This window comes from Littorina saxatilis, linkage group LG6 (genome assembly GCF_037325665.1).
Source record: "Littorina saxatilis isolate snail1 linkage group LG6, US_GU_Lsax_2.0, whole genome shotgun sequence".
NCBI lineage: Eukaryota > Metazoa > Mollusca > Gastropoda > Littorinimorpha > Littorinidae > Littorina > Littorina saxatilis.
This window is the reverse complement of record NC_090250.1, coordinates 8,671,341-8,793,840: the sequence shown is the minus strand read 5'-3', so window position 1 is coordinate 8,793,840 and position 122,500 is coordinate 8,671,341. Positions and strand designations below refer to the sequence as shown.

Below are 122,500 nucleotides of genomic sequence, written 5' to 3'. Positions count from 1 at the left end.
GTGGACAACACAATTATTAACCAGAAGAACAAAATGTAGGAGGGGGGTATGGGGAACTTAATCAAAACAGGAGGATTTACAGAGGAAAAAAAAAATTAATAAAAGAAAAAAAGAAAGAAAAAAATAAGGTGATACTATGAATGAAGCGCGTGGGACGAGAACATCGATGCTGAGACATGCAATAAGTAAGTTCAGATAAATGTACATTTTCATGGAGAGGGCAGCATAGTTCGTTACCAATGTATGGAAGAAAACAACCACACACACACACACACAAAAGAGAACACTTATATCACTTAAAATTGGAGGGTCGTAAAAGGGGGATTCCACTGTAGGCATCCTTTATAGGGAGGTGACCCGTCATTGAAGGGGCTTCACATCACAGGTAACACTGTAAAAAGTTTGAAAGTTTTTCTTTCATAAGTTAAACAAGAAGAGCAAACGCTCGATCGAGTCACTTTCGCAGTTCTGAATATTATATGAGGCATCAGATGGACAGGAAGAAATTGCTATTCACAACACAATGAGTCACGTTCACATAAAATTTGAGCCCGGTCACTTTTATAGTTTCCGAGAAAAGCCCAACGTTAAGTTGTGTGTTGCCGAACAGAAAAGGCTAGTTATCTCCCTTGTTTTTCTGATAACGTTCGTAAAAGGCTACAGATGTAAATACTTTGATGTAAAGAATAATCCTACAAAGTTTCAATCACATCCGATGAACTTTGTCAAAGATATAAAATGTCTAATTTTTCCTTTGACGCTGACCTGTGACCTTGAAAAAGGTCAAAGGTCAACGAAACCATCGTTAAAGTGTAGAGGTCATTGGAGGTCACGACTAAACAAAATATGAGCCCGATCGCTTTGATAGTTTCCGAGAAAAGATATAAAATGTCTAATTTTTCCTTTGACGCTGACCTGTGACCTTGAAAAAGGTCAAAGGTCAACGAAACCATCGTTAAAGTGTAGAGGTCATTGGAGGTCACGACTAAACAAAATATGAGCCCGATCGCTTTGATAGTTTCCGAGAAAAGTCCAACGTTAAGGTGGTGTCTACGGACGGCCGGCCGGACGGCCGGCCGGACAGACTAACACTGACCGATTACATAGAGTCACTTTTTCTCAAGTGACTCAAAAACCCCACAAAACTAATCAAATAAGAAATCTCCAGTCTACCTACCTCTTCCAGTCTCTCGCAGAGTTTTTTCAGTGTATCCGGAGTATACTTTTCCCCCTTCCACGGATGAGGGGCAAACCTTTTCCAGAATTGCATGGTAAGGGTTTCGCATACGGTGGTCCACCTCTCGCAAATTGCAACTCCCATTCTCAGAGCCTCTCGCACAGTGTTGAAGTTTCCGTTCCACAGGTTTTCATCAGCCAGCTTGCGCTGTACGTACCTCCCAAAGGATCCCGCTGTTAGGAAAGCAAGGTTTTGATTTAGACAGCTGAGGAATTCACAGATGTATGTGCTAGATGCACATGTTATGTGTGCATAAACAGAGCTTACTTTAGACAGATGAGGAATTAACAGATGTAAGCTCTAGATGCATTTGTCATGTGCATATAGAATGCTTACTTTAGACAGATGAGGAATTCACAGACAACAAATAACAAACACACACTCCAAATCAACTGACCAATGACATCGAGCAGATGCTTCATCCTGGCTTCGGGGTAAGAGGGGTCACTCTGTTTCCATAGATCGTCGAGCGTGTCCTGCGTCAACTCTACAAGTTCCATGGCATCGCTCAAGGCCAGTGAATCAAGTCCTCCATAATCCTGTGGCACAAACAGAGAAACATTTCTATTACCTTGTATACTACGCTTCATAAAAAAACTAGGCAGATGCATTTAAGTGCAGATCCTTTTAATGAGGCCGTTTTTTTTAGCTTTTCTGGTTTTTTGTCAATTTTAACAAGGGAACCTTGTTTTTGCGAAAGTGATTTTGGGGGTCATCTGTGTTGTAGGTTTCTTTGTATAGAAACTACCTTATGTAAAGTCAATCTGTTTGTTGAGTATAGTAGGGGAATGAATGGCCTTTCCAGTCATATAATTGGATTCACAAAAACGGCCTCATCAAAAAGATCTGTCTCCATGTGAGAAAAAAAATGACAGCTGCATAGCTGCCAATTCGATTGGCTGTTCATGGCTGCTTACACATGAGTGCAGATGACCGTTTCCTTATCAACCAATCGTGTTTATTCTTGCCTAGCTAGCCTTCAAATCGTTTCGCATACACCCACACCATCTTGCATAACGAGAGGCTAACCACAAGCAATCGACGATTTTCAGAAATAACTCCGACGGGTTTGTATGGGTTGTGTAAGAGTGAATACCCTTGCTTTTCCTCTGACAAATAGATTCACACGTGCTCCTGTTCTTGTGTTTCCAACACATCCCTCACTAGTGATTGGCCCCGCCAATGTTTGTCCGAGTAAAAAGCAAGGGCATTCACTCTTTCACAACCCATACAAACTCCACAGAGTTATTTTTTGAATTTGTCTATTCTTGCCTCCATGAAAGGGGTGTAGTCAGAAGCCTTACCTTGGAGATGGGTTTGAAGAGGTCTGTGTAGCACTCTGCAGCCTCTTTGAGGTCGGGTTTGGCTGCTGAGCGAGACAAGTCCATCCAGTACTCAAACTCATCCATGGGGGTCAGGATACCTAGAAACACAGTGGTTGAGTGTATGGAATTACAGTGGAATTACATTTTTCAAAATCTGAGAAAATCAGGTCTTTAAAAACTACTGCCTGCAATTGAGGGAGTGACAGTGCTGCCTCAACTTTCACAAAAAGACAGATATGACGTCATCAAAGACATTTATTGAAAAAATGAAAAACACGTCATGGGATATCCTTCTCAGGAACTCTCATGTAAAGTTTCATGAAGATTGCTCCAGTAGTTTTCTCTGAATCACTCTACAAACACACACACCACCACCCATGTCTCAATTTTTCTGCCTATGTTAAAACATTTAGTCAAAAATTGACTAAATGTAAAAAGGAACAAGTCGCGTGAAGCGATATAAAAACATTGAGTCAATCTGTAGGCATCAAACTAACAGATCAACACCAAAAACCAGTCATCATTGAGACTACATTCAAATAGTCTCGGCTAAACTTCCACGAAGACTGAGACGGGTCACGCTCGTTTCGACCTATTTTCTTTACCCCATAGCGCTTTTTTCAAGTAAACATAACATATAGATATATTTTTTAATTCAGGAGAAGATGAGGAATACAATGCAATGATTTTTTAATCTGTAAATGAAAAATCGTTTTTAATGAGACAACTTTAATGAGCAAACTAATAAACTTATTTTTAAGCTTCTGAGCTAAAATGCAATCCCAAAGTCCGGACTGAGTCAAAGATTAGATGACACAAATTTCAATCAATTTGGTTGAAAAATGAGGGCGGGACAGTGCCGCCTTAACAATCACAAAAAGCCGCATATGACGTCATCAAAGACATTTATCCAAAAAAAAAAGAGAAAACAAAACACCTGGGGATATCATACCCAGGAACTCTCATGTCAAGTTTCATGAAGATCGGTCTAGTAGCTTTGTCTGAATCGCTCTACACATACACACACACACAGACACACTACGACCCTCATCTCGATTCCCCGTCTATGTTAAAACATTTAGTCAAAACTTGACTAAATGTAAAAACCACCAAAGAGGACTCACCTCCGATGTTTTCATCTCCATCCCCTGAGCGAGTGCGGAATGAGGGGTCCTGTTTGCGAATAGCGGTGCCAAGACCTGCCTCCAGCTCACCCAACAAGCTCTGCAGCTTGGGATCGATTCCCTTGCTCCACTTGCCGTCTTCCAGCAGCAGAGGGGCGTACACCTACAGGACAAAGTCACATGATGTGCATACATCATCATTTCAGTACTCAGAAGACAATTAAATGAATGAACTATTGTTAATAGCGCAGACTTTGATGTCCATGTAGTATGAGAAATAAAGAAGCCATTTCCATCCAACACTATGGAAAGGGTTTAAAACAGTAGTTAAGCAAATTTTCCCGATAGAACACATACTTTTAATTTTATTTTAACCTATTGTCTATAAACGAATACTGAATGTTCGAAGAGGGGGACAGGGCATCTGAGGAAAGGTCTGATTTCAAAGGTCACTTAATGATTTCCTATCTACTGGACAGCTGTTTTGCATCATATATTCTTCATCTTCTGCTTTCCTGTGCTAAAAATCCCACGACTTATTCACTAGGCTATTGCACCAGTCCGCATCATATATGAGCTGGTATTTCCTTTAACAACAAGAAATTCCTCCGAGGTAGGAAAAACACCCCCGTCCTTACCATTCTCACTGCAACCAACTGAGAAGGTTATTTCCCTTTGACCATTAATATGTCCCTCTATAAGTCCTTGTAGAATCTTAATCCACCAATAACTCCCTAACCGTGTGTTTGACTGGTCCCAATTTTTGTAAGGACCGTCTCAGGAATGTATAGAACCTGTTCACCAAGTTTGGTGACGATCGGTCCGTTCATTCTTGAGATCTATATGCGAACACAAACAAACAAACAAACACATCGACCGACCTATACACACCAATAACTCCCTAACCGTGTGTTTGACTGGTCCCAATTTTTGTAAGGACCGTCTCAGGAATGTATAGAACCTGTTCACCAAGTTTGGTGACGATCGGTCCGTTCATTCTTGAGATCTATATGCGAACACAAACACACAAACAAACAAACACATCGACCGAATCCTATACACACCCCTATACCGGGGGGTGTAATAACATACCAATCAAATTTCTTTAAAAGAGCAGACGAAGCAGCATTGTGTGTTTTTACCTTCTGCACAGCATGGTAGAGAGTGCTGAGGGGTGAGTCGATCATGGACGACACGATGACACTGGACTGGAGATTGTCGGGCGTGATGACATCGGGCTTGACCTTGAAGAAGACGATGACCCTCTCCTTGTTGTCGCCTGGTTCAATCTGAACAGAGATAAATTCATTACATTGAATCAACCAATAACTCAGCTTACCTAAATTAGAACATTTGAGACCAAACTGTGCTTTTTCAAGACAGTAACGAGTACATTATAAGACTCCAAGTTTTAAGACTCCCTCTCTTTTATTAAGACCTTTTTTTTTTAAATGATTTTTTGTTCATAACATCTGTAAATGTATCACTATTTTATTATTGTTAAGACCCTCTTTATTTTAAGCCTTGATTTTATCAGATTTCTTTAAATCTTAAAAGAGAGGGGGGGGGGGGGGGTCCACTGTTAATCAAATATACATATTAATTACTAAATGAATACCCGCTTCGCCCGGTAGCCGGCTTCGCCGGGAAGAAGTAGAGCCGAATACCCGGCTTTGCCGGGTGAGTGGCGCACCATACGCGATTGACGCCACACGAAGGAAGGGAGATAAACGCGCAAAACACTAGAGAAGATAAGAGGCGTTGTGGACAGTGACCTTCTAAAAATAGTAACGGGAATATGGATTGACGCCACACGAAGGAAGGGAGATAAACGCAAAACACTGGAGAAGATAAGGAAGAGTTACTGGGAATGGATCTGGGAAAATGAACAGAAAAACCAAAATCGGTTCAACGCTGCGCGCTGAGAGCACGTGTTGAAAATTCTCAATGACCAGGTTGTGTCCGGGGTCTACCTGAATATGCCCACCAAATTTGAAGCAGATCAATTGAGAACTTTGGCCGTGCATCGCGAACACACACACACACACACAGACAGACACAAGTCGTATATATATATATATAGATACATGTACATAAACATTAGAAGAGATATTTAAAATATCAGAAATTGTGAAAGAAACAATTGAAAGTCAATATATATACACAGATTAACACCAATTGCAAAACTGGAACTTTACTTAACTTACTCAAGTTACTGAGTCTAAGAAAACCACTTTCTTGACATTACACTTCAACTATCAATAACTAATCTTGCAAGGGCCTACAAGTAAGAAAGAAGTTGAACTTGATTGCTCTCAACTTTCTGATGAAATGCTTGTCATGCCACTCATCTGACGGGCGCAGTGGCGTAGTGGTAAGACGTCGGTCTCCTAATCGGGAGGTCGTGAGTTCGAATCCCGGTCGCTGCCGCCTGGTGGGTTAAGAGTGGAGATTTTTTCCGATCTCCCAGGTCAACTTATGTGCAGACCTGCTGGTGACTTAACCCCCTTCGTGTGTACACGCAAGCACAAGACCAAGTGCGCACGGAAAAGATCCTGTAATCCATGTCAGAGTTCGGTGGGTTATAGAAACACGAAAATACCCAGCATGCCTCCCCCAAAATCGGCGTATGCTGCCTGAATGGCGGGTTAAAAACGGTCATACACGTAACAATCCACTCGTGCTAAAGACAGGGGTGAACGTGGGAGTCTAAGCCTGTGAACAAAGAAAGAAAGAAAAGAAATGCCACTCATCTTCACTATTTCTCTTACATATATATATATATATATAATATCTGCTAGTCATATTCTTTTCTCCTTGCCCCAGCTTCCAACAACAAACTACTATATTTGACCTCATGTGAGGGGTGAGGATTGGGGATTGGGCTGGCAATCTATACAAAAATTTACTTCTTCTTCTTTCTTCTTCTGCGTTCGTGGGCTGAAACTCCCACGTGCACTCGTGGTTTGCACGAGTGGAATTTTACGTGTATGACCGTTTTTTACCCCGCCATTTAGGCAGCCATACGCCGCTTTCGGAGGAAGCATGCTGGGTATTTTCGTGTTCGTGTTTCTATAACCCACCGAACTCTGACATGGATTATAGGATCTTTTTCGTGCGCACTTGGTCTTGTGCTTGCGTGTACACACGGGGGTGTTCGGACACCGAGGAGAGTCTGCACACAAAGTTGACTCTGAGAAATAAATCTCTCGCCGAACGTGGGGACGAACTCACGCTGACAGCGGCCAACTGGATACAAATCCAGCGCGCTACCGACTGAGCTACATCCCCGCCCCGCAAAAATGTACAAATCTATTGATAAACTTTGTTTGTACACACATGCATGTCTATAAAAAATCAAAGCATACCACTAAAAAAAACAAAAAAAACAATAGACCACCATAACAAGAAAACAAACAGGTTTTTTTACAATGCCTTTATCACCTTGTTCTGAAAATCAACTTTTTTGCCATGTTTCTGGTCAACTTTCCCAGAAAGAATGGAGATATTTCCATCGTCCAGAAAGGCGTTCAGGGCCTGGGCGTTGAACAAGTTCGTGATGGCTTGGTCATCGATTGGTATGCCAAAGTGATTGGCAACCGTGACCAGGATAAAGTCTTTCCTGGAGTCACCAGGCATGGTGACTTGTTTTCTGAGTCTTTCCCTCTCTTGAATTTACTGACTTTTCAATGCCTTGTAAATACCACAATCTGCAAAAGAAATGATTTTATATTTTGAGATCTGAAAAGTGAGTGTTCCTCTCCAAGAGCTACGCAAATCCCAGGTTGAATTTTCTTTACAGTGCCTTTCCTCTAGCACTATTGTTCTCAAGCCTCCGTTTATGATCAATGGTGCATACTTTTTTTGACACACTGATCTGAACCCTGACCGGTCGAACGTCCAATAGTGTTTAAGCTTACGTGCCGGACTAGGACAGAATAGGACTAGGAGGTCTTCTGATTGATAGAACAATGTTGTTGTAGCCAAAGGACATTTGAACCCAGACTTTTTTTCAATCCAGGTCCTCTGAGTTTGGTAACAACACTTCTATATAGTTCTCAGTTTACAAACTAGCCAAGTTTATGTACAAATGTGGGATGCTGTGTTCATTCGTTAGCCTAGTCCTACAGAAGATTTTCCCCATATAATTTCAATCTTTCTCATCAGTAGCTGTTTGTGAAATCAGTGTTCGGGGAAAAGTTATTGACGGTAGAATACAATGTGGTTTAAGACATACTGTGAAAAATAACTACCGGTGTGAACACAGTGTCAAAACAATAAATGAAATTATGCATTTTCACTGCACCGTTGCCAACTTCTACTCAATACTGAATGAGATAGCGTCTGTGACAACAGACATAAACCGAAGAAATCAGTAGCCGAAAGCAGCTACTTTACACTTTCAACGCCAATTTCTACACTGCAAATGAAAGTACAATCTCAAGGAAGCCTAATACACAATTAATGACAAGGACAGTAACACCCTACCATTCACTAGCCGATTTTCTTCTCTACCACATTTTAGTCTCCCACACGCAAAACAACGCGCTTTGGAATGTCGGCAACGACGAGAAGACAGAACTTATTTCATTGGATAATATTGACTTGGCCAATGAACATTTCTGTTTCATTACATTTTCAGTTCCGTTCGCGGAAGGCAGTTCCGGTTACCTCACGTTTCCTGCCCGAGTGACCAAACTTGTCTGATCGTAAATATTCAGTGGAAGAAAGTGCGAAGGAACTCATTAAAACGCAAGAAAGTATAGATATCAAGGTTAGTTTGATCCATGGGTGTAATGTTTCGTAGATGCACTTATTGTGAGTCGCTTTGCACGTAGTAGGATCGTTTTACGAAGGATTTATGAAAGCTTAAAATTACCGACTAACCGCAATCTTCGTCAGCCAGATTTTTTTCAACAGAAATTAGCAATAACGCGATTTAAACGTTATCTTACAAGCTACATCCGAAAGAATTACCACTGTAAGCATCGGTAAGAGATTCAGACGTGCTAAGTTTATTCTTTTTCTTTTTTCGACAAAAACCGAAGTGCAGATTTGGAAACAAGCAAGTTATGTAAATTGTAATTTGTAAAGTGAAAACGTGAGATTTTGAAGAGGACGTCAGCAGTATCAGACTATCAGTATCACTTAATGACTTATCAGTGTCAGGATCAGGGAAAAGAAAACAAATTCAACAAAGAATGCTCTACTGAGACAGGTTGACTGATTGGTAACTCTTAACAGTTGATAGAAAAAAAATGCAACTCCAATGACAATGTGACGGACAACAGAATTACTTCTTTGAATAGAAAGTGTTGCAGAGAGCTGACTCAGTGATTTGCATTTCCCCTGAACCAGCCTTTCTGAAATGAGTATCAAGTAAAAGATTAAGAAGACTAGTATAAGACTATAACGTATAATTATAACTGTATTCAGGTAAACGAATAGAACTAGAAGAAAAGATGTCCTGTCACGAGAAAAAAGATGGCTGTACGACTTCAGTACATGTATGTATTTTCTGTCATCAGGCTGCATGAATCTGCAGGCCTCAGGAGGTCTAACTCAGTCTGGATCAGGGAGAGCGTTTCGTACGACACCTGAATTCGGTGTTTGACACACTGGTAATTAAGTTTGCTGTATTTTTGTATTGTTTGTTTGCATACCATAGTTATAATCAGAGTCTGTAGATTATGACTATGAGTGTGAAATGTCAACAGTGTTTGACCCAATATGACACTGACACAGTGACTGGCATGAAAGTCTTGGTTTTTTTTTTATTATTTCCATGATAATGATTGCTAGAGGGTGTTTCATGTACGATAAAGCATTGACTAGGATGTGTGTGTGTTTCAATTTTTTCATTTTTTTTTGTGCTGATAAATTATGCAAAAGTGTGTGAAGACAACTCTACAGTTGTTAGTGTTTAAGGCATACTCCACCTGAAAACTTGGCTCCCCATCTCATTCTCAGATCTGGCAAGGCTTTTACATCCCAGGGGGTAGGACCATCTATCCCACCCCTCACCCTAACCCCACTAAAATACACACCAAAATGTTACACCCTGACTGCATGCTGTGTTGAGTTCAAATTTATGGATGATTTCAATTTCTTTAAAAAAAACTTATTTTTTTTAAGTACTAAATTCACTAATGGCTTTTAGTTTTACTTTTAGTAAGTTTTACAAAATTAAGCACACTCAAAATTACCACTTGTGCTAAGAGAGCACCCATGCTGTTTATATTTGGTATGTGACCACATGGAGGGATGGTCTTATCCTATGTAAAAGTATGCCCAGATTTGAGATGATGAGAATGTGCCTTAATGATTGAAAATGAAAGCACATTTTTGTTTGTCTATTCTAACTCAAAATCAAAAGCAAATTGTGTTTTTTTGTTTAAAAAAAATCTAAACCAAAATTGTCTCTTGTTTGTTTTTCCCACAGAATTTAGGAAGTGCAAGGGGTGTGCCAAGAGCAGCTTTGGGCAGTTTGCCGTACACAGGTGAATCTTCCCGCCAACAGGGGACAAGAATGCCAGGACGCCGACGGAGACGATCGCCAGGCGAGACAGATTGGCCAGAAAGGGAAAAGAGCAAGAAGGCAAAAACAAGCTCGTAAGTCTGTTCAAAACATAAAGGGTGATATTAATAGGGCTAGGTAACAGGGCTTGCTGCACGAAGCTTTGGCACAACATTTTCTGAAACAAAAAACCCCACAACTTCAGGCTCTATAAACAATTTCTAAAAATAACTGTCGGGTTAGTATGGGTTGTGAAGTTATTTCCGAAATTTGTCTATTATTAAGGACAGTCTTTGCAAAAATGATTTTGCAAGAAAAAAGAATGTCTTTTACCGTTTAGATTGATTGCGTGTGTGTGTGTGTGTTTAGGGGATTTGGGCTTCAACTTGGAAGTTAATTAGTTTTTTTACCTTTCGTGATGGATCCGTTGTTTGTTGCGGCAGTATACATAGATATTGTAAAATACCAACTACAACAGCATGCTTCATTGCTAGTTTTCACCTTTATTCTCTGAATAGGTTACATGTTATACTAATAGTAATATATATGTTTTACAGGTAAATTTAAACCTGAGCAATAGCTGAAGGCTATTTCTCTTTCATCCCTGACAACAATACGATCAAGAGTTCTACTTTGACTTCGGAAGGAAACAAACTTTCTTTGTTGCGGGGGAGAATTGCTTTTCTTTGTATTTTTGTTATAACTCTTGACACATTTAAGTTTTAGTTTTCTTCATTTAGCAGTTTCAGGACTTTCATTTATTAACTGTTATTTACAGGTCAAAAAGAGGGATGAGTATCAATTCCGCTTTCAATAACAAGGTGTGCACGTCCTGGTTCAGAGAATACACAAGTAAGTTTTGTATTAGGCCAAAAAGAAAAATATGTCTGTTTCCGGTAACATTGCCGAAAAAAAATAGGTCAGTCGGTCGGTTTTTAATATTTTTTATTTTTTATTTTTAATTTTTTTTTTTTAACCTTTTTCTTACATTTTGTTAACGTCTTTTTACGTGTTTTTATTTTTTATTTTAAATGCTTCCTTAGTTTACTTACAATTATTTAGCACATATTTTTGACTTAGGTATATTGAAACTAAATAAAGTATACTTGACTTAATTTTTTTGTTTTTTGTTTGTTTGTTGTTGCGAAAAGCGAAAAAAAACTTCAGGGTCGGCGCTTAAAAATAGGGTCGGTTGGGTTACCGGAAACAGACATATTTTTCTTTTTGGCCTTAGTTTGATGATCTGGTTTTGGATAACTTTTTTTCAGGTTGGCTTTGGTTTTATTTGCTGTGTGTGTCTTCATTTGTGGATGCCATTATTATCATCTTGAAAAGAAAACAAGTCGCGTAAGGCGAAATTACTACATTTAGTCAAGCTGTGGAACTCACAGAATGAAACTGAACGCACTGCATTTTTTCACAATGATCGTAGTCCGACGCTTTTGCAAAACAGAGTGAAACTGACGAGCCTGTTCAGCGCGGTAGTGTTTTCGCTGTGCTGCATAGCACGCTTTTCTGTACCTCTCTTCGTTTTAACTTTCTGAGCATGTTTTTAATCCAAACATATCATATCTATATGTTTTTTGGAATCAGGGACCGACAAGGAATAAGATGAAATTGTTTTTAAATCGATTTCGGAAATTTCATTTTGATCATAATTTTTATATTTTTAATTTTCAGAGCTTGTTTTTAATCCAAATATAACATATTTATATGTTTTTGGAATCAGGAAATGATGTAGAATAAGATGAACGTAAATTTGGATAGTTTTATATAAAAAAATTTAAAAAATTACAATTTTCAGATTTTTAATGACCAAAGTCATAAATTAATTTTTAAGTCACCAAGCTGAAATGCAATACCGAAGTCCGGCCTTCGTCGAAGATTGCTTGGCCAAAATTTTAATCAATTTGATTGAAAAATGAGGGTGTGACAGTGCCGCCTCAACTTTTACAAAAAGCCGGATATGACGTCATCAAAAGTATTTATCGAAAAAAAGAAAAAAACGTCCGGGGATATCATTCCGAGGAACTCTCATGTCAAATTTCATAAAGATCGGTCCAGTAGTTTGGTCTGAATCGCTCTACACACACACACGCACAGACAGACACACACACACACATACACCACGACCCTCGTCTCGATTCCCCCTCTATGTTAAAACATTTAGTCAAAACTTGACTAAATGTAAAAAACAATATCTTTCGATGTTAGATTTTTAAATTCTTCCGTGTTGTGAAATCTGCAGTGATGTTTGATGGATCATGATAAGACAACTTGAAATATAATGTCTTGCACACTCGTTAGGCATTTTGCTCTTCATTGAATGAATTGTGATTTATTCTGTTTCTTTCCTCCAGCCAAAGATGAAAAGTGTCTGGGACCAGAGGGGATGGAAAAGTTCTGTGAAGACATTGGGGTGGAGCCTGAAAATGTGAGTGCACTTGTTGTGGTGTGTGTGTGTGTGTGTGTTAGGCACACACACAAAAATCTGTTTACAGTAACATAGGCACCAAAAAAAGGGTCGGTAGGTCGGGATTTTTTAAAAACAAATTTTTCTCCCCCCAAAAAACATATTTTTATGTTATTTTGCCAAAAAACAGACTTTTTTTTTCTCCCCCAAATGCCAAAAAAAAGTCTAGGGTCGCGCGAAAAAATAGGGTCGGTCGGGATACCGTAAACAGACTATTTTTTTTTTGGCCTTACTATCGGTTTGTATTTATGTAAATGATTTATGTACATTTTTAGTTTGTGTTCTGTCTTTGGTTTTTGCCTGTAGTGTTTGTTTGTATTTTTGCGTAAGATGAATGTATATATTTGAGTTTGTACCCTTGCTGTTTTTGTGCAAGTGATTTTTGTTTTTTTGCCTGTTTGTTTGGAAAATGTATGTTTATGATTCGTCTACATTTATGTTTGTGAGTTCTTTGTGGGTTTTTTTGACAAGCAAATGTAGCTTATCATAAGTCACTATTTGATAGAGATCATATTGTACCTTTAACTGTTCTTAATTACAACCACAAAAACAACATGATAAATGTTCAGAAACCCTGCAGTAAATGAGTAATGGAGTCGAACCCCGCTTTTTAGACCCACTCTCTTTTAAGACCCTGGTATCTCATATTTTTTGTTCATTTCCTCGGTAAATTTACCGCCATTTTAATATAAGACTCCCTTTTAAAGACCTGATTTTGTCAGACTTGTTTTGGTTTTAAATGGAGGATTCCACTGTACTTTTAAGACCTGATTTGTCAGACTTGTTTCGGTCTTAAATGGAGGGTTCCACTGTATTTTTAAGACCTGATTTTGTCCGACTTTTTTAAGTCTTAATCATGCGATGGGGGAAACGGTTGTAGACGAGATCGACGAGATGTTGAAGCTCGGGGTCATTGAACCGGCAAACTCACCGTACAATGCTCCAATCGTTTTTGTGAAGAAGAAAGGAGGTAAGAAATACCGGGTTGTGACAACCTTAGAGCAAATTATTTAAGTCGCGCTTCATATAGTGACTAAATTTGGGAAATTCATTCTCAAGAAAGGGGCTGTCATGAATTATTATTATGAGGCGCGAACCTAACCTTATTCATCAGTTTAAGTTAATGGGGGGTTCCACTGTATTGCTAAAATTGTTTTCAGGTTGTTATGCTGGCGTTAGCGTGGAAACTACAGGCGCAGAACATGGGCTTCTTCACACACGAAGAGTGGATGAAAGGCATGATCGATTTACAGTGAGTGGGAGTTTTCTTATTTGAGCATTAAATTACATATCTTACCCAACTCACATATAGCAATTAACCCTAGTTCAGTGCTGGTAACGCTGTACGCGTCCCCTTGGTAACAAGGAAGGCGCCTCTAAAAAAAGAGTGACATGAGACCCGTAAGGGTGTCTAAGCCAGCCCGGAAACGAGACTGCCTTCCGTATGCGCGCGCATACACCGCCATATGCAATTCATTTCCAAAGCTCAGCGCCAGTGAGACTGGTCGCATTTGATGTACGCTCCGGCTGTTTCAGCCGTTTTGACTTAGTCTTTTGACTTTGTTGTTCCTCTTGGTATCTTCTTGCATCTGGACTTCTCTACTGCTGTTGGGGTGAGGTCGTTCTTGTTTATTCTTGATTTTGGCAGCGTTGTTGGCCGCTTTTTGGACTTGCAAAATTTTTTTCAAAAATTTTTCGTGAGTCTTTGTTGTGTCATGGCCGACAATGCCAAGAAGAGGTGTACGCCTAAAAGGTAGCTGCTGCGCCCACTTCTTCTAAAGAATCTTCTAGGAAGACTAAACAATCCGTTTCTGGTGAAGATACTCTTGCAAAAAATCTTTTGATGTGTTTGTTGATTTGCCCGCTAAGCCGGTAGACAAGACAGCGGCCATTTTGTCGGCTAAGCCGGTTGACAAGACCGCTCACGTGAATAAACCTGCTAAGGGGGATTCTCCCCCTGTGGTGCCGGGGTTGGCATCCGCTGATGTTGCTGCTTTGTTGTTATCTCTTAGTTCGCAGGTGTCTACTTTAGCGGCCGAGATTACTTCGACGAGAGCGGAGCTTCGTTCTCTTCCCTCGGGTGTGGCTGGCGTCTCTTCGCTTGCCAGCGTTCGCTCGTCTCCTGCCACTACAGTCACGAGAGCGGAGGTGCATGCCTCTCAGGATGAGGAGATTGTGCCGTGTCCGCTTTTGGGTTCGCATTCCGGCGTTCCGTCTCGTACACAAGGTATGTCTGCTGAGTTAGTAACCGGGTTCTCCGGCCAAAACTCGGCACGTGGTCAGGAGCGAGTAGCCTCAGGCGCATGGCGGCCGGGCGAAAGTTCTTATCTCTCGGCTGACTCAACCCGCTTTGGCGGCCTTTCAGTGGGGAGTAAGAGCCCTGGTACACGTAAGGAAGTTCCACTGCACTCTGCTCAGTCTGGGGACGGGGGCGAGTGTGTGTGGCTTCCGACCCCGCCCTCTGGGCGGGGGGTAGACAGTAAAGCTGGTTCTCTGCTAGACAATGGTGTCAGTACGGGAGTCAGCTTTCGGATTGCATGGTAGTGCAAGACGACTGGTTTACTGTGTGCAAAGCTAGGTGGTGCTTGGATCGACCAGGAGTGTCTTTCTGGGTGTCACCTTCCTGATTGCGATTGCGAGCATGAAGGAGAGGTTAACGAGGGTGCGTCCACGGTGGTGGACGACTCCCAGCTTACTTGCCGTTCAAGTTGTCCAGCGCAGTGACGTGGGCAGCGGAAAACGGCATTTAGGCACTGTGTGCGAAACTAGGTGGTGCTTGGATCGACCAGGAGTGTCTTTCTGGGTGTCACCTTCCTGATTGCGATTGCGAGCATGAAGGAGAGGTTAACGAGGGGGCGTCCACGGTGGTGGACGACTCCCAGCTTACTTGCCGTTCAAGTTGTCCAGCGCAGTGACGTGGGCAGCGGAAAACGGCATTTAGGTATTGTGGAAGTTGGTGATTCTGGGATCGACCGCGAACGGCTTGGCCGGGAGCGTCTTTCCGGGGGTCACCTTCCTGATTGCCATTGCGAGCATGAAGGAAAGGATAACGAGTGCGTCCACGGGGATGGACGACACCCAGCTTAACTTGCCGTTCAAGTTGTCCAGCGCAGTGACGTGGGCGGCGGAAAACGGCATTTAAGTTTTGACCGGAAGGGGTGGTTGAGAACAAAGGGGTAACTTACTCTACCTCTATCTGGTTCCGACTTCTGGAAGTTCGGAGGAACAGGATGTTCTCTTCAGCTTCCTGGATTTGTTGTCCATTGCCCTGGAGTTGGCAATTGGCCGCGTGTAGCCGGGTTCTCCGGTGAAAGTGGTGTACGTTCGCAGGAGGAATGTGGCACGCATTTTCGTGGCTGGGCAACGTAAGCTTCCGCCCTGGGGGCAGGAGGTTGTTGGTCTGAGTGATTCTTGGATTGACCATGCAAGTCTCTCTGGGGGTCACCTTCCTAACTTTGTAACCAAGTAGGAAGGAGAGGATTGTGAGGGTGTGTCCACGGTGGTGGGTGACACCCAGCTTAACTTGCCGTTTAAGTTGTCCAGCGCAGTGGCCTGGTCAGTGGAAAACGGCATTTAGGTTTTGACAGGAACGGGGGGCAGGTAGCGAACGGAGGGCTGGTTCTTTGTTGGACAGTTAAGTCAAACAGGGAGTCAGCTTCCGGATTGCACGGTTGTGCTTGACGGCTGTTCAGATGAAGGTGCTTACGCATTACTGAAGAGCCCTGATTTTAGGTTCCGTTTCATGTTAGCAAGTGCAGTGGTGCTCGCAGCTGAAATGGTTTGAGGACTACGGGATCGTCCGGTGTGTTTTTATGCTACCTGTGGGTTCTGATGTTTACTAATCCACGGCCGGTTCGCTTCCGCTTTTGTGGCTGTGGCTTCCGGTACAGGATGGGATAGCCTTCTACCGTTAACACTGGGGTGTTGGTAGTCGGCACCTTTCAGCCTTTGGCTGTCGGTTCCGTCGCTGCGGTTCCTTTGCTGTTATTCAGGCTGTGTCCACTTCCTTTTCCAGTTTTCCCGCTGGAAGGAGACAGGTGGATGGAGTTTTGGTCATGGAGTTCCGGTGTTGAATTTTTTCAAAACTTTTCCGATTTTTGGCAAGTATTGCCTTATCGGGATTGGTGACTGGTTCTCATCATTTCGATGATTGTTATGATGCTTTTGAACGAGGGGAGGCTTATACTTCAGCTGTGTCGCTGTTCGCGGCATTTTGAGGTTGATTTGAGCCTTCTGAGGAGAATCTTTGAGTGTTAAGTTCTTAGATCCTCTGGCGGGGTTTTTTGTACTTGTGGAGTTTTCACAAGCGAGTCTTCTTTGTCACCACTACCTGTGTAGACAACGTTCGACTTTATACCTGCGGCGGCGTTGCTTTAGCTTGTGTCTTACGCTTAAGAGCGTGTCACTCGCGGAGCGCTTTCTGTAGGCTTCGGTTAACTCCAAACTTAAGAACTTAGGTTCTCTGTTTTTGTTCTACGGAACCGCCCTCGGGTTTGGCTAAAATCCATCTGGATTTGGATAGCTAGGAGAAAGTGTCTGTAAGATCAAGATCTCCTAGCTCGGGGAGTTTGTGGCTTCGGGTTTTTATGATGGGCTCGTTTGAACAAAACGCGCTTTTACTCTCGCCTGGGTGGTTACGTTCTAACTGGATATCTTTGTGGTCTGACAGGACGCAGATACAAAGGAGTTAACTTTGCCGGTTTTTTACCTGAGGGTAAGCCTCTGCCTTTAAAGTTTTGTTCTTTTGGCTAGGCTTTAATCTCTTTCTTGTTTGAAAGGTCTCTTTTTGAGACCCCTTCTATGCACGCGGGCTTTTATCTATCTAAGAGACGCTCACGGTAAAAGGGAAGCGCAAGGCACGCCTTGGCTGTCGTTTGTTTCCAAACGAAAAGCTTCAGGCTGGCTGTTATCTACTTTAGCTTTTGGCTCTATACCCTCGCTTTCACAGGATCTTTCTCATAGATCGTTTTGGCGACCTGTTGGTCGCACAGTACGGGTCTTTGCTATCTTGGTTCCAGACCTCTTAAGGCTGGCAAGAAGGCGTCTTTGCTTTCTCACATTCCAGTTACACGGATGTCTTCTGTAAGGATATTCTTGGGATACTTAGGGGCTTCCGCCTCAACTCTGGATTTGATTCAGAGTCTTTATAGGGGTTTTGGGCGTGTTTGTTCGCTTGTCACTTAGACTGGCTTGGTTCGAAGCGCTTATTTCTTACGGAATGAACTCCTCTTCTCTACGTGTAATGAGGTGGCGATCCACCTATTCTGGGTTTCCGTTTTTCTTTCATGTCTTATTTTTAAGACTTTATGTAATTTCTGTCACTTTGGTACGGCTTGGTGCAGCGTTGCTTTAACCCGTTTCAAGGCTAGCCTGGCGGATCTACACGGAAAACGGCCAAGCTTACTCTAGTAGCTTCTGTGAGAAGTGGGAGTAAGCATACTTTCTGGCTATTTTGAATATGGACATCTTTTCAAGAAAGACTGATCTATGGCTTTTGGGTTCCTTCGAAATTTTCTGGCATTTAAGCAAAAATGGAAAACAAGCTTCGAGTTGCATTTTCAATTCATGAAGCAAGGGTGTGGCTCCTTTAGAGTCACGTTTAGTCAATTAAAACTTTTCGGGTTTCGAAGTTTTTTCCGACTTGCACGGATCTTGTTAGGTCATTGAATCAAAGGTTACTTGCCTTATCTTTCATCTCCATCGTGATTCTACCTTGGCTTTTATGCGGAAAACGGGGAAAACCAGCTTCCAATTGTATTTTCAATTCAGGAAGCAAGATTTTGGCTCCTTTAGAGTCAGGTTTGGCTCTTTTAATATTTCGATTTTCGAAAAATTTTCTGACTTTCACGGACCTTGTTAGATCGTTGATTTAAAGGCCATTTGCCTTATCTTTCGTCTCCGTCTTGATTTAACCTTGAACGGTTGGAAATGACGTTAAACACTGTTTTAGGGTGGGTACAGGTCTATCTACTCTGGTAGGGGTATGACTTTTTGAAGTCAACCTTACCTAGATGGACTGCTACACTGGACTCTTGCTCCTGGGGAGCTTGATGTGGTTATTTGTCCCGTGAGGACTCTCAGAAGGTACCTGTCACGGACTCGGCATTGGGTCAGAAAATCTGAAGCTTTTATGATATCACTTAGCACAGCAAGGTGTAAGGATATTGCGAAAGTTTATTTAACCAAGTGAGTCTCCACTTTGATCAGACAGGTGCTTACCTGGTGATTAACACAGTCTGGAGATGTTAGGGCAGTTTTGCCTCTCACCGTATGAGGCAAGGCCTTGGGCCTCCTCTTTGACAGTCCTCTGGTCGGGCCGTTTGGCTGAAGTACTGGAGTCGGCTTACGGGCGGTCTGAGGAGGTTTTTATTAACCTCTCCCTCAGAGACGTCTTGGGACAGGACGGCAGTTCCGCGTTACCGGTTATGGTAGCCTTGGAACAGGTTCTAATTTCATGATTTCTCTATATACCCGCCACCTATAGTAGCAATCTGCTATATGTGAGTTGGGTAAGATATGTAATTTAATCAAAAATTTTAGTAATAAATTTTCATTTGATTAATATACTTACCCAACTCACATCGTTTATTCCCTCCCGCCTCCCCGCTGTGGTGGGTGTTTGGGTCTAAAAAAGGAGTGAGTTGGGCTTCGCTTTAGAATGAATTGCATATGGCGGTGTATGCGCGCGCATACGGAAGGCAGTCTCGTTTCCGGGCTGGCTTAGACACCCTTACGGGTCTCATGTCACTCTTTTTTTAGAGGCGCCTTCCTTGTTACCAAGGGGACGCGTACAGCGTTACCAGCACTGAACTAGGGTTAATTGCTATATGTGAGTTGGGTAAGTATATTAATCAAATGAAAATTTATTACTAAAATTTTTGATTTTGTTGGTTCAAGAATTATTCCATTTTGTTTTGCCTCGATGAAAAGGATTGCATGATTTTCTTTTTTGACATATTATAGTCGATGGAATGGGTTGATATCTTTTTTTGTCTTCTTTCTTTTTGGAGTGTACAGATTGTTATAACGTGCTTTTTTTGCTCTTTTTTTTTCCTCCCTGAAATTGGTGTGAGTTTCACCCATGTAAGTGTATAAGTATTGCTTCTCCCAAATTTCAGAACAAGCCAGGCCAGTCAAAATTCTTACAAAGGATTTTATTTTGTGACCGAAGGTTCTCAAATATTTTAACATTTAGCAATCAATCAATCAATATGAGGCTTATATCGCGCGTATTCCGTGGGTACAGTTCTAAGCGCAGGGATTTTTATTTTTTAATTTTTTATTTCATGCAATTTATATCGCGCACATATTCAAGGCGCAGGGATTTATTTATGCCGTGTGAGATGGAATTTTTGTACACAATACATCACGCATTCACATCGGCCAGCAGATCGCAGCCATTTCGGCGCAGATCCTACTTTTCACGGCCTATTATTCCAAGTCACACGGGTATTTTGGTGGACATTTTTATCTATGCCTATACAATTTTGCCAGGAAAGACCCTTTTGTCAATCGTGGGATCTTTAACGTGCACACCCCAATGTAGTGTACACGAAGGGACCTCGGTTTTTCGTCTCATCCGAAAGACTAGCACTTGAACCCACCACCTAGGTTAGGAAAGGTGGGAGAAAATTGCTAACGCCCTGACCCAGGGTCGAACTCGCAACCTCTCGCTTCCGAGCGCAAGTGCGTTACCATTGGCCACCCAGTCCTAGTATTGCAGACTTACATAGTCATGGTAGAATGATTTAAACATCTCATTCACATTTTAAGTGGCATAGAATCATTATTTTCATTTGTTGTGTCTCTTGTTTGACCACGTTAAAGTTCTTGTAAATGTTTGGTGTTGTCCTGAATTAATCATTTGAATAATTCAATCCTTGTTTTTGTTGTTGATTAATGGTATGATTGTTTTACCTTTCAGGTGTGACTGTATTCCGAAGCTTCAGAATAAGCTAGAGTACCTGAAATCCTTACTTAACGACTCTGTTACTTTCAAGTCCATCTTTAGGTTTGCCTTTGATTTTGCAAAGGTGAGTTTCTTTCACAGTTCTTGATTTTAAGGTTTGAATAATGTATATCATATCTCTGACGCCTTTCTCACTTGTAACTACTTTTGTTTTTGTTGAGTCACTTGAGAAAAAGTGACTCTATGTAATCGGTCAGTGTTAGTCTGTCCGGCCGGCCGTCCGGCCGGCCGGCCGGCCGTCCGTAGACACCACCTTAACGTTGGAGTTTTCTCGGAAACTATCAAAGCGATCGGGCTCATATTTTGTTTAGTCGTGACCTCCAATGACCTCTACACTTTAACGATGGTTTCGTTGACCTTTGACCTTTTTCAAGGTCACAGGTCAGCGTCAAAGGAAAAATTAGACATTTTATATCTTTGACAAAGTTCATCGGATGTGATTGAAACTTTGTAGGATTATTCTTTACATCAAAGTATTTACATCTGTAGCCTTTTACGAACGTTATCAGAAAAACAAGGGAGATAACTAGCCTTTTCTGTTCGGCAACACACAACTTAACGTTGGGCTTTTCTCGGAAACTATAAAAGTGACCGGGCTCAAATTTTATGTGAACGTGACTCATTGTGTTGTGAATAGCAATTTCTTCCTGTCCATCTGATGCCTCATATAATATTCAGAACTGCGAAAGTGACTCGATCGAGCGTTTGCTCTTCTTGTTGAAGTAAATGTTTGACAAAATAGTGGAAGAGGAAAACAAACACAGAAGTGAAATTACATTTCTAGAGAAATAGTATGTTACGCCCATTAGACCAAGAATTTTGTTCAATGTTTCCAATTCCCTGACTTCCCCTATTTTTTCCTTGGGACCTTAGGAGGTTTTTTTGCCTTGCCTTTCAACAGAAAAACAAACTTGAATCATAAAAAAAGTGCCGGTCCGGATTTTTTTGGCCTTGTCATCAGAAACATACATTATTTTTTGGGGGGCCTTATCTTACAATATTGGGTGTTGTCGCAAATGTCTTTCCACTCCGAGTACAGCTCAGCAAAAATCTTCTTCTTTGTTCATGGACCAAAACTCCCACGTTTTTTTTACGGTGTATGACCGTTTTTATCCAACCATTTGCTAAGCTAAGTCACTTACTCACTTACCATATATCCACAAGTGTTTCTTGCATCTCAGAAAAAGAGTGCTGGTCGAAGTTAAATGTCTGTAGGTTTACAAAGCTAGTCTCAGTTCCTTTACTTACCCCCCCCCCCCCCCCAAAAAAAAAAATATTGCGAAGTTGTAAATGTGTACTCAGCAGGTTTATGCATGGTTTTGAAAATAATGGTAGGGCCACTGTGCCTGCTTGAAGCACAAGTATTTATATTTATGGGGTATCGTTTACACTTGTGAGGTAAGCATCAAGATTTTGGATTATATTAATAGTTACTGTGTTGATAGATCTTTTGAGTTATCTATTACTAATGAGCAGTTGTTGAGTCGATTTCATTAGAAGGTGTCGGACTGTTCTGGGGGGTAATTTGACTTTGAGGTGTATCATAGATGTTAGTCTGAGATACCAGGTACATGTAGGAGTTTTATGCATAAGTTGGTCTGTCACATTTTGTGTGTGTGTGTGTGTGTGTGTGTGTGTGTGTGTGTGTGTGTGTGTGTGTGTGTGTGTGTGTGTGTGTGTGTGTGTGTGTGTGTGTGTGTGTGTGTGTCAGCTGTTACTGTGGAACCCCCCCCCCCCCCCCTTTAAACCTAGCAGTTTAAAACCCTGATTTTTTCAGACTTTCTCTTCTTAAAGGTCCTTGTCTACATTTTTATACCGAAATCGCCATTTGACCATTAAAATGCAGAGTCTATTATCTACAATTATCAACAATACACCTCCTTTCGATCAGGAAAGACGAAGCCAGTGTAGCCGTTTGAAAATTCATTGTAGTATTCCAGCGTAGTACTCATAGTAGGATATCCTTATTTGGAAAATGCCAAGCGCAAAACTCCTCTCAAATCCCGTGCATTTCATACGTTTAAAAAAAAAGCGTGGACAGCGCTCAAGTGTCAAACTGTTGCTGCACTTGTTTGGGCGTGGCTATAAGCATAGTGACATGAATTTGATTGGTCAGTATTTTTAGGCAAAGCACATGTTCTCAGCAAACAGAAAACAAAATATTGGAAGCGTGAGTCACGCTACCCAAAAATAAAATCTTTTTTTACATATATTTTTTTTCTATAACTTTTTTCCCCATGGTTCATTCATCATCTGACATAACTTTTTAGCGAAATCTAACCATAAGATTATTGAAAAAAAGCAAAAATGTAGACGACCACCTTTAACCTTGTTGAAAAACAAAAGCATTGTGTACTCACTGATACAAGAACAGCACAATATTACACACATTTTCAAGCCCAGAATCGTCGTTGTCCATCATGGGAGTGAAATGCGTTGCACTGTCGTTACGCGCACTTTGGCCCAGCGCATCCGTCTTCAGCAGTGGTTTCTTCTCCGACTTTTCCTTGTCGTAGGGGACTTGCCGTCCATGGCTGCAGAACGTCCCCCGTCCTTGGTTTTTGAGTCACTTGAGAAAAAGTGACTCTATGTAATCGGTCAGTGTTAGTCTGTCCGGCCGGCCGGCCGGCCGTCCGGCCGTCCGTAGACACCACCTTAACGTTGGACTTTTCTCGGAAACTATCAAAGCGATCCGGCTCATATTTTGTTTAGTCGTGACCTCCAATGACCTCTACACTTTAACGATGGTTTCGTTGACCTTTGACCTTTTTCAAGGTCACAGGTCAGCGTCAAAGGAAAAATTAGACATTTTATATCTTTGACAAAGTTCATCGGATGTGATTGAAACTTTGTAGGATTATTCTTTACATCAAAGTATTTACATCTGTAGCCTTTTACGAACGTTATCAGAAAAACAAGGGAGATAACTAGCCTTTTCTGTTCGGCAACACACAACTTAACGTTGGGCTTTTCTCGGAAACTATAAAAGTGACCGGGCTCAAATTTTATGTGAACGTGACTCCCAGTGACCTCTACACTTTGACGTCTGCTTTGGTGACCTTTGACCTTTTTCAAGGTCACAGGTATGTCTTGAAGGAAAAAAATTGAAATATCATATCTCTGAAACTATTCATCGGATTTGATTCAAACTTTATAGGATTATTCTTTACATCAAATTATTTACATCTGTATTGTGTTGTGAATAGCAATTTCTTCCTGTCCATCTGATGCCTCATATAATATTCAGAACTGCGAAAGTGACTCGATCGAGCGTTTGCTCTTCTTGTTTGTCTGAGTGATCCTTCTCATACCACATTAGCCTCGGGGAGAGGTGGCTGAATTAGTCTGACCTCTACCCTTTGACCTGTCCAGCTTGGGTGGCCCTACCAGGAGTTTACACTCCCGCTGGCATAGCTCTCCGGGTCATCGAGGCACTCAAACCACCACACCGCGCTAAGGAATCAGCCTTGTGGTGGTAGCCCAGAATTAAACCTCCATTTCAAGACTCCCTCCTTTTTAAGACCTAATCGTTGAAAGGTAGGTTACTCATGAAGAAGACAATTTTCCATTTTAATGTACTCATTTTAATGGACAATAGAGTTGTTATTTTTATTGTTAATTTTCTCATATTTTTGTGAAATTTTTTTCAAGAGGGGTACCACTGTACGATCATGCTTACGTGCTTTTGTGTGCTATCACAGGAGGAGAACCAGAGAAGTCTAGACACGGAAACGGCCAAAGCCATGTTGACGCTACTCTTGGGTGGACAGTGGCCATTGCATTCCAGCTTCAGTCAATTCCTTGACCAGCATGTACGTTTTGCTTGATGGGTCAACAGAAGGAGGGAGGGAGAGAATGAGCGAAAGGGAGTGACGGAGTGAAATACAGACGGAGAGGGAGGGAGAAAGAAACAGAGAGAGAGAGAGGAAAAGACACAAAGGGTTTATTTCATTGGGCTATTGCCCCTTATGTGTGTGTGTTTCATAAAGGAGGTTCTTTAAATACAAGTGTTATATATGTCGGCAGACTCGCTACAAAGTGATGAACAAGGACCAGTGGTGTAGTGTGCTGGAGTTCAGTCGCTCCATCCTTCCAGACCTCTCAAACTACGATGAAGACGGTGCATGTGAGTACACCAGAGTTTTCCCCCTTGATTTATTTTCATTTTTCTAAAAAATGTTCTATTTTTGAGTTTTATTTTGTAATGTTTTTTTGTAAAACATAAGACGAATTAAATTACATATTCTTACCCCAATTCTCATAAATGCATTGACTTCAATCTCACATACTAGATGTCGAAAAACTACTCAAATTACCTGCCCTTGCAAGGGTGGTAACCAAGCTAAAAACAGACGCCATAGCCGTTGCTATGCCCTGTCCCACCTGGTTACCCATAACCCACCGCGCACCACATGAACGCCGGCATCCGGAATAATCATTCGAGACTTTCGACGACACACGTCAGACGTGCGGAATTCGTCTGCTTACTTGGCTTTCCCTAGCCCTTGTCTTTGTGACGTTATGGGCTTGCCTTGGGGGGGGCCTTTAACTGTTCGCCTTTCTTTTGGTGAGACCTGCCCTTTTTGAGTCACTTGAGAAAAAGTGACTCTATGTAATCCGGCCGGCCGGCCGTCCGGCCGGCCGGCCGTAGACACCACCTTAACGTTGGACTTTTCTCGGAAACTATCAAAGCGATCGGGCTCATATTTTGTTTAGTCGTGACCTCCAATGACCTCTACACTTTAACGATGGTTTCGTTGACCTTTGACCTTTTTCAAGGTCACAGGTCAGCGTCAAAGGAAAAATTAGACATTTTATATCTTTGACAAAGTTCATCGGATGTGATTGAAACTTTGTAGGATTATTCTTTACATCAAAGTATTTACATCTGTAGCCTTTTACGAACGTTATCAGAAAAACAAGGGAGATAACTAGCCTTTTCTGTTCGGCAACACACAACTTAACGTTGGGCTTTTCTCGGAAACTATAAAAGTGACCGGGCTCAAATTTTATGTGAACGTGACTCATTGTGTTGTGAATAGCAATTTCTTCCTGTCCATCTGATGCCTCATATAATATTCAGAACTGCGAAAGTGACTCGATCGAGCGTTTGCTCTTCTTGTTATTGAATTGAATTGTTGTTATTAGCTGCTTGTTTACAGCCGATTCAGAAATTTACTTTTCTAGTGGACTACGATTTCGGCCATTTACAAGATGGCCGATAGCAAGCAATAACTTAGGGCTAGGCAGGAAGTGAATAAGGCTGTTAGCCCTTTTTAGAAACCTCTGTGCGGGTCGTCAACCCTTCAAGTAGTACTGCTTTTGTAGTAGCTGTTCGTGCGGATAAGGTTTCGTTTTTCTTCCCAGCCCTCCTCTCCTCTTAAAGGTACTGAGCTTGTCAAATCCAGGTGCACGGAGCCCCTGGGGCTTTTAGTCATACCTCAGGCAGCTATCCGTTGTTTCATTGACTTGCACCCAAAGAGTCAAGAACTGCGATTTTTTTCGAATTAATTTCGTACTCGGACCCGGCTGGTCTTGGCCTGTTTTTGGATCTAAATTTAGATCAGGTAGATCACCACATCATGCACAAAAAGACACGTCACTAGCAAACTATGTCAGACGTCATCATGAGTTTGTGTAAAACAAAATGGAGGCCGGAATCACTCAGTTGAATCGAACTCCGACCAAACACTACGTAATAACTAGGTTAATTTATGCACTCGCGTGAACAAGAAACTGTTGAGCTTCACAGATGTCGTCGTTGGGTAGTTTTGGGTTTGTTTTACTACCATAGGAGGATTTTTGAACTGTAAATGCACTCAGCTGCAACAAAAACGCAAAACGAAGGCTGTGAGCTGCACTGTGCCTTTAAGGAGAACCAGTCAGTGTCTTCCACTTTCGGGGGACTTAACGATGAAATATGTGTTTATTTCTCAGCTGTTTCAGGCACGATTGGCCCGCCCACTGTGGCGGCGTACTCCTTGGCAGCTTCGCATCGTGGTCTGGTGCAAATGGCCAGTTCGGTTCAGCCCTTTTTTGCCTCTGGTGGCTCTGGGTTGTTCGCGAGCACCCTCTCCTTTCGGCCAGATTTCCTTGATTCAGAAACCTGGTCAATCTCGTCTGGTGTTTAATTCCCTCCTCTCGGGAGGATTCTCGCTCTGGGCGATTTGGATTTTCTAACTGTCTGGTTAGAGTTTTAAAATCCTTTTTTAATTTGCGCTCAGTCAATTGGAACTAAGAGCCAAAAGCTCATGTTCTTATCTCTTTACGCTATAGGTGAAAAAGTCTTCTCTTAATTGACGCTCACAAGAGGTGTTGCTACTTTCTTAGGACAGTCCAATGAGTGGGTGGTAGCTTATTGAATCTATGGGGGGGGGGGGGGGGGGGTGGCGTTCAGTCCTCCCTCTGTTCCTTTACAGGTGTTCAGGAGTCCAGAGCCTTGGGGTTCTTCTCTTGCTGGTGGTGTTCCTCTCACCTATGCGAAGTTTTGCCAACAGCTCTTTGGAGGTCTGATGACGTGTTCATTGATTTTTTACCTCCTGGACATCTCCTGCTCTTAACTTGATGGGGCCATTTCCTTGCCCTCGTTAGTTTCTGCAGGACAGGTTCTCTCAGGGACATAAGTAAGTTCCCTCCGCTTTTAGGAGCAATCTGCATTTATGAGAATTGGGGTAAGAATATGTAATTTAATGGAAAATTTCAATAGTAAATGTTCATTTGATTAATATACTTACCCAATTCTCATAGTTAATACCCTCCCATCCATCCCCGCTACTTAATTTCCTATGGGTTTTTGAGAAGTCTCGAATGATTATTCCGGATGCCGGCGCTCACGTGGTGCGCGGTGAGTTATGGGTAACCAGGTGGGACAGGGCATAGCAACGACTATGGCGTCTGGGCGTCTGTTTTTAGCTTGGTTACCACCCTTGCAAGGGCAGGTAATTTGAGTAGTTTTTAGACATCTAGCATGTGAGATTGAAGTCAATGCATTTATGAGAATTGGGTAAGTATATTAATCAATCAATATGATTTTGAAAGGCGACATCATGTTTGCAGATGAAATTATATTATTTGTGCAACCATATTTGGTAAGAACAAAAATTGGCTTCGGTAATCATGAAATATGCTCTGGTAACCATGAAATATGCTCTGGTAACCTTTAAATATGCTCTGGTAACCATGAAATAGGCAGTGTATTCATCTCCTCAGATAACAGAGACAAAGAAGCAGGTCATGGCATATATGCATTATGAATTTGATGATGATGATGATGATGATGATGATGATGATGATGATGAATATACATTTTATCATTGTTATGATTATCATGTTGACATTGCAGGGCCAGTAATGCTGGATGAGTTTGTGGAATGGCTGAAGGAGGAGCAAGGGCAGAGCCATAACAAGACCAGTTGAAATGAAACCCAAGGTCCAGGGCTACCAGAAAGCTGTCAGGGTTGTGTTCAACAGTTTTAACTCTCAGAGCCGTGCGAGCGAACGCGCACTGGGTGCTTGAGGTGTTTGCCTGTTACTGAAAGCGTGCGCAAGTCCATCTGACTTTGAAACTGTTTGGAGTGTACGAGAGAGAATTGAAACTGTTCGGAGTGTATAAAAGAGGACATTTAAGCTGTTCGGAGTGTATAAAAGAGAAAATTAAAACTGTTTCGGAGTGTATAAAAGAGAAAATTAAAACTGTTTCATGAGAGAGAAAGAGAGTGAAGGAGGGATGTAAAGAGAGAATGCTGTCTGCAGAATGTTTAGAGGGTATGAGACAGAGAGAGAGAGAGAGTAACAGGGTGAGGATAAAGAGAGGGTGGTGTGAATGTTGTTGTTGTTGATAAAAGTTTGGTTAAAGTTGGCTGTTTGTGCGAGTGTGTAAAGCCTTTGCCATTGTCTTCAATAAATCTTTACACAGGGACATTTTGGGCTCTCAGGCTTTTTGTTGTAGTGTATGTGTGTAGAAAAGTGGAAATGAGACGAGATGCAAGATAAGAGATAGAAATTAAGTAAAAAAAGAAGGTTCAGAATATTAGGAAGCAGGGTTTGTCAACAACAGAAGGAAAAGGAAACGGCAACAAAAAGGACTTTTTGTGTACATGACCACACATGCACACAGACACACACACACACACACACACACACACACACACACACACACACACACACACATACAAACACAGACACACACACACACACAGACACAGACACACACACACACACACACACACACACACACACACACACACACACACATTCACACATATGCAGATGCACACATGTAACAATTTGCAAGTCGGTATTGGGTGAATTATGTTAAATTTAACAAATCAAAGGCATTTTGATCACTACCATACAATTTGTGCGTAATTTTTCATTGTGTGAGAAATTGAATGAAAAATATAATGCAGATTCTGAAAAGTTTCTGTCCATTGATTTTTAATCCACTGATTTCTGTTGTGTGTTTAGAGTATGTTTCTGTTCTGTGGAAATGTTCCGTGTGTTTTGTTGTAATGGCATTTTTCATGAACTATCTGCAGTAATAATCAGAATGAAAACAATCACCTCGAAAGAGCAGAGATTTGATTCCGATACTGTTGCATTTCCATTGGTTTATTTTGCTCGTTTTAACATCATTGAAAGCAAATGCCTGGAAGCTTTTATTTATTTTGTGTGATGGTTTAATGACATGTTTTACCCTGATTTTCTTTTTAGTTTGTATGTTGAGTAATTTAAGCCAGTGAGGTAACAATCAATATATATTTATGTCCACACGTTCCAGACAGGCTTGATCTTTGCACATCTTTGTATTATTCATTCTTCTTTGTTCATGGGCTGAAACTCCCACGTTCACTCAAGTTTTTTGCATGAGTGGGTGTTTACGTGCATGGCCGTTTTTACCCCGCCATTCAGGCAGACATACGCCGCTTTCGGGGGGAAGCATGCTGGGTATTTTCGTGTTCCTATAACCCACAGAACTCTGACATGGATAACAGGATCTTTTCTGTGCGCACTTGGTCTTGTGCTTGCATGTACACACGAAGGAAGATAAGGCACTAGCAGGTCTGCACTTTATTTGACCTGGGAGATTGGAAAAATCTCCACCCTTAACCCACCAGGCGGCCGCGGTACGGGTTTAAACTCGCTACCATCTAATGATGAGGCTGATGTCTTATCCGCTAGGCCACTGCGCCTGTCGTATGATTCATTCATTTCAATGCTCCAGATGTTAACAGTAGCTGTGTCAACATATAAAATCATTATTTGATAATTGTTGACTGAAGTTTATGTAGAAACAATCAGTTTGTATTTGTTTACGTCGAGCCAATAGACAATGTTGGGAAATAACTCTGTCAGGTTTGTATGGGTTGTGAAAGAGTGAATACTCTTGCTTTAATCACATATTCTTACTCCAATTCTTATGAATGCATTGACTTTAGTCCCACATGCTAGATGTCGAAAAACCTCTCAAATTACCTGCCCTTAGTAGGGTGGTAACCAAGCTAAAAGCGACGCCATAGCCGTTGCTATGGCCTGACCTTGCTCGGTTACCCATAACACCCTGCGCTCCACGTGAGCGCCAGCATCCGTAATGTTCATTCTCGACTTTCGACAACACACGGTGGACGTGTCCGAATTTCGCTCTCACTTTTGGCCTTCACATGCCTGCTCGTCCGTGAGACTAGCCGGTTCTTGGGGGTCTACCTGTCCGTCTACCTTTTGGGTGAGATCTTTCCTTTTTACGTTTGGAATGTAAATGTTGATAGCTTTGTTCTGAACACGCACGCAGATAATTTTTGTTCTGGGTGACTGTTTTCGCCGGTCTTAAAATGGCCGACAACAAAGCTAAACTGAGTGCGAGACTGGAAGGCGACAAGGCTCTTAGCCCAGTTAAGAAAGCTAAAGCTAAGGGTAAAGCCAAGAGCGTTGATTTGCCTATTATGCGGGTAGAAGATCCGGCAAATAGCACTTCGTTTGATGTTCCTATCCCTCCGAGGACGGGTTCCGTTCGCTCACAGCTCGCGTCCCCTGATGGGGGTGAGGAGCCGGGGCCTTCAGCCCTGGGCTCGTTGAAGTCCGAATTGTTTGATTTTATTTCTCAACAGTTTGCGTCTCGCACTGGGGTCCCTCCTCTGCCTCCGGCGGTAGGGGATCCTTCCTCCCTGGCTCGGCTGGGGTCGTCGTCATCGTCGACTATGGCGACTCCTGCGGATGGGGGGGGTGGCCGGGCGGCCATTTCTTCTGCGCACTTGCTTGGTGCACCTGACCAGTTCGGGCCTTCCCTCTCTGCCTCTGGTAGTGCTGCGGTTGCGCTCGAACACTCTCTCCGTAAGGAGAGGGGGTCTGCTTCCTCTCTTTCTCTTCCCGCTCAGCTTGCTTTTAGCAACACTGCAGTGGGAAGTCAGCTCTCTCCCCTTGCGGGAGAGGGAGAGAGGGGGCATGGTAAGTCACAGCCTGGGTTTGGTCCCACCTTGTCCCACTGGGGGCAGGGGGCTGTGTCAGCTTCTCACTCTTTCCCACCCACTGGGCGGGACTGGGTGGGGGCTGGTGTAGCGGCTCACCCTTTCTCGCCCGCCGGGCATGATCGGGTGTCCGCTGTTGGACTGACGTCTCAGTCAGTGCCGCTATTGTCCACTGCTAGCAGCCGCCCCTCTCCCCAGCAGGGGTGGTGGGGTGGTGGGGCAACGGGACTACAGCAGGTTGACGGGTGGGGGCGGCCTTTCACAGTCTCGCCTCTCACTCAGTCTTACCCCTCGCAGGGTTCGCTTGCTGCAGCTACGAGCCAACTCCCACCGCATGCAGCGGGCGGGGTAGCTCAGACTGGCCAGACCGGTTTTGACTGTTGGGGCCAAGCGCCCGGTCATCGGTCTACCGACAATGGGCCTGGCGCGGCTTTGTCGGGTGGCCCCCTCCCCCCGCCTTCTTGGCGGGCCTCTGTGCCTACTGTCTACCCTTCTACCCCAGTGGGGCAGGGGGGGGATGGTGGGTGGCAAGCGGGATCGGGTCACGCTTTTGTTGCTCCTGTGTCCCCTCCTGTGTACAGTGATACTGTAGAGGCTGGGGATTCGGATTCTTCTGTGGAAGATGAGGAGTTTGTAGCCTTGCCTTTTGGCTTTAGGCAAACCATGAGAAGAGCGGCTTGTGTGGCAGCTCGTTACTTTCCGGAGGGGGTGGTGGATTCAGGACAGGATGTCTCTTTTCCACCATCCGCGGCGAATGATTTTCGGCCTTCGCAGGAGAGTTCACAATCGTTTCGTTTTGTGGAATCGCCTGCCGTGGCTTATCACATGTCGCAACTTTTGGCTCGACCGGCCCCTCAGGGCAGCGGTCTGTCGCCAACTCCTTTCCCTTTGTTGCATGCTCATGATACAGCGCCTGCTTCAGCCGATCCATGGCTAGCGTCTAACGCGCAGGCCACTGCTTTTTCGCCGTTAGTGCAGAAAAAGCTGGACTGGAACGTGAAGTCAAGGAACTTTGTTCAGACTTTTGCTTTGCCGAGGGCAACTTTGCCAATTCCGCCGGAGTTGCTTGCCTTGTTGCCAAAGCAACCTTCTGCTAAGGAAGGGGTCTCGTTCTCGGACGCTTCTCTCTCCTCTCTGGAGGAGATTGGGCGTCTTGATCTTGAATTGGCTTCTATGGCAGAGTCTTTGCTCCGAGCTCTTACTCGAGCTGTTGCTGGCTCTTTGGAGCCATTTAGACTCAGGGAAGACGCCTCAGCCAGTGACATCTCCATACTTCTTGCTGCTTTGGGGATGGTGAATTCTGAGAGGATGAGCATTTCAGCGAGGCTGTATGCTCATGCTGTCTTTTCACGGCGTGATTTGCTGCTTTCTCAAGCAGGTTTTTCCCAGCAGTCCACTGTGGACTCGCTTCGTTCCTCGCCTTTTGTTGAGGGCTCTCTCCTGGGTAGAGTAGCCCTGGATGCAAGGCAGCGGGAAGTTCAGGAGGCTAAAGACAGACATCTCGTTGGGATTTCGTTTAAAATCCCAAAGAAATCTCAGTCTTCTTCTAGGCCTTTCTGGAGCAAGAAGCCGCCCAACGCCTCTCGTCCTAAGGAACAGGGAGATAAGGGCGCACCAGCTAAGGGTGCTCCTTATCCTAAGAAACCCTCGTTCGGGAAGGGGAGGGGTGGGGCTCGAAAGCCCTCCCCCCAATGAGGCTCTCCCGATCACATCACCCCTGTTCCCCCCACTTTTGTGGTGGCGGGGGGCCCCACCAGGGCCATTTCCTTGTGGCAGGCGTTAGTGCACAGCCAATGGATTTTGCGGGTGGTGCGATCGGGATTCCGGCTGCTGTGGGAGGGGGAAAAGGCTCCCTTGACCAGGGTTCCTCCTCCCTTTCGTTTTCCGGCCAGCCAAGAGGCCAGAGTGGCCATAGAGACGGAGATCAGGTCTCTTTTGGCCAAAGAGGCTATAGAAGAGATTGTGGATCACTCCTCGCCGGGGTTTTACGGACGCCTGTTTGTTGTGCCCAAGGCGTCGGGCCGCTGGAGACCTGTTCTCGATCTTTCGGTCTTGAACAAGTTTCTTCGGAAGATCAAGTTTCGTATGGAAACACCAGCTTCGGTCAGGGAGGCCCTACGCCGGGGAGATTGGGTGACTTCGGTGGATTTGACGGACGCCTACTTTCATATCCTTATGTATCAAGTGGACAGAAAGTGGCTCCGGTTCCGCTGGGGTCATCGGATCTTTCAATTCAGGGCTCTGCCCTTCGGGCTGTCCCTGGCCCCGTGGGTTTTCACTTTGGTGATCAGGCAGTTGGCCGCGCTGATCAGGCAAAGAGGTATTCGTCTACGGACGTACCTCGACGACTGGTTGATTCTGAGTCAGAGTCAATCAGTGTGCCACTTGAACACTCAGGTGGTGTTGAACCGGGCTCTGAGCCTGGGGTTCTCTGTGAACCAAGCGAAGTCGGAATTGACTCCCTCGCAGAGGTTTGTTTACCTCGGTATGGCGTTCGACACTGTCGCTTGGACGGTCCGGCCTACGCAGGAGAGGATTCAGAAGCTTCATGCTCTCATTTTGGCCGTGGCTGGCAGCCAGCAAGCTTCGGTGAGGGTCCTTACCTCGATTCTGGGCCAAATGGAATCTATGGCAACTCTGGTTCCCTTAGGAAGGGTGTACAAGAGGCCTTTCCAGGCTGCGCTCAGCTCTCTCTGGGAGCCGGCTTCGCAGGATTGGGACAAAATCGTCTCCACGCAGGGATGGTTCAGTCACGCGACTGCTCGGTGGTTGGATCTAGACTGGATCTCTCAGGGGGTCCCCATCTCTCTGCCCCCTCCGGACATAGACCTGTTTACAGATGCGTCTATGGCCGGGTGGGGGGCTCACATCGGGGGCCAGGCGGCCTCCGGTCTTTGGACTCAGGCCCAGCGTCTTTGGCATATCAATCGCCTGGAGTTGGAGGCGGTTTCCCTCGGTTTGCTTGCGTTTCTCCCTCTGGTGGGCGGCAGACATGTCCGGTTGCACACGGACAATACCACTGTCGCTGCCTACATCAACAAGCAGGGAGGAGCTCGGTCGTTTTCCCTGTCAGACAGGGCGTGCGAGGTTCTGGTGTGGTGCCACTCGCATCGGATCATGATCTCAGCAGAGTTTCTGCCGGGCAAGCTCAACGCTCTGGCGGATGCGCTCAGCAGGTCCTCTCAGGTGTTGCACACCGAATGGACGATCACTCATGGGGCGCTCCAACGCCTGTGGACACAGGTGGAGAAGCCCATGATCGATCTATTCGCAACGAGGTTTTCAAAGAGACTTCCCATTTTCGTGTCTCCCTTTCCGGACACGGAAGCTTGGGCGAGCAATGCGTTGGAGATCTCGTGGAGCGGCCTTCAGGCCTACGCTTATCCTCCCTTTCCTCTGCTCAGCAGAGTGGTGAGGAAAGCCGAGCTGGATCGTCCGGAGCTCCTGCTGCTGGTAGCCCCCTGGTGGCCTTCCCAGCAGTGGTTTCCAGATCTGCTGTTGTTGGCAAAAGGAGTTCCGATCCCTCTAAATCTAGTGCGGGGAGAGCTCGTTCAGCCAAGAACAGGCATCCCGCACAGAGACCCGCAGGCCCTGCGCCTACACGTTTGGAGACTGTGAGGTCGGAACTGCGGAAATCTGGCGCTTCAGACTCTACGCTGGATTTGGTTTTTAAGGCGCATAGGTCCTCGACTGCGTCTGTGTATGCTTGCCATTGGGCTGCCTGGGCCAAGTGGTGTAGGGAGGCGGGGGTCAATGCTGTGGCCCCGCGCTCGTTACAGGTGGCAAATCATCTTTCTTTTTTGTCGGCTCAGGGCAGTTCGGCCTCTGCTCTGAGAGTCCGACGTTCTGCTATATCTGCTACTCTGAGACAGATAGGCAGATTGATTAACGTTAACGGAGTGATTGCTAGTGTGATCAAAGGGGCCGCTCTCCAGGAAGCGCAGAGACGGACCTCTGTCCCGGCATGGGACTTATTTTTGGTTTTAGAATATTTGCGTTCTGTGGCGTTTGAGCCTTTGCAGGCTGCTAGCATGACTGATTTAACACGCAAGACGGTTTTTCTGCTTCTTCTGGCTACTGCTCGGCGAGGCAGTGAGATACATGCCTTGTCGGGATTGTCGGAAGACATCGCGTTTGAGCGAGATGGTTCAATGTCGCTTTATTTCCGGCCTGGGTTTCTCGCGAAAAATCAAAAGCCAGGCCAATCCCCGCCCGTGGTCCGAGTCCCCCCGCTTGGGACTATTCTAGCTTCGCACGATCCGGACTTAGCTAACTGTCCAGTTAGGGCCTTGAAGTCTTACTTGGCTCGCACTCAGTGGGTTAGGGCCAAAAGCCAAAAACTTTTGTTCATTTCATTGAACACGAAATATGACAGGGACATATCGAAATTGACCCTTACAAGATGGGTGGCAACCCTCATTAGACGAGCTTATGAGTGGTGGCTCTCTCAGGAGAGGGGGGGGCGTTCAGTCCTTCCTCTGACATCAGCTCGAGTACATGAGGCCAGAGCCTGGGCGTCCTCTGTGGCCGTCTTACGTTCAGGGCGATTAAGCGATGTCTTGCAGACAGCTTACTGGAAGTCAGACGATGTCTTCATCAGCTTCTACCTTCGTGACATCTCTTGCACGCGACTGGATGGCTCCAGTGCTTTGCTGGCTTTGGTGGCTGCAGGGCAGGTGCTTGCAAGGACATAAGTAAGTTCCCTCCGCCTTTAGGAGGAATCTGCATTCATAAGAATTGGAGTAAGAATATGTGATTAAATCGAAAATTTTTAATTAAATTTTGATTTAATATAATATACTTACCCAATTCTTATAGTTAATACCCTCCCATCCGTCCCCGCTGGATTATGTCCTTGGGGGTTTGTTTGACTAATAGTCTCGAATGAACATTACGGATGCTGGCGCTCACGTGGTGCGCAGGGTGTTATGGGTAACCGAGCAAGGTCAGGCCATAGCAACGGCTATGGCGTCGCTTTTAGCTTGGTTACCACCCTACTAAGGGCAGGTAATTTGAGAGGTTTTTCGACATCTAGCATGTGGGACTAAAGTCAATGCATTCATAAGAATTGGGTAAGTATATTATATTAAATCAAAATTTAAATCAAAATTTAATTAAAAATTTTCGATTTTAGTGAGTCAAACTTTCCCGTGTGACAATAGCCCAGTCACGAGCGTGGGGTGTGTCTGAAACATGGCCCAGTGTCCAGTCACGAGCGTGGGGTGTGTCTGAAACATGGCCCAGTGTCCAGTCACGAGCGTGGGGTGTGTCTGAAACATGGCCCAGTGTCCAGTCACGAGCGTGGGGTGTGTCTGAAACATGGCCCAGTGTCCAGTCACGAGCGTGGGGTGTGTCTGAAACATGGCCAAGGAGCATTGTGTTAAAAGTTTGCCTCAATTAAAGCCAGAGTATTCACTGTCTCACAATCCATACAAACCCAACAGAGTTATTTCCTGAGTTCCTCTGGTATATCTTTTATTTATATATTTTATAGTTCTTTCAAAACATCGTCTATTGTGAGACTAGTTTGTCAAGTTTCACAGTTTTTGCATTTGTGGTTTTTGTACCTCATTGGCTTTTGGTTCAGCTTTGTAGCCTTCTGTGACTAATTTTATGGTTCGATTTGGGGAACCGATATTGCACCTCTATTGTCTAGATGTTTCAAGGAGCAGACACCTCACATTGTCGTTTGCAATCACATTAACCTGTTTCTTTTTGAATGGGCTCTCAGTTGCCGTTGATCCGTCAGTTTGTATGGGTGTGGATGCTTTGTATGGGTGTGGATGCTTTGTATGGGTGTGGATGCTTTGTATGGGTGTGGATGCTTTGTATGGGTGTGGATGCTTTGAGGGTGGACGCAGGAAAAGTGTTGGTGTGTGTATGAGAAAAAAGAGAGAGAGGAAGATTGCTCAAAGGAGGAAAATGTCTTAGAATTTAACACATTGCTTTTTTGAGGGGATTAAATTCAAAGGCCAGAATGACAACTGCTGTATTCCAGTTTGACAATAGCTGCAAACGATTGATGCTTTGCCGTGATTCTTGTGTCCAGGCCATTAAAGTCATGTTATTTCTGTTGGAGGTGTGATGACAGATGCACAGAGCCCCAAATTTCCAAAAGTTACCAGCATCAAGATTTTGGTTAGACTGTGCTGGAGTTACCAGCATCAAGATTTTGGTTAGAACTTAGACTGTGCTGGTTTATCTTTGCTGCAGTGGCGGAGAGTTATAGACTGTTTGAAGCGTTGTAAATACATGCACAGCTTTATGATACGCGTCATTTATGAAGAATTTCATTTATGTTTATTATTATGGTCAATCAATACGATTTATTGACGGAACACTGTTCTTGCTCATTTAAAGCTTTACTCAATATTTGAACATTTTATGTGCATATGCTCATCAAATATGTTCATTCTGATTATTATCCAGTAAGACTCATCGATTGAACACTATATGTTCAGATTCAGTGTGACTTATGATTTGAACACTATAATTCATGTTCAGGTTCATGTTGCCGGTGCTGATTTTGAACGCCGTTCAGTGTTACGACTGTGCTTGACGACGACATTTTTGAGAATTGCTTCAAAGTATTTAGTGAAAAAACTGCATGTCGGGTGTGTGTTTCCTGTTGAAATGTTCTTCTCATCTCATGAGCATCTTGACCTAGCATAGTTCTTATATTTTTTGGCCCCATGAGAGGTCTGTTTTTTTTGTTGGGGGGGGGGGGGGGGGGGGGTATTTTTACTTTAAGGTTTTACTTTAATTCATATTCAGGGTTTGAGCATCATAGGGTCTTGTATTCATTCAGTCCTAAACCTTCTTTTTACATTTAGTCAAGTTTTGACTAAATGTATTAACGTAGAGGGGGGAATCGAGACGAGGGTCATATGGTGTCTGTGTGTGTGTGTAGAGCGATTCAGAGAAAACTACTAGACCGATCTTTATGAAATTTGACATGAGAGTTCCTGGGTATGAAATCCCCAGATGTTTTTTTCATTTTTTTGATAAATGTCTTTGATGACGTCATATCCGGCTTTTCGTGAAAGTTGAGGCGGCACTGTCACGCCCTTATTTTTCAACTAAATTGGTTGAAATTTTGGTCAAGTAATCTTCGACGAAGCCCGGACTTCGGTATTGCATTTCAGCTTGGTGGCTTAAAAATTAATTAATGACTTTGGTCATTAAAAATCTGAAAATTGTAAAAAAAAAAAAAAAGTTTTATAAAACGATCCAAATTTACGTTCATCTTATTCTCCATCATTTGCTGATTCCAAAAACATATAAATATGTTATATTTGGATTAAAAACAAGCTCTGAAAATTAAAAATATAAAAATTATTATCAAAATTAAATTGTCCAAATCAATTTAAAAACACTTTCATCTTATTCCTTGTCGGTTTCTGATTCCAAAAACATATAGATATGCTATGTTTGGATTAAAAACACGCTCAGAAAGTTAAAACGAAGAGAGGTACAGAAAAGCGTGCTATCCTTCTCAGCGCAACTACTACCCCGCTCTTCTTGTCAATTTCACTGCCTTTGCCGTGAGCGGTGGACTGACGATGCTACGAGTATACGGTCTTGCTGCGTTGCATTGCGTTCAGTTTCATTCTGTGAGTTCGACAGCTACTTGACTAAATGTTGTATTTTCGCCTTACGCGACTTGTTTTTAATTAGTTTTTATTCTGAGTTTATCAGTTGATTGTAGTTGCAATGTGTACAGTGGGCAGGGAGGGAACTCATGGGTGCTATGCTGCTTATTCCGGTCATTATTCAATCAATCAATATGAGGCTTATATCGCGCGTATTCCGTGGGTACAGTTCTAAGCGCAGGGATTTATTTTTATTTATTTTTTAATTTTTTTTTTTTTAATAATTTTTTTATGCAATTTATATTCAAGGCGCAGGGATTTATTTATGCCGTGTGAGATGGAATTTTTTTTACACACTACATCACGCATTCACATCGGCCAGCAGATCGCAGCCATTTCGGCTCATATCCTACTTTTCACGGCCTATTATTCCAAGTCACATGGGTATTTTGGTGGACATTTTTATCTATGCCTGTACAATTTTGCCAGGAAAGACCCTTTTGTCAATCGTGGGATCTTTAACGTGCACACCCCAATGTAGTGTACACGAAGGGACCTCGGTTTTTCGTCTCATATTGTCTCCCCTGATAGCAATCATGTGTGGGCTTGCATTTACTTACATTCTAATTAGTGATACAGCTGAACCCCCCTTTCAAGACATCCAGAAACTCCCCCCCGCGGGTTAGGGGGAAGAATTTATACTCGATGCTCCCCAGCATGTCGTAAGAGGCGACAAACGGATTCTGTTCCCCCCGCGGGTTAGGGGGAAGAATTTATACCCGATGCTCCCCAGCATGTCGTAAGAGGCGACAAACGGATTCTGTTCCCCCCGCGGGTTAGGGGGAAGAATTTACCCGATGCTCCCCAGCATGTCGTAAGAGGCAACAAACGGATTCTGTTCCCCCCGCGGGTTAGGGGGAAGAATTTACCCGATGCTCCCCAGCATGTCGTAAGAGGCGACTAACGGATTCTGTTCCCCCCCATGGGTTAGGGGGAAGAATTTATACCCGATGCTCCCCAGCATGTCATAAGAGGCGACTAACGGATTCTGTTCCCCCCCGCGGGTTAGGGGGAAGAATTTACCCGATGCTCCCCAGCATGTCGTAAGAGGCGACTAACGGATTCTGTTCCCCCCCGCGGGTTAGGGGGAAGAATTTACCCGATGCTCCCCAGCATGTCGTAAGAGGCGACTAACGGATTCTGTTCCACCCCCTGCGGGTTAGGGGGAAGAATTTACCCGATGCTCCCCAGCATGTCGTAAGAGACGACTAACGGTTCTGTTTCTCCTTTTACCCTTGTTAAGTGTTTCTTGTATAGAATCATAGACCAAATAGCCTGGACCGCCAACTCGTCACGTGACCCTTCGAGGTTACGACTCTCGACTTTCAGGGGCGCGTCGCGTCCGGTTTGAAAGGCCAGCGATTCGAAGACAGTGAAAATAAAGCACGCTCCAGTTATTTGTGACAATGGGAGGTGACAATGAACTGGATTTTCCAAAACTCCAAACTAAACTTAACAAAACTCATCGAAAAACATGTTCCATATGCACTTTTGCTGAGTTTATTTTAGCATTTTCAGAACTTACCTCGGCAACTTAGTCCATGTTTACAATCGACACCGGATATCACGTCCCCCTGATTTCTGAAAGGCTTGTAAGCGTAGGTTCCTAAATGCGAGAGGCCGCTACCTCGTAATAGAGAGAAAGAGCGGAGAGTTGGCGGTCTAGGATAATGGTCTATGGTTGCAAGCCCCTGGAGCAAATTTTTGATTAGTGCTTTTGTGAACAAGAAACAATTGACAAGTGGCTCTATCCCATCTTCCCCCTTTCCCCGTCGCGATATAACCTTCGTGGTTGAAAACGACGTTAAACACCAAATAAAGAAAGAAAGAAACCTCCAGAAACCTGAGAAAAACAGGTCTAAAAATGGAGGGAGTATTAAAAATTGTAGGTACATGGGTGGGATTCTTCCGGTATATGCCGGAAATCCGGATTCGATTATAGCCTCTGTTTTTTGGTCTCATTTTTTTTGGTCTTTTTTTTTTTCCAGTTTGGGATTCATGACATTTTTCAGTCACACCCATGTACAGGTAGGTACATTTACAGAAAAAAAGAAAACGGAGGAAAAGAAAATCAGAGAAAGCAAACTCTTAGAAGAGGTAGGGGGGTGGGTTAGGAAATCTTAAATCGGGGGATCTTGTCGGGCGCAACGCTGCAATGCTGCGACCGGCAGTGTCAGTACACATGTACTCAAAATATCTTCTACCATTCAACACTGGGAAGCAGATTTACTTATTTTCGTAAAGATAATAAAATCTGTAGTACTGAGTCTTAGAAGGGGGGAGGGGGGTCCACTGTATTAAAAACACATTTGAAAAGCGGTTGCAGAAGTTGCAGCGGACCTCTTCCCCCACCCCACCTCCCCCCCCACTCCTCCCCCTTTTAAAACCTCCCTCCCATTTAAGACCCTGTTTTCTCAGATTTTCAGTTCATAACCTCTGTAAATGTACTCCTAAAACTTCCCGGCTTTAACCCTATTTGGACTCCTTTGCCTCACATAAAAAAAAAAAACACGCGCTCATCTTCAGTCAACATAAGTGCCGGAACCTGGCAAGCAAAAGTGACGACCTCGGCATTGAAAACATGGGTCGGGTGGAATATAGTTGATTCGAGATTTTAGACCAGAGCACAGTAACCGTAAAATGTTGGTATTTAAGGCCCTGAGTGACGCATTTCACCACCGGTGTCGGGGCGGGGATGTTGCTCAGTCGGTAGCGCGCTGGATTTGTATCTAGTTGGCCGCTGTCAGCGTGAGTTCGTCCCCACGTTCGGCGAGAGATTTATTTCTCAGAGTCAACTTTGTGTGCAGACTCTCCTCGGTGTCCGAACACCCCCGTGTGTACACGCAAGCACAAGACCAAGTGCGCATGAAAAAGATCCTGTAATTCATGTCAGAGTTCGGTGGGTTATAGAAACACAAAAATACCCAGCATGCTTCCTCCGAAAAACGGCGTATGGCTGCCTAAATGGCGGGGTAAAAAAACGGTCATACACGTAAAATTCCACTCGTGCAAAAACACGAGTGTACGTGGGAGTTTCAGCCCACGAACGCAGAAGAAGACTACCGGTGTCTGCCCAGAAAGAATTGAGACCCATTTTCTTCAGAATTTGAAGGTCTTGAAAGAGCGGGTTCAGCTGTAAGGCCTAAAAAAAAAATAGGTGTGGTTACGGTAACCCGACCTACCCTATTTTTAGGGGCCGACCCTATAACTTTTTATTACATTTGTCAAAAAAACCAAAAAACCCACAAGAAAACGAGTGCAGAAAACGCAATGAAAGCGAAAGCGCCCGAGTCGCACACTTATTTCCCTGTCAAGTAGGTTTAATTTGTACACATTAGAAAAAAAAGTTAAAAAAATAAAAAAATGATTGCCTTCCTTCCTACCCTATTTTTTGGGGCTATGTTACCGTAACCACACCTATTATTTTTTTTGGCCTAAGTCTGAGGGTTGTCAGAAAGAAAAGCAGTGTCTTCCAACTACCTCAGAATCTTGCTGCCAAACTCGTTGAGACGGGTTTGAGCATACAGTGTACATTCAATGCTTACTGCCTTGTCTGAATGGAATTTATCCTACAGTGCTATGTTTATAAACCCGGATAGTTCATAACTGTGCAACTTTTATAAGGATAATCTTCTTCTTATCGATCGTCATGTTTTACACTTATAAGTCCTGAGCTCTGGATATGAAACTGGTGGTATAATGATAATGATACCACACGTCCCAGGTATAATGATAATGATACCACACGTCCCAGGTATAATGATAATGATACCACACGTCCCAGGTATAATGATAATGATGCCACACGTCCCAGGTATTTGACATGATGTCCAAAAGGAAAATATGGGTTGGTGCTTGCTTATCTGAGCAAGTGAAGTTACGGTGACGTTTTTGTTTAAGGTTGCATGAGTGTTACATGTGTCGTGAGACCCCCTACGAGTAGTGGACACCTCCCTTGAAAAGACACCTTCTTTTGTCTTTTGTCTATATACTAAAAAATGTACCTGTCAATTGACGGGCCATCAATACTGAAGGGACACTTTTAGCCCCAAGGGTGTCCTTTCACCATAGGTACCACTGTACCTTGTTTGCTGTGTAATCCATCTAGTGAAACACTTCAGGCTTTTACATGCTGTGTGTAATCCATCTAGTGAAACACTTCAGGCTTTTACATGCTGTGTGTAATCCATCTAGTGAAACACTTCAGGCTTTTACATGCTGTGTGTAATCCATCTAGTGAAACACTTCAGGCTTTTACATGCTGTGTGTAATCCATCTAGTGAAACACTTCAGGCTTTTACATGCTGTGTGTAATCCATCTAGTGAAACACTTCAGGCTTTTACATGCTGTGTGTAATCCATCTAGTGAAACACTTCAGGCTTTTACATGCTGTGTGTAATCCATCTAGTGAAACACTTCAGGCTTTTACATGCTGTGTGTAATCCCTCTAGTGAAACACTTCAGGCTTTTACATGCTGTGTGTAATCCATCTAGTGAAACACTTCAGGCTTTTACATGCTGTGTGTAATCCATCCAGTGAAACACTTCAGGCTTTTACATGCTGTGTGTAATCCATCTAGTGAAACACTTCAGGCTTTTACATGCTGTGTGTAATCCATCTAGTGAAACACTTCAGGCTTTTACATGCTGTGTGTAATCCATCCAGTGAAACACTTCAGGCTTTTACATGCTTTTATTACATGTAAAACTACAGTGGTACCTGCGATGAAAGAACACCTTTTGGAGCAGCCAAAGGTGTCCCTACATGGCAGGTGGCCTTTAATGACAGGTCTATTTTGGTAAAGATAATTAAAGGGACAACAGAGGATGTCCTTCCATGGGAAGTGTCCTTTCATGGGAGGTTCCACTGTACACGCTTGATAGATAATATTAGTGGTGGGTATATGATGTTTAAGACCAAAGGACAATGTATTTAAAAGATACACTAGAGCATCCCGTTCAACACTAGTGATGAAAGGACACCCTTGGGACAAGCCAAAAGTGTCCCTACGTGGCTGGTGGCCTGATCGAGGTACATTTTATTAGAAATAATAGACAAAGGGAAACAAAGTGTCCTTTCAAAGGAGGTGTCCTCTCATTGGAGGGGCCTTACATTACAGGGTAACCACAGTATCACTTCAGTTTAACAGAATGTTTTGAAGATGTTGAACTTGACCACTAAGAAAAACAGGTTAGTTTTGTCACTGCTGATTGTCTCAGTCTACAGACAGGCAATAATTTATTCTTTTATTTTTATTTACAAATATATTTTAATGTCTTCATGTCAGCGTAGATTTAAACTCAGAATTGCCCTTTGCCACATATGAAACATTTAGAACATTAACTGCTTTAAGCAAAGACAATATCGGAGTCATGCTCTTTCAAGTATCATACATTTATGTACATTTTGAAGGCAATGAATGAAACTGTATATGCTGAGTACTTAAATATAAAATATGTGTTATTTAACAGTAATCTTGACCACTAAGGGCATGGTTTTTGAATCGTTACATTAACCTGGTTAATTGAAGTGTGTCAAACTCAAAATGTGTGTTAGTTTAAAACGCATCTGTGTGCACAAACACACTGGTACGCAGGCATGTACGCACGCACAAACACACACATACGTACATGCACACAGTCAAACACACACACACAAACACACACACACACACACACACACACACACACACACACACACACACACCATTTGTATGCACCTGTTTGCCAGTGTGTGTGTGTGAATGACTCATAACTTTTCCATTTTATTTTGGTTATATGTATGTTAGGCACTAGAAGCACTCTGTAATTCAGGCTTTGCTTTACTTGTGCTGATGCTTTTACAGTTCAGAGAGCAAATAAATAGATAGATAAATAAATACATGAATAGATAGATAAATAAATATGTTACCGGACAATCACGTATCACCACATGTACCTGCCATTTTTCTATTTCACAGCTGCTGTTACAGTGAAACCCCCATTAAAGACCTCAAAAAATCTGAGAAAATGAGGGAATCTGGAGGTAAATTTACAGAGGTTGTGAACAAAAAATTTGAATAATCAAGGTCTTGAAAATCTGAGGACCCAGAAATCAGGGGGCCTTACTATAGGGGTTCCACTGTACAAAAAAATTCATAAAATCATCAGTTAACTCTCATTTTCTGCTGTACTCTCACCATCGACTTGTACGAAAGTCAGCTGACATCTTAGAAAATAACAGGTGCTTGTCTTTACTGGTGTGTTACATTAATGTGAGTGAGACTGTTGTTTTGGTGTTTTTTGTTGATCAGGGAAATTCAGTACTGTATGGCCCCCCGCGGGTTAAGGGGAGTCCCATATTGGTTGGGACGAGAAAGAATTTACCCGATGCTACCCAGCATGTCGTAAGAGGCGACTAACGGTTCTGTTTCTCCTTTTACCCTTGTTGAGTGTTTCTTGTGTAGAATATAGTCAATGTTTGTAAAGATTTTGGTCAGGCAGTATGTAAGAAATGTTGGGTCCTTTGTGCTGGAAACTTGCATTCTCCCAATGGGGTCATATATTGTACTACGTTGCAAGCCCCTGGAGCAGTTTTTTGATTGGTGCTTTTGTGAACAAGAAACAATTAACAAGTGGCTCTATCCCATCTCCCCCCTTTCCCCTATCCCATCTCCCCCCTTTCCCCGTCGCGATATAACCTTGAATGGTTGAAAACGACGTTAAACACCAAATAAAGAAAGAAAGAAAGTACTGTATGGATTAATTGATTTGATTGGTAGGTGTTTTGGTGTTATTGCTTGTCATTTTCCATTGCCCCCATTATTTGTGACAGTCCTTTCAGCACAGTGAACCCCTCCCCCCTCCACCCTTTTTGAGACCTCAGAAAATGTGAGAAAGCAAGACGGTGCTAACGTTTCACAATTCAGAATAGAAAAAAAACAAGAATTGTAGGTTATTGGAACGTTTAATTATTGACAAAAATACCTGTTACATTTACTTTTACATTTGTTAATGCTAAGTTTTGTTTTGTCAATAATCAAACATTCCAATGACCTACCGGTTTTTTGGCCATGTTGGGTTTGATGCGTGCATGCCTGGTTTTCTCCTGTAGACGGGTGTCGGCACAGGAGGTCTGCCCGCTGTCCTCAGCCAACATGCTCCGTCTTCATGGCAGCTCAGGTTTTTTATCAAGGTTCTCTCCTCTAGATCCGCCGTGTTTCGCCTAGGGGCTTGCGCTGCCTAGTTGATAGGGTCACCTCGTCGAGGATGTGGTCATAGACCACGCACGGTCGGTCTTGGGATAGGGAAACGTTATGCTAGTCCGGAGGGATTACGCCACAAAGGCCACCTCGCGAAGACCCAGGGTCCTAGACTAGGGAGGTCCAAGGGGGAGCACCGGGAGGGCTACCCCTCTACCCGCACCTCCAACACAATCCCTTCCCCTGGTAGCTTCATCCCCAAGGAGGAGACAGAGCTACCTGCAACACCCCCAATAACCTACAATTCTTGTTTTTTGATGCAGCGAGCAAGCAAAGTCTTGAAAGGGGGGTCATCTTAAACCGAGGAGCCTTCACAGGGGGTTCCACTGTAGTATTGACATGAGGAAGTAAATGTTATTGATGTGACGAGGTTAGTAGTGTCTGTGTTCTTATGTTGATTTTTATTTCTATTACAGTTTTCATGGGCATTCAGTTTGGCGAAGTTTGTGAACGTGCGTTATAATTGGATTTTTGTATTGATGTAAAGCTTCTGGAAATAGTAGACAATGTTCGGAAATAACTCTGTCAAGTTTTTGTGGGTTGTGGAGGAGTTGCTTTCCCTTTTTTTTTCTGTTTTTTTTTCTGAAGTAATACTGAGGTAAGCTTCACGTGGCCAATCACCAGTGAACTGCGCCACATCTCTGCATGCGGCAGCAATGATCTGTGTACCGGTAAGTGAAATTGTGCGAACGAATGACATCCCAGCAAGAATAAGCTCAGATCTGTGCTTTCTGCACTGTCAGCTCAATCTAACGCTCTTTTTGTCGAAAAGTTCGCACATCGGAGCTGACATTGGGCATTGCCAATGTGAACGCATCCCGCAGTGCACAGTTCAAGCGACCATTTGTGGAGACAGTACGCTCGTTAGTGGTTGGCCTATATAATGTCACATGTAGCTTGACTCCAACCCATCAAAACCTGACAGAGTTATTTGTGGAATTCATCTCTTCTGCAATTTCACACCAGGGTCATAGTTTGTGTAAAGAACTTCTGGGGTTTTTTTTTTTTTTTTTTGGGGGGGGGGGGGGGGGGGGCATTAAATACTTGATGCATAGGGAAATTTGAATTTTGGGAAAGTTTGAATTGCAAATGCATATGCAGTCCATAATTCAGGTGGCATTTCAACGAGTTTCTGTTTATTCTATATGTATGCCAAAATCTGTTTATTTTCAAAGGCCAAAATCTGTTTATTTTCAAAGGCCAAAATCTGTTTATTTTCAAAGGCCAAAATCTGTTTATTTTCAAAGGCCAAAATCTGTTTATTTTCAAAGGCCAAAATCTGTTTATTTTCAAAGGCCAAAATCTGTTTGGAGGGGGTGGGTGTTGGGTTTTGATTTTACTAATTCGATTTTAATGACAAAAAAAATTTACTTTCGGCTTGGAGGAGACCAAAATTAGATGTCTGCGTGGTTGAGTTCATAGTGTCTTTATAATGGCCACTTTATTGTTTTTCTTTTTCTTAAAAAAAAATCTTTATCTGTGGTCAAGATCTCTAGAGATATGACTCTATGGTGTGCTCAATATTGTACAACTGAGCCAAAAAATGGTATTTATCAAAACTTGTTCGTATACTCAGATAGCACCATTATTGCAGAATTACGTATGAATCATACTTCAAACTCAACTTCCATTTTTATCCAACAACCCCTAGTGCACGCACCCCTGTTTGTTTGAAGCATCTGCAAGTGTTATTGTATTATTATTATAATTTTTAATTTTTACATTTATTTGATTACCCACGGTCGTGTTTGAAAATGGCAAAGAAAGTGAGCTGGTGCTTTTAAATTGAAGATAAATGTTGTAATGATGTGGAACATATGATTGCTTGCACTGGTGTTCGGCCACAAAATGTTGATGCGGGACTTGATTCTGCTTTTTGGTAGAAAATGGGGAAAAGAGTCGTCACACACAGTCCCAGATAACTGCGAATAATTGGAACATACCATTGATTTCAAGTGCCTGTGGTTTGATTTTTTCCTCCATTTGTCAACTGTAGACACTAATGCCATCTTTGTATCATTTCTTGGGATTCCTCTGTACAGTACATTGCCATAGGCACATAAACACTGATAAACATTGTTCTGAATGAAAGCTCTGAAAAAGATATTTTAACATTTTGCAATAGGATGTCATATTTTACTGTTATGAAATAAACTTCATTCCACATTGGAAGTCAAGAATGTGGTTTTGGGTTTACTGGTTTTGGTCTTTGATGAAGAATTTATAACAGCATGAAATCCCTCAGACAGACATACAGGCATAATTGCGCACGCACACACACTCTGACACACACACACACACACACACACACACACACACACACACACACACACACAAAGAAGTGCACACACATACATTGCACACATATACATGCAAAGTGCCCCCCAACACACGCACACACACACACACAAACAAAAGTGTACACACACACACACACACAAACAGAAGTGTATACACACACAAACAGAAGTGTACACACACACACACACAAACAGAAGTGTACACACACACACACACAAACAGAAGTGTACACACACACACACACAAACAGAAGTGTACACACACACACACACACACAAACAGAAGTGTATACACACACACACACAAACAGAAGTGTACACACACACACACACACACACAAACAGAAGTGCACACACACACACACACAAACAAAAGTGTACACACACACACACACACACACAAACAGAAGTGTATACACACACACACAAACAGAAGTGTACACACACACACACAAACAGAAGTGTATACACACACACACACAAACAGAAGTGTACACACACACACACACACACACAGACAAACAGAAGTGCACACACACACACACACAAACAAAAGTGTACACACACACACACAAACAGAAGTGCATACACACACACACACAAACAGAAGTGTACACACACACAAACAGAAGTGCACACAGACACATGACATACAATATAGCACACATACACATACATGCAAAAGTTACCCCCACACATCACAAACAGAAGTGTACACATACACATACATGCAAAAGTTACCCCCACACATCACAAACAGAAGTGTACACAATCACATACACATACATGCAAAAGTTACCCCCACACATCACAAACAGAAGTGTACACATACACATACATGCAAAAGTTACCCCCACACATCACAAACAGAAGTGTACACATACACATACATGCAAAAGTTACCCCCACACATCACAAACAGAAGTGTACACATACACATTCATGCAAAAGTTACCCCCACACATCACAAACAGAAGTGTACACATACACATACATGCAAAAGTTACCCCCACACATCACAAACAGAAGTGTACACATACACATACATGCAAAAGTTACCCCCACACATCACAAACAGAAGTGTACACATACACATACATACACACACAATCATTGGAATTGCAAAAAATGACAAATGAGGAAAGCATTTTAGCAACAACTCTGTAAAATCATAACTTTTCTTTTATCACAATTTTCTATAACAAGTCTCCAGGGATATAAATACCTTACCTTGATGAATTATGAAGATAAATTAAGTGTTTGTTATGAATATTTACAGCATCAGCAATCACCAGAATTTCAACTTGTATTTTTAACAAAATTATGACAGTTTACGGAGAGAAAAAAACATAGCATTAACAAATAGTAAAATTAATTACAATCATGTACTGAGCATGAATGAAGGGTGCACAAAAATTAAAACAAATACAGTGGCATGATTATACATTCATGACTAAACACTCCATGAGAGTAAAACGACTATACACACATAAACTAAAACGTTTTGCTTCTTTTTTCTCCAGATGTTACTTAATATAGTATATGGAATTCATATCAAAGAATAAAGAAGAAACATTTGGGAAATTAAGCCATGAGCACTTTTGAGCTCACAAAGCCACACACACACACACACATGACACACACACACACATGCTAACACACAATTAAATCATTCACCCCTCAAAACCAAATTCAACATAAGATTGAATAGGAGAATCAGGTAAAAAAAAACAGCAATGTAATCATGAAACCCGTGAAACAATTGTTTTGAGCAACCTGCAAGTAATGAACTTTGCAAGATTTCCAGTCTTTTTTGGGGGGGCTTTGCTTATCCTGATGGAAATGCACTTTAAATGTTTAAATAAACACAGATTTCCTCTATTTTCAAATTATGTAGGATTTTAATGACTTAATCAAACTTTTCATCTGACATTTTCTCTAGAAAAACTAAAAGAACTACAGCAGGAGTTCATCAGCAACGTTATTTTTTCCTTTGTGAAGGCAAACTTTTTTTTTTAATGACATTCCTTTCTGAGAAAAAAACACACACAAAAAAACGTTTGAAATGATCATTAAAAAAACCAAACTGCAACGGAGCAATAAATTATTATGACGAATGTGTGATCAAAATCATCATAAGGGAATGCAAATTAAATAAACAATGGTTGAATTTTATCAAATATGCGAACAGATTTCAATATGAATAGAATATAAGCTGAACAGTTTGCATCATCAATGTATTTTTGCAGGTTATTCCACAGTCAAACTGCCTGATCAAACTATCCACATCGTGTCATGAGATCACACAAAGCAAACCAATGGAATCTGGAGAGAATAAGATGCATATGTGGCTCATTAAACAAGTACATAACAGTACATGTGTTTCCAGAAGGGAAAATGCAAAACAGGACAATCCACTGAAAATACCAAAATCAAACTTGTAACAAGTAACATTAGGAAATACACACAGTTGGGATCCCGATGAAGACACGCTCATACAAGAATAATTAATGCTTTTTAGGTTTGCCTTTGAAAGCGTAACGTGTTCCTTCACTTTTCCCTCTCATATAAATTCTGAACATCGAGGGGGACAATTTTTGGAAAGTACATAAATACATTTTTAGAGTAGTTGCTTCCCTTATCAAAAGTTAGCCCAAAGTCGTAATTTGTGCACGCTACATTTTGATTGCAAAACGTATACGAAGGCAGAGACATAAGCTCTCTTAGATAAAAAGCGAAGAATTTTTTTTTTCAACGTTTTTTTTGCAAGGGGTCACTAAAGACAAAAACAAGTGTAGTTTTACACTTGTGATAAGGGGGACCACTGCTTCATCCTGTCACATTATGGCAATACTACCATTATTCCCCTTCTCACATACTCAAGAAACCATTGTCAGTACGATTTTTTTCCCCGGACACCAAATCAACCAAAGTTATTCAGTGCCACAATTAGTTTGTTGTTTCCTTTTTGGAGCATTTTTTAAATTTTGTTAAAACATTGTTTGCAATGAGTACAGCTACTCCCATGCTAGATTTTTTTTAACAATTCACAAATTCATGATTTTGACCTGATGGGAGCATACATAAATCGTGGATTGTTTATAGTCATTATCTTAGGTTAGTTATTTTTCAATAGACAATGCAGGGTATAAACAATCGTTTGAAACTTTGGATTCAGGTCGTAACTTATTCCTGTATGGTCACGGTGCATTCACACAACAGCTGAAGTACCAGTCACAATCTGTTTTTGTTTCAATCCTGTCCAAGATACACAGTTCAAGCATTGCAAAAACGTATATATGCATAGATCGAAAGCAAGCCAGTTTCTGCTGAAAACACGAAGCCAAATACAGCACCTTCAAATTATGCATAGATGTACTTGCATTATTATATTATTTGGAAGCAAAAATTTCAACCCCAATTGATATCACACAGGACTTGGAAAGGAGGGGTATGCATGTATGCAAGAATACTTGATAAAAAAAACAACACCACAAAAATCAAAACCATGAAAAATACAAAACTAATAGTCATAACTGATGCTATTTACAAGAAAATAATTTGTTCAGCATAATAATGCTTCCACACGCTTCACATTAATTAATGTAGACTTCTGGCAATACTTGCGAACGCACTTATCCATCAGTACAGTGGAACCCCCCCCCCCCCCCCCCCCCTTTCTTTTCTTTCTTTCTTTATTTGGTGTTTAACGTCGTTTTCAACCACGAAGGTTATATCGCGACGGGGAAAGGGGGGGATTTCAACCACGAAGGTTATATCGCGACGGGGAAAGGGGGATAGATGGGATAGAGCCACTTGTTAATTGTTTCTTGTTCACAAAAGCACTAATCAAAAAATTGCTCCAGGGGCTTGCAACGTAGTACAATATATTACCTTACTGGGAGAATGCAAGTTTCCAGTACAAAGGACTTAACATTTCTTACATACTGCTTGACTAAAATCTTTACAAACATTGACTATATTCTATACAAGAAACACTTAACAAGGGTAAAAGGAGAAACAGAATCCGTTAGTCACCTCTTACGACATGCTGGGGAGCATCGGGTAAATTCTTCCCCCTAACCCGCGGGGGGTCCCCCCCCCCCCCTTTTTAAGACCTTTAAACTCAGTTTGGGAACAAGTAGGTCTCGAAAGTCTTAAATTGGGAGTAAACTTAAACAGATTACAATATAAAACCTGAACAAAAAACCCGTTTTGAATAGGAGGGAGTTTGAATTTTTTTGTTGGGGGATTTTTGTTTTGTTTGTTTGTTTGCTTAACGCCCAGCCGACCACGAAGGGCCATATCAGGGCGGTGCTGCTTTGACATTTAACGTGCGCCACACACAAGACAGAAGTCGCAGCACAGGCTTCATGTCTCACCCAGTCACATTATTCTGACACCGGACCAACCAGTCCTAGCACTAACCCCATAATGCCAGTCGCCAGGCGGAGCAGCCACCAGATTGCCAATTTTAAAGTCTTAGGTATGACCCGGCCGGGGTTCGAACCCACGACCTCCCGATCACGGGGGGGACGCCTTACCACTAGGCCAACCGTGCCGGTTTGTTGAGGGATGGGGGACAGGCAACAGTCGGGGTCTTAAAAGGGGGGTTCAACTGTATCTTACTCCATCTACCTGGGCTTCATAAACAAATTCAATAACACTTTACAAAAGGAGCCAGACATGCTACCAATAACAGAAGAACAACTCTGTAAACAGAACGATCAAACATTGTCACCGCAGTACTGCTCTTACAAATGAACGGAGCCACTTCTGAAACTTTATTCTCCCCCTCCCCACCCTCCTCCTTCTCCCCCTCGCCTCCTAATTCCCCACCCTGCTCTGAGGGATCAAAATGAAAACCTCTCTTGAACATATAAACCTCCAGCTTCCAGCGAATCTGGACCGCATCGTAGGGCGCCTTCTCTTCTTCCTCCTCCTCCTCCTCCTCCTCTTCAACAGTTCCGTTTTTGGAATCCTGTATTCCTGCAGCGCGTTTGGACTTCTTTGCACTAGAGCCAACCGGAGCTAATGATTTGAAAACTAGGGTGTGTTCCTCTTCCCACTCTCGGGTGTCCGCCAGTGGCGTGCGCGCGGCCATTTTGAACACGGCCGCCTGGTCGGTAGGGATGAGGTCGACCACCATGTATTGGCCCAGCTCCAAACGGAGGAGTGAATTCCGCTCTTCCTCCCGTACGATGGTCAAGTCGCCAAGCAACCCGTGGCCGAAGACACCGAGGTAGTCCTCTATAGGCCGCAGAAGCTTCTGAAACATTGTATGTGATGATAGTCAGGATTGGAGCTAGTATAATTATGAGCGGGAAGGGATTGCAAAATTAGGCAAGGTTGCACGGGTTGGCCAGACTGGCATTAGAAATGTAGCATTTCGGAAAGGGGTATTTTTAGGTCTCACATGCCATTAATGGCTTTGCCGTGAGGGCGTAGAACTTAAAATTTCTCCCGGGTATTTGTGATCTTTCCTTGAGAAAAAGGGTACATTTGACGGGTAAGGAGGGGAGGGGGGCTCCCGGAACGTAACCCACAAACCAACGAAACAACTGCTTAAGCAAGCAGAAAACAATTACAATGTAAGCTGTATTACCGACTAACATCTCTACAATTTGGCAGACCACTTAAACAACTCACTCTCCGCCCGGCACTCCTCCCCCCACCCCCCCACCCCGGAAAGGTAACATACTATTGGAAGACATATCTTTAAATAAAATCTTTTACACACACACTCACCCAAAAACACCCCCCCCACACACACACACACACACACACCAGCAACAATTCACACAACACTAACTGTACCTGTGCATCAGCATGGACATCCTTAGTGTCATCACCAGGGTAGTCATAATTATATTCATAAGAATCGGGGTCAGTCAAGTCCTCCTTCTTGTCCGGACACACCAAGGTCATATTGACCCAGGGGGCTTGACCTTGAAGGAGTTCAAGGACAAAGTAGGTAATGTGAAGGACGGACATTGAGGTCGTGGCACCACTGGGGCCATTGACAGCCACGTAGACTGCTGCGTCCAGCTCTGGCACCAGCACCAAGTAGGAGTTGTACCCGTGCAGATCGCCCGAGTGCCAGTGGACTGTCATACCTGCACAGCAAGTAGGTAGTCATGCAACCTGTTCACTGTCATGAAATACTTGTATACATGAAGTGCGCATGCTCAGATGATTACGCAATGGTTTAGCTCTCCAAAGCGCATGCTCAGAAAGTTACAGCATGGTTTCCTCGGGTTTCCAAAGCTTTTTAACACGTACCTTTTACCAATTATGATGGAAATTAAAAATGACACGCTTGACCATGTTAGGAACATAAATTGCAGTCAAAGTGTGTACTCCCCTCGACAATATTGGTTTTTCGGTATTTTAACATGGTAAGGTGTATCATTATCAAAAATCAAAAGTGCCATTCCTTAGAATAAGTCACCCTGATATTGTTGATTCGAAATTTTAGTTTGTCTTTGTTATTTTTAGCTTGATTAACAAAAAGGGTCCCTGCCTGACTGTTATAACATTTAGCAGGTCACCTAGGATCAGTCCTGATTGGTCAAATAGCCATATGGTGCACTGAAATGTTGATACAATCTAATGGTAAATTAAGTCCTAGGATAACTCACCCTTGTAATAAGAAGTCATGAAGCCCATCGCATAGCCGATGGGTAGGATAGTTTCTGGGGTCACTGCAGGTGCCAACAGACGCATGTAGGAGGGCAGGAGGATTTTATCCGTGAAGATCTGCCGCAGCTTGGTCATCTCATAGCCCTTGGGTCGCTTCAGAACGTCCAGCAAGTAGGCCATCCATTTCGTCATATCCTTCGATGAAGACATGATGGCCCCTGCTGGTTCAAGCGGGTGAATGCTGCAATCAAAAGCAGTTTAAACAACATATAGGGTGTTGGAGACTGACACGCTTCCACGTAACCCTAAACACATTCGCGCACACACACACACACGCACACACACACACACACACACACGTACACACACACACGTACACACACACACACACACACACACACACGTACACACACACGCACACGGAACACCCACTTGAAAAGCCTGTCGTCCTGTTGGACGAACATGTCGTCCGAGCGCATGCGCAGGATGTAAGGCAGCGCCGCGTTGTCACGTGACATGGCGTCGTTCGTCATGAAGGTGTTGTTCATCTGGAGGGGTTGGAAAATGGACTCGTCCACCACTGCCTGCCATGTTTTTCCAGCGAGAGTTTCGCACAACTGGGCAACCAGGACTATGAGAGTGTTGCTGTAGTACCACGCTGAGCGGAAAGGGACCATCGTAGGCAGGAACTGCAGACGACTGGAAACACAGGCAACAATAGACAATGTTCGGCAATAACTCGAAAATGCAGAGTCAGTATATAGTATTGTAATCTTCAGTCTAGCGAAGCTGGTGTCAGGGCGTTTTGGGACAGCGCTCTACCGCGCTCTACCGCGCTCTACCGCGCTCTACCGCCTCATTGAGCCAATTAATAGACGATGCTCGGAAATAACTTTAGTGAAGCAAACTTTCCAACGTGGTATTAAAGGCCAGTCACTTGCGAGGGGTGTGTCTGAAACTCGTTGTCAAGGAGACGGCACGTTTCGAGTTTGCCTCAATAAAAGCAAGAGTATTCACTCTTTCACAGCCAATGGAAAGCCGGCAGAGTTATCTCCCAAGCTCGTCTATTATGTTCACAAAGCAATTCGCACAAAAAAAAACATCAACAATTATACCAGTGATAGAACCTTTGAGCACATACGTCATTGTAAAACACAAGAATCTGTGAGGAATCTGCGCCTCGTCCACGGTATTGAAAACCTCCCGAATTACATCAGTTTTTGCTGATCATCAACTTGTTAAAGATGATACGTCAAAACAATTTATTAGATATCTTTGATCAATCGCCTGAGTGACATTCTTAGCACTGAAATAAACAATCAGTGCTGGGATCTTGTAGCAGATCATTAAACAGTTTCAGTAATAATAAGTAATTTCGATCAGCCGTGTTTGCCGGTGAATATGTTGTTTATCGTCTGCGTTTACTGAATGATTGTAGACCATCTTTCGTGTGTGTCGGTGACGTGCTTGGTCAACTGTAGTCGACCTTCCGGCCTAGAACTGTTTTGCAGAAATATTCGCCTTTCTGTCTAAGGCCCGAAGTCGAGTTCGTGAAGACTTACCGAAGTCTTTTTTACCGGTGAAAACTCAGTGCGAAAGCTTCTTGCAGCGTGCTTCCTGAAGCCGTAGACTTCGCGAAGCAAACTTCGCCCAATTAAGTTGAGGCTTTACCCGACTAATGCTCACCTGCACATGTCCTTGGTAGTCATGTTGGTCGGGTATCCAGCGAAGATGCCGATGTCCGCCGAGCCGAGTCCTGTCCGGTGACTCAGGACATCGTCCAGGGTGGTTTGCTGGGTGCGTGTCTTGTCTGGCATCTTGAAGTCGTCAAGGATATCGACCAGGGGGGTGCCGAAGGAAAATCTGGAAAAGAAGACATCAATTTTTTGATGAAGTAATTAAAAAAAAAATTTTTAAAAAGGTTGTTCATTTTCCGTAAGTGACCAAGTGGAGGGATGATGTCCCATACATGATCAGATCTGATACGGAGAGGGAAACACGAGGCGGTTTGGGCCTTTAAGCTTTCAATTCGAAAGTGATTTGTAGACGAAGTTTTGGCGTGGAAGTGAAGTTAAAGAGAGAGAGAGAGGGGGGGGGGGGGGGGAGAAAACAGTAGTAAGGTGAAGGCCGTTTTACTGTCTTGGCTCTGCAAGGTGACCCAGTGTTGGTGTTTTTTCTGTCTTTTTTCACTCCCCTACAACATAGCGAGGGCATGTTAAACGGAATTTGACTTTTCTGCCACTGAAATAAGCCCTCACCGAGGCTGTTCGCTTAGGTTTCTGACAAGGTTACGGAGCAGGCGATAGAATCTGCGTTCCAGGTACACGCTAATTATTTTGGGCGCCCTCAGGTGTTTTGAGAGCAACAAACGCGGAGGCCGGCCAACAATGGGAACATACCGGTTTCTGTTCCAGCTCCTCAGATTTACCTGAAAACATTGCTGTTGGAGGCTGCTCAAAATGCAGGCGCAACTTAATTGTCTATCCATCTTCTAACGAGCAAACACCACTCCTGCCAATATGCCTTCGGTTCATTTAATGCTTAAAACGAAGACCTCACTTCCTTCTCGCTACCCCCCCCCCCCCTCCCATCCCCCCTTGTTGGTCCCATCTCCATCCCATCCCAACTGAAAAGAAGTCTGACGTTTCAAATGTAAAAGAAATGGGGAAAAATAAATGTTAAAAAAGGCATCGCGCCAACTGTCTTCCAAGTCATGGTCCATCACTTTTTCCTTTGCGGAAGATGGCATAACGTGATAAAAAAAAAAGTGTAATGACTATTCCCACCGACGGCCTCAAAATTGGATATTTTTATGCTGGAAAAGAAACTGTATGCGACTGCACAATGCTAAATAGCCTAACACACACATTCACACACGCACGCACGCACGCACGCACGCACAGGCACACACACACACACACACATAGGCCTACATCCACACATCCACACCCCCACCCCACCCACACACACAAACACACACACACACAAACGCCCACACACGCCCCGCCCCCACCCCCCCCCCCACCCCCTCCCCAGCACACACACTCATCAGATAGGACCTTTCTCTTCGCTCACAAAAAGCCTCTGATCACAAACTGTGCAGATACAACTGCCAAACAATCCTCACGCTGCAAACCTTCCGAACAGGCTGCAGACTAAATACAGACTTTCTTTTGTGATTCACAACAAAAGCGGAAAGAATGCACATAAAACCGTGGTCGTTACGTCACGCAAACAGATGACGTAATCAGTAGACAAATGCACGCGCAACTGGAAGCTCTGGCACGATGTACCGAATTGCTGTGGGGTCTTTTGTTTAACCGATCTCTATCCTCCATCAGTTTGGACACATTTAATAGCAGTTGAAATATACATGGCGTCATCGTTTGCATATGTCTCTGGCTTGCAGGAAAAGTAAATATTTGCGCGTGAAAGTTTTAAAATCAAAAATTTATCTTGACGCATCTTTGGCAGTCGTACAACACATTTGGGTCTGCGGTTCTTGATATTGTAAACAAAACCGTCCATTTAATCTAAATGTTCCTTTTAAAATATGTCATTTTTGACAGTCCAAAGATAAATCCGAAGAACAGGAAAAAGAACAACGAGAAGAACAAGAAAACGAAACCCTACTTCTGCTGCTGTTGATGCTGCTGCTGCTACTATTACAATGGTACTGCTATTACTAGTGATATGTAACTATAAAGTACAGGGTGATCCGTCCCCCCACAAAATTCCACCCGCTAAAATGATAATAACTCCCACATCTATTCAGCGAATTACTCCATGTTTGGAGTAGGCTACATACGCGTGAGATTTGGGATGATGATTAACCAAGTGTTAAGTATTAAGGTCAAGTGGTTTGATTTTTGCGCTGACAAAAATCCAATCCGGAGATTGCCTCGAAAGTAGGAGATTTGACATTGAGCAGCGGTCACCCTCATCCGACTTGAACCCTCCAGACTCCCTGTAATTGCTTGTTCAACTCATGTATTGTCTGAGGATGTATGGAAGGTCCTTCAGAAGAAAAAAAGAGGTGCACATCTGGAGGTCTAAAACCGTGTTAGGCTCCCACGCAGTTCTAAACCTCGTGGTTTTTTTTAAGTCAATTCACGAATTTAGAATACATTTTCGGAAGAGCATAAAATTCAGATAATTTAAAAGACACACTGTAAACTCATCATCCCAGATGTCAAGCCAACGTACACCGAATATGAAGTTATTCGCGAAAGAAATCAAGGAGTTCTAAGCATTGTAGTGGGTGGCATTTGTGGGGGTCACCCTGTACTATTCCTACTGCTGCTACAAATACTACTACTGCTGCTCAGTCCTACTACTACTTTTACTTCGACTATTGTTACTACCGTCACCACTTCTGCTGCTGCTTCTACTATTTCTCTACTTCTACTGCGACTACTACTGCTAATACTTCTCTACTTCTACTACTACTGGATCTGCTGATGCTACGATGTACTACTACTACTCCTGCTAATACTTCTCTACTTCTACTACTACTGTTGCTGCTGATGCTACGATGTACTACTACTACTCCTGCTAATACTTCTCTACTTTTATTACTACTACTACCACTACTACTACTACTACTACTACTACTACTACAACTACATGTACTACTACTCTGCTGGTACTTCTTCACCTATGGAGAAAGAAAAACGCATTGTAAGCTTCACTCGAAGTGAGAAGAAAAGAAGTGAAAGACTTGGGAAAATTCTAAAAGTATAATTGTTTATTTGTGCGTGTTATTTCATAGAGTATGAGAAAAACAGCAAAATGGATTGAAAACTACAATCTAAGACAGAAGGAAAAAAAGTCAAAGACTTGGGCAAATTCCAAAAGTATCATCACCGAACTATAGTTTTTTGGGGCGCGTTACTTCACAGAGTATGAGAAAAACAACAAAATGGATTGCAAACTATTATTAAAGTAAGAGCAAATTCCAAAAGTCTTACCACCGAACTATAGTTTTTGGGGCGTGTTACTTCATAGAGTATGAGAAAAACAACAAAATGGATTGCATGCTACAATCGAAGCCAGACCCCCCATTACTCAAAGACTTGGGCAAATTCCAAAAGTCTTACCACCGAACTATAGTTTTTGGGGCGTGTTACTTCATAGAGTATGAGAAAAACAACAAAATGGATTGAAAGCTATATTCGAATTAAGAAGAAAAGAAAGAAAAGACTTGGGCAAATTCCCCCAAAAATGACACCCAACCATTTTGTGTGTGTGCGTGTTACTTCATACAGTATGTAAAAACAACAAAATGGATTGCAAGCTGCCATCGAAGTCACAAGAAAAGACGTCAAGGACGTGGGCAAATTCCAAAAGTATTACCACATAACTATGTTTTTTCGTGCGTGTTACTTCACAGAGTATGAGAAAAACAACAAAATGGATTGCAAGCTATACTCGAATTCAGAAGAAAAGAAGTCAAAGACTTCGGCAAATTCCAAAAAGTATCACCACCCGCGTGTTACTTCATAAAGGACGGGGAGAGGGTGGGGGGGGGGGGGGTGTGCATTGCGAGCTATAATCGAAGTCAGAAGAAAAGACGTGGGCAAATTCCAGAAGTATCAGCACCTAACTACTGTTTTCCGTGCTTGTTACTTCATAAGGGAAGAGAAAAAAACAAGCTATAATCGAAGTCAGAAAAAAAAATATGTCAAAGACTGGGCCGAATTCCGGGGAGTATCACCTCCTAACTATTGTTTCTTGTGCTTGTTGTTTCACAGATGGGTTCACGGCAACTTTAGGAGCGGGGCAAACAGACTAGAAGGAGAATGGGAAACAATCTTCCGCTGGGGGCCATTGCCAGGTAGTTGGGTCAGCTTGTCTTACAACGCGCAACGCAAGACGTTTAACGAAAGAATGTGTTTTGGCAGGAAGGGTTTATCCAACCTTTGCCACTCTCACTGTGGCCACTCTGCATGAACGGTTGTTTGCTCTGAGCTGCTTCTCCTCTCGAAACGAAACAGGGATGTGTCGAAAAGACTGCGCGTTTTATTGGCGTTAGAATAAAATTAATATACATCGGATGTTCTACCTTGTCTCCGATGGAGGTAGAAATAACAGATATATCGCGTACGACCATATAATTATTGTGTCACAGACTTTGCCATACTTGACATTTTGATTAACTTCGTATCTGTTAGCGGTAACATTTGTGCCCCCCCCCCCAAAAAAAAAAAAACAAAAAAAAAAAAACAACAACAACAACACGACGAACGATTATGTAAATAAATGATTGTGTTTTGTCTCTGAAGGCTAAGAAAAACAGACTATGTGGAGCACATCTTAGCATCTTAGCATCTTAGCATAGCGTGCGCAACTCGTCTGTTGTTGGCAAACTGTGTTAACAGATATGTTGCCGCCTATAAACGTCGGACGACAATATATGCATCGAGTATTTAATACTGTCTCCGTTGGAGGTCGATATAAAAGCTGTAGAAAGCAGATATCGTGTCATAAACGTACGCACCTGAAATCTTGCGCAACCCATCTGTTGGCAGAAAGATTTGTTGACGGAAATGTGGTAAAAATAATGTTTGCAAAAATAAACGAACTAAGCGCGTTCCAACAGGTAGTTTACACGCGCATTCTTATCTGAGAAACACCAGTATTTACCAGGTTTCATCACAAAACAGCACGCCCCGAATTACGCAATCGCTGTCGAAACAGCAAAGAAAGACAAGCCATAATCTGCAAACGTAAACCCAAGCATTTTTATCGAGCAGGTAGTTTATATTTCTCTTGGTATCTTTGCCGCGGTCTACCACCGTGTTTTTTCCATCTTCCTACACCCTCCCAATCCACACACACACACACACACACACACGAACGCACGTACACACGCACACACGCACACACACACACACACACACACACACACACACACACACACACACACACACACACACACACACACAAAGATGAAAGACAGTCTTTCCCGTGTAAATAATTCGACTCACCATCTCAGATCTTGCCAGGCTTTTACATGGAATGAGAACATCCCTCCACTTGGTCACATACTATCCCTCCACTTGGTCACATACCATCCCTCCACTTGGTCACATACCATCCCTCCACTTGGTCATATACCATCCCTCTACTTGGTCACATACCATCCCTCCACTTGGTCACATACCATCCCTCCACTTGGTCACATACCATCCCTCCACTTGGTCACATACCATCCCTCCACTTGGTCACATACCATCCCTCCACTTGGTCACATACCATCCCTCCACTTGGTCACATACCATCCCTCCACTTGGTCACATACCAACAATCAACAAACTTGGTGCTTTCTGAGCGGATTGGATTTTTTTTCATGAATTGATTTCTTATCGGACGCTAGTGGCAATATGTGACATTAATTCATACACACAATTCTTTTTTTTTCTAGTTGAGAACAGTGTTTATTTATTCCACATATATTGAAATATAATATTCAAATATAATTTTTTTTATTTTTTTTTTATTCTCTTTTTGTACAGTTTTTTTACATGTATATGCTGTACATTACACACAATTCTTACTCTGCACAAGAAGCATTCAAGATGCTAATTTTTGTTATGTGACCAAGTGGAGGGATGATCTTATTCCATGTAAAGCAGGGCCAGATTTCAGATGGTGAGCTGTAAACCTGTTTTCACGGGAAGGGAAGTGTCTTAAAAAAAAAAAAAAGGGTAGGCTGAAAAACAGATGGGTGATAACAGGCCGATGTTGTGGAAACAAGAGAGAGATGACAACACAAGTCTGTCTGCAAGCTCTGTTGTTTCAGCGTCAGTTCACAGTTGTTCACTCATCAATACTGAGACCCTGAACTACCCCCACCTTTCTCTCAGATTCTAACCTCTCTGCTTTGGCAAAGAAAGTGTAACCTTCACCAGGAGGACTCGATTCTTGGCTTAATAATAATAATACAATAATAAATGAGCATTTATATAGCGCAACATCATAACTTTACAATCATGCTCTTTGCGCTTAAAGGCACACCCCTACTCGTGAAAATAATTCGGTGCACCGTCCCAGATCTGGACAGGCCTTTACATGGGGTAAGCTAGACGGCATCCTTCGCTTAGTCACATGCCCAAAAATGAACGGCCTGAGTTTTCTCTGTGTATATTGGGATTTGTGGGAGGGGGGGGGGGGGGGGGGTAATTTCCTAAAAAGCCACCAGTTGCATTTTAAGAAATTGATTCCTCGACAAATTTCTGCTAAACACAGCAAGCAGTTTGTTTGTTTGTTCGTTCATGGGCTGAAACTCCCGCCACGGCTTTTACGTTTTTACCCCGCCATTTAGGCAGCCATACGCCGCTTTCGGAGGAAGCATGCTGGGTATTTTCGTGTTTCTATAACCCACCGAACTCTGACATGGATTACAGGATCTTGTTCGTGCGCACTTGGTCTTGTGCTTGCGTGTACACACGGGGGGTGTTCGGACACCGAGGAGAGTCTGCACACAAAGTTGACTCTGAGAAATAAATCTCTCGCCGAACGTGGGGACGAACTCACGCTGACAGCGGCCAACTGGATACAAATCCAGCGCGCTACCGACTGAGCTACATCCCCGCCCACAGCCAGCAGTAAGAGCGTTGATTTTTGTGGAGGGATGGTCTTCTCCAATGTAACAGCCTGGCCTGATTACACCCCCGGTATAGGGGTGTGTATAGTATTCGGTCGATGTGTTTGTTTGTTTGTTTGTGTGTTTGTGTTCGCATATAGATCTCAAGAATGAACGGACCGATCGTCACCAAACTTGGTGAACAGGTTCTATACATTCCTGAGACGGTCCTTACAAAAATTGGGACCAGTCAAACACACGGTTAGGGAGTTATTGGTGGATTAAGATTCTACAAGGACTTATAGAGGGACATATTAATGGTCAAAGGGAAATAACCTTCTCAGTTGGTGGCAGTGAGAATGGTTATTTCCCTTTGACCAACGGGGGTGTTTTTCCTACCTCGGAGGAATTTCTTGTTGGAATTGTTTTCACGAGCAGGAGGTTGCCTTCATGTCTCAGCAATGGACGAACTCCGGAAATAACTCTGTCTCTCTGGTTTTAAATGGGTTGAGAAAGAGTGAATATACTCTTGCTTTTATTAAGTCAAAATGTTCCACGTCACGTTGAAGCCATGTCTCCAGCAAGGAAAGTGTCTGAAACACGTGGACAAGGAGCATGAATGGAAAGTGTCTGAAACACGTGGACACTTTCCATTCATGCTCCTTGTCCACGTGTTTCAGACACTTTCCTTGCTGGAGACATGGCTTCAACGTGACGTGGAACATTTTGACTTAATAAAAGCAAGAGTATATTCACTATTTCTCAACCCATTAAATTTAAAACCCGACAGAGTTATTTCCGAACATAGTCTATTGCTGCTAGAAAAACAACATCGCTTACAAGCTGCTGTATCAAAGGCGGGTGTCTTGAGTTAGTTTTTTTTCCTCTCTCAGTGTAAAGTTGTGCATAGTATGCAACTATCCTTTGAAGTCAGCAAGTGGACTTCCCTTTTGCCCTTTATTGTGACAAATATATGTATTATTTTGAAGAGGGAGGGGGGTGGAGGGGGATACCCGACAGAGTTATTTCCGAACATAGTCTATTGCTGCTAGAAAAACAACATCGCTTACAAGCTGCTGTATCAAAGGCGGGTGTCTTGAGTTAGTTTTTTTTCCTCTCTCAGTGTAAAGTTGTGCATAGTATGCAACTATCCTTTGAAGTCAGCAAGTGGACTTCCCTTTTGCCCTTTATTGTGACAAATATATGTATTATTTTTAGGAGGGGGGGGGGGGGATACCCGGCAGAGTTATTTCCGAACATAGTCTGCTGTAAACGCTCCAAAAACTGTAGCAAGTAGCGTTCGTCTGCAGACTGTCTGATGGAAAAAAGATGAATAAATCCGCACGTGCAATGTCTATCTGTTCCATGCCAGTTGTGTCACAGTGTGGGAGGGTGTTGATATTCCACGAGGCAGGTAAATGTTCACACAGACAAGACAGAAGAAAAAACTATCGCTACTTTAAGTGGAATGCGCCGTGATTCAGTGGTCAAGTATTTCAAAGTCAGTCTGGAGGCGGGTGGGAAGGGTAGGGCCACTTTCCGGGTTGCAGACATGAGATGTTCCAAGGTATGTGGAAAGCGGAGCCAAAACGTTGTTTATCAGAACCAAAATTGAAGCCCCAGTGCTGTTCAACTGTTTCGTAACATGATAAAGACACAAACCAGACAGAGATGACCACAAATGCACTCAGACACAGACAGACAGACAGACAGACGTGTGTGTTTGTGTGTGTGTGTGTGTGTGTGTGTGTGTGTGCGTGTGTGCATGAATTATGTGCGTTCCTTTGATGTATCCGCTACTGTTTCTGGGTAATACGATTCATAACCCGTTATTCTGCATTTCAACACTGTTTTAATTCACCCAACCAACCGAATAAAATGAGTCATGGCGACCTTTTTTGCACTCGAGTTGTTATTGAAATCATTAAAAAAAAACTGTGCTCTGGAATTGTAAAAACGTTTTCATGTGACAACATGCAACGCGCTTCTGAGTCAGTCAATACATTTGTCAGAGAGCCCCGCTGCTTTTGACATTTTAAGTAAAGGGTGTGGCGAAAAAGCGTGAGTGATATTTAACTCCATTGCAAATAATGCCAATTTTAATGAAGTTGAGATTTAACTTCCGCTTGTATGATAAACTATTCAGTTTTTCTTGTATTTGTGTCGCAAGTTTTGCAGTAGTTTCCCAGGTCGAGTTGACATCTTGTACAATCTTGGTAGTGCAATGTTCGACAATTCGTAGGCCGGTTGGTGCTTTCCGCTATTTTAAGGGAGAGAAAAACAAAGCCGACATTAGGCCTAATTCTCAAAAGATTAGAATAGAACCGAAGAAAGACTCGAAACAAGACGACAACCTTTTTCCTGAAACTAATTTACATAATTATGTAACGGTTGTGACTAATTTCCCTGTTTGATAGTATTAGGCGCCGGTTTGGATACTTTCAGGTGGGGGGTAGAACGGGGTGTTACACCGGGCATACAATGATCAAATTGAAAATCTTGATGATGTCATTACTGCTGATGACGACCTCAAGAACGAAGACGACGACGATGAGGGTGACAACTACAGTGGTGGTTGTGATGATGATGATGATGATGATGATGATGATGATGATGATGACGACGACGTTGATGATGACGACGACGACGACGATGATGATGATGATGATTTAGAGCGCTTACGTCCCCTTGTTCTTAATAAGAAGTTGAGGGCCCCAAAGGGTTTAAAATCGTGATCGTGATTGGCGTTTTTTGACCTTTCTGTGACCGTGATTGCCGAAATTTCCATTTCTGTGATCGTGATGGGACTTTGCCCGTGATCCGTGATGACAAAAAAATCAAGTCTCGTGATCGTGATCGTCATTTGTTTTCGTGATCGTGATGGGCATTATTGCAAAGCATTTTATTTTCAACTTACATTTTTCACAGCTGTATCACTCTATGATCCTCTATTCGTCAAGGTGTTTGTGATCGTGAAAACAAAAATCAAGGTAACTGTGATCGTGAAAGCTAAAATTTCCCTTCCCGTGATCGTGATGATACCCCCCCCTTTGGGGCCCTCGAAGTTGTCCAAGGAATTGTTGGAAAAATAATCATTATCACTTTTACCAGTTCTTCAAGCAAACATTAACATGTGTGTACCCAAATCATAAACCCGTGAAAGAATAAGATGGAAGTGCCAAAGTTTGCACTTTAACTGCCATTCGGGAAAAGCTAATACCCTCAACACGCCGGTTCGGGTATCCGAGAAAGTGTTATTCTAGTGCATCTTTACCAAGTGCAGACGGGTGGTTAGTAGGCCTGTGTATTGTTCTTTCGCACCCTACCATCCATCTTGCCTTCTCTGCCGCAAAGTCTGAAAGTATTTGGCGTGAAATCATCTCCCTCTCAACTCGCGCCAGCTATACCCCCCCCCCCCCCCCCCAACGAAAACAAAAAAATGTTTGGCGCATGATAATGTGCAAGAACGTGGTTGTGATCTGTTTTGACAAGGGAGGAAACTATGTCACCTTTAAAGGAAGTAAACCCATAAATACGTGTGTTGATTTTGTACATTAGCTCAGTCTTTCTGTCTGTCTGTCTGTCTGTCTGTCTGTCTGTCTTTCTGTCTGTCTGTCTGTCTGTCTGTCTGTCGGTCTGTCTGCCTGTCTGCCTGTCTGTCTGTCTGTCTGTCTGTCTGTTCTTTTCTCGTTTCTCCCTTTTTTTTCTTTCCATAAAACAAAAACGTTAATTGTGAAGCCAAACACGAACATCTTTATCGTCATGCGTTCCTGATACTTCTAATTAAGTCGGCAGAAATCCAAACTGCTGTTAATTCGCTTGTCAGTAAGGAACAATTTTATCGTCGGGTAGCCCTAGAACCTCTGGCTGCCCAATCATTTTCCTGTTCTAACTTGATAACCACTTTTCTGAATCTTCACCCTTTTTATACAATGCTTTATTTCTGTTTCCATATTCATGAAATTTAAACACACATTTATTGTAAATATGAAAACGACAACGAGCCGACAGCTTATAGTGGTGGCTTCAAAAGTAAAAACAAACCTACACTCACTTTTTTGGGACGAAGCTTTCTTGTGTTAATTCTTCTTAACATTTGTTTTAATACAACAAATCAATCTTTTTTATCATTCATCCTGTCCAGAGCACTCAAGCAAAAACTGTTCGGCATTCTCTCGATTGAGATACGTGAAAGTGACGCCACCTTTTTACCAAATGAGCACCAATCGTATGCATAGAGAATACCGCATGGCTTGCTGTGCCATATCAGATTTACACGAGTTGTTGCATGAGTGTTCCCAGAATGACGTGTTTGTCTCGGTGACTTTGTCATCATGAGTGTTCCCAGAATGACGTGTTTGTCTCGGTGACTTTGTCATCATGAGTGTTCCCAGAATGACGTGTTTGTCTCGGTGACTTTGTCATCATGAGTGTTCCCAGAATGACGTGTTTGTCTCGGTGACTTTGTCATCATGAGTGTTCCCAGAATGACGTGTTTGTCTCGGTGACTTTGTCATCATGAGTGTTCCCAGAATGACGTGTTTGTCTCGGTGACTTTGTCATCATGAGTGTTCCCAGAATGACGTGTTTGTCTCGGTGACTTTGTCATCATGAGTGTTCCCAGAATGACGTGTTTGTCTCGGTGACTTTGTCATCATGAGTGTTCCCAGAATGACGTGTTTGTCTCGGTGACTTTGTCATCATGAGTGTTCCCAGAATGACGTGTTTGTCTCGGTGACTTTGTCATCATGAGTGTTCCCAGAATGACGTGTTTGTCTCGGTGACTTTGTCATCATGAGCAGTGAAAAGTTAGGTCCCTGCCAGACTAGTTCTTTCTTTCTTTCTTTATTTGGTGTTTAACGTCGTTTTCAACCACGAAGGTTCGCGACGGCAGACTAGTTCGACACGACCTCATTTACATGATACACCAACATGTGAGTGTATAGTTTTGTGATGTCATGGGTGGTCTCTATCCCGTATGTAGGATAAAACGTCTTTCCACACGTGACGTCACTTCCACGTTTATCGGTCGGGAGTATGCCTATTCTCCGTGTGAGATTGCGGCTTTAGAGAAGGGTATTGCCTCTTTTAAGTGCAAGAAACGTTGGTTTGCGCTCAATTTATCCCCCACTACCATCACTACCACCGGCACGACTTGGTATTTTCTTTCATGTCGACAAGCCTTGATCTACTGCTGTTGTTTTCTCCTGTTTTGACTCTGCCGCGGATAAATATTGCTAATAAGCGTGCAGCGTCTGTGGGCAGATTTCTTGTGTGCGATTCCATGGAAACCAACAGACATTATTTCGGTACCAACAAAAATGCTGTACAAGTGTGAAAGGGTTCGTCATTTTGTGTGTTGGTGCTTATTTTCGGGAGTACTTTTGACTGGAGAAATCTGCTATACTGGGTATCTCATTAGTATGAATGAACCATCCATCCATCCAAACCAAGTATAGGAATCGACGGTTTAAGTTTGTTTTCCATGTTTGTTAAATATAACAACTAACCAAAAAACAAACAGACATTTTGATTAGGCCTATTTGGCAGCAAGACCCGCTTGTCTATCTGTGTGTGTGCCAATGTGTGACGGTGTGTGTGTGTGTGTGTGTGTGTGTGTGTGTGTGTGTGTGTGTGTGTGCGTGTACGTGCGTGTCTGTGTGTGGGTGTATGTGTGTGCGTGTGCGTGTGTGTGTGTGCGTGTATGCGTGTGTGCGTGCGTGCGTGTGTGTGTGTATGTGTGTGTATGTGTGTGTGTGTATGTGTGTGTGTATGTGTGTGTATGTGTGTGTGTGTGTGTATGTGTGTGTGTATGTGTGTGTGTGTGTGTGTATGTGTGTGTGTGTGTGTGTATGTATGTGTGTGTGTACCTGTGTGTGTACGTGTGTTTGTGTGTGTGCGAGTGTGCGCACGGTGCGTGCGTGCCTGCGTGAGTGTGTATGAGTGCGTGTGCACGCGCGAATCGATAGAAACCAAGTTAACATTTTCTTGGCAGCCCCACAAATGTTCACTTTGACACACAGCCGAGAACCAGTACCACAAATGTCACGGACCGTTTCACCGACAAAAACCTATGATTCATGTGCCCCACTGTGACCCCCTACACACACACACACACACACACACACACACACACACACACACACACACACACACACACACACACACACACACACACATTCCTACCAACAACCTGTTGACAAATACTCCAAAACACAATTGGTCGCCATACTTTCTATAGCCTGTCGGCAAGTGTTGATGTATCGTGATGTTGTTTTCAGTTTCTTTGCACCCAGGCGGACACAATACTGTGGTAAATAAGCATGCAGAGTAGGTGAACTCGTTTCTGTAAATCAGCGGAAAAAAATACGCTCTCTCTTTTTGGCAACTCAGCCAAAACAGTTTGATTACGGGAAAGTTACACGATGCAGAAAAGTCAGGAAAGTTGTATGCAACAAGCTGTGCTGGTTGAACCGGCGGTGTTTCAAACCCCTCAGATGGTCTGCAAGAGTCCGCGAAAATGAATATATCCCCAACTAAACCAACGCCGTTTTTTTCCCCAGCAAATTCTTTGTCTCCATGTTAATTGTCACCATTTACAGCTATGACGAATAATGAACTGTCCCACCTTTTTCATATGTGGAAGAAAGAAGCGATGTTTTTTTGTGGTCAAAATGTTGTCTGAAAGCACTCGTGAATGTGGTTTACAAATTGTACTCTTTTTCTCTGCTAAATTCCAACAAAAAGCTCCTAAAACAACTCCAAACGCTTTTTTGCAGCTGTGAAACAATGGCGTCACGGCAGGAATCTATTACTCATTCCCACAGAGCTATTCAAAACTATAGAGTTAATTACCGGGCACTTTGCACATTCCGTCAGAATAACTCAAAGCACATGACCTGGAAATTGTAAATGTTAAGTGCACGCCCTTAAAAAACGAAACTCATTGAATACACCTACCACACGCACAGTGATCATTATGAACCGTTTCTAGGCCGATGCCAAATGTATACCACATAACACAAATACGCCTCTTGACAATGATTAGTAACGCAAAACTCTCTCTTTCCCTCTCTCTGTCTGACTGGTCAGTCTGTCTGTGTGTTTGTCTATCTGTCTGTCTGTCTGTCTGTCTCTACCTCTACTCTCTCTCTATCTCGCTCTTTCTCTCTCTCGCTCTTTCTCTCTCGTTCTTTTGATCTCTCTCTCTCCTTGTCTCTTTCTCTCTTTCTCTCTCTCTCTCTCTCTCTCTCTCTCTCTCTCTCTCTCTCTCTCTCTCTCTCTCTCTCTCTCTCTCTTGCTTGGAAGAAAAGGCGTGGCCTAAAACCGGTAGCCTTGTGACATAAAGTTCAATCATCATCATCTATTTGTCTGTCTTTCTAAATGACTGTCTGTCTGTTTGTCTACCTGTCCGACTACCGTCCTGTCCGTCTGCCTCTCTCTCTCTCTCTCTCTCTCTCTCTCTCTCTCTCTCTCTCTCTCTCTCTCTCTCTCTCTCTCTCTCTCTCTGGACAGGTTGGAAGAATAGGCTTTGCCTAAAACCTTTATCCTTTTGTAATAAAGTTCTGAGTCTGAGTCTGAGTCTGAGTCTCTCTCTCTCTCCATCTCTTCCCCCTTTCCTCCATCACCCCGCCACCCCCCCCCCCCCCCAACCCCAGCCTCAGATTCTCTCAAACTTAGGACCAAAAAGGCGAAGCGGTTTAAAACCTGAAAAAAGGGAGGCACCCCCAAGGTGAAAGGGGGATAAAAAGGTGCGAAACATGGGCTGACGTCTGCATTATACATACATCCTATAACTCTGGGGGGGGTTCTAGCCACTAAGTTGCGTTGCACTATTTCAGTCTCCTCTGATTTTGCCCAAACACCTTGGAAGCATTAGCTCATTTTCAACACCGGTACCTTTGCCACTTTTCTACTTGAATTTTGTACCTGCTGCTACCTAGAGATGTGTTAGTAGTTATCTATTCTAATGACTTGCTCCCCTAAAAGTGGCGTTGGAGGGTCGATTTGGGTCTGTTAGAATATTCTAAGTCAAGTTATTGATAAAAGTAGAGTTCGGGTTTTTTTTTATCAGAGTACACCACACACGCTGCGAAAACCTCGAGATCAAGCTGTTTATCAGGCCTGGGGATGATTTCCGTACCTGTTATGTTCTTATTTAGTGCATTTCTTTTTCTTTTACTTCGATTTTTCTAACGCTTTCGAGCTGTTGAGACCTGTTCATAGTAAAAAGATAAAAACGGGGTACGCAGTGGAACTGAAGACTGCAACTGTTACTGTGGATGCTTGTTTTTACACCCCCGGTATAGGGGTGTGTATAGGATTCACTCGATGTGTTTGTTTGTTTGTGTGTTTGTGTTCGCATATAGATCTCAAGAATGAACGGACCGATCGTCACCAAGCTTGGTGAACAGGTTCTATACATTCCTGAGACGGTCCTTACAAAAATTGGGACCAGTCAAACACACGGTTAGGGAGTTATTGGTGGATTAAGATTCTACAAGGACTTATAGAGGGACATATTAATGGTCAAAGGGAAATAACCTTCTCAGTTGGTGGCAGTGAGAATGGTTATTTCCCTTTGACCAACGGGGGTGTTTTTCCTACCTCGGAGGAATTTCTTGTCATTCTTCGGTAACGGTTTTTTTACACAATAATTCAATCCAGGTAAGAAATAATTATTGTCCTCGCCTTCACACATCAAACTCAAACTGAAGTGTTCCACTTTTGAACACATTGTCTGTCACCTGTTTTGTACACTGTGTCGCACAGTACATAATTATACTGGCACAAATACAGTGCCCCCCTGACCCCCTCCCTCCCCAACTTAGGACTCCCTCCCTTTTAAGACCTTGTTTTCTCAAACTTTCTGTTCAGAACCTCCGTAAACTTACCCCCATGTTCAGACTCCCTCCTTTTTAAGACCTGATTTTCTCATAATTTTTTGTGACCCTCCACCACGAAATGTGTGTGTGTTTGTGTGTGTGTGTGTGTGACGGGGAAAGGGGGGGGGGGTGAGAGAATTGGGGTTTAGGACTGGGATTGGAGAATTGTTGGCTCCGTGGGAGGTACAGAACTTTGAGGGCAGATTAATATGGACAGAGAAAGTGAGGGCTTCGAATCACAGGTTAGATGCGCAGTTTAAGCTGAAGAGCCAACTCTGCTTCAGTCGTTAATTGATTCGACCTCTCTTTGCTGCGTTGCCAAAAGACTGGAAAGGGAAGGGCGGACAGAAAGAACTAAAGAGAGAGAGAGAGAGAGAGAGAGAGAGAGAGAGACAGAGACAGAGAGAGACAGAGAGAGACAGAGAGAGAGAGAGAGACAGACAGACAGAGAGACAGAGAGAGAGAGAGAGAGAGAGAGAGAGAGAGAGAGAGAGAGAGAGAGAGAGAGAGAGAGAGAGAGAGAGAGAGAGAGAGAGAGAGAGACCTGAACTTGAAAGAATTGAACTAAACTTTATTTTACTAGGATAAAGATTTCAGGCTTGGCGGATTCTTACAGTCTATCCTTGAGACGAACCAACACAGACCTTTTTTTCTTTTTTTCTTCTTTTTTTTGTTTGTTTTGGACCTCAGTTGCATGCAGGATGCTTCAACCCATATTTTTAACGTCCGCATACTGGCAACGATGCAAATCATCGCTTACGTTAATTAACGGATCTTTCAACAATTAGTTACATCCTGCCTTTTTCACCTTCCTTTTCCATTTTGTTTTGTTGTGGTTGTTTTTTGTTGCTGCTTTGTTAAAAAAAAAAACCTTTTTTTCCCTTCTTTTTTTGGCTGGCATCCTTCAAGGAATGTCAGGCAGGCCACAGCAGTTTCGTGTTGCTTTTCTTTTTCAGTCTGTATTTATACACACCGCTTAATTGGAGCAATGAAGATCAGAACATGTTTTTCTAGAATCAATCGTTATTACAAAGAGGAGGTTGAAGAAGAGAAAGAAAGAGGAAAAAGGAGGAGCAGGAAGAGGGGAGGGGGTGGGGGGGGGGGGGGGGGGGGGGTAATGAGATCCACAAAACAGACGGAAAGGGAAACTTAGAAGATGATTACGAGGAACCAATCAATCAATCAATCAATATGAGGCTTATATCGCGCGTATTCTGTGGGTACAGTTCTAAGCGCAGGGATTTATTTTATTTTATTTTATTTTTTTTTTTAACGTGTGGATGATGACAAGGGGAGGAGAAGGAGAGGGTGGGAATAATGAAGAAGGAGAGGGGTGGGAGAAAAGAAAACAGACAAGAACTGAGGAAACGTTACAAGATAATACAAAAGAGTGAGTGGGAGAGAATGGGAGAGAGTGGGAGGACAAGAGAACGAGGGTCATTGGATAAGGACAAGATGGATGATAACATTACAAGATACAGATAAATGTCACCACGATCAGACCATGAATTGCATTGCAACGACCTCTATAGTTGGTTGAAACAATTGAAGGGCAATTCACTCGCTCGCTCGCTCGCTCTCTCTCTCTCTCCCTTTTCACTTCCCCCTCTCTCCCGCCCTCTCTCTCTTTCTCTCTCTCTCTCTCTCGCCCTCTCGCCCTCTCTCTCTCTCTCTCTCTCTCTCCCTCTCGCCCCCCCCTCTCTCTCTCTCTCTCTCTCTCTCTCTCTCTCTCTCTCTCTCTCTCTCTCTCTCTCTCTCTCTCTCCCTCTCGCCCCCCCTCTCTCTCTCTCTCTCTCTCTCTCTCTCTCTCTATCTCTCTCTCTCTCTCTCTCTCTATCTCTCTCTCTCTCTCTCTCTATCTCTCTCTCTCTCTCTCTCTCTCTCTCCCTCTCGCCCCCCCTCTCTCTCTCTCTCTCTCTCTATCTCTCTCTCTCTCTCTCTCTCTCTATCTCTCTCTCTCTCTCTCTCTCTCTCTCTCCCTCTCGCCCCCCCCTCTCTCTCTCTCTCTCTCTCTCTCTCTCTCTCTCTCTCTCTCCCTCTCGCCCCCCCTCTCTCTCTCTCTCTCTCTCTCTATCTCTATCTCTCTCTCTCTCTCTCTCTCTCTCTCTCCCTCTCGCCCCCCCCTCTCTCTCTCTCTCTCTCTCTCTCTCTCTCTCTCTCTCTCTCTCTCTCTCTCTCTCTCTCTCTCTCTCTCTCTCTCTCTCTCTCTCTCGGACGTTAATTCATAGTCCGACACTTTTCTGTAATGTCCGTCTACTGAGGTGCAAGCCAACCGTCATACAAAGTAAGCTCATCATTAAGCTCATCATTAAGCTCATCATTAAGCTCATCATTAAGCTCATCATTAAGCTCATCATTAAGCTCATCATTAAGCTCATCATTAAGCTCATCATTAAGCTCATCATTAAGCTCATCATTAAGCTCATCATTAAGCTCATCATTAAGCTCATCATTAAGCTCATCATTAAGCTCATCATTAAGCTCATCATTAAGCTCATCATTAAGCTCATCATTAAGCTCATCATTAAGCTCATCATTAAGCTCATCATTAAGCTCATCATTAAGCTCATCATTAAGCTCATCATTAAGCTCATCATTACTATGGACAGGCCACGAATTACTTTCCATCTCACCTGTTCTGTCTCTTTCTGTGATGACGCTGACCATAAGGCCAGGTCGACTGACTGAGCGACAAGTTAGAAGAAAATAAACCGTATACCAAGTTAAGCTAATCACTAAGCGTATTATTATCAAGGGCATGGCGGGGATGTAGCTCAGTCGGTAGCGCGCTGGATTTGTATCCAGTTGGCCGCTGTCAGCCTGAGTTCGTCCCCACGTTCGGCGAGAGATTTATTTCTCAGAGTCAACTTTGTGTGCAGACTCTCCTCGGTGTCCGAACACCCCCGTGTGTACACGCAAGCACAAGACCAAGTGCGCACGAAAAAGATCCTGTAATCCATGTCAGAGTTCGGTGGGTTATAGAAACACGAAAATACCCAGCATGCTTCCTCCGAAAACGGCGTATGGCTGCCTAAATGGCGGGGTAAAAACGGTCATACACGTAAAATTCCACTCGTGCAAAAAACACGAGTGTACGTGGGAGTTTCAGCCCACGAACGCAGAAGAAGAAGAAGAAGAAGAATTATCAAGGGCATGCCATGAATTGTATTGCATCTTCCTTTCCGACTCGTGTCCGTGATGTCCGTCGACTGGCTTGAGGGGCTAGTTAGAAGAGAATCAACCGTGAAACAAATTAAGCAAATCACGAAGCGTATCATTACCATCGGCAGGCCACGAATTGTTCTGCATCTCACCTGTTCTGTATCTTTCTGTGATGTCCGTCTACTGCTGACCACAAGGCCAGGCCGACTGACTCGGGGGCAAGCCAACATTCTTTTGCACCTGTTCTTGATGAGTGAGTGACAGCACCTGAAGTCTTGCCCTTCAATTGTTTCAACCAACTAGAGGTCGTTGCTTGCATGTGTTGCTGTACCCGTGACCCCCTAAATGGTTGCCTGGTTTTGATACATCCTCTTTAAAGCTGAGAGCATCTTGTAAATCACAATAGGTACTTCCAGGCTTTAACCTCGATAAAAACAATCAGACGGGCGCAATGGTGGATAACTGACACGAGCCTCCCAAGCGGCAGGTCGTGGGTTCGAATCCCGGCCGCGCCCGGTGGGTTAAGGGTGAAAATGTTTCCGATCTCCCATGTCAACGTATTTGCAGACCTGCTAGTTCCTTTATTTCCCTTCGTGTGTACACGCAAGCACAAGGCCAAGTGTGCACGGAAAATATCCTGTAACCTATGTCGGAGTTCCGTGGGTCATAGAAACACAAAAATACCCAGCATGCATCCCCCGAAATTAGCGTATGGCTACCTAAATGGTAAACAGGATGCATACCAACATCATACAGCCTGGTTGATTTTTGCGAAGAGTGAGATATTTTGGCCAAACACACACACTAAAATATTTCTAAACCGACATAACTGTCAATCTGCTTAATATTTAAGCCACAAACAAAAAAAATCCTTCTCGGAATGGAAAGCAGCCAGGCTGTGGAATTTTGGTATGTGTCCAAGTGGAGAGATGCTCTTATCATGTGTACAATCCTGGACCTGTGTAGTGAACACGATCGTTTAAACAGGAAGTAATGCCGTATGTTAAACCCACTGACAAGAAGAATGGAAAACAAAGAAAAAAAAGAAGAATGAAAATAATGTGTTCCTAAATCCTTCGCGGCTTTAGGTGTTCATGTTTTGTGGTGAATATAATGATGCAAGTCGGGCTGCTTTTTTCATCAACTTCTTTGCTGCTGCTCGTATTTCAAGGTAGCTGACACACGCGCACGCGCACATATAAACGGACAACAGACATACACAGACGCACAGACACGCACAATAAACACAGACACACGGACGTGCATATACACGCAGAGACACAGACACACGCAGACACCCAGACACACACACTCCCACGCCCCCCCCCCACCACACACGCACGCACGATAACCCAACCCCACCCACTTCCACCACACATGGCACATCGTGTGACAAATACACACACACATACACACCCACATACACACACACACCCACATACACACACACACACATACATACACACATACACACCCACATACACACACACCCATTTACACACACATACAAAAACACACCCACATACACACACACCCACATACACACACATACACTCACATACACACACATACACACACACCCTCATACACACCCTCATACACACACATACACACACATACACAGACACATACACACACGTACACACACATACACACCCACACACACATACACACACATACACACACACACACATACACACACATACACACCTACATACACATACACCCACATACACACACACATACACACCCACACACATACACACATACACATACACACCTACATACACACCCACATACACACACACACATACACACACATACACACCCACATACACACACACACATACACACCCACACATACACACTCATACACACACACAGACACACACAAACATGTGATTCAATAAGTACTTTATCAATGCTGTCAATCTTTTTTAATTTGGGACACGTCAATTGCGCGAAATACCTATTTTAATTCTACTTCCTGTTTCCAGGGGTAGACCTTAATCCCTGTTGGTGCAACTGTTAGTATAATAAATCAGCAGGAAGGTAAAGGTCAAGGTATCATTAACCCTCCTGCAGCTGTAAATTGTCCATTCCGGCGTGATAACTACGATACTTGTTATAGATTAGTAAGCCAACTGCCACTGTATTTATTATTTACTGTAGTATGTTGGGTTGGCCCGGTAGCTCAGTTGGTAGAACACTGGACTTGTGGTCCGCGGGTCAAGAATTCGAATCCGGGCCGGGTCAACTTTATGTGCAGACTCAGGAACGGTATTCATGTTCCACCCCCATGTCACCACAGTGACACGTAAAAGACCTCGATCATAATGCCATAAGTGCAGGTGGCTGATTACACCTAAAAACACATGGGTAGCGCGACTCTGTTGCTGCTAGCTCTCCATTGGGAGGAAGCGACCCGAATTTCCCAGCGATGGGACAGTCAAATAATGAAAATGAAAATGTCAGAAATGACTGATTCGTCACAAGGTTGTTCGGAATTTGTTTTCATCCTCTAATACGGAGTGAAAACTCTAAGTGGTCAGTTAGCTAACACCTCCATTCTCTCTCTCTCTCTCTCTCTCTCTCTCTCTCTCTCTCTCTCTCTCTCTCTCTCTCTCTCTCTCTCTCTCTCTCCCTCTCTCTCAGTTTAATTTATATGCAATGTGAACCGTTTGTTCACACCCCTGCATAAGGGGCTATGGCCTATTGAATAAATCATCTGCGTCTGCGTCTCTCTCTCTCTCTCTCTCTCTCTCTCTCTCTCTCTCTCTCTCTCTCTCTCTCTCTCTCTCTCTCTCTCCGATCCATTCGCCGACGCCCTGTACTTAGCCTACAATAAACCTTAACACTTACACTTCCAACATTCCCCTTATCTCGTTGACACACATCTGAAATACTACGCAATCATCATTTCACCACAACTATTCAACACCACTTGTCCCTATCATATTTTTCACAGCACCTATATATTCAACACCAATTTTTCTATCATATTTTCCCTGCACGTAGTCAACACCAATTTTCCCCATCATATTTTCATTCGGGAGTGTCGCAACATGCTCCGAACAAAGTGCCATCCGTGAGTATTCAGTGCGCAGTCTAATGCAGCCTTAATGCAGTAACAAGTTTTAAACGACAACCTTTTGCCACCTAGCTAGATACGCCAGACGCTGTAACAACCTCATTAGTTTCGGTGATAAATCGGGGTAATTTGGAGGCGGTACCGGGAGGTATACACTTCAGAGAGTAATTTTGGGAGGGGTGAGATAGAGGGAATAATATGATGGAAAAATATAAGAAAATTATCATATTTAGACTGTGGATGCTATATAGATTCAGCAAAACGAAGACTGTATCAGACATAAACATAACTCACATGATATTATAGCCTATTGGAGAAACATTGTGAAGTGTTATTACACCCCCGGTATAGGGGTGTGTATAGCTTTCGCTCGATGTGTTTGTTTGTTTGTTTGTTTGTTTGTTTGTGTTCGCATATAGATCTCAAGAATGAACGGACCGATCGTCACCAAACTTGGTGAACAGGTTCTATACATTCCTGAGACGGTCCTTACAAAAATTGGGACCAGTCAAACACACGGTTAGGGAGTTATTGGTGGATTAAAATTATACAAGGACTTATAGAGGGACATCTTAATGGTCAAAGGGAAATAACCATTCTCACTCAGTCACTGCCACCAACTGAGAAGGTTATTTCCCTTTGACGGGGGTGTTTTTCCTACCTCGGAGGAATTTCTTGTTTTGATTAGAAACGATCCCAAGTTCTTCTCCAGCTGTCAGTGTCTTTCCTCTCTTTTCTGATTGCCTTGCTGTCTGTCTGTCTGTGTGTCTGTCTGTTGGTCTGTCTGTATGTCTAAACCCTAGGCACGAACTCTCTTCTCTGTCTCTCTCTCTGTCTTTCTCTGTCTGTCTTCATCTATCTCCGTCTCTCTTGTTTCTATCTAGTTATCTCTATCTGTCTCTTTTTTTTCTCCCAGCTCTTTCTGTCTCAATCTGTCTCTGTCTCGTTATCTCTGTCTGTCTGTCTCTGTCTGTCTGTTTATCTCTGTCTCGTTATCTCTGTCTGTCTGTCTCTGTCTGTCTGTCTCTGTCTGTTTGTCTGTTTGTCTGTCTGTCTCTCATTTTGCTAGTGTTAAATGAGTTATGTTTAAGACAACGATAAGACCAGACACAGTGAAATCAGGGAGCGTTCAGACGTAAAGTTTAAGAAAAAACACAAACTGCAATGTCAAAAACAATCGTACCGAATCAGTCTAAACTGCAAGAACAGTTTTTTCCAAAGAAGTCGGCCACAAGCAAACGATGTCTCAATAAAAAAAAAATCACTCTTGCCTACTGATTGTAATCTTCAACCTTCCTTGGCAAACAAACACAACAGTAAACAAATTAGTAAGCAAAGTTTGCTATCTTTATCTAACTTATTTTCAGTAACTTTGTGGAAGCTAAGTAAATAGAGTGTACCTCAGGCGAATCGGGGTTTACAGACTATGTTTCAGATATCTTCTCCATGAGACAGCGGAGAAGAAACTTCGCATAACCTTATAAGAGATTGGGAGGAGAGGGTAAATTCCCTGCGGAAGATGCAAGATAGTTATAGAGGCCACGTCAGCTAAATGTAAAAACGGGGTATGGTGAATTAAAAGGAAACGTCGTGTGTGCGTGTGTGTGTGTGTGTGTGTGTGTGTGTGTGTGTGTGTGTGTGTGTGCGTGTGTGTGTGTGGCGTGCGTGTGTGTGTTTGTGTGTGTGTGTGTGAGGATGTGTGTGTGAGTGTGTGTGTGTGTGTGTGTGAGAGAGGATATGTGTGTGTGTGTGTGTGTATGTGTGTGTGTGTGTGTGTGTGTGTGTGTGTGCACTGAAGAGGGGGGGGGGGGGTAGGAACTCCAGTACTTTTACTCGCTCGCAATGTTGTGAACGCGACCGTGCACGGAGAAGTGTAGATTTCACGCAAGAAATAGCTGCAAGCAAAGTATCAAAGTACACCAATGGAAAGGTTTCATAACGAAGAGTTTTCCTGTCCGGAAATCTGCATAAAAAGGGCTTTTGTTTTAATTAACTTGTGCTTTAAAATCATAACGTAACACCCTTCGTACGGCGTGTCTGGAAACACCTCCGCGTGGAGGGGTTTTGCCGTCAGCGCAGCAAAGATAAAGAGGGAACATTTTCTCGGCTCGCGCGGCAGCAAGCACTATGTCTCTAGACTGGTAAGGGCAAATCAGCTCAGCGTTTTGTATAAATACTGATTGGATTATTATGTAACATAACAGTACGTAGCCCATTTCAACAGTCCCACATATTTAACCATAGGTACTGAGTCACGTGCCATTCCAAGCGTCATCAATATTAGTTCACATTGTTTGAATACAATCTGGACGAAGTCAATATTTTACGAATGAATCGCGGATCAGTCACGGGTGAAGCAGAAAACAATCTTTACCGACGCCAGCTGGTGCCCTGGAAAATCAGCGCTGTGCGGGGCTCGACCTCAGGACGCTTGGGCCCGGCAATCTGGACTTACATCGATACGCAAATCCGATTGCTGGATAAAGCAGTTAGTTAGTATTTTGTATGCAAACTGGTGTCCTCCTTTCTTAGATACAGCATGGGCGTTCAGTGGAATTCTTTGACTGGCTACATATTTCTTCTTCATGTCCAAAATCACAAGAACGTTATTTGAAGGAATATACGTTTTTTTCCCGTTCCAATTCAAATTCTGAGCATGTCAGATCTATACCAATGATGTGTGAATACCCAAAACATTTCTCATAAGAAGTGAACCTTCTTCTTCTTCTTCAGCGTTCCAGAATTTTCTGGTGACGTGTGAGCTCGTTTGCCCATTTGGGTTCCCCACACTATACTCTGAGAGCATAGTCAGCACACTCCGCTTTCGTTGAGTAGGCATGCTGGGTATTTTCGTGTTTCCATAACCCACCGAACTCTGACATGGATTACAGGATCTTTTCCGTGCGGACTTGGTCATGTGCTTGCGTGTACACACGAAGGGGGTTAAGTCACTAGCAGGTCTGCACATAAGTTGACCTGAGAGATCGGAAAAATCTCCACTCTTAACCCACCAGGCGGCAGCGACCGAGATTCGAACTCACGACCTCCCGATTAGGAGGCCGACGTCTTACCACCACGCCACTGCGCCCGTCAGAAGTGAACCATGTATGGCATAAGGACTTTCAATCCAGTGGTTGGAAGACTAGGAAAGGGCTGAAAGCAGTATGACAGAAAAGTCGGACACAGTTAAAAATCCCTAAATGCATAGTTTTCTGCATTAGCTAACGGCCAAAAAAACCAAACAACGAATAAATCAAACGACGATGTATAAACTCAGAAACTTTCAGACCTTCTCGAAGAACCAACAGTTGAACATACGATGCAATGCAATGTTAAAACCTTCACAAAACAGTAATTAAGGCTAATGATAGCAGGAATTAAAATGTTGCGGAACAAATTTCAAACAGTCAAAGCTGCTAACACGCCAATTAAACGGCTAATCATGAACATCAACAGCCCCACCTACCTAGTCTCAGAGTGGAGTTTCAGGCCTCTGTAGAAAGTGAAAACAAGCCGCACCATGTCTGAGACTAATTAGCGCTTTCACCTGCTGACCTGTTTTTGATCATCTTCCTTATTACCTGTTCAGCGAAAGGCGAAGACGTCTTTATAACGTTTGATGTCCGCTCCCATTCCTACTTCACTGTTAGAGATAATGTTCTACCAGTGCACACGATCACGAGGCTATCACATGAGATAAGACCATACCGCCACTTGGTCACATGCCCGGATTCAACTCCCACACTGTTTGCTGAGTTGAGTTGGAATGTCCGCTCCCATTCCTACTTCACTGTTAGAGATAATGTTCTACCAGTGCACACGATCACGAGGCTATCACATGAGATAAGACCATACCGCCACTTGGTCACATGCCCGGATTCAACTCCCACACTGTTTGCTGAGTTGAGTTGGAATGTCCGCTCCCATTCCTACTTCACTGTTAGAGATAATGTTCTACCAGTGCACACGATCACGAGGCTATCACATGAGATAAGACCATACCGCCACTTGGTCACATGCCCGGATTCAACTCCCACACTGTTTGCTGAGTTGAGTTGGAATGTCCGCTCCCATTCCTACTTCACTGTTAGAGATAATGTTCTACCAGTGCACACGATCACGAGGCTATCACATGAGATAAGACCATACCGCCACTTGGTCACATGCCCGGATTCAACTCCCACACTGTTTGCTGAGTTGAGTTGGAATGTCCGCTCCCATTCCTACTTCACTGTTAGAGATAATGTTCTACCAGTGCACACGATCACGAGGCTATCACATGAGATAAGACCATACCGCCACTTGGTCACATGCCCGGATTCAACTCCCACGCTGCTTGCTGAGTTGAGTTGGAATTTCTTGATGAACACACTTTTCAAATTACTTCATAAAAAAATTCTCTCTGTCTGCAGAGAGCACCCAGGCTGTTCATTTTGGGTATGTGACCAAGTGGAGGGATGATCTTATCCCTTGTAAAATCCTGGTCACATCTGAGATGGTGAGCCGAACTATTTTCACAAAAAGGTGTCTGTTTTTAATGTTTTTGGTAAAAAGTGAAAACGTCGATATAACATTTTGATGTTCGCCCCAATACCTTCTTTAATTTTAAAACATCACCCTTATGCTTTGATTTTGAGAGTATTATGCGACCTTTCTGTAATATGATTGCCTACACTACGATCGAGTATACGAAACCATAACATAAGTAAACCTAAATGTCGCATAGCTCTGTATCGTATAATGCACGCGCATGCGCTATGCCTTCCTACGCTTGCAGCTTCCTTGAATAAACCACTGAAAACATGAACAACATGTTTTGCCTTTGTGTCAACAAATAACATTATATGGTGGCAGCGGAAAAGGTAACAAGCAGCAGATCCAGTCCCCGTGAGTGTGCATCTAGTTAGAAGCCTACAATCGGACTTTTTTTGGGCTGAATACACTGTTGTGTTGTTAGTAATAGCCTCTTCGCTCGAGCACGTGTTCGCGACCGTTACACAGATTACGGTTAGGAAAAGTCGTCTCCAATCATGTCTTCAAAACAAGTTCCCGAGATGGTATGGGACAGTGAAAACGTCGCAGAGTCTTTCAAAATGTTCAAGCAAAGACTAGAACTGTATTTTATCACAAAGAAGGTGCCGAAAGAGAATGAGGTTGCCCACATACTCCTCCAAATTGGTGAAAAAGGCCTTCGCATGTACAATGCTATGACCCTCACAGATGAAGAAAAGAAGAGCTCCAAGATTGTTTTCCAAAAATTGAGTGAACAGATCGAACCAGCTGAACACTTTCGTGTGAGCAGGCTCAAACTCATGAGCATGAGGCAGGCCAAATCAGAGTCACTCGATGATTTTGTGACAAGGGCACAGCTCCAGGCACAGAAGTGTGTTTTTGACGCTGCAGCAGAATTGGAGGAGAGACTGATAGAATTGATCATCTCGAGCACACCCATTGAAGAATTCCAAAGGAAACTCCTGGAACAAGAGAAGGGTGTCAAGTTGGCTGATGTGGTAAAGATGGGTCGCACGTTCGAGGCTACTGCATCACATGTAGAGCAGCTACAAACAATGGCCGGCTCTGCCAGTATCAGTACCATCTAACAACCGTCCCTCTCAAACTCATCCTACCTGCAGAAACTGTGGCGGACGACACAAACCACGAGAATGCCCAGCCCATGGTGTTACCTGCCATGCCTGCGGCAAAAATAATCACTTTGCTAAAGTGTGCCGTTCCGAGCAACACCAGTCTCCACGCATCCCTTCACATGGACGCGGGCAACGACGTGGCGGATCAAGCAGCCGCGGTGGAGGACATCACCGGAGGTCAGAAGCGAAAATCAAGGCGATGCAGGCGGAAATCGACGAAGAGAACTTCGACGAACTAACTTTTAGTCCGGTCGTCATCTCTTCAGTCTCTTCAACGCCCCAACAACGTGACGAAGCATTCGTCAGACTCAAAACACAACTTCCACGTAGAGCCGGACAACACAACGTCATCGTCAAGGTCGACACAGGTGCACAGGGGAACACACTGCCCCTGCGCATGTTTAGAGACATGTTCCCTGATCTACTGACAAAGGAGAGGACACCTATCAACAAGATCTTGAAAGAGAAAGGCGGCACGAAGCTGACTGCCTATAACGGCACAGACATTTCCTGCCTTGGCAAGATTACGTTTCCCTGTCGCTACAGAGGCGAGTGGCAGGAAACGGGGTTCTACATTGTAGATGTAGAGGGACCAGCCATCATTGGGTTGCCGTCGTGCGAAAAGTTGAGAATCGTGACACTGCACTGCAGCATTTCAGCGTCACCCCCAGCAGCTAAGAACAAGATCACCTGTGTCCAAGACCTGCTGAAAGACAATCCGGAGCAGTTTGACAAAATTGGCAAGATGCCTGGTCCTGTCAAACTTGTGGTGGATCCAGACGTCCCGCCACACATTGACGCACCAAGAAAAACTCCAATCGCTCTCAGAGACGCGATCAAAGAAGAGCTCGACAGCATGGTAGAAAGTGGTGTGATCAGAAAGGTGACAGAGCCGACGGACTGGGTGTCCAGTCTCGCCTACTCCAAGAAGCGGTCGGGAAAGCTTAGAATCTGCCTTGACCCCCGTCATCTCAACCTCGCACTGAAACGCCCACACCACAAGATTCCGACCATTGAAGAGCTGACGCATCAGTTCTGTGGAAGTCGCTACTTTTCCAAGCTAGACGCCAAGAGTGGCTACTGGTCAGTTCAGCTCGACGAAGAAAGCCAGCTCTTGACGACGTTCCAGACTCCCTATGGCAGATATTGCTTCTCCAGACTTCCATTTGGTCTCAAGGTCAGCCAAGATATTTTCCAGCTTAAAATGGATCAGATCCTTGAAAACGTGAAAGGAGCCACCGGCATCTCAGACGATGTTGTAGTCTACGGCAAGACAGAAGAAGAGCACGACGAAAGCCTGTGCAACCTAATGAAAGCCGCAGCAGAGAATGGATTGGTTTTCAACTCGGAGAAGTGTACCATCAAGACACAGTCCATCACATTTTTCGGCGCAACATACACTCCGGAAGGCGTGCATCCTGATCCTGACAAGGTCAACGACCTGAAAGCCATGCCAGCGCCGACGTCCAAAAAGGAACTGCAAGAGTTCCTTGGATTTGTGACATACATGTCGCCATTCATCAACAACCTGGCCGAGAAAGCAGCTGCACTCAGAGAACTCATCAAGAAAGACTCAGTATTCATCTGGGGTGAACACCATCAAAAGTGCTTCCAGTCCCTAAAGGATGCAGTCTCAGAGGATGCCACGCTGGTCTACTTTGACACAAGTGCTACACCAACACTGGAGACAGACGCCAGCATCAAGGGTCTTGGCGTAACACTGCTCCAGCAGGGAAAGCCGATAGCATATGCATCAAAGACGCTGACGGACGCTGAAACGCGATACGCCTGTATTGAGCGAGAACTTTTGGCCATCGTCTACGGGGTTGAACGATTTCACACCTACCTATACGGTCAGAAATTCCTCGTCAAAACGGATCACAAACCACTGGTTATGATCCTCAACAAACCTCTCGTCAGAGCACCCCCAAGACTGCAGCGAATGCTCCTCAGACTACAACAGTATGATTTTACAATCGAATATAAACCCGGCAAGGACATGACAGTAGCAGACACACTGTCCAGACTGCCGAGCCCTGGCAACGTCAAGACCATTGATCTCGACCTCACTGTTGGCCAGGTCAGATTCAGCACGGAGAGAACCAAGTCACTCCAAGAGGAAACCAAACATGACCCGACTCTGAGCAAGCTTATCCCAACAATCATCAACGGATGGCCAGACACCATACAAGAAGTCCCCGAACCGATTCGCAGTTTTTGGTCATTCCGAGACGAACTTTCTGTGGAGGACGGAATCGTACTCAAAGGTGATCGTGTGGTCATTCCGCTAAACCTCCAGCAAGAGATGCTGAGACAACTGCACGCAGCCCACCAAGGGATAGAGAAGACCAGACTAAGGGCACGAGCCTCGGTGTACTGGCAAGGTATCTCGAAGGACATCGAAAAACTGACATCTCAATGCCCCATCTGCCAGGAGCACCAAAAGAACCAAGTGCCGGAAACACTCAATCCTCATGAGATTCCGACACAGCCCTGGGAAGTCTTGGGTGTAGACTTCTTTGCAGTGGACAACACCCAACACATCCTCGTCGCTGATTATTACAGCAAGTTCTTCGTCTGCAGGAAACTCCCAAACGACTACACCTGCAAGACCACCATCGCAGTGATGAAGCAGATATTTGCCGAGCACGGAATTCCCAAAACGCTCAAATCGGACAACGGGCCCCAGTTTTCGGCAAAAGCATTTCAAGAGTTCGCCAAGGAGTGGTGTTTTGACCATGTCACTTCTTCCCCCATCTACCCCAAGTCAAATGGCTTCATTGAGAGACAGGTGCAGACAGTAAAGCAAGCTCTCATCAAGGCAAAACAGGACGGCAGTGACCCTGACCTTACCCTATTGTGCCTTCGCACAACTCCAGTTTCCCCCAAAATTCCTAGTCCCTCAGAGCTGATCACCGGAAGAAAACCTCGTGGAAATCTTCCTACTCGACACACCGGAAATCCAACCGACGACCTCATTCGCGAAAGACTACAGCACCGCCAAGACAACCAGAAGTCATACCACGACACCAAGGCTAAGGACTTGCCACAACTGACCCCAGGCCAGCACGTCAGATTCCAAGACCAACCTTCAAGCAAATGGAAAGAAGCGGTGGTCAAAGAGAAATGTCAGGAACCAAGGTCATACCTGATAGAAACACCAACCGGAAGAATAATGAGAAGAAACAGAGTCAACATCAGAAACTCGCCACAGCAACAATTAACTGAAAACACAGACTCGCCGGTTGCTGATAAAACTCCGACTCCAGTCAACGCTTCAGTCAACACTCCAGCCGACACCCCAGTCAGAGCCCCAGTAAATAACACAGCATCTCCAACTGTCAACAACCCAGCTGCACCCTCACCAGCAGCAGCACCAGAGCCATCTGCTGTGTTCACTCGTAGTGGTAGAAAGATCAACCAACCTGTTAGATATAAAGAATAAACCCATGGCCTGTAGACAGCATGTGTAGCTAGGCTGTTCTATTTGTCTAGTATCTGCCAAAGTATGAGCAGTTGTGTTTAAAGTTGGTAGAAGCATTAGTATGCTTTTAGTTGTGAAATTCATGGCCTGTTATAGGTGAACAGCATGTGTATGTAGGCTGTCACACCTGTATGTAAGTAACCGTGTAGCAGGTTACACATTATAGTGCATAGCAGCTGGATATTCCATATCTTTTTGTTATCTGACCACAGCCAGCTGAACAATCCAAAGACAGTTCCAGAAGATGTCATCATATGTGCCAAAGACAATTTTAGTCAAATCGTGTTTCCAGCATGTTTACCTGAAGCAACTATGTAATGTTAATAATACAAACTTGTAACATGAACACTCCAAAGCTGAAAACAGACTCAGAAATGTTCAACAATATTGTGTGCTCTTGATGTATGAACATTGAAATAGGAAAGACATTTGTTTGAAACAATCCAGCATAACTCCCTGTATGGAATTTTTATCTTGGAAAGGGAGATGTAATATGATTGCCTACACTACGATCGAGTATACGAAACCATAACATAAGTAAACCTAAATGTCGCATAGCTCTGTATCGTATAATGCACGCGCATGCGCTATGCCTTCCTACGCTTGCAGCTTCCTTGAATAAACCACTGAAAACATGAACAACATGTTTTGCCTTTGTGTCAACAAATAACATTATACTTTCTTTCTTTCCCCTTGTGTTACGTAAGCCTAGCCTATATATGTGTTTTATTTGTTTGAAGGAAATTTACATTTCCCGAAACCTTTTTTCAGTAAAAAAATAAAAATAAAAATAAAAGGTTATCAAAATACCGATCCCCACCTCCTATCCTCTGCTGTACAGAAAATAATGATACGGGATGGTTCTTAACTTCACGCTTGTCTTTTCGCTTTCGTTCCGTTAAGTTCAAAACAACAGGCGTGTTTTAGTGCAACTCTTCCCCTCCTCTTTCCTCCCTATAACGGTCGTACCCTCACTTCCTAGCTACCTCTTTAAACGATTTCCCTTTTTTTTTTTTTCATTCACCGTACGTGTTTTTCCGGTCGTGTGTGAATGGAAAACCTTTCTCCTACACTTGTGTTGGTTTTAGTTTTACTCTTCTCTTGACCTACATTTTTTTCTGGGTCACGACGGTTGCCTTTTAACCTCTTTATGACACCTTTCCCATTTCCTCAAGTAAACGTAAGAGAACTCAATCGTTTCAAGACAGAAACTATCTCGGGCAGTTTTGGCCTCTTTACCATATGCTAAAGCACCTATTCTACCTTTCCAAATTCCAGCTGAATGTTCGATTGGCTTGCATCTGACAGGATTATGTATACACATAAGCATGAACAAAAACAACAACAACAACAACAACAACAACAACATCGCATTGGAGCAGCAGATTTAACTTTTTTCATCCACTACTCTCAGTATGCTGTTTAATTTTTTTTTAAAGTTCTTTACCACTATTTGTAGGCTACCTTTATGTGTGTGTGTGTGTGTGTGTGTGTGTGTGTGTGTGTGTGTGTGTGTGCGTTCGTGCGTACGTGTGTGTGTGTGTGTGTGTGTGCGTGCGTGCGTGCGTGCGTGCGTGCGTGCATGTGTGCGTGCGTGCGTGCGTGCGTGTGTGCGTGCGTGTGTGTGTGTGACATGCCGATATACGAGCATATGTCGGGCACAACAAACCGGTGGGCAAATAAGATAGAATTTCTCAGCTTTGTTGTCGTAATCCAGTTCAAATATTTTCTTCCGCTAACAACGGCATGTGTTCGGCAGATGATTGGTTCTTTCTCCTTCGGAGAGTGAAGCTGACACTAACAACGAGTTCAAAGAGGTTGAGTTGGCGGACGGCAATGAGGTGGGGGGGGGGGGGGGGGTGCGGCGGGGTTGTGTATAGGCAAGGGTGATGAGTGGTTGAGAAAGAGGAAATGAGAGTTGGAGATGGAGGTAGAGAGGTTTATAAAGACAGATTGAGGGACAAAAGAAGAAAAATAAGGAGTTTAAATGAGGTCGTGACAGTGCCGCCTCAACTGTCACTAAAAGTCGGATATGACGTCATTAAAGACATTTATCGGAAACACAAAAAAACAATGTCTGGAGTATCACTTAACATAATTTGTATATTTGTGTTTAAAGATTCATAAAGATCGGTCTCGTAGTTTTCTCTGAATCGCTCTACACACACACACACACACACACACACACACATACACACACACACACACACACACACACACACACACACACACACACACATACCACTACCCTCGTCTCGATTCACCGAGGAGAGAGAGAGAGAGAGAGAGAGAGAGAGAGAGAGAGAGAGAGAGAGAGAGAGAGAGAGAGAGAGAGAGAGAGAGAGAGAGAGAGAGATAAAGACAGACAGACAGACAGACGGACAGATAGTGTTTACACAGCTAAAAGGCTGTATTTTTAACCCCTTATCATGCACTTTCTGTTAGAGCAGTCAGTACCTTTTTGGCCACGAGACAAACCAATTTGTCGTAAAACACACGATTCTTAAAACGTCTGCGAATGCAATATGTAGACGTACAAAAAATGGCAGTAGCGACAGGTATGCGAGCAGAAGAAGTGGTAGGAATGTGCAATGATGCGTGGCAAGGGAAGGATCTTTTTTAGTATAAGACAGACGGAGAACGAGAGTGTGAGGGGGGGGGGGGTGGGAGAGAGAGAGAGGGCAGAAGAGAGAGAGAGAGAGAGAGAGTGAGAGAAAGAGAGAGAGTGGAGGAGAGAGTGGGAGAGGGAGAGGGAGAGGGAGAGAGAGAGAGAGAGAGAGACTGAGAGAGAGAGAGACTAAGAGAGAGAGAGAGAGAGAGAGAGAGAGAGAGAGTGAGTGAAAAACAGAAAGAGAGTACCGAAATAATAGATGAAGAATGGAAGGACAAATTCTACAACAAAAAGAGGAAAGAAAGATTAAGAGCAAAAAGTAAGAGGAATGGAAGAAGACAGAACGGAAACAAAAAGTAAGAGGAATGGAAGAAGACAGAACGGAAACAAAAAGTAAGAGGAATGGAAGAAGACAGAACGGAAACAAAAAGTAAGAGGAATGGAAGAAGACAGAACGGAAACAAAAAGTAAGAGGAATGGAAGAAGACAGAACGGAAACAAAAAGTAAGAGGAATGGAAGAAGACAGAACGGAAACAAAAAGTAAGAGGAATGGAAGAAGACAGAACGGAAACAAAAAGTAAGAGGAATGGAAGAAGACAGAACGGAAACAAAAAGTAAGAGGAATGGAAGAAGACAGAACGGAAACAAAAAGTAAGAGGAATGGAAGAAGACAGAACGGAAACAAAAAGTAAGAGGAATGGAAGAAGACAGAACGGAAACAAAAAGAACAAACACCAAAAAAACGGATTAAAGAAATTAAGAGCAACAGAGGAAAAAAGAAAACAGGAACTCAATCTAGCAAACACAGGAAAAACATCAAATAAACACAACAAAAATATAAGACTGTATATATACACACATTTCTATGAAGGCTTTTTTATGTATTTTTATTTTTTTTTAATTGTTTAACCTAAGTTGCATGCAGGCTGCTACAACCCATCTTTTGGAGTTTTTGTTGTTGTTGCCTGATTCCTTTATTCTCTCTTTCTTTCTTCTCTCTTTCTCTTCTATGAAGTTCTACCAAGCTGTTAATTGCCCAGTCTCAGTTGACAACATTAGCTACACTCCCCTACACAAAAAAACGAGGCACACTATGCCATTGGGCGGTCTCACATCACACACATGGCGTACCTTTCGGAAAAAAACCCTGATTGTTTCGTCTCCCCATTCCATAAAAATAACGACGAACAAACAACTACCATATGTGCATTCATACGCTCACATCAAAGAAGGATGGTATTCATCCTCCTAAAAAGCGTGAAAGAGTCATTGTCTTATGTTTCGTACCGCTTAGAAATCGTGTTCGCTTAGCAGCAAAGTTGTCTAAACTTCGCAGACTAGAACGCTGTGAAATATTTGATGTAATATTTTAGTTGTTTCAAATCACTAGAAACCACAAGACCAAGTGAAAATTGCAAGACAATTTTACAGATAAATTGCAACTTCAGTTTACTACCTTTTAACCGAAAACAAGTATCCGTTCTAACTGCTTCCGCTCTCCTCACGGTTCACATATAAATTGAAAAGTGGACAATAAAACTGAGGGGCCTGTTTCAAAAACAAAACAAGACAAGAAAACAAGCAAGACAAGACAAGACAAGACAAGACACCACACCACACCACCCCACACCACATCACACCACCCCACACCACCATACCACACCACACCACACCACACCACACCACACCACAACACAACACAACACAACACAACAACTCAACACAGAAACGAAAACAAAGAATAACAGAGCTGTGGGAGATAATTATTTGTCTAACATATTCATCAAGCAACGAGAAAGCACCCAAAAATGAATCATACAGCAAGAAGTCGTCAAAAAGTGACAACACCGACCCTTTCAGCAACCTATCTAGTGGTATGTACATGAATTGCCTCCGGCGGAGGTCTTGCAGTGCAACGCAAAGCTAATCTCAGCAGAAAATGAAAACCATTCGGACACTTTCAGCGTGATATTACTACAAGCAGACATGAAGGTAAATTACTCTTGCGATGCTAACTGTGTCTTAATGCAGCGTACGAGTATTTGGCAACAACAACCATCTTCCCGGGACTTTGGTTTGTAAACAGTGGTGAGCTAATTTGGATGTAATTTTGGTATTTTTTTGGTATTTTTGATTCTTGGTATGTGTCTAAGTGGGCGGATGCTTTTATTCCACGTAAAAGTCTGGATGTATTTATGGTTGCTTACATGATGATTTGCACGGGAAGGAAAAATAATGTTCTAAAATATACAGTCCTTCTAGTGTAAACTATCATGTTTACACCCACGATTCTGTCCAGGCGTTTACATGGAATACGAGCATCCCTCCACTTTGACCCATAATAATAATAATAATAATAATAATAACAGGCATTTATAAAGCGCCTTATCAGAAGTTCAAAGCGCGTGACAACAATACATGTATACAAAAATCATACAATCACTGTCAGATTCAAACAACACATCATGCACATCTCACATCCCCAGACATCCCCATACCGAAGATCAACCGCCTGGTTATGTTTTGTGCAGTGTGAGATGTTTTTGTTTGGTTGAAATATATTTGTAAAAATTAAACCTATGTCAATCTGCAAAACTGATTGTGCATAAAATTCTCACTCAGCATAAAAAGTTGCCAGATTGTCGATTTTAGTACAGAGTGCCCCCCCCCCCCCCCCCTGCAAAAATGCCACCCATAAAAATACTTATTACTTCTACATATGTTGAACGAATTACTTCATATTTGGTGCAAATTAACTTCATATTATGCATGATCCGGCCACGAAGTTGCAAGTTTGTAACTCCAGTGGTCTGACTTTTGTGTTCTTTCGAAAAAAAAGTTCCAAATTCGGGAATCGAGTCGACAGTACAAAGTTTAGTTTTCAACTCCCAGTTCAAATAATCGACCGAAAAAAAACCATGGCTTGGTGCAGTTTAAACTTGCCATTTCAAGTAACATATTTTAGGTTTTGAAACTGAGCCATGTCGTTTGCATTTCAACGGAAGGAAACTTAATGAAATCACACAAACAGACATAGCCTATATACGGTCCTCAGTTGCGACCTAGGTCGATCAAGATGAAACAGATAACGATATGCTCCCTCTCGGACCGACAAAAAAGCTGGTCGGCAAGCAAGCCACCAAACATCTTATAATATTCTAGCCCAGACTCACATTTGGCCACCGACAAACATACGTTCAGTGCACTTTCTTCCAGATAGGTAAAAACCGGCGGAAAATTGTGTGATGCTAAAGGTGCGATAGAGAATGCTTTGCGGGGTAAACATTGCCAGAGGTCAAATGTTCCGTTCGACAGGTGAGGGAGTGATAACCATCGACCTACGGGATAAACACCTGGGCTGAAGAGAATGGGATTCAGGAGTGTTTCTTATTCTTACCTTTTTACCCTACGCGTGGTTGGTTTCCTAGTGCTGTCGGGGATTGCCATAGTTTCTGCTGCGTTTTTGTACATCACGTTTATCAGTTTCTCTCCAAAGTGTGTGTGTGTGTGTGTGTGTGTGTGTGTGTGTGTGTGTGTGTGTGTGTGTGTGTGTATGTGTGTGTATGTGTGTGTGTGTTTGTGTGTGTGTGTGTGTGTGTGTGTGTGTGTGTGTGTGTGTGTGTGCCTGTCCTACCTTTCATCTGTCTGTAGGTATATCTGTCCGTCGCCACCCCCTCCCTCTATTCCCCCTCTATCTCTTCATCACAAGCGTGGGATCGTTAACATGTGCTGGGGATCTTTTTTACCGTCATTTTCCCGTTCATCGAGTCTTTTTATTCCAATGCCCTGCACACCAAACGTGGCTGCATAAATATTTATGCTTTCTCTGATTTTCTCCCGGTATTCGAACATACGCTTTGTACATGCGCACCGCACTCTTTGGCGGTGTCCGGTCTATGTAAACAACATTGTTATAGGACATTAAGAGATAATCAGACGAGGAAGATCATGATTGTCCTTACATTTCGAGCGCAAAGCCGAAGATAGGCGTATCATCTGAATAATGTTTGACATTTTCTGGCCGGGCAGCTAAATTGCCCGTTATTATAACGGACCAGAATACCAACAGGGTCAGAAAGGAAAAGAAACAGAATATATACAGTCCAGCGCTGCATTTGAGTGAGCTGGGCAGTTGAGTGACCATTTGACTTCGGGTGTATGATTATAGCTGACCATACCACACCCACACACACTAACTGCCGTACTTTTTTATACAGGCCATAAGATAAATTGTTTTACTTATGCCGGACAGCAAAATGAAAGATAGGGTCATTGGCTATGACTGAAACCGGGCTTCCGGCTAAATGATTGGTTGGTTTAGGCGTGAACAACTGCGGAAGGTCCAGGAATAGTAGAGAAAGTTGTTCCCAGGAGAAACTTCAGATCACTACACCTGGGGACTGAAAAATACCTGTCTGAGGCAAGCGTCCAGGGAGTCCAGGCAGAGTTTGGTGCTCCAAATGCACCCACGTATCTAAATTACGCTATCAAAACACTATCTGCCGTCTGAACGAAGCGGCCAGAATAACCCTCGAGTACCTATCCCCTGGGTCATCTCAGACTCACAGTAATGCCAACCGCGCGTTGCATCTGAGGTTCGGCTTATGGCCACGGTTGAGCTCTGCACGTTTCCACCGAAATAAAATCTAAATTGAGCATCCCACCTCACCCAACCCCGAAAAAAACAACACGACGACCACCACCAACAAAATGAACCGTTTTTGCGGTAAGCAAGGTCAATCCTCGGTAGTGGTGGTAAATGTTTGTATGTTTTCCCCGATAAATTCGTCTACAAGTCTCTATTCCAAAGCTCTACCCAACCACATCTTACCGTGGCAGCGTGACCATAAGCCGAGGCAAAGGCATTGGTGATTGGATCGATGCCAAAAGCCAATCACGGTACGTCAATTCAAAAGTCCAGATCCCAGTCCCAATCTTCATCCCGAAACACACAATACCAAATCAAACCAGGCCAAACTAAACCAAGACAAACCAATCAAGACCAAACAAAACCGAACAAAATCGAGACAAACCAACCCAACCCAAACCAAACCAGACCAACCCAAACGCAACCCAATCCAGCTCACTCAACCAAACCCAAACCAAACCAACCAAATCAAACCTAACCAACCAAACCCAAACCAAACCAACCAAATCAAACCTAACCAAAAAAAACAAATCAAAAACTCACCGTTTTTCTGGCAGCAGAGTGACCATGAGACGGGTGACGGTGGCCGCAGCGAAGGCCTTGGTGACTGACCCGATGCCGAACAGCGTGTCTCCGTCCACCGGTCTCGCCGTCTCCATGTCCGCCACTCCGTACCCCAGTCCCTGACGTATCCCCTTTTTCACCACACCCAGCGACAGACCAGGGATGTTCTGGCACCCCATCATCTGGAGAGAAAAATAATAATGCAAATGAGTAGGTAAGATGGGCCTGGGTAGCTCAGGTGGTAGAGCACTGGACTTGTGATCGAGAGGTCGCTGGTTCGAATCCGGGCCGGGACGGACACGAGTCAACTGTATGTGCAGACCCAGGGACGGTTTCCTTGTCCCACCCCCGTGTCACCACAGTGGCACGTAAAAGACCTCGGTCATAAGTGCAGATGGCTGATTATCTGAAAGGGTGGCCGAGTGGTAACGCACTTGCGCTCGGAAGCGAGAGGTTGCGAGTTCGACCCTGGGTCAGGGCGTTAGCAATTTTCTCCCCCCTTTCCTAACCTGGGTGGTGGGTTCAAGTGCTAGTCTTTCGGATGAGACGAAAAACCGAGGTCCCTTCGTTGTACACTACATTGGGGTGTGCACGTTAAAGATCCCACGATTGACAAAAGGGTCTTTCCTGGCAAAATTGTATAGGCATAGATAAAAAAAAATGTCCGCCAAAATACCCGTGTGACTTGGAATAATAGGCCGTGAAAAGTAGGATATGCGCCGAAATGGCTGCGATCTGCTGGTCGATGTGAATGCGTGATGTATTGTGTAAAAAATTCCATCTCACACGGCATAAATAGATCCCTGCGCCTTGAGTCCGAGTCTGGAGATACGCGCGCGATATAAGACTTCATATAATAATTATGCTGTAAACACGCATACACTTGTGTGTCGGGGTAAAAGCCGGGAACATGCCCCTAGCTGATGGCTTTGCCGTGAGGGCGTAAAACCTGAAATTTCTATCAAGAGTAGGTATGTAGGAGGTTTGTTGGTAAGTAGGTGTGTTTTGTTGTTGTCAGAGAATGGTCAGTCCTTGACGTACCCCGTTCTTCGCCACACCAGGTAAGCGTTCTGATGATAGTTATCTCCCTGGAAGGTTCATCGTACCCACGATCAAAACTGATGTATCGTGACTCGCTATCTGCTGTCGCAACAAACAGATAAGTACAGAAAGGGGAAGGAACTGAAAGGCCAAAGGTAAATAACAATTGCTACACCCGTACCGTAGAGAATAATATTCATCTCAATTGTTCTGGAAGATGTGCATGGCCTTTGACCAGGAATAAAAACAGGTATGCAAAAAAAAAAAAAAAAAAAAAAAAGAGGTAACACGAATGCACAAGTCACAAAGAACTGTAGTAGCTAACTTAAATCCCGATGAACCTGTTTACCCCCCTTCCCTGTCATCCCTGCATACCACACTGAACGGAATCATATTCATCCTAATTGTTCTGAAAGATGTCAATGATTTTTGACCAGGTACTATACAGGAATGGAAATAATACAGATAAAAAGCGCACGCTCGTAAAAAAATGCTGTATTTTATCGAAATCCGGATGGAAGCTGTTCTACCCCCTCCCCTATCATCCTTGCATACCATCAACAGAATCATATCCAGCTTTATTGTTCTGGAAGGTGTCAACGACCTTGTCCAATGTACTGTACACGAAGGGAAGAATACAGGTAAAACAGGGATTAAATACGTGTTGGTGTTTATAAATCTTTTACATCTTAACGGCATATAGTTCCGATGTGGTAGTTTGTGATTTTTAAACAGATTGAACGGCATTTTTTGTGTATGACTATTTTACATATCTGGTTTAAATCTTAACAGCGACAGATTTGTATGCAGATAGGTGTTTTAGTTGAGAACAGTGTTTATTCATTGCACATATATTCAAATATAATATTAATGTTGTAGTCCTTCGTTTGTCTTTATGTTCTATGTACCACCACTGCAATTTCTCCATGTGAGATAATAAAGTTAATTTGATTTGATTTGATTTGAAACATACTTATGCATGTCATAAAGTGCTGCAGAAAATAGAAATCAGATGAATCTGTTTTATCCTCGCCTCCTACCCCCACCTTCCCTTCCAACCACAGGGCCGGACCCAGGGGGGGGGGGGGGGTTCCAGGGGTTCCGGAACCCCACCCCTGGAAAAAGCATGTACCTTGCTTTGAGTGGTTTTTTTTTATTTTTTTTAAAAATAAATTTTGTGTGTGTCTCTAACAAATTTTATTCAATGTGAAATCCGATGAGAAAAAGGTACCCCCCCCCCCCCCCACCTTCGCTGATTTTCCCCCCCAAAAAAGAAGGAACCCCCCCCCCCCCCCCCCCCTTACAACTCATTTGGTCCGGCCCTGAACCACGTCATGTATGCCACGAACAGAGCCCTATTTGTCTTAATTAATAATTTGGAAGATGTCCATGTCTTTCGATCAGGTAGTAGAAACAGGTAAGGCAATATATAGATACACACACACACATACATGTTGATTACTTAGCTAATAAAACATCCCGTCGGCTGTTACCAAACACATTCCTTTGACGTCGCAATGTCACGTACATCGATAGAAATAAAATGCAGCGCGGTAAGGTTATGAAGTTTGTTTGTTCGTTCATGGGCTGAAACTCCCATGGCTTTTACGTGTATGACCGTTTTTACCCCGCCATTTAGGCAGCCATACGCCGCTTTCGGAGGAAGCATGCTTGGTATTTTCGTGTTTCTATAACCCACCGAACTCTGACATGGATTACAGGATCTTTTTCGTGCGCACTTGGTCTTGTGCTTGCGTGTACACACGGGGGGTGTTCGGACACAGAGGAGAGTCTGCACACAAAGTTGACTCTGAGAAATAAATCTCTCGCCGAACGTGGGGACGAACTCACGCTGACAGCGGCCAACTGGATACAAATCCAGCGCGCTACCAACTGAGCTACATGAGCTACATGAGCCCCAGGTTATGAAGTAAAGTGTTTACTTATAGGTACCAGGATTCTCGTGTACCCCTCTTGTCAAATGCACACGCCTTCCCCTGAAAGCTCATCATCTCGGTTCTTGTTTTTACACGGAGTAACACCATCTCTCCACTTTGTCACATATCAAAAATCAACACCCCAACTGTTTTCTGTAATGAGTCGGATTTTTTTTCTATGAATTAATTAACTTTTTAGTGGCTTTTACGAAATAAATTCATCAACAAAGTCCCATTTTGGACAGAAAGTACACAGGCTGTTCAGTTTTGGTATGTGACCAAGTGGACGTTTGGTCAGACGGGTGAAGTGGCGCAGTGGTAAGACGTCGGCCTCCTAATCGGGAGGTCGTGAGTTCGAATCCCAGTCGCTACCGCCTGGTGGGTTAAGAGTGGAGATTTTTCCGATATTCCAGGTCAACTTATGTGCAGACCTGCTAGTGACTTAACCCCCTTCGTGTGTACACGCAAGCACAAGACCAAGTGCGCACGGTAAAGATCCTGTAATCCATGTCGAAGTTCGGTGGGTTATGGAAACACGAAAATACCCAGCATGCCTACCCAACGAAAGCGGAGTGAAGCTGACTATGCTCTCAGAGTATAGTGTGGGGAACCCAAATGGGCAAACGAGCTCACACGTCACCAGAATTTCTGGAACGCTGAAGAAGAAGAAGAAGGACGTTTGGTCTTATCCCATGTGAAAGCCAGGAAAGACCCGTGGTGATGAGCACGATTGTGAAAGCCAGGAAAGACCCGTGGTGATGAGCACGATTGTGAAAGCCAGGAAAGACCCGTGGTGATGAGCACGATTGTGAAAGCCAGGAAAGACCCGTGGTGATGAGCACGACTGTGAAAGCCAGGAAAGACCCGTGGTGATGAGCACGATTGTGAAAGCCAGGAAAGACCCGTGGTGATGAGCACGACTGTGAAAGCCAGGAAAGACCCGTGGTGATGAGCACGATTGTGAAAGCCAGGAAAGACCCGTGGTGATGAGCACGACTGTGAAAGCCAGGAAAGACCCGTGGTGATGAGCACGACTGTGAAAGCCAGGAAAGACCCGTGGTGATGAGCACGACTGTGAAAGCCAGGAAAGACCCGTGGTGATGAGCACGATTGTGAAAGCCAGGAAAGACCCGTGGTGATGAGCACGACTGTGAAAGCCAGGAAAGACCCGTGGTGATGAGCACGACTGTGAAAGCCAGGAAAGACCCGTGGTGATGAGTACGACTGTGAAAGCCAGGAAAGACCCGTGGTGATGAGCACGATTGTGAAAGCCAGGAAAGACCCGTGGTGATGAGCACGATTGTGAAAGCCAGGAAAGACCCGTGGTGATGAGCACGATTGTGAAAGCCAGGAAAGACCCGTGGTGATGAGCACGATTGTGAAAGCCAGGAAAGACCCGTGGTGATGAGCACGACTGTGAAAGCCAGGAAAGACCCGTGGTGATGAGCACGACTGTGAAAGCCAGGAAAGACCCGTGGTGATGAGCACGATTGTGAAAGCCAGGAAAGACCCGTGGTGATGAGCACGACTGTGAAAGCCAGGAAAGACCCGTGGTGATGAGCACGACTGTGAAAGCCAGGAAAGACCCGTGGTGATGAGCACGACTGTGAAAGCCAGGAAAGACCCGTGGTGATGAGCACGATTGTGAAAGCCAGGAAAGACCCGTGGTGATGAGCACGACTGTGAAAGCCAGGAAAGACCCGTGGTGATGAGCACGACTGTGAAAGCCAGGAAAGACCCGTGGTGATGAGCACGACTGTGAAAGCCAGGAAAGACCCGTGGTGATGAGCACGATTGTGAAAGCCAGGAAAGACCCGTGGTGATGAGCACGATTGTGAAAGCCAGGAAAGACCCGTGGTGATGAGCACGACTGTGAAAGCCAGGAAAGACCCGTGGTGATGAGCACGACTGTGAAAGCCAGGAAAGACCCGTGGTGATGAGCACGATTGTGAAAGCCAGGAAAGACCCGTGGTGATGAGCACGACTGTGAAAGCCAGGAAAGACCCGTGGTGATGAGCACGATTGTGAAAGCGTGAAGCTTAAGAACAGTACCTTTAACCACATTCAACGCAGTGACATGCGACGTTCTCGTTAATTTTGCAGGTTAGATGGATGCATGGAGGGGTGTATGGATGGATAGATTGTTGATTCCTTAAGGCCATAGCCCCATTACTTTTGCAGGTTATGAACTCGAAGGCATCTATTATTCATTCCTTGTATCTGGCTCCGTCACTACAAAAAAGGATACCCTTGTCATTGGCCAAGATGAGTAAACAAACCTTTTGGCAGCACTCATCGACACAAAAAACATTGAAGCGATGAAATTACCGTAAAAACGGGGACAGTGGAATGCGAGATAAACAAGCGAAATAATACGACCGCCAAGATGCAGCATCAGTGTTTTCTATTGCTCGCTGGTTTGCCGCAGAGCTTATTCCTTTGATAATTACTGAATTCATATCATTGAGGTCAGCAAGACTTGTTGATTATTCATTTAGTCAACAGACAATAAACCGGTTTTATGTGTGACACTTGGCATGCACGTGGGTGTGAAGCCGGGTCGAGGCTTACACAACCAGTAATTTCACGGTTCGCCAACCCTTCTCCTTCGATAATAATTACGAGTGTAGAAAGAATTCTGCGCAACCGCGTATGTCTGCAGGTCATATAGAAGTTGCGGAAATAACGACCGAATACTAAAATATGACGTCATTTTTCTTGTGTGAGACTGCATGTGTAACGTCCCATATCCAAATCATTCCAAGGGGACCGTACGGTTAGCGGTGAGGTGTTACAACGGGTTTTACACCAATCCCATATCCAGATTGTCCCCAGAGGACGTTGGTGGTTTTTTTTTTTTGGGGGGGGGGGGAGAGGAGGTTACAACGGGTTTTACACCAATCCCATATCCAGATTATTCGCGACGGTACCGTACGATTGCAATATTTGTTGAGGTGCTTTCAGGGGGGGGGGGGGGGTGTGTGTGTGTGTGTGTTACAACGGGTGTAACACCAATCCCATATCCAGATTATTCCAAGGGGACAGTACGCTTTGGGGGGTGGGGGGGGGGTACAACGGGTGTTACACTAACTCCATATCCAGATTGTCCCCAGAGGACCGTTGGATTAGGTGGGTGTTACTCCAGCAGTCTGAGACGGAAAAAATGACATCTTCGTTGTCTCGTTTCTGCACTGAATAGTCGGTCGTTCTCCTGGCTCGCAACCTCTTTAATGTCTTTGACTTGTTACGAAAGCAGACAGCGAGAACAGTTGGCATGAAGTTTAACAAGTACGCAACATCGGCGGCACGCAGCCCCCTACTGCAGTCCTCGTAACTCAGCTGTCCTGACAAGTGATACCGATAGAAAGTCACAGCACTGAGATCTGTCTACGAGTTCTGACACCCACGCATGCCTTCCTCACCTCTAAGTACAAGACACACTTGAGCTACGTAGGCCTACTCTGGTCTGAAATGCATTCGCCTGCAGCAGACAATGGGACGGTTACAGTATGAATGAATGCTGCTTGTCTCGTGTAATTAATTCTATCAACCTGAAAGACTGTCCTTAATTCAGCCCGAAGTTGACTTTGCGAAGTGTTTTCAGTGAAAATTCAGTGCCAAAGCTTTGTGCAGCGAGCTTCGCGAAGCCGACGTTGCCCATTTAATATCAGGTTTAACAATTAAATATTGATTCATTAATAATAATACTTCCTAAGATGCATTTACCTGGAGGTAATTAATCTCTTGTGTCAGGTAATTCTATTAACCTTAATTGCGAGTACATGTTGATTCATTTGGAATATCTGCTGATGTGCTTTCACCTGTAGCGGACCAGTGGCGGATTGAGGTGTGAATGAATGCTGGCAGTCCCAGGCAAATAACATTTTCTCTCCGGTAATTCTATTAATCTGAATTGTGATTACATGCTCATATATATTTGAAATATCTGCTAAGATGCTTTCCCCTGCAGTGTACCAAAGGCGGATTACAACATAAATGAATGCTACCTGTCCCAGGTAAACAACATCTTCTTTCAGGTAATTCTATTAACAATGCAATTACATTCTGATTCATGGGTACAGCAAGGTTCATCTTATGTTGAGCTGCTTCTGCAACAACAAGAACTTTGCCACACAAACAGATACTCTATTTGTGACCCTCCACCACGGAATGAGTCGCAAGTCACCTTTGCATGATTTTCATATTTTTACATTTTTCTAAAGAGTGTTTTATGCTCCATCCAGTGGTGAAAACCGTTTTAGAAAAGAGCGAAAACTGTTTGAGTTATAAGCCTGTGACTAAGGTGACCCTCACACTGTTATCAGACACTCCCCGGACTTATATTAAGCCTAGCGCAGAACCGCGCGAAGTGACATGCGACTCATTTCGTGGTGGAGGGTCACATTTGTCGAGATGCCCTCACAAATAGATTTATTTTAGCTGTAGATAAAATAGGAATGCAAGGGTGGTTTCTTGGATGCAAGAAAAGCCATTGTTTCAATGAGATGACGAGTTTATTGCACGCAATAGAAACATTCCGGAGATAACTCTATCGGGTTCTTATGTGTTGTGGAAGGGTTGCTTTTCCTTGGAAATAATGAGAAACATAAACCCACGTGATATTATAGCCAATCACTAGCGAGTGGCGTGTCCCATCGCGTGTGGAGACACGCCGCTCGCTACTTATTAGCATACCCTGTCACGTGGGTTTGTTTGCCCCAGTATTTACCCCAGTATTTGCAAGGGTGAGCAACTCTGTTGCGGTAAAAAAGAAACTAAAAAAAAACTAACGCAAAATAAACAGAAAGTTGAAAAAGATTTCGCAGATCAGGAATTTGCTACATGAAATTAATGACGTGTATAACGATCCAAACACCGGCACGGTTGTCCTAGTGGTAAGGCGTCCGCCCTGTGATCGGGAGTCGTGGGTTCGAACCCCGGCCGGGTCATACCCAAGACTTTAAAATTGGCAATCTAGTGGCTGCTCCGCCTGGCGTCTGGCATTATAGGGTTAGTGCAGGACTGGTTGGTCCGGTGTCAGAATAATGTGACTGGGTGAGACATGAAGCCTGTGCTGCGACTTCTGTCTTGTGTGTGGCGCACGTTATATGTCAAAGCAGCACCGCCCTGATATGGCCCTTCGTGGTCGGTTGGGCGTTAAGCTAACAAACAAACAAACAAACGATCCAAACATTTTCTCTCGTGGAAGTATAGAAGGGAAAAGAGCACGCGGTACCGGTAAAGGCAAAGATACCCAGACGAACATGAACTAAACAGAAGCACTTATCAGATGGGACGAAGACGACACAATGTAAGTCAATAATATTAGCTCTAAGAGCAAAATAATAGACAACACATATTCGTAGGAATATAAACTAAAACCAAATCCAAACAAAGAATGGGATTTAGAAAGTTTCGGAGGAAAAAGGCAAAGAACTAACAGAAACGGACACAACTTGCAAATACTGAAAGCCAAGAAAACAATTCCCAGGGAGACACACGCTTGCCGGTATAGATGAACAAAACGAATAAATTGCAAAGAATATGCATTATCAAAAACACAGTATCAGACAGATATGACCAAAAAGAACTGAACTAAAAGGACATCTAAGCCCTGGCCATGAATCCTCAATAAAATCGTCAAACCCATTGGGAAATCTAGAGGCACATTGGCTTCGTTACTACAAAACGTATGAGGCAAACTTATTCAACTCGACAGGTCCTAGGGTGAACGGAGGGGGCGGGAGTGATGATCCATAGCCAAGGGGAACCGCACTATTCTTTCCCTCTATTTTGTCAGGCACGATTCCGTTTCCTTCGCTATAGTCCATGTACCATTCTTTACACTGGACACTGGCCAAGGTGGTCAATTGCTTAATGGACTAGGACGTTGGGTAAGGAAAACAAGGCTGGCGAGCGGTCAGTAACGAAGGAAAGGGTTGTAGGAGCTGGTGGTATCGATGTAACTTCTTCATCGTGGGCGATTGGAAAGAGGTACCACCCCCCCTCCCCCCTCCCCCCTCCCCCCTCCCCCCCTCTCCCCTCAGAAAATGAAAAAACAAAAATACAGGGGAAGAAATAGCGTGACGGAACCTTTTAAACGTCAAAAGAAAGGTAGGAAAGAGGGGGGAGGGAGAAAGAAAGAGAGAGAGAGATAGAGAGAGAGAGAAAGAGCGGGGGGAACGAACGAACAAACGAACGAACGAACCAACTTTATTTTTCGAGGGTAATGGAGTAGATACAGCAAAGATCTTTTTTCATCCAGCCCTCGCCCAAGAGGGAATTAACTAAGCAGTGCATAATATTAAAGCAGAAGAAGAAGCAAAGAAGGGGGAGAGAGAGAGAGACAGAGAGAGAGAGAGAGAGAGAGAGAGAGAGAGAGAGTGAGAGAGAGAGAAAGAGAGGGGGTACATTGTCAGAGAGCACAGGGACAGGGAGCCATGCAGACTGACAGACTAGAACAACAGACAAACAAACAGAAGGGAAAAAACACAGATGATGACATGCGAAAACTCAGTCAACCCTCACCTCGCCAACGAAGGTGTACAGTCGGTCTTCCTCCTCCATGGTGAAGACCTTCTCCTCCACCTCCTCCACCACCCCTCCAGAGACGGCTCGGCGGTGTCTCCTTTGATCCTCCCTCGTCCCCCCACTCCCGTCCCCTCCACTCCGTTCGTCAAACATGTTTTCCCACAGCTCCATCCTCTGCTTCGTGAACAGGTCCTTCAGCATGTTATGAAGCTTCTCCGCTGAGAACGTTTTTCTCCCTTGTTTTGGGAGTTGTCCTTCTGGAAGTGCGTCCGAAGACACTCCTGTCGCTAACACGAAGAGGAGCGCTGTAACGAGGAACATTTTTTTCGAGGTTTGTGAGAGTATTGAGGAAGAGGAGGAATTTGAAAGAAGAGGAGTGCAGGATTTTCTGTGTCCGTGTGAGAGTGTCCTTCGGTGTCGATGGCTGCACAGTTCGTGAGATGGCGATGATTTGGATCGCCCGTTTTGTTCCGTGACTTGCTCTTCTGGTGGTTCTAAGCTGAAGTGAGCGGTGTCTTCCATTCTTCTCTCTTTAGAAGCCAGAGACTTTCCGATTAGTTTAGGCCTGTTTTCCTTCACGAGATTCCACGAGTCAAAAACTGACCATCACTCGGCCAAAATGAACTTTCACAGTAACGAAGGATCCCGCCTTTTCTGGGATTTCTCTTTCACGAGACCAAACGACGATTCCGATGTGTCGGCTTCAAATCCGAACAGGATCTGTAGGAAAACAGAACCATATCAATACGTCAAAATACAAAAACAGACACACTGCTAACGGTTAACAAATTTAGAATAAAAAACCCAAGAAAGGTAATTAGTATTTAGAACGTTTCAATTTTGACAAAACAAGACATTCAGAAGTACATCGTCCCAAGGGACGGTGTCTCCTTTTCAGAGATCGGACCCAGAACATATTCATCTAAGTTTCTGTAATCTATTTAATTTGTCTCGTAATCATTTTGTTCACCTCACCACAGTCACTGTGTTGTTTAGTTGTTCACCTCACCACAGTCACTGTGTTGTTTAGATTTCGTAATTATGTGTTGTCTGGTCATTATAAAGACCATTGGGTCGATGCACTTAGGAATGTCTTGTTTTGTCAACAACAAAAAAACACGTTCTAAATACTTGCCTTTCTTGATGTTTGATTCATACTAATGTGTATGCATATGTCAAGGCACACTCCTTCCCTGTTGACGTTGGGCTCACCATCTCAGATTTGGCCAGTCTTTTACATGGGATAAGACCATCCCTCCACTTGGTTATGGGATAAAACCATCCCTCCACTTGGTCATGGGATAAAACCATCCCTCCACTTGGTCATGGGATAAAACCATCCCTCCACTTGGTCATGGGATAAAACCATCCCTCCACTTGGTCATGGGATAAAACCATCCCTCCACTTGGTCATGGGATAAAGCCATCCCTCCACTTGGTCATGGGATAAAGCCATCCCTCCACTTGGTCATGGGATAAAGCCATCCCTCCACTTGGTCATGGGATAAAGCCATCCCTCCACTTGGTCATGGGATAAAACCATCCCTCCACTTGGTCATGGGATAAAGCCATCCCTCCACTTGGTCAAGGGATAAAGCCATCCCTCCACTTGGTCAAGGGATAAGACCATCCCTCCACTTGGTCATGGGATAAAACCATCCCCCCACTTGGTCAAGGGATAAAGCCATCCCTCCACTTGGTCATGGGATAAAACCATCCCTCCACTTGGTCATGGGATAAAGCCATCCCTCCACTTGGTCATGGGATAAAGCCATCCCTCCACTTGGTCATGGGATAAAGCCATCCCTCTACTTGGTCATGGGATAAAACCATCCCTCCACTTGGTCATGGGATAAAGCCATCCCTCCACTTGGTCAAGGGATAAAGCCATCCCTCCACTTGGTCATGGGATAAAACCATCCCTCCACTTGGTCATGGGATAAAGCCATCCCTCCACTTGGTCAAGGGATAAAGCCATCCCTCCACTTGGTCAAGGGATAAAGCCATCCCTCCACTTGGTCATGGGATAAAGCCATCCCTCCACTTGGTCAAGGGATAAAGCCATCCCTCCACTTGGTCAAGGGATAAAGCCATCCCTCCACTTGGTCAAGGGATAAAGCCATCCCTCCACTTGGTCAAGGGATAAAGCCATCCCTCCACTTGGTCAAGGGATAAAGCCATCCCTCCACTTGGTCAAGGGATAAAGCCATCCCTCCACTTGGTCATGGGATAAAACCATCCATCCACTTGGTCATGGGATAAAGCCATCCCTCCACTTGGTCAAGGGATAAAGCCATCCCTCCACTTGGTCAAGGGATAAGACCATCCCTCCACTTGGTCATGGGATAAAACCATCCATCCACTTGGTCATGGGATACAACCTTCCCTCCACTTGGTCATGGGATAAAGCCATCCCTCCACTTGGTCATGGGATAAAACCTTCCCTCCACTTGGTCATGGGATAAAACCATCCCTCCACTTGGTCATGGGATAAAACCATCCCTCCACTTGGTCATGGGATAAAACCATCCCTCCACTTGGTCATGGGATAAAACCATCCCTCCACTTGGTCATGGGATAAAGCCATCCCTCCACTTGGTCATGGGATAAAGCCATCCCTCCACTTGGTCATGGGATAAAGCCATCCCTCCACTTGGTCATGGGATAAAGCCATCCCTCCACTTGGTCATGGGATAAAACCATCCCTCCACTTGGTCATGGGATAAAGCCATCCCTCCACTTGGTCAAGGGATAAAGCCATCCCTCCACTTGGTCAAGGGATAAGACCATCCCTCCACTTGGTCATGGGATAAAACCATCCCCCCACTTGGTCAAGGGATAAAGCCATCCCTCCACTTGGTCAAGGGATAAAGCCATCCCTCCACTTGGTCATGGGATAAAGCCATCCCTCCACTTGGTCATGGGATAAAGCCATCCCTCCACTTGGTCATGGGATAAAGCCATCCCTCCACTTGGTCATGGGATAAAACCATCCCTCCACTTGGTCATGGGATAAAGCCATCCCTCCACTTGGTCAAGGGATAAAGCCATCCCTCCACTTGGTCATGGGATAAAACCATCCCTCCACTTGGTCATGGGATAAAGCCATCCCTCCACTTGGTCAAGGGATAAAGCCATCCCTCCACTTGGTCAAGGGATAAAGCCATCCCTCCACTTGGTCATGGGATAAAGCCATCCCTCCACTTGGTCAAGGGATAAAGCCATCCCTCCACTTGGTCAAGGGATAAAGCCATCCCTCCACTTGGTCAAGGGATAAAGCCATCCCTCCACTTGGTCAAGGGATAAAGCCATCCCTCCACTTGGTCAAGGGATAAAGCCATCCCTCCACTTGGTCAAGGGATAAAGCCATCCCTCCACTTGGTCATGGGATAAAACCATCCATCCACTTGGTCATGGGATAAAGCCATCCCTCCACTTGGTCAAGGGATAAAGCCATCCCTCCACTTGGTCAAGGGATAAGACCATCCCTCCACTTGGTCATGGGATAAAACCATCCCTCCACTTGGTCATGGGATACAACCTTCCCTCCACTTGGTCATGGGATAAAGCCATCCCTCCACTTGGTCATGGGATAAAACCTTCCCTCCACTTGGTCATGGGATAAAACCATCCCTCCACTTGGTCATGGGATAAAACCATCCCTCCACTTGGTCATGGGATAAAGCCATCCCTCCACTTGGTCATGGGATAAAGCCATCCCTCCACTTGGTCATGGGATAAAACCATCCCTCCACTTGGTCATGGGATAAAGCCATCCCTCCACTTGGTCATGGGATAAAACCATCCCTCCACTTGGTCATGGGATAAAGCCATCCCTCCACTTGGTCATGGGATAAAGCCATCCCTCCACTTGGTCATGGGATAAAACCATCCCTCCACTTGGTCATGGGATAAAGCCATCCCTCCACTTGGTCATGGGATAAAACCATCCCTCCGCTTGGTCATGGGATAAAGCCATCCCCCCACTTGGTCATGGGATAAAGCCATCCCTCCACTTGGTCATGGGATAAAGCCATCCCTCCACTTGGTCATGGGATAAAGCCATCCCTCCACTTGGTCATGGGATAAAGCCATCCCTCCACTTGGTCATGGGATAAAGCCATCCCTCCACTTGGTTATGGGATAAAACCATCCCTCCACTTGGTTATGGGATAAAACCATCCCTCCACTTGGTCATGGGATAAAGCCATCCCTCCACTTGGTCATGGGATAAAGCCATCCCTCCACTTGGTCATGGGATAAAGCCATCCCTCCACTTGGTCATGGGATAAAGCCATCCCTCCACTTGGTCATTGGATAAAGCCATCCCTCCACTTGGTCATGGGATAAAGCCATCCCTCCACTTGGTCATGGGATAAGACCATCTCTCCACTTGGTCATGGGATAAAGCCATCCCTCCACTTGGTCATGGGATAAAGCCATCCCTCCACTTGGTCATGGGATAAAGCCATCCCTCCACTTGGTCATGGGATAAAGCCATCCCTCCACTTGGTCATGGGATAAAACCATCCCTCCACTTGGTCATGGGATAAAGCCATCCCTCCACTTGGTCATGGGATAAAGCCATCCCTCCACTTGGTCATGGGATAAAGCCATCCCTCCACTTGGTTATGGGATAAAACCATCCCTCCACTTGGTCATGGGATAAAACCATCCCTCCACTTGGTCATGGGATAAAGCCATCCCTCCACTTGGTTATGGGATAAAACCATCCCTCCACTTGGTCATGGGATAAAGCCATCCCTCCACTTGGTCATTGGATAAAGCCATACCTCCACTTGGTCATGGGATAAAGCCACCCCTCCACTTGGTCATGGGATAAAGCCATCCCTCCACTTGGTTATGGGATAAAACCATCCCTCCACTTGGTCATGGGATAAAGCCATCCCTCCACTTGGTCATGGGATAAGACCATCCCTCCACTTGGTCATGGGATAAAGCCATCCCTCCACTTGGTTATGGGATAAAACCATCCCTCCACTTGGTCATGGGATAAAGCCATCCCTCCACTTGGTCATGGGATAAAGCCATCCCTCCACTTGGTCAAGGGATAAAGCCATCCCTCCACTTGGTCATGGGATAAAGCCATCCCTCCACTTGGTCATGGGATAAAGCCATCCCTCCACTTGGTCAAGGGATAAAGCCATCCCTCCACTTGGTCATGGGATAAAACCATCCCTCCACTTGGTCATGGGATAAAGCCATCCCTCCACTTGGTCATTGGATAAAGCCATACCTCCACTTGGTCATGGGATAAAGCCATCCCTCCACTTGGTCATGGGATAAAGCCATCCCTCCACTTGGTCAAGGGATAAAGCCATCCCTCCACTTGGTCATGGGATAAAGCCATCCCTCCACTTGGTCATGGGATAAAACCATCCCTCCACTTGGTCATGGGATAAAGCCATCCATCCACTTGGTCATGGGATAAAGCCATCCCTCCACTTGGTCAAGGGATAAGACCATCCCTCCACTTGGTCATGGGATAAAGCCATCCCTCCACTTGGTCGTGGGATAAAGCCATCCCTCCACTTGGTCAAGGGATAAGACCATCCCTCCACTTGGTCAAGGGATAAGACCATCCCTCCACTTGGTCATGGGATAAAGCCATCCCTCCACTTGGTCAAGGGATAAGACCATCCCTCCACTTGGTCATGGGATAAGACCATCCCTCCACTTGGTCATGGGATAAAACCATCCCTCCACTTGGTCATGGGATAAAGCCATCCCTCCACTTGGTCATGGGATAAAGCCATCCCTCCACTTGGTCAAGGGATAAGACCATCCCTCCACTTGGTCATGGGATAAAACCATCCCTCCGCTTGGTCATGGGATAAAGCCATCCCCCCACTTGGTCATGGGATAAAACCATCCCTCCACTTGGTCATGGGATAAAGCCATCCCTCCACTTGGTCATGGGATAAAGCAATCCCTCCACTTGGTCATGGGATAAAGCCATCCCTCCACTTGGTCATGGGATAAAGCCATCCCTCCACTTGGTCAAGGGATAAGACCATCCCTCCACTTGGTCATGGGATAAAACCATCCCTCCACTTGGTCATGGGATAAAGCCATCCCTCCACTTGGTCATGGGATAAAGCCATCCCTCCACTTGGTCATGGGATAAAACCATCCCTCCACTTGGTCAAGGGATAAAACCATCCCTCCACTTGGTTATGGGATAAAGCCATCCCTCCACTTGGTCAAGGGATAAAACCATACCGACAATCAACAACCTTTTTGCCTATTGTGCAAAGTGGGATTTTTTTAATTAATTTATTTCCTAAAAGCCACTAGCTAGTGTCAATCTGCAAATTAAATTCCAAAAGAAATATCCACTTTGCAAGGGAAGCAGTGGTGGTGATTTTTGGTATAAGTCCAAGTGAAGAGATGGTATTCTCCTGTGTATGTAAAAGCCTTGGCAGATCTGAAATAGTCCGCGGAATTGTTTTAACAGGAAAGACTGTGCGTTTTACAATCCATAGGCATAGCACCAGACATTCAAACAATACAATGTGAACAGCCGTTTCGATTTATTTCTCAGAGTCAACTTTATGTGCAGACTCTCCTCGGTGTCCGAACACCCCCCGTGTGTACACGCAAGCACAAGACCAAGTGCGCACGAAAAAGATCCTGTAATCCATGTCAGAGTTCGGTGGGTTATAGAAACACGAAAATACCCAGCATGCTTCCTCCGAAAACGGCGTATGGCTGCCTAAATGGCGGGGTAAAAAACGGTCATACACGTAAACTTCCACTCGTGCAAAAAACACGAGTGTACGTGGGAGTTTCAGCCCACGAACGCAGAAGAAGAAGAAGAAGAACAGCCGTTTCGAGTCACTATTTCTACACGACTTTTTTTGGTCTCGCTTCTTTCCAGAGTTTCGTCCTCGATCATTTCTTAGCCAAAATTCCATCAAAGTGTGTGAATCACATCAAAACCTATTTTAAGAATCCGTTTAGCCTCGTCTCAGCTCCCACTCAGGTGGATACAAAAATATCTCAACATAAGAAAGAAAATCACACAGCGTTGCTATGTAGTAACAATTACAGTATCTCCACACGTGCGGCTACTCCTTTGCATTAAGGACTGGGTGGCCGAGTGGTAACGCACTTGCGCTCGGAAGCGAGAGGTTGCGAGTTCGACCCTGGGTCAGGCCGTTAGCAATTTTCTCCCCCCTTTCCTAACCTAGGTGGTGGGTTCAAGTGCTTGTCTTTCGGATGAGACGAAAAACCGAGGTCCCTTCGTGTACACTACATTGGGGTGTGCACGTTAAAGATCCCACGATTGACAAAAGGGTTTTTCCTGACAAAATTGTATTGGCATAGATAAAAAATGTCCACCAAAATACCCGTGTGACTTGGAATGATAGGCCGTGAAAAGTAGGATATGCGCCGAAATGGCTGCGATCTGCTGGTCGATGTGAATGCGTGATGTATTGTGTAAAAAATTCCATCTCACGCGGCATAAATAGATCCCTGCGCCTTGAGTCCGAGTCTGGAGATACGCGCGCGATATAAGACTTCATATAAAAAATTAAGGACGATACTTTGAGCTTGTCTTCAGACGCTTCGGGCTGCTGGTTATGCTGCTTCAGATTAGCGTCTTTGAAGTATGCTGCACTGATGAGTGTTATCAGTGGTCTAATAAGGTATCGTGAAACCCCCTTTTAAGACCTCCAAAAAACTGGGGGGGGGGGGGGTGGGGGTGGTCTTACTAAAGGGGTTACACTGTATACGCAGACCGTGTAGTATCACTTACTGTGCTGCTTGGGATATATTTATGCGTCTGACCACCTGTTGAGAATGCAGAATGAAAGTTTAAGAAAATGGTGTTTTTTCAAAAGATGCTCGGTAAATCGAGAGCTCGACACGTAATGCGTATTAGCTTTTGTTGGAGTTTGTGTCCCTACTTTCCATTCTCTTTACAACTGTGATTTAATTGAATTAAATCAAGTTTAACGAATAAAATGGAGATAAAAAAAAAACCACACACCCACTGTTCCTACATAAGATTCAGCAGGCGTTACAAACTATACGAATAAAACCACCTTGTATGTTTAAATGAAATGAAAACAAATTACAAGCGAGTTCATCATCATTAAATATCCTTATTCTTTCTGTCCGAATTTGTTTTAATTTTTTTTATCCGCTCTTTTTTTTTTCTTTTTTTTTTTCCTCTATTTTTCTTCTTTCTTCCTTTCCAATATCTCACCTTTACCCCCCAAAAAGCTTGCAATTCAATTCGAACCGTGTTTGGCACAAAATTGCCCCCGCGTACATGCAATTTTGAGTACTGTTCACAGGTAGTCGCGACACCGTCTATCTCATCGTCGTCTCTCTCACACAACGCATAATAACAGATTTAACATACAACGCCAGTAGATGCCACAGAAAAACAACACCACTGCCTGTCGATCGTGTCCAACCACTCGGAGAATTCTGCCAAAATCGGAACAGCCTTCGAAAGTGCTTCTGTCACGAAAGGTACACTTGTTGTTACTGTTGTTGCTGTTACTGTTGTTGTTGATGATGTTGATGTTGTTGTTGTTGTTGTTGCTGTTGTTGTTGATGTTGTTGCTGCTGCTGCTGTTGTTGTTGTTGTTGTTGTTGTTGTTGTTGTTGTTGTTGTTGTTGTTGCTGCTGCTGCTGTTGTTGTTGTTGTTGTTAGTGTTGTTGTTGTTGTTGCTGCTGCTGCTGCTGCTGTTGTTGTTGTTGTTGTTGTTGTTGTTGTGTTTGTTTTTTTCTTCCTCTTCTCCTTCTTCTTCAAGTTTGTGATTGTATTTCCGTTTGTTCCTCTTCGTCTGCTTGAGGGAGGTACACTGGTTGAATAGTAGGACAGGTCAGGGATTTTATGGGGGCGGATTTATTTTGGGGCCGGGTGGGAGTGGGAGGAATAGGTAGCGGTGAGAGAGGGCGGTAGGGATATATGGTGTGTGTTGGGGGGGGGGGGGGAGGGGGGAGGAAGCAGGGTGGGCTGGGGTGAGGGGTTGTAAGTGAGAAGAGGCGGTGGTACAGGGGAAGGGGGCTGGGTAAGTTTGAGAAGAGAGACCGATTGGGGGGGGGGGGGGGAGGGGGTATATTGATGAAACTAAAGGAATGACTAAGACTTATATAGAAAACTCTTGTATTCCCTTTTGCTCTCGAGTTCAAGTAAATATGACAGAATGGAACATAGACACACTACAGTTAGGACATTAATCAGTATTGCCGGATCGGGAACAATTATGGATAGGAATGTGTTTTGACTAAATGTTTTAACATTGAGGGGGAATCGAGACGAGGGTCGTGGTGTATGTGTGTGTGTGTGTGTGTGTGTGTGTGTGTGTGTGTGTGTGTGTCTGTGTGTGTGTGTGTGTCTGCGTGTGTGTGTGTGTACTAGTAGAGCGATTCAGAGTAAACTACTGGACCGATCTTTATGAAATTTTACATGAGAGTTCCTGGGTATGATATCCCCAGATGTTTTTTTCCTTTTTTCGATAAATGTCTTTTATGACGTCATATCCGGCTTTTTGTAAAAGTTGAGGCGGCACTGTCACACCTTCATTTTTCAATCAAATTGATTGAAATTTTGGCCAAGCAATCTTCGACAAAGGCCGGACTTTGGTATTGCATTTCAGCATGGAGGTTTACAAATTTATTAATGACTTTGGTCATTAAAAATCTGAAAATTGTAATTAAATTTTTTTTTTTATAAAACGATCCAAAATTACTTTTATTTTATTCTTCATCATGTTCTGATTCCAAAAACATATAAATATGTTATATTCGGATTTAAAAACAAGCTCTGAAAATTAAAAATATAACAACATATGATTAAAATTAAATTTCCGAAATCGTTTTAAAAACAATTTCATCTTATTCCTTGTCGGTTCCTGATTCCAAAAACATATAGATATGATATGTTTGGATTAAAAACACGCTCAGAAAGTTAAAACGAAGAGAGGTACAGTAAAGCGTGCTATGCAGCCACAGCGCAACCGCTACCGCGCTAAACAGGCTCGTCACTTTCCCTGCCTTTTGCACAAGCGGCGGACTACGGTCAGTGTGAAAAAATGCAGTGCGTTCAGTTTCATTCTGTGAGTTCCACAGCTTGACTAAATGTAGTAATTTTGCCTTACGCGACTTGTTCTTTCTTTCTTTCTTTCTTTCTATCGCACCTCCGTTGCAGGCTTTTTTTTCAATCGTTCATTGAAGAAAAGAGAAAGAAAAGAACAGCCCTTCGCATCTATATATATATATACGCTCGGTAAACTGAAAAAAAGAAAAAAACAGCAGCAAGTGGACGCCTGTTCTTTAACGTGGCCAGGTCTTGGAACCCCCGACTTTCGTTTTTTCTCACCTGTTGCGCGTTCAGATATGTGAGCGCCCTAAACAGTTACTGGAAATACGCTCCATCCATGTCAGACATTGCCCATCGAACTTGCTTGCATTCAGGAGTGCAGGTTTTTTGTATTAGTTATTTTTTCTCAAGGTTTAGAAATATGTTTGTATAGGTAGTGTGTTTTTTAACTGTTTGAACGCGTTCTCCAAATACTAAGAAGTTTTTTTGTACAAAAACTGACAAGTGCTCTTTTTTTATTGCAATGACTCGTCCAAACGCAATTTTTTTTAAATTTGTTTGTAGCCGGTTTTGTCTTATATTTGAATGTGTACATTTCTTCTTACCAATCAACTTTGGCGATACAGGTTCAACTTTTGTATATATATATTTCAACAACACGAACAACACATAATGAGATTTGTCTCTCAATTTATAACACTGTCCGTCTATTACTCTATCACACACAACACGTTTCAAATTAACTTCTATCAAAATAATTATCACATACCTCATTTAGCGAAGGAAAGTATCCACGTTCGACAAATCACATATATCAAGCTCACTTCCACGGAAGCAGCAGTACCGTATATTCCTCCAAGTCACAAAATAATTTCCCTACCGGCACCGTTTCGGTGAGAAAACACTAAGCAAAGTTCCATGGATGTATACGCGCTACTCAACTCCACTTCGCTCGCCCGGCGACTGATGCGCAGGCTGGTATGACTGACTGAATGCCTGTGAGGAAAACGCCGAGTCAGTAATCATCACTGAGTCTACAGCGAAGCCGGTGTCAGTGCATTTTTGGCCAACGTTCCGCTACCTCATTGAGCCAATAGACGATAGATGTTCGGAAATAACTCTGTTGGGATTGTATGGGTTGTGAAACAGTGAATTCATACTCTTGCTTTTAGTGAGGCAAACTTTTCCACGTGACATTATACTAACGAGGGGTGTGTCTGAAACACGTGTGGACAAGTAGCACGTGTTGAAAGATTGCCTCACTTTTAGTTTAAGCAGGAGTATTCACTCTGGAACAACCCATACAACCCACACAACCCATACAACCCATACAACCAACACAACCCATACAACCCATACAACCCACACAACCCATACAACCCATACAACCCACACAACCCATACAACCCATACAACCCATACAACCCATACAACCCACACAACCCACACAACCCATACAACCCACACAACCCATACAACCCACACAACCCATACAACCCATACAACCCACACAACCCATACAACCCACACAACCCATACAACCCATACAACCCATACAACCCACACAACCCATACAACCCACACAACCCATACAACCCATACAACCCATACAACCCATACAACCCATACAACCCACACAACCCATACAACCCACACAACCCATACAACCCACACAACCCATACAACCCATACAACCCATACAACCCATACAACCCACACAACCCATACAACCCATACAACCCATACAACCCATACAACCCATACAACCCATACAACCCATACAACCCATACAACCCACACAACCCACACAACCCATACAACCCACACAACCCACACAACCCATACAACCCATACAACCCATACAACCCATACAACCCACACAACCCATACAACCCATACAACCCACACAACCCATACAACCCATACAACCCACACAACCCATACAACCCATCCCATACAACCCACACAACCCATACAACCCATCCCATACAACCCACACAACCCATACAACCCACACAACCCACACAACCCATACAACCCACACAACCCATACAACCCATACAACCCATACAACCCACACAACCCATACAACCCATACAACCCATACAACCCACACAACCCACACAACCCATACAACCCACACAACCCATACAACCCATACAACCCATACAACCCATACAACCCATACAACCCACACAACCCACACAACCCATACAACCCATACAACCCACACAACCCATACAACCCATACAACCCACACAACCCATACAACCCATCCCATACAACCCACACAACCCATACAACCCATCCCATACAACCCACACAACCCATACAACCCACACAACCCACACAACCCATACAACCCATACAACCCATACAACCCACACAACCCATACAACCCATACAACCCATACAACCCATACAACCCACACAACCCATACAACCCATACAACCCACACAACCCATACAACCCATACAACCCATACAACCCACACAACCCATACAACCCACACAACCCACACAACCCATACAACCCATACAACCCATACAACCCACACAACCCATACAACCCATACAACCCATACAACCCATACAACCCACACAACCCATACAACCCATACAACCCACACAACCCATACAACCCATACAACCCATACAACCCATACAACCCACACAACCCATACAACCCACACAACCCATACAACCCACACAACCCATACAACCCACACAACCCATACAACCCATACAACCCATACAACCCATACACCCACACAACCCACACAACCCATACAACCCATACAACCCATACAACCCATACAACCCATACAACCCATACAACCCACACAACCCACACAACCCATACAACCCATACAACCCATACAACCCACACAACCCATACAACCCATACAACCCACACAACCCATACAACCCACACAACCCATACAACCCACACAACCCACACAACCCATACAACCCATACAACCCATACAACCCATACAACCCACACAACCCACACAACCCATACAACCCATACAACCCACACAACCCACACAACCCACACAACCCATACAACCCACACAACCCATACAACCCATACAACCCATACAACCCACACAACCCATACAACCCATACAACCCACACAACCCATACAACCCATACAACCCATACAACCCATACAACCCACACAACCCATACAACCCATACAACCCATACAACCCATACAACCCACACAACCCATACAACCCACACAACCCACACAACCCACACAACCCATACAACCCACACAACCCACACAACCCATACAACCCATACAACCCATACAACCCACACAACCCATACAACCCACACAACCCATACAACCCATACAACCCACACAACCCAAACAACCCATACAACCCACACAACCCATACAACCCACACAACCCATACAACCCATACAACCCATACAACCCACACAACCCATACAACCCATACAACCCATACAACCCATACAACCCACACAACCCACACAACCCATACAACCCATACAACCCATACAACCCATACAACCCATACAACCCACACAACCCATACAACCCATACAACCCATACAACCCACACAACCCATACAACCCATCCCATACAACCCACACAACCCATACAACCCATACAACCCATCCCATACAACCCACACAACCCATACAACCCACACAACCCACACAACCCATACAACCCATACAACCCACACAACCCATACAACCCACACAACCCATACAACCCATACAACCCACACAACCCATACAACCCATACAAACACGACAACGTTAAATCCAGAATTTGCCTGTTTTTCTGCCCCCTACCATCAGAGAAGTGTGAAATACGGATATTTCCCTCTGACATGCCTTTCAGAATAATGTATACATTTTATGATTAGAGGAAGATTGAATTTAGTTGTATATCTATGCATTCCAAAAAGGAAGGATAAAAACTGACGAACTTCTCTAAAAGATATGTAACAACAGTGCAGTAGCGACTGATCACTGTAAATTTTGTGCGAAGGACGTATAACGTACACTTTTGACGACGCGGCTGGTTGGTCTATGTCAGTTTTCCCCAAATAGTGTAAATTGCAAGTTTATTGCTGTCAAGTTATTACAACGAGGTACTTTCGTCTTATTATAGAGTAATTTGTGTGTGAAATTATGGCCGTGAGAAATGTCTTTAACAACAAAATAGGTCCATAACAGATTTCTATACGACAACAGAATGGGTGACAAACTACGCATCAGGTCAGACGCATAAAACAAGCCACACAATTAGGTAATGGGCGGTTACGGGCCATCTTCCTTTAATAATTAGCGTAGTATCTATAATGGGATTAACGCTTCCAACTGGAAATGACTGATGACGCTTGCGTCTTTGATCAGGACTTGGGTCATTGGGTGCATCGAAGGGAAGTCCGCAACGCACCATTTGTTCCCGTCATGCATGTGAAAGTCCTCAACAGATGGCGCTCTCGATAAATTGGCTGTCACGTGACCATAGGCATTTACTTCTGCTGTGGGGTAAAACTAGTTCAAACTCTCAGTGTGTGTGTGTGCGTTTTTTGCTGATCCTGCAGTATAATTATCTTACACTTTTTCTCTTCCATTGATTGCATTGCTGTTTTAAAAAAACACTTTTTATTGTTGCTTCTCATTATCACATTCTGGGGAAATATTTGATATTGTACATCCCTCCCCCCCTCCACAAATCTCTTTTTTTCCTTCTTGTTTTGAAGTATACTATCTGACGTTGTCACACAGAGAAAAGAAACTGTCTGTCCGTCTGTCTCTATCAACAACGGATGTGACCGTGTGTCATTAAACAAAGTTTAGCTTTCCTGCTCTTTTTTTTTTTTTAGGGGGGGGGGGCGAGAAGGGGGGAGGGGGGGGGGGGTTAGTGGGCGGTGGGCGTATCTCAGTTCTTGTTAAAAGTTTTTCTCTGCGTTTAATCATCACTGTAGCCATGTGGCAGTTTGAACGTTCTTGAAGACTGACGATTTTTACCCCTGCCCGCTTTTGAAGCGCGGTTAACTTATACTTTTTCATAGCGATACATTTGATGTCCCGACCTTGCACATTACATCCCTCGTGATGCCGTCATGAAAACACAGCAGGCACGATCATTGGCATGGTGTGTTGTGTATTCGTCATTTCTTATTCGTTTTGAACAGTAGCCGACAGAGGAATGTTAGACCTTTGGTCCGAGTGCCTCTCTATCAATAAATGAATTGTAAAAAAACCCAAAAAAAACCAGAACAACATTTTTTTTAAACCAAGAACAAGAACACCACCACCACCACCACCAACACCAACACCAACAACAACAACAACAACAACAACAACAACAACAACAACAGATATACTGCCTATTCAGTTATGATTTGTTTTGTGCAAATAATATGGATTTGAAGCACAGCTATTAAAATTATTTTTTGAAACGTCGATATTTTGCTGACTAAAAATCCCAGTCCGAGATGATTCTGTACTTTTACTTAGTGATTTATAAATTTGAATGATTTGTGACTTTTTTTTAACCTGTGAATTTGAGGCCCAGTTACTTATTTGTGATGCGTTAATAATCAGCTGAATTGAGCGCTTATTGTTTGATGACAAGATCACTTATGTGTGTCTGCCAGTCTATTCGTCTAAATGTGAGCGTTTCTGTGTATGCGTCCGAAGCATCTAATCGTCCGTGCAAGCAATCGTGAGCCCGTGTGTGTGTCAGCAATAACTATGCCCGTTTTCGTGTCTGTGGGCCCCAAACTCAAGACTGAACAGAACAATTCAATTCAATTCAATTCAATTCAATTCAATACAACTTTATTGTCTGAATGTAACAAACAGAAATGTTTCTTTTGGCACGTGTGTAACATCACATAAAAACACACTCTCAGAACACATAGGCATAGAACACATAGGCATAGAAAACATAGAAACAGAACAACAACAAAAAGATCAAATACGTTATTGTGTGTATTTGCAAAACAGAAATTTGCGTGTCGGCCTGCCTCACAATTACTCGCTATATTGCACAAATACATGTATAAAGATTAAACATTAGCTTACACATTGGGAATTGGACTTTAATACAATACATAATACAGTGGAACCCCTTATAAGACCTACAAATCTGCCCACATTTTTTTTTAAAGGCTTTAAAAAGGAAGTGAATTCATGGAGGTTATGAAAAACATTTAAAAAGTAAGGAGAGGAAGTATTATTACATATTTAGAGCTTTTTGTAATGTATTATTGATATAAGCAGATTCGCGATCGTCGATAATGATTTTTCATGGTGTTTTGTAATTTTTAAATTACAAAGGAATTGATATGTAAGACAGTTTTAAGCGAGCAATTTTTCGCGGCTGTATTTACTGTGCATCGCTCTGCCTCATTCTGTTTGAAATTCTAACTGTAAATATGGCAAAAGTGTCACGTGATAATCAACCGTTTGGTTTCCGCGCTAACTGGAGCAGACGATTTTTTCTGTAATCAGTTGACAGTGATGAAACCATATAATTACGGTCTCCTTCCGGCAGCAGTCCCAAAATTTCGACTTGTTTTTACCTTAGAACGATGTCTTTATCATAACTGTGAAGAACAGAACGGAGATCACTGTCGAAGTCGGCCAATCTGCAATCATTTTCGTCTCGCGGCGGCGAACACTGATCTCAAATTTAGATCAGGGCTCGCGAAAACCATATGGGAGATAACTCTGTATTTCTGTTTTCATAGATTCGCGTAGGACTGTAGGGAGAGAATGAGCCGAACTCCAATTTTGACCTGAGTTCAGGATGGGAGGGGGGGGGGGGGGGGGGTCAAAAGAGGGGTTCCACTGTACCGTTTCTCGTATGTAAATTACCGTTTTTAGTGGGGGGGAAAAGATGAAAACTCCCGCGCATAGCTTGCTGGACGGCGCACCCAGAGGATTCATAGGATTGATCAAACTAACAATCCTCCGTGTCGGCAGGTCAAGACGTGGGTGATGCAGGGTGCAAAGAATGCAGGTCTGCGTGCATGGGTAATGACTGGCGCGTGCTTCTGCTAATCCCTAGTTCTTGCCTTCTTACTCTGTTCTGGCTGTGTATGTTTCGGTTGGTTGGTCTGTCTGTCTGTCTGTCTGTCTGTCTGTCTGTCTGTCTGTCTGTCTTGTTCCCTCTCGGTTTGTCTTTATTTGTCTTTCTTTCTGTCTGTCACTCTGTCTGTCTCTCTGTCTGTCTCTCTTTCTGTCAGTTTGTCTCTCTCTCTCTCACTGTCTCTGTCTC

The 122,500-nt window shown here is 43.9% G+C and overlaps 4 protein-coding genes and 1 long non-coding RNA gene across 6 annotated transcripts in view; 3 read left to right on the top strand and 2 right to left on the bottom strand.

Moving 5' to 3' along the window:
• Positions 1-8,247, bottom strand: part of LOC138968419 (cytoplasmic dynein 2 heavy chain 1-like) — a 124,884-nt gene extending 116,637 nt beyond the window's left edge. The window contains exons 1-7 of the mRNA XM_070340997.1: positions 8,175-8,247; positions 7,131-7,396; positions 4,829-4,975; positions 3,687-3,849; positions 2,542-2,660; positions 1,635-1,776; positions 1,178-1,410 (exon numbers count right to left, since the gene is read on the bottom strand). Of these exons, the coding sequence (XP_070197098.1) occupies positions 1,178-1,410; positions 1,635-1,776; positions 2,542-2,660; positions 3,687-3,849; positions 4,829-4,975; positions 7,131-7,325 (999 nt within the window). The 5' untranslated portion in view covers positions 7,326-7,396; positions 8,175-8,247. The remainder of the gene's footprint in view (positions 1-1,177; positions 1,411-1,634; positions 1,777-2,541; positions 2,661-3,686; positions 3,850-4,828; positions 4,976-7,130; positions 7,397-8,174) is intronic.
• A 96-nt stretch (positions 8,248-8,343) lies between these two features.
• On the top strand, positions 8,344-28,565 carry LOC138968427 (DCN1-like protein 5). Its single transcript, XM_070341008.1, has 10 exons — positions 8,344-8,460; positions 9,215-9,307; positions 10,129-10,298; positions 10,982-11,055; positions 12,564-12,637; positions 13,837-13,928; positions 20,601-20,709; positions 24,347-24,457; positions 24,672-24,771; positions 27,988-28,565. The coding sequence occupies exons 3-10, from the start codon at positions 10,216-10,218 to the stop codon at positions 28,059-28,061; spliced, it is 717 nt and encodes a 238-aa protein (XP_070197109.1). The 5' UTR covers positions 8,344-8,460; positions 9,215-9,307; positions 10,129-10,215; the 3' UTR covers positions 28,062-28,565.
• A 4,715-nt stretch (positions 28,566-33,280) lies between these two features.
• On the top strand, positions 33,281-34,723 carry LOC138969669 (uncharacterized). The gene has a single exon (XM_070342527.1). The coding sequence runs from the start codon at positions 33,281-33,283 to the stop codon at positions 34,721-34,723; it is 1,443 nt and encodes a 480-aa protein (XP_070198628.1).
• A 6,929-nt stretch (positions 34,724-41,652) lies between these two features.
• Positions 41,653-48,193, top strand: LOC138968418 (uncharacterized). Its single transcript, XR_011456181.1, has 2 exons — positions 41,653-42,481; positions 42,572-48,193. It is a non-coding gene; the product is annotated as an uncharacterized lncRNA (long non-coding RNA).
• Positions 48,194-52,212: 4,019 nt separating this feature from the next.
• On the bottom strand, positions 52,213-116,281 carry LOC138968423 (uncharacterized). 2 transcript variants are annotated; one of them, XM_070341003.1, is made up of 8 exons: positions 115,982-116,281; positions 105,126-105,848; positions 95,599-95,801; positions 56,628-56,804; positions 55,374-55,640; positions 54,941-55,182; positions 54,117-54,415; positions 52,213-53,568 (listed from the first exon to the last, which is right to left on the bottom strand). In XM_070341003.1, exons 2-8 carry the CDS (start codon positions 105,648-105,650, stop codon positions 52,957-52,959), a joined length of 2,325 nt encoding a protein of 774 aa, XP_070197104.1. In that variant the 5' UTR covers positions 105,651-105,848; positions 115,982-116,281; the 3' UTR covers positions 52,213-52,956. The 2 variants fall into 2 exon arrangements, with proteins under 2 accessions (XP_070197104.1, XP_070197105.1); XM_070341004.1 differs by lacking the exon at positions 115,982-116,281 and adding an exon at positions 113,524-113,981.
• Positions 116,282-122,500: the final 6,219 nt, after the last annotated feature.

Bases quoted from the DNA above. Each gene is read 5' to 3' on its own strand.
- LOC138969669 (XM_070342527.1), top strand. From the start codon at position 33,281: ATGTATCAAGTGGACAGAAAGTGGCTCCGGTTCCGCTGGGGTCATCGG.
- LOC138968427 (XM_070341008.1), top strand. From the start codon at position 10,216: ATGCCAGGACGCCGACGGAGACGATCGCCAGGCGAGACAGATTGGCCA. The intron at 20,710-24,346 runs GTGAGTTTCTTT...GTGCTATCACAG, and splicing joins TTGCCTTTGATTTTGCAAAG to GAGGAGAACCAGAGAAGTCT. The intron at 24,772-27,987 runs GTGAGTACACCA...TTGACATTGCAG, and splicing joins CTACGATGAAGACGGTGCAT to GGCCAGTAATGCTGGATGAG.
- LOC138968423 (XM_070341003.1), bottom strand. From the start codon at position 105,650: ATGGAAGACACCGCTCACTTCAGCTTAGAACCACCAGAAGAGCAAGTC. The intron at 55,183-55,373 runs GTGGGTGTTCCG...TTTTGATTGCAG, and splicing joins CAGGACGACAGGCTTTTCAA to CATTCACCCGCTTGAACCAG. The intron at 54,416-54,940 runs GTGAGTTATCCT...CTTGCTGTGCAG, and splicing joins CATGACTTCTTATTACAAGG to GTATGACAGTCCACTGGCAC.